This window comes from Gossypium hirsutum, chromosome D11 (genome assembly GCF_007990345.1).
Source record: "Gossypium hirsutum isolate 1008001.06 chromosome D11, Gossypium_hirsutum_v2.1, whole genome shotgun sequence".
Taxonomy (NCBI): Eukaryota; Viridiplantae; Streptophyta; class Magnoliopsida; order Malvales; family Malvaceae; genus Gossypium; species Gossypium hirsutum.
Genome location: NC_053447.1, coordinates 66377914 through 66522092, shown reverse-complemented (window position 1 = coordinate 66522092; position 144179 = coordinate 66377914). Strand labels below are relative to the sequence as shown.

General features: G+C 31.8%; 13 protein-coding genes and 1 pseudogene across 21 annotated transcripts; 5 read left to right on the top strand and 9 right to left on the bottom strand.

Moving 5' to 3' along the window:
- Positions 1-2339: 2339 nt before the first annotated feature.
- LOC107886208 (elongation factor 2-like) lies at positions 2340-5798 on the bottom strand (annotated as a pseudogene).
- Positions 5799-12041: 6243 nt separating this feature from the next.
- LOC121223450 (scopoletin 8-hydroxylase) lies at positions 12042-15674 on the bottom strand. The gene is made up of 3 exons (XM_041104929.1): positions 15084-15674; positions 12740-13085; positions 12042-12379 (listed from the first exon to the last, which is right to left on the bottom strand). The coding sequence occupies exons 1-3, from the start codon at positions 15581-15583 to the stop codon at positions 12125-12127; spliced, it is 1101 nt and encodes a 366-aa protein (XP_040960863.1). The 5' UTR covers positions 15584-15674; the 3' UTR covers positions 12042-12124.
- A 14768-nt stretch (positions 15675-30442) lies between these two features.
- On the top strand, positions 30443-34652 carry LOC107886191 (polyadenylate-binding protein-interacting protein 9). The gene is made up of 10 exons (XM_016810060.2): positions 30443-31115; positions 31625-31735; positions 31827-31871; positions 32206-32278; positions 32373-32485; positions 32629-32688; positions 33025-33072; positions 33167-33235; positions 34194-34255; positions 34345-34652. Exons 1-10 carry the CDS (start codon positions 30867-30869, stop codon positions 34400-34402), a joined length of 888 nt encoding a protein of 295 aa, XP_016665549.2. The 5' UTR covers positions 30443-30866; the 3' UTR covers positions 34403-34652.
- Positions 34653-36251: 1599 nt separating this feature from the next.
- LOC107886173 (ubiquitin carboxyl-terminal hydrolase 15) lies at positions 36252-43928 on the top strand. Of its 6 annotated transcripts, none has more exons than XM_041104927.1 (16): positions 36252-36454; positions 37420-37607; positions 37941-38367; positions 39115-39264; positions 39352-39556; positions 39642-40098; positions 40180-40328; positions 40492-40541; positions 41038-41123; positions 41229-41391; positions 41551-41674; positions 41747-41904; positions 41984-42068; positions 42322-42534; positions 42739-42800; positions 43114-43928. In XM_041104927.1, the coding sequence occupies exons 3-16, from the start codon at positions 38081-38083 to the stop codon at positions 43778-43780; spliced, it is 2856 nt and encodes a 951-aa protein (XP_040960861.1). In that variant the 5' UTR covers positions 36252-36454; positions 37420-37607; positions 37941-38080; the 3' UTR covers positions 43781-43928. The 6 variants fall into 6 exon arrangements, with proteins under 6 accessions (XP_040960861.1, XP_016665524.2, XP_040960860.1 ...); XM_016810035.2 differs by having other exon boundaries at positions 40453-40541; XM_041104926.1 differs by having other exon boundaries at positions 40177-40328.
- A 2307-nt stretch (positions 43929-46235) lies between these two features.
- LOC107886187 (rust resistance kinase Lr10) lies at positions 46236-49337 on the bottom strand. Its single transcript, XM_016810048.2, has 4 exons — positions 48598-49337; positions 47976-48085; positions 47541-47570; positions 46236-47454 (listed from the first exon to the last, which is right to left on the bottom strand). The coding sequence occupies exons 1-4, from the start codon at positions 49335-49337 to the stop codon at positions 46283-46285; spliced, it is 2052 nt and encodes a 683-aa protein (XP_016665537.2). The 3' UTR covers positions 46236-46282.
- Positions 49338-50836: 1499 nt separating this feature from the next.
- On the bottom strand, positions 50837-54045 carry LOC121223448 (LEAF RUST 10 DISEASE-RESISTANCE LOCUS RECEPTOR-LIKE PROTEIN KINASE-like 2.3). Its single transcript, XM_041104922.1, has 4 exons — positions 53051-54045; positions 52259-52362; positions 52136-52165; positions 50837-52038 (listed from the first exon to the last, which is right to left on the bottom strand). The coding sequence occupies exons 1-4, from the start codon at positions 53740-53742 to the stop codon at positions 50879-50881; spliced, it is 1986 nt and encodes a 661-aa protein (XP_040960856.1). The 5' UTR covers positions 53743-54045; the 3' UTR covers positions 50837-50878.
- A 2173-nt stretch (positions 54046-56218) lies between these two features.
- LOC121223449 (uncharacterized) lies at positions 56219-57279 on the bottom strand. The gene has a single exon (XM_041104923.1). The coding sequence runs from the start codon at positions 57076-57078 to the stop codon at positions 56428-56430; it is 651 nt and encodes a 216-aa protein (XP_040960857.1). The 5' UTR covers positions 57079-57279; the 3' UTR covers positions 56219-56427.
- Positions 57280-58095: 816 nt separating this feature from the next.
- On the bottom strand, positions 58096-61374 carry LOC107886158 (LEAF RUST 10 DISEASE-RESISTANCE LOCUS RECEPTOR-LIKE PROTEIN KINASE-like 2.3). The gene is made up of 4 exons (XM_016810005.2): positions 60388-61374; positions 59617-59723; positions 59485-59514; positions 58096-59387 (listed from the first exon to the last, which is right to left on the bottom strand). Exons 1-4 carry the CDS (start codon positions 61077-61079, stop codon positions 58228-58230), a joined length of 1989 nt encoding a protein of 662 aa, XP_016665494.2. The 5' UTR covers positions 61080-61374; the 3' UTR covers positions 58096-58227.
- A 17566-nt stretch (positions 61375-78940) lies between these two features.
- LOC107955317 (putative callose synthase 8) lies at positions 78941-96308 on the top strand. Its single transcript, XM_041104921.1, has 41 exons — positions 78941-79575; positions 79917-80017; positions 80881-81002; positions 81121-81202; positions 81311-81418; positions 81662-81781; positions 81918-82010; positions 82097-82188; positions 82456-82582; positions 83457-83594; positions 83665-83741; positions 83858-84014; positions 84650-84775; positions 84849-84966; positions 85360-85688; positions 86389-86441; positions 86527-86587; positions 87418-87499; positions 87583-87632; positions 88006-88092; positions 88154-88273; positions 88363-88454; positions 88536-88617; positions 88697-88857; positions 89046-89169; positions 89274-89368; positions 89456-89603; positions 89828-89979; positions 90721-90827; positions 91112-91282; positions 91387-91455; positions 91592-91760; positions 91855-91966; positions 92837-92956; positions 93033-93148; positions 93599-93682; positions 94095-94207; positions 94300-94529; positions 94637-95485; positions 95598-95783; positions 95950-96308. The coding sequence occupies exons 1-41, from the start codon at positions 79308-79310 to the stop codon at positions 96178-96180; spliced, it is 5922 nt and encodes a 1973-aa protein (XP_040960855.1). The 5' UTR covers positions 78941-79307; the 3' UTR covers positions 96181-96308.
- Positions 96309-96736: 428 nt separating this feature from the next.
- LOC107886090 (pentatricopeptide repeat-containing protein At3g14580, mitochondrial) lies at positions 96737-100773 on the top strand. The gene is given in 7 exon segments (XM_041104915.1): positions 96737-97529; positions 97532-97613; positions 97616-98411; positions 99392-99515; positions 99622-99701; positions 99811-99865; positions 100561-100773. Coding segments are annotated over 3 exon segments (1254 nt in total). The 5' UTR covers positions 96737-96800; the 3' UTR covers positions 98059-98411; positions 99392-99515; positions 99622-99701; positions 99811-99865; positions 100561-100773.
- Positions 100774-102246: 1473 nt separating this feature from the next.
- LOC107886100 (probable disease resistance protein At1g58602) lies at positions 102247-117319 on the bottom strand. Its single transcript, XM_041104920.1, has 5 exons — positions 116208-117319; positions 116067-116132; positions 109334-109526; positions 105960-105964; positions 102247-104033 (listed from the first exon to the last, which is right to left on the bottom strand). The coding sequence occupies exons 1-5, from the start codon at positions 117154-117156 to the stop codon at positions 102385-102387; spliced, it is 2862 nt and encodes a 953-aa protein (XP_040960854.1). The 5' UTR covers positions 117157-117319; the 3' UTR covers positions 102247-102384.
- A 2791-nt stretch (positions 117320-120110) lies between these two features.
- On the top strand, positions 120111-124202 carry LOC107886044 (uncharacterized). Of its 4 annotated transcripts, none has more exons than XM_016809846.2 (7): positions 120113-121288; positions 121655-121761; positions 121977-122641; positions 122758-122881; positions 122955-123034; positions 123144-123198; positions 123887-124201. In XM_016809846.2, the coding sequence occupies exons 4-7, from the start codon at positions 122773-122775 to the stop codon at positions 123964-123966; spliced, it is 324 nt and encodes a 107-aa protein (XP_016665335.2). In that variant the 5' UTR covers positions 120113-121288; positions 121655-121761; positions 121977-122641; positions 122758-122772; the 3' UTR covers positions 123967-124201. The 4 variants fall into 4 exon arrangements, 3 of the variants coding, with proteins under 3 accessions (XP_016665335.2, XP_040960850.1, XP_040960851.1); XM_041104916.1 differs by having other exon boundaries at positions 120119-121761; positions 121977-122498; positions 122588-122641; positions 123887-124202; XM_041104917.1 differs by having other exon boundaries at positions 120119-121761; positions 121977-122498; positions 123887-124202.
- Positions 124203-124886: 684 nt separating this feature from the next.
- On the bottom strand, positions 124887-126559 carry LOC107886110 (probable disease resistance protein RF9). The gene is made up of 2 exons (XM_041104918.1): positions 125633-126559; positions 124887-125457 (listed from the first exon to the last, which is right to left on the bottom strand). The coding sequence occupies exon 1, from the start codon at positions 126433-126435 to the stop codon at positions 125647-125649; it is 789 nt and encodes a 262-aa protein (XP_040960852.1). The 5' UTR covers positions 126436-126559; the 3' UTR covers positions 124887-125457; positions 125633-125646.
- A 10054-nt stretch (positions 126560-136613) lies between these two features.
- LOC107955334 (uncharacterized) lies at positions 136614-138062 on the bottom strand. The gene is made up of 2 exons (XM_041104395.1): positions 137777-138062; positions 136614-137170 (listed from the first exon to the last, which is right to left on the bottom strand). Exons 1-2 carry the CDS (start codon positions 138060-138062, stop codon positions 136614-136616), a joined length of 843 nt encoding a protein of 280 aa, XP_040960329.1.
- Between the last annotated feature and the right edge of the window lie 6117 nt (positions 138063-144179).

Here is a 144179-nt window from a genome sequence, read left to right as displayed (position 1 = left end):
GCCCGATTAGTTAATAGGGTATTCGAATCACTTTCTCAATTTCAAATTCACTTTCGATTCAATCACAATTCAATTCAAATTCACTTTCCACTTTGTAAATATACAATTCAATAACAATACATATTTCAGATATTCATATATAATCATACTTCGATTCAATTCAAATCACTTTTCAATCAATACACAATTCATATACCCACGTATTTTCTTCATTCAATTCAAATCACTATCAATACTTAATTTCAATAATCATATTCACTTGAAATCAACTTCATTCTAAACAATATTATCATTTCAATTGCTTACCTAATTTTACTTACCATGCATTTTAATTAAAATATAACAATTAATAATAAATAGATTTGAATTATAGTAATACAAATCCGAATTTGCTCGATTATTCCTCAATAATTTTCTCCTTTCCTTTGTGTGCCGATGCCTCGAGTTCCTTGTTAGCTACAAAAAAAAATTTTACACTATTAATTACAACGTTAATTTATAATAATAGTAGAATTTCTATCTAATTTATACTTTAATTCCAATTTAGTCCTAAATAGATTTATCTACTTTTCTAATTTAATTCACACTCCATTTCTATTCAAATTTCATCCAAACTCAAATTTAACTACTAAATTTTCAGCATATTTCACTAATTTCAAATTTTCCTCAATTAAGTCCCTACAACATAAAACTTATAGCTATATCTTACTTTACAATTTAATCCCTTTATCTATTCTAACTTGAATTTCATTCATTTAAATCCCTAATTCATCTTTTTGTTCAACATAAACTACACTTGAAAACCTATGAACGTACAAAATATCAACTTAATTCCATTAAAACCTTGTTTTAAAACTTCTAAAACATCAAAATTAAGTAAAAAGGGCTTAACTAATTTACCAATCAAAGCTTTAAACCTTAACCCTTAATTTTTCCTTTTTCTTTTCTTTCTTTCTTTTTCCTTCCACTGTTTCGAATGGTCTCTGTTTCTTTTCTTCTTTGTTTCTTTTATTCTTTTACTTTATTTCTTTTATGTTAATTCATAAATATCTTTTACTTAAATTATAAGAAAATATTTTATTTTATTACAAGTGTGTTTTTATATATTTTACACATGTTTAATTTAATCACCATACACTTGCCTTTAATTTAATTTATTCCATAATATAATAATTATAATTATAATTTATCAAAATATCTTTTTAACTTAATTTTTAAGTAAATAAATAATTATGATACAAATGTATATACATATATTACTACATATGTACAACTTTATCATCCTACATTTGTCACTATTTGATTTAATCTATAATATAACATCATAATTTTAATTAATATAAATTAAATATTATAATTTATTAAAATATTTATATAATTAAATCATAAAAATCTAAGATTTTTATGAAGTAATTACCGCCTCAAATTCTTAAATAGGCTTAACTGCCATTTTGATCCTTTATATTTTCTTTTAATCTATAATTAAATTTTTACCCTTTACTCAATTTAGTTCTTTTTGCTAATTATCTTAAATTAAGCTAAATTCACCTAATTAAAACCTAATTAAACACACTACTAAACTCATAGGTATTTCTAATAATTATCTAGAGGTTCAATTTTCTAAGACGGAGGCCCGATACTACACTTTCCCGATGCCCGTGAATTTTGGGTCATTACATTTGATGTGTTATATTTTTTAATTTTATTTTATATAAAAATAATATAAAATTTTTAATATGGGAAAGACAAGCCGAGCTTAGGTTTTAACATTTTTATCCAAACTGAACTTAAGTAAAATTCTATGTCCATTTTTTAGGTCAGGCCAAGTCTAACCCAAACTTAGAAAGCAAACTTAAATTTTTTACTTGACCCGACCCAAACTTGACTCATTCCACCCCATGATCAACTCTACCCAACTAGCAAACCACAACTTTTTTGAAATTGATATTTATATCAATTCACTCTTAATTATAAAAATATTTAACAACTTTAATTATCAACATTTATAACAAAATATAAAATAATCACTCATATAAAAAATTACAGAAATAATCACTCAATATTTATTAATTATATTAATTCACTTTTAATTTTAAAAATATTTAACACTCAACATTTACGCAGTTGTATAATTTAATTTTTAGCCACTTTAATTTATTTAATTTTTATTTTTAAACGTCCAACACATATTTTATTATCGAGCCACAAAAGTTTATTTATTTCAAAATTGAACCACAATAACTTATTTATTTTAAAATCAAACCTACCAACACAGAAAATTACAATTAGAAGCAAACCAAACACAAAAACATCAAAATTATAGCTTTTAACACCATCACTGTCGATTGGAATTATGTGATATACCATTCAAAAAACATGAAAATTGTAACATCCCATGACAATTATCCGATTCATTGTAAGAAAATTGAAAAAAGGAAAACATAATCTAAGGAAAAACTAAATTGACAAATGGGAGAGAAAGCACCCCCATACCCTTCATTTGTTTCTTTAGCTTACAGCTTGTCTTCGTACTCGGAAAGCGGGGTCATTTGCTCCTTCAATCCCTTCCTCCTGCGGATCTCCGCAACATGGGTTGCTGCCTGAGAATTGGGTTCTAATGGATCCGATGGCATCATATCCCAGTGATCGAACACACATTGTGGGAAAGCCTGTCCTGATGTTGCAGCCCTTAGTGTGCTGGAGAATCCGAATGACTCGATGACTGGAAGGTAAGCTTTTATGTTGTAGAGTGGTGTTCCAGGCCTCTGCATTTCCTCGAAGACGTGTCCACGTTTCTGGTTAAGAACACTGTAAATACCACCAAGTGCTTGCTCAGGAGCTTGGATCTCGACTAAGTAAACGGGCTCGAGAAGCCTTGGCTTGGCCGTAAGCTGAGATGCATAGAAAACTCGGCGAGCAGTTGGAATGATCTGACCACCACCTCTGTGGATTGCATCAGCGTGGAGAACCACATCACAGACTTCGAAGCAGATACCTCTCATGTTCTCTTCGGCGAGTGCACCTTCTTTTGATGCCCACTGGAACCCAGCGACAACAGAATCCTTAATTTCATTAAGGTACTGAACTCCTTTACACATATCGACAACCATGCTAGGACCAGTGGTTTCGGGGCCAAAACACCAAATCTTCTTAGCAAGATCTTTGTCCCAACCAAACTCCTCAGCCAAGATCTTGGAACGAACCTTGGGGTCATCTCTTGGACCGATACGCCCGTCATCTATGGCCTCAGCAAGACCTTCCTCCAGGGGTCGAGCTTCCATGTAGAGACGGTTGTGCTTGTTAGGAGACTTGCTCATCACAGTCCTACAAGATCTCTCAAGTACAGTCTCACGAAAAGACACAACAGGGTCCGATTTAACAATCTCAGCGCCACCCATAAAATCTTCTTGTAAATCCTTGAGACAGATCTCGAGGTGGAGTTCACCAGCGCCTGCAACAATGTGCTCTCCCGACTCTTCAATAGTACAAACCACCATAGGATCAGACTTAGCTAAACGCTTCAACCCTTCAACGAGTTTGGGAAGATCGGATGCAACCTTACACTGAACAGCAACGCGGACAACAGGTGAGACAGAGAACTTCATAGCACGAATTGGGTGGGCTTCAACTTCCTTCTCATTAGTTAAAGTTGCGTTCTTCGTGATAAATTGATCCAAGCCAACCAGAGCAACTGTGTTACCGCAAGGCACATCCTCAACGGTTTCCTGCTTCTTTCCCATCCAAATAACAGTTCTCTGTACACTCTTAACGTATAAATCTTTCTTCTCACCCGGAACATAGTTTGGGCCCATGATTCTGACCTTCATACCAGTTGCAACTTTGCCGGAAAATACACGTCCGAAAGCAAAGAATCTACCCTTATCAGAAGCAGGAATCATCTTTGAAACATAGAGCATAAGGGACCCTCAGGATCGCAGTTCCTGATGGCGTTAGCATAAATATCATCGAGAGGACCCTCATACAAGTTCTCAACACGGTACTTCTGAGCCTTAGTAGGAGAAGGCAAGTGAAAGATCATCATTTCGAGGAGAGCACTGCTTGCGGGAAGCCAAGTCTGCATTACACGCTTCATTAGGGCCTTTCCCATCAAATCCTTCTCATCAGACTTCATGGTGACACCGAGCTTTTGCAACATTGGCCAGAGCTTATCTTTCTGGTCATTCATACATGTGTTTATAATCTGCTTGATGGGTTCATAACAGAATTGAACAAATCCACGCTTGCAGCTGGCAGTGCCGGTGCTCTTGGTAGTCCACTTCTTGGAAGCTGGATCAAAGTAGTTCTCACCCCAAAGTCTTTCCATCATTTTTGACTCATCAACTCCAAACTTGGAGGCATACATTTTAGCAAAGTTGGTCAGGGTAAATGCCCAACCATGCAAACCAGCAGAGAACGCAACTGTTCCCTTCTCGGGGTAGACTTGAACATCACCCAGAAGAGGATCTTCATACGTGGCCATGATGACATTAGCATTTTCTATCACTCTCTGGAATGTCTGGTAAGCCTCCTCTCCATCAACCTGGAGCTCAAGGAAACATCGGTCCATCTTGTTAACAGTCAAGACAGGCCTGATCCTTTCTCCAAGAGCCTGACGGAGAACAGTCTCGGTCTGCACACAGACACCTTCAATACAGTCAACAACCACAAGGGCACCATCAGTAATACGAAGAGCAGCTGTAACCTCCGATGAGAAGTCAACATGCCCGGGAGAATCAATAAGATTGATGAGGTACTCATTCCCTTGCCTATCTCCTTTGAAACTCTTCACAGATTCATCAGCCATTTCATAATACAAGGAGATACCGGTAGACTTAATTGTGATACCACGCTCTGCCTCATCGGCACGAGTATCTGTCATGCGTACATCACCAGCAACTTCTTGCGCAATGATACCAGCAGCAGCGACAAGAGAATCAGTAAGAGTCGATTTCCCTGCATATCGAAAAACTAAATCAGAACCAATGCCAACAAAATCGTACACAAAGGTGCTTTCATAGTAAAAAATCGACGTAGGCTAATAATTCATACTACTACAACTAATCTTCCGAAAATCTAACACCAATGCATACACAATTCATATTAAAATCAATGAAATTTCATTAAATTGGCATAAACACCATCATCAATTACAAATATATTAAAAAAAACTCAACTTTTTTACATTATGGTTCATCGATCGATAACAAAGCACGAACAAAGGGCATACCGTGATCGACATGGGCAATAACTGACATATTACGGATGTTGTGTTTCCGGTCCATAATAGAACGGAGCTCCTCAGCTGTAAACTTCACCTGTAATCATATCCAGCATAACACAAATCATTAAAAAAAATCACAGCAAAATTATATTTTAATAAAAAACAAATTCAACAAAATTAAGAACATAACGTAATATATTCATTAAACTCACCATCTTGAATAATCTTTAAAATGCCCCGAACTATTAAAACCTATACAAAAGCCAAAAAAACACAATTCTTATATCGCCCAAATAAAATTATCAAAACAAGTATAATACAAAAAACAAAAAAAAAAAACCCAGAATTCATGCAACATAAAGAATGAGATGTCAAATCAAATTATCTAAATATATATATAAATTTTGTGACCAAATCCAGAAAAATAAAATAATAACATATAAAAAAAATTAAAATGAAATCATGATCTAATACATTTAAGGATAGAGAGCAAACCTAAGAGAAAATAGATTTTGAGAAACTCAAACAATAGAGAGAAACTCAAAGGAGAATATGAGTGTATTTATAATAGAAGATATGCTAATGAAGTGCCATTGCAAGAGAGAAACCAAGTGCAAGTAGAGTTCCCTATAAAATAGGATTTCTTAATTTCAAAATTCTACCTTGGCTTGGGTTTTGATTGTTGTGCCTAAAAATATCATTTTTGACTGTTCTATAATCTTTCCTTTCTTTAAGGTGAGTCGCCACATTGTTGGGGGAAAGCATGGCTAAACTTACTGTTGCTGTTCTTTAATTTTTCAAATTATATTGTCATAATTGAGTTTAGTTTAAATTTTTAATTTAGTATTTAAATTTTTATTTTTATTTCAACGTTTTTATCCTAGTTAAATATTTATGTTTTTTTTCATTAGAGTAAATGTGTCAAGTATCAAATTAAAATTTAAAAAAATTATATACCAAATTGAATATTAAAATCAAAATTATGTATCGAATAATACATTAATTCAAATCAAAACAATAAAATAGTAACTGCTATTTGAATCCTTAATTTGATTTTTAGCATAGGACTTTTAGTTCTACCTAGAGTTGATCATGGCCAGACTAGGTTTAAAAAATATTATGAAAATGACCTTATAAGTTTTTGGCTTTTTTAAGAAGTTGAACTTGTAAATTTAAAAATTATGAAAATAATTTAATTTTAATATTAATTATGGGAATGACTTAATTTTTATAATAGAGTTGGGTGCCACCACTTTACCAGGCGACACCACCCTAAAAATAAAATAAAAAAACAATTTTTTTAGTCTCGTTTAACAAATTGATGACATCGAACTAAAGTCTACATGGACAAAACATTCAGGGACCTAATGAAGTAATTACCCTTTTTAGATTGACATAAAAAATGTGCATGAAAGTATGGGTGCATCTAATTAAACTTTTAGTCTATCTCCAATGTCTGTCTCATTTTGAAATTAAATCTAATTAGTCCTTTAAAGATATAAGAATAACAAAAATAAATCATTCACATTTTTAAATTTTATTTAAAACAATAAACTTAAAAAACTATTTAAAACTTTTATTTAAATTACCCACTGTGCCCCTCATAAAATTTCCTCAAGTTTATCTAAATTTAAATATTTTCAATTCATTCCCTAGCATATTTGAATTTAGATAAACTTAGAAGAAATTTTTTAGGGGCATATTGGGTAATTTAAATAAGAATTTTATATAGTTTTTTAAATTTATTGTTTTAAAAAAATTTAAAATTTTTTGAAAGGTTTATTTTTGTTATTCGTATATCTTTTAACGGCTATTTAAATTTAATTTCAAAATGGAACAGACGTAACATGGAAATCGACTAAAAGTTTAATTAGGTGCCACTATATTCTCATGTGATTTATTTTTGTTATTCTTATATACTTTAACGGCTATTTAAATTTAATTTCAAAATAGGACAGACTTAACATGGAAATTGACTAAAAGTTTAATTAGGTGCCGCCATATTCTCATGCGATACTCTTTTTCCAGCCAATCTAAAAAAGATAATTACTTTATCAGGTCCCTGAACGTTTTGCCCCTACATGCTTCAATTCAATGCCGTCAATTTTTTAGGCGGCACCAAAAAGAATTTTTTCTTAGGGGCGTTTAGGGTGGTGCCTCGTGAGAAAGTGGCAACACCCACCTCTACTGTAGAAATCAAGTCATTCCCATAATTAATCTCGAAGTTGGATCATTTTTATAATTTTTAAACTTATAAGGTCATATTCCTAAAAAAGCCTCAAAATTGTTATCGTTTTTAAGAGGGTTAAAGTACAATTTTACCATTATAATTTAAAATTTTATAAATTATAAAAATTAATTTGGTTATACAATTTCTATATATATGTTTAGATAATTTGGTTATTGTTTTATTGTAATTTATTGTTTTTCATTTTCAAACAATATTGAGTATTATAATATTGAACTTTTAATAGAGTAAAAGTAAAGAGTGAATAGGGGAATTTTCTCATCTCATACTTGAACTATCAAGTAAAAAAGTGGTTAGTATTCTTAACCTTTGATTGACAAAATTTTCATTCTTACTGCTTCAATCCTTTGTTCAAGTAGAGCCTAGAAGAAACTTAAATATATCTTATATTATATATTATAAGATTTTAGGGTCCCAACTAATGTGGACAGTCTAATTTTTTAACACATGGTATATCTATTTTGTCAACATGTACTTTTATAACTCACATTTATCCTATAAATATGTGTAAGTTTCTTCAATATTTTCACAATTGCTAGAAAGTTTTTTTTTGAAATTTATTTAAAAAATTATATATTAAAACTATTTTATATAATAATATATTACATGATGAAGAAAAATAATATTATTTTAATGGTTCGAAAATAACCTATAACTACTATTTAACTTTTTATTTTAATTTTTTCAATCTAAAAAGTTTTGATAAACATCTTGACAGAATTTTTTTTATTTTACAAATAAATTCATAATATAAAAAGATAGATCCTTTTAGATATTATTTAAGAAATTATAAATTAATTTTAATCCCACATTTTATTTTATTTTTCTAGTCTAGAAAGTTTTGGTAAACATCTTTAATAGATTTTATTTTAATTTACAAATAAACTAATAATTTAATAAATAAAAAATTAATTTTAACCTCACATTAATTAAAGAACATTGTCATATCTCACAATTACATTATAAATAAGTGACAATTTTTCACTACTACTATTAAAAAAATTAATTTTTTCACTTCACTATTTTAATTAAAAATTAACATTAATATGTTAAAAAATTAATTTTAATCCCACATTGGCTAGAGGATACTCCTATGCTCACATTTACCCTATAAATAAGTGACAATTCATTCATTATTTTTATTAAAAATTTCTTTTTTAATCTCACATTAACTAGAATAAAATATCAAATCAAATTATCTAAACATATAGAGAGAGAAATTCTATAACCAAATCTCAGAAAAATAAAACAATAACATACAAAAAATTAAAATAAAATCATGAACTAATACATGTAAAGATCTAAATCACACCAGATAGAGAGCAAACCTAAGAGAAAATATATTTTGAGAAGAAAAGAAATTCTCAAATGATAGAGAGGAACTCAAAGGAGAATATGAGTGTATTTGTAATAGAAGAAGTGCTAACGAAGTGCCATTAAAAGAGAGAACCCCGAGTGTAAGTAGAGTTTTCTATGAGATAGGATTTTTGTAATTTCAAAATTCTGCCTTAGGCTTTGGACTTCCATTGTTGTGCCTAAAAATACTATTTTTGACTGTTATATAATCTTTCCTTTCTTTAAGGTGTGTCCCTAGTCATCACATTGTTGAAGCAAAACATGGCTAAGCTTACTATTTTTGTTCTTTAATTTTCCATACTTCAGTTTAGTTTAATTTTTCAATTTGGTATTTGGATATCTTTTCTATTTATTAGCTGAATTTTTTTATTCTACTTAAATACTTATGCTTTTTCATTAGAGTAAATGCATCAAACATTTACGGGATCGCATGATATCTTCTGTTTTGAATACTAAATTAAATATTAAAATTAAACTCAAATATCAATTTAATATTTAAAAAGTTTCATAGACTAAATTGCATATTAAAACCAAACTCATGAATGATACATTAATCCAAATCAAAACTACAAAATAGTAACTGCTATTTGAATCATTAATTTAATTTTTAGTATAAGATTTTTAGTTCTACCTAGAGGTGATTATGGGTTGGGTTAGATCGGGTTCGAGTTAGGTATCAATAGAATTTTAGGTCCATTTTTTATGCTCCTCTCGATCCATAAAATGGGTTTAAAATTTTGCGAAAGCCCGTCTCAGCCCGTATTAAATTTTTTATAATATTATTTTTATATAAAAACAAATATAATACATCAAATACACTAAAAACATTAAAATAAATGTTTCTCTATAAATAATACTAAAATAGATGTAACTTAACAAGCAAATGCATCTAAGATAATAGAAAAATTAACAATAAAATAATAATTAGACAATATCCAAACAAAAACAACAAAATAGTAACAATATAATAGTGAAATGACGGTAAAATAATAGAAACAACAACAAAACACAACATCAATTTTTTTTTCCAAATTCAGGCTGGGTCAGGCCCGAGCAAAAAAAACTTACTCGGTGCCCATCTAAATGGACTTCATTTTTGCTAAAACTCATTTTTTGGACCTATAGTTTGCCCAAACCCTCTCACTTTTCAAGCATGCCTACGGGGTACCCAACCCATGATCAAGTCTAGTTCTACCACATAAATATTCTTTATGGGTAATATGTTTCTCGGTAACAATGGCGAAGCTAAGGACTGGCAGGGGCACACCCCCTAAAATAGAAAATTTGTCATTTAACTCTTTTATAACTTATAAAATTTTAAATTAGTAATGGTAAAGTTACATTTTGACCCCAAAAATTATAAAAATTTACATTTTTAAAAATTATAAAGATATAGATTTTTTTACTTAAATAATATAAAATAATTAAATAAATACTGAAATGAGATAAAGGCATTAATATTTATAAATCTAGGTAGAAGCTACAATAAAAAAATAGTGTTGCATGACCAATCGATGACACCTCTCTCCTCGACCACCAGTCACATAAACTTTTAAAAATAATTTTTTTTTATGAGTGCCATTTGGTCAATCGACGGCACCATTATTGTACTAACCTCTTGCTGTTATTCTTTCATCACTAGGAATGAAAAATAATGGTTTTGGTCTTTCCATTATGTTTGAATTGAAAATTTAGTCCTTTAGTGTAATTTGATAGTGGAAATAGTTGTTTATATTGCAGCTTCTACCTTACCTATTGTCCTATTGGTTTTTAGCAATGTAAAGCTTTTAGAAGCATAAATTTTGTGTCATACTTGGATAGTTGGATGTCTAAAAGAAGTGGCAGTTGGATTTCTTCAACTTTGGCAGCTAAAGATGAACAAGCCACAGCGGTTAATTGACTCATCCATGGCTTGTCTTGTTGAAATTTAAGCTTCAAATGAACCTATCAAAGTAATTCACAGCAAGAACCATGGTAAAAGCATTGAACTCATAGTGTTCTTTGATCTTGAAAAGCCACCCCACAGCTTCTCTGCGAGGTAAAACCGGAGGCTTGTTTAAGTTAACATCAATGAAACCATGGTTGTTTCTCTTTAGACATTAAAGCAAACAGCTCATCGTCTTGTTCAAAGAACAAATCATTGTCCTGGTGGGATGGTAGCTATTATGCGGTCAACCTATTCAAAACTCCTCTCTAAATTGCTATTTCATTTGGTTTTCGGTTCGATTGATCGATCTGGTCCAATTTAAACAATATTGATGTGAAGGTTTTTCTTAAAGTTTGGCTAACAAACTTAAGCAATGATTTGATAATTAGTAGATTAGATTAGTACCTATTGAGTAAGAAAACTTACCTTAGATCCAAGTTTATTTAACAGTTAAAGTTGAATATAAAAGAAGAAAGTTGTTTGGATTTTGATTTGTGGATTCGTGACATTTAAAGTTGTTCCATAAAAAATAAAAAGTGAACTATAGCAAAGAAAGGGAGTGAACTTTGGATTGGTGTAGGCAGTATGAATAGATAATGTCATAACAATAATCTTAACAGCTTAGTGACTTAAATGAAAAATTTCAAATAATTTAATGACCATTTTGTAATTTTTTAAAATGAAGTGACCAAAAAATAAATGTATTAATAATTTAATGACATTTAATACCGTTTACTGAATTAAAAGACACAAACACAAAATTAGGTGCCATTTAAACAAAAAGTTTAAATTATTTTAGGATGATATTAAAAATTCAATTTTTAAGCATCCAATAAATGTGCGCCACTTAATATGTTTAAAATAATTTCTAACTAATGTCATATACTTTTTACTATTGGATAATTTTTCTTAATAATATTTTAATCTAATTAATATTGATTAATTAAATAAAATTAATGTAAAAAAATTAAATAAAATTAACAAATAATAATAGTAATGTAAGATTTATGGGTTTTTTTCACTAAATTTATAATTTATGGTATGATAGTTAGAATTTAGAAATTTAAAATTAATTATTCGGATTAAACTCCTAAACAATATGGAAAGTTAACTTAATTTTTTTTGTGGCATGAGTAAGATTAAATTAATTTCACTTAAGCTTTCTTAACCTTTTATTTAAGTAAAATTTCAACGTTACAACCTTTTGAAATTAAAATATGGAAATGGGAGAATAATGTGGTACATATAACTTCGCATCGGAGTAATTTTAAATAATAATAATAATAAAATGAAACAAGACAAGATTTCAGAGTGAGTAATTCACCTTTTAATTTATCGGTAAATAATGAATATCGAATTTTATGACCATCGATCAAGAAGAATCGACATTTTTTACAAAATCAAGAGATTTCTTGCCTTCATGAGCATTTCCGAAAAAGTTTTTCATGTAATCAGCAAACAGAAATTCTCTATAATGAGCAATTCCGTCTTTTTCTACAAGGTGAGGTAATGGTGCAATCTTTTCGGTTAATTTTGGAATCGTAAAGATTGGTATTGACACCCTTGATGTTGTGTTTGTAGTACGAACTCTATGCTCTGCACTTTTATACCTTTTATTGCTTAATACCTGCATATAAAAACAAATTAGTTAAATTATGGTTAAGTTTAGAACTTGGAAGAGTTTTAATTTGAATTCGGATAAGAGATAATATCCAATAGATTTGGATCTTAGTTCACTTACTTCATGTAATCACCTTTGAAAGATAATATTTAGAAATTTGAATCACAATCATAATTGTAAAAATCAAAACGATCATACCAATCAATTAAACTAAAAACGAGGTCATTAGATTCCTTTATATTAAAAGGATCCAAAATTATCCTTAACCTTAGCTCAATTAGTTCAAGCAATCTATCAAAATTGAGGCTTGTTTTATAAAAGAAGAAGAAGAAGAAAAAAACACATAATTGAACGATTGATTTATACCTGTAACATATCTCCAACATTGATGACCAAGGCACCGGGAGTAGGAGGGATCTCTACCCATTCTCCCTTCTTTCCAAATCTCATATCTTCTTCGATTTTCACATACAAACCACCAATTCCGTCTTGTAATAAAACTGTAATAGTACCCATATCAGAATGACGCCCTACTCCTACCGTAAGATCCGGATTAGGACATGCTGGATAAAAATTCATATTAACCATCTTCTTATCAATGAGTGCATCAATTTTTGGATCTACCAATTTCATCCCAAGATTTACCATCAAAACCTCAAGCAATTTTCTCACCATCTTGATTGATGTCCTCAAGTACTCAAGTGCAACATCCCTAGAAAACAAAAACAATGTAAGTAATTCTCAATCCTATTAAGGGATAGTTTTTCATTACTTTTGAAAAGTGTTGTAGAAAAGTGCTTTTGAAAAATTTGAGTGTTTGGTATTACTGTCAAAAAGTGCTTTTGAGAAATAAAATGTTCATTTTAGACATGATATTATAAAGTAACAAATATGTATTTAAATAATATTCAAATTACTTAATATTATGTTATTTTAGCAAAAATATAAAATATAATTTATTATAACTTATTGTTAATATTATAATATATAATATTAATTTTAAATATTTCTAAGTAATTAATATTAATTATTTATTAAATTTAATTAAAATATATAAACTATATTTAAATATTTAAATATAATAATTAAGTATTTGTAATTAGATATTGACACAATTGTATTATTTTAAAAATTATTTTTATTTTTAATTAATGCTTTTAACACATTTGTATTATTTTATTTTAAAATGTATTTGAATATATAACTTATATTAGATATTAACATAACATAGAAAACATAAACCTAACAAATTAAAATATTACATATATTTGGATTAAAGTTTTAAAAAGGGATAATATTTATATACTAAATATAAATACTAAAAATTTTGGAAGAAGACAAATGTTAAAAATGTAAATAGAAGCCAAAAGCAATTTTGGCTAAAGAAAAAGTTAAAATTTTCAACTTCTCATCTATCAAAAAGTTTTTTTTTTTTTAAGTTGAAAATTTTACTGAAATGATGTCTGTTCTTTAATGCTTTTAAGGGAAAAACACTTTTTATTCCAAAAGTCCATTTGAGAAGCATTAAATAACGGGGCTAATGTTTTGATAGTATTCAATTTAGAGTGACAACGGTTCAAAATTATTTATAAAAATTATGACTAATTTGTAATAATTTATTTTTTTTAAATTTGAATCCAACATTAATAATAATTGAATCAACCTGAACCGATTTTTACATGTATCGATTCATTTCATTGAATTTTAAAATTTAAATTTAGGTTAATTATACTTAAGGTCATTAAATTATTAGTAAGTTTACATTTTAGCCATTTAATTTTAAAAAGTTACAAAATAATAATTAAACTATTTAAATGTTTTCATTTAAATCATTGAATTGTTAAAATCATTGTTGCATGACTTTCTTTGTTCGTACCACCTACACCAATCGAAAGCTCTCATTCCTCTTCTCTTATACAATTTAATTTTTTTTATGAAACAATTTTGAACACCACAAATTTACAAACTAAAATTTAAACAACTTTCTTCTCTGAATAGTCTCTTAGAACTCACCAGCTAAACTTTTTTTTAAAAGAAAAACTTAATAGCCCAATGTCTTAAATAAAAACTTTTGAATAATTCAGTGGTTTAAATGAAAACTTTTAAATAATTCAATAACTATTTTATAATTTTTTGAAGTTTAGTGACCAATAAGTAAATTTACTAATAGTTTAATCACCTCAAGTGTCTAATGGGTAAACTACACCCATGGTCACTAAACTATTAGTAAGTTTAAGTTTTGGTCACTCAACTTCAAAATGTTACAAAATGGTTACTAAACTATTCAAAAAAATTTGTTAAAGTCACTTAAGATTTTTTTTTTCTTGAAATTCTACTATCAAGCTCTAAGCGACAATTTGTCGATTGGTACCACCAACAGGTAGAAAAACATATTTTAAATTCAAGTCGATCTGACAGTCAATATCGGAAATCAAAGAAGAAAATTATTTATAGTTTATATTTTGGCTTGTACTTTCACAATGTTCAAAGTTATTAAATGAAAAAAAAAATTTGAATTGTTAAAAAGAAGAAAAATGAAAACTTTTAATTAGTGCAAATAGTGTGATAAAAAAAACCATATAATAACAATTTTTAATTTCTCAATTACATAAATAAAAACTTTTAAATAATATAATCACCGTTTATAACTTTTAAAAATCAATTCATCAAAAATTATTTGCACTAATTAAAAATTCATTTTTGGTCGCACCTTATCTCAATAGGCCAATGTTGAAGAGCTTCTGCATCATTGACGTACTGCAAACTGATGTAATCTTTCCACTCCAGAGCTGCCTCTTTCTCAGGCACGAAGCTCGTTCCGTACTTCACCAGCGGCGTCGGACTAACTTCCGACCGATAAACGGCCTTCTGTTCCGGCGGCAGGCCGAAGAACTTATTCGCAGTGTCTTTCAGCGATTCCAGCAGATCAACCGGGACGCCATGGTTGATTACTTGGAAGAAGCCGAGAGTCTCGGCAGCTCTAACGATCTCGACGGCGACTTCATCCTGTTCAGGTCCGTCTAGTCTCGACAGATCGATCGGCAGTTGCTCGTGTTTTCGCGCGCTTTCCTTGTCGATCCGCTCTCTCGGCGGTTGCATGTAAGCCACCGGCACCGTCGTTAAGCCGGAATCCACCATTCCTTTGACGCCGTTTCCGTCGCGGACGACGAAGTTGTAGAGTGAGGTGCCGTCGTCGAAGCTTGGAACCATTGTTGAAGGTTTATATAATTTAAATGATCTAAAAACTAAGATTTGAATGAATATATGAGCAGTAAGGTCATCCTATAAATAGAGGAGAGATGGCCGAAATTTTCTACTTCTCTTATGGATTGATAATAATTAACAATTGGTTTAATATTTTATTAGTCCCTGTACTTATATAGATTTTGAGATTTAATCATTATACTTTAAAATTTAAAAATACAATCCTCTTCTTCAATTTGTCAAAAACATTCTTTTTATTTCACGTGAATCATATCACGTGCTATAGTTTAATCAAAATTCAAAGTTGACAAATATTAACATAAAATATTTAATGATAATAATAAATAAAAAAAGTATGAAGTGTGAGTTTTTTTTTATATAAATTAATATTTAACTTTAAAAATGTTTTAGTCTCTAATAAAATAATTATAAATATTAAATAGATTTATAAATTAACTTACAGAAAGCCTGTTTAATGTAAAAATATAAAATATTCAAAATTTATATCAGTCTATAATTTATATAAAAAATAATTACATATTCTAAACTTAAAAATAAGGGATAAATCTTTAAAATAGCACATGAAACTTTGATTTAATGTACAATTTGATACCATGAATTTTAATTTGGTGCAATTATACACATGAAACTTTGATCATGGTTCAAATGTATACATGAAATTTTGATTGTGATTCAACTCACATTTAAAGAAAGAAATAAGTTAAATTTCTCTTCATATTAGATCAATATAATTATTTGTGTATGCACTATGTAAACATAAATTGATGCTTTACCGATAATTATTTTAGTGATTTGAGAAAATTAAATCAAATCAAAATTTCATGTATTGTGCAAAATCATATTTCATGCATAACATTGTATATTGGTCGAAGTTTTTATATAGTTTTGAGATTTATCCTAAAAAATAAAAATAAAAACACAACATTTCTTCTCTTTATTTATTTTTCAGTCCTTTTTCTCTTTTCTTGGTCAAATTATAGTGTTGGTCTCTCTATTATGCTCAAATTTAGGATTAAGCCCCTATACTTTAATTTTTTGACATATATTTGGTCTCTCTATTTTATAATGTTAAAATAATGATGTGTATCTTTTCTTAAAATACCCCCTTCTAACTATGTCATGGCTTAATTACCTTATAATTAATCATACAACACAAAATTTCTTCTTTATTTTTTTGCTAGGATGATAAATTTAAGGAAAAAGCTACTTCAACATTTTAATTGAACTTGCTAATGTATTAATTATTTGGACTAACTAATTATATTATAAAATTACATTAACAAATTATGTCAAATTAAATCGTGAGGACTAAATTTCAAACTTGAGTAGAATTAAAGGACCAAACCCACAAATTGACATTATATCTTTTTCTCTTTCCCCCTTCCCTTTTTCTCCATTATAGATTTTAGAAATGGCACACTTACTTGAGAATTAAAACAAGGATTATACTAAAAATAATATGGATAGTATTTTTTAAAAATATTTTTAATTTTGAAATGGTAAAAGACATCAATATTTTTATAATCATACTTTTTTTTTAATTTTAAGATTTGAAATTTTCTTTTCTGTATTATTTTATTCACTAAATTAATATGTTTGATTCACTCCTAAAATCAAACTCTATCTCAAATTGTTTATGGGTGACTCTTGAGTTGAATTACTATTAATTTAATATAATAAATAAAAGGTTAAAATATGTTATTAACCTTATACTTGTATAGAATTGAGATTTAGTCCTTATATTTTAAAACTTAAAAAATTTAATTGTCTTACTTTATCAATTATTATCTTCATTAGTAGCATCTCTCAAAATTTCTCAAATTAATATGTTTACTTTTTTTTTTGGTTGATAATCATATGTCATATCATATGATTACAGCCTAGTAAAAATTTCAAATTTTCAAATTTTCAAACGTTAATAGAAAATATTTATAATTTTAATAATTAATCTGGAATTTTAAATGAGAAAAGTAAAACAACTTAATTTTTTAAGTTTGTTTTTTATTTTTAACTTTTTGAGTATTTCGACCCACTCAAATCAACTTTACTTGAAAACTCGACCAGTATTAAATTTTTGTTTGGTTGGGCAGTTAAATTAAAATCAGCGACGGAAAATGTGTTTGGATTCACTTGCTGGTGAATGTGAGGTGAACTATAATGAAAAGAGAAATCGACCATTAGAGACATTAGAATAATATTTGTATATAAATAAACTTATAACACATTTGAAAATTTAACAAATTATTATAATTATTATAATTACTAAAATATAAGTACATTATTTTATATATTTTATTTAAAGAGATTTATTATATAAAATAATTTTAAGTTAATCATATGTATAATGTTTTTGTTTTTGTTTTTATTATTGAAGTAATTATTTATTCTCAATTAGTTGACTTGAAATTTATATGTTTGTACCCATATAATAATATTATTAAAAAAATTACATATAAATTTATTGTCAAAATTGAAAGTCAAACACTATCCTGTGACGCAATTACACCAAAAAAATTATAAATCCCACTAAAATGTGGTTAAATGAAATCCAAAAAAGCCAGATTCATTAATTTCACTTGAGAATTCCATAGCAAAAAGCAAATGTTAGGCTCTGAAAGCCTAACAACCAGTTGCAACTTGCAAGCTAATAATTTACTTAAGATTTGGCAATAATATTGCAAAATGCTAGCCCTTCAATTTTCAACTTGTTTTGATTTAATCCTCTAATGGCTAATGGGTTTAATTTATATCCATATATGGCAATTATTAGCAAAAGTAGAAGTTTCAAGTCTTTAATTACTCAAGTTCGAATCTCATCATGAGTAATCATCATATGCGAATCTTTAATCTTATCATATGCATAATTCCCACGTAGAGGTGTGAATCCAAAAGGGCAAATAAAAGACTTGGTCCCAGAAACAAAAACTTACAATTCAATCACTTCATAAATCACGAAATTATAGATTAATATTAAAAGTTTATATTTTAATTTTTTAAATTCTATAATTCAATTCTAGCTCCATAAAATAATTTATGGATTTGCCCCTATTGCATGTGTGGGTTTTGTACAATATAGTTAGGTATTTTACTAAAATAATATAAAAAAATAAAAAATACTAAAATAATATACAAAAAAGTTTATTTACTAAAATGGTACAAAAAAACAAAACAGCTGAATGGAGGGCGTGCCACAGGCAGCACCAATGGTGCCTGTGGCAGAGGCGGCACTAACATGTTCGTATTTCAGTTATTTGTTCGTATTTTTTTCTCGAATTTTATTACTTTAAAAAAATACTATTTTTCTAATTTATTATTTTACATTATTTTAGTACATTATGTTTGAAATGTATTCATTTAGTGTGTTTTTTATTGAAAGTAATAAAATTCGGTAAAAAAATACGAACATAGGGCCGAAATAAGAGTTTTTTACTAAATTTTTTAAAAAAACATAGTAAATTAATACATTTCAAACATAATGTACTAAAATAATGTAAAATAATAAAATACAAAAATAATATATTTTTATTGAAATTAATAAAATATGGGAAAAATATGAACAAATGATCGAAATAAGGATTTTTTTTAAAAAAAATTTATTTAAAAAACACACTAAATGAATACATTTCAAACATAATGTACTAAAATAATTTAAAATAATAAAATTAGAAAATAATATATTTTTTTAAAGTAATAAAATTCGGGGAAAAAATACGAACAAAGGGCTGAAATAAGGGTTTTTTTAAATTTTATTTAAAAAACACAGTAAATTAATACATTTCAAACATAATGTACTAAAATAATGTAAAATAATAAAATAAGAAAATAATATATTTTTATTGAAAGTAATAAAATCTGAAAAAAATACGAACAAAGGGCTGAAATAAGGGTTTTTTTAAATTTAAATAAAAAACACACTAAATGAATACATTACAAACATAATGTACTAAAATAATATAAAATAATAAATTAGAAAATAGTATATTTTTTTAAAGTAATAAAATCCGGAGAAAAAATACAAATAAATGGCTGAAATATGAACATGGTGGTGCCGCCTCTGCCACAGGAACCATTGGTACCGCCTGTGGCAGGCCCTCCATTCAGTTGGTTTGTTTTTTTTTGTATATTATTTTGATTTTATTTTATTTTTTTGTATTATTTTAGTGAAATACCCTATTACGATTCTTCATTCTTTTGTACTTTCTACTGATTTAATCATATTCTATATTTATTCATATGCATATTTATAGTTTTATTTATACAAAATAAAAATAAAAACTCAAGAAAACCTTGAAACTATTTATAATATTTATAATATTAAAAAATTAGATAGTCAAATATATATAAAAAAAAGTGAAATTAAAAGTCAAATACTATCCTGCAATTACACCAAAAACTTTATAAATCCCACTCAAATGTGGTTAAATGAAATCCAATAAGAGCCTGAATCATTATTTTCACTTGGTGCATGATTCCATAGCAAAAAGCAAATGTTTGGCTCTCAAAGCCTAACAACCACTTGCAAGCTAGTAATTTACTAACCCTTTATTGGCATTGCAATAACAAATCATGCTAACCCTTTAATTTTCAACTTGCATTGATTTAATCCTCGAATGGTTAATCGATCTAATTTATATCCATACATGGCAATTATTAGCAAAAATTGAGATTTAAAGTCTTTAAATATTCAAGTTCGAGTATTATCATAAGCAATTATCATATATAAATCTTTAATCTTATCATGCACATTCCCTTGCAGAGGTGTGAATCCATAAGGGCAGGTAAGGGACTTGGTTCCAAAATAGAAAAATTGCAATTCGATCGCTTCATTAATGATGAAATTATAAATCAATGTATTACATTTTAACTCCTCAAAAAATGAAAAAATATATATCTAATCCCTTTGAAAAAGAGGAAATCATTAATATGACAAATTTATATTTTAATCATTCAAAATTTTATAATTCAATTCTAGCCCCGTAAAAGAATTTCTGGATTTGCCCCTATTGTATGTGTGGGTTTTGTACGCTATAGTATAGTTCTTCATTCATTTGTACTTTATATTTATTTAATTATATTTTATAGTTATTCATATACATATTTATAATTGTATTTATACAAAAAAAATTACAAACTCAAGAAAACCTTGAAGCTATTATCAAGAATTTTTTATTAAAAAAATCATAAACTCTAAATCAATATTTATATTGAATGTATATTAGAGTATGAAAAGAAAAAAAAAGCAGAATAACATAATACAACCTTTTTCTTTCTTTTGGCAGAAAAGAGACATCATTAGATGATTAAAACAACCAATTCATAAATTAAAGGTGCTGGACTCATTACGATCTTAAACCAATAAATCTCTAACTGAAACTGGCACAATTGCAAATAAATGGAGCAAAGAGTTCCCTGTAACAGCACATGTAACCATGTGGTCCGCAACTCTATTTTGCTCATTTAAAATATGTCGGACACGATCCTCTCATTTTTGCCGCACCAAAACATCTAACAACCTTTTTTCTTGTTGTTAGTAAAGATAAAGTTGAAAATTATAGTAAAATATTATATAATTTATTAGGAAACATTTAACCAAAGTAATATAATTTTATATATTTTAAAATTCAAGTGGTGACAAAATTGTCAAATAAAAAATAATAAGTAAGATATATTCAAAGATAAAGTTATATACGACTTTCAAGTTTTCAACCCTCCACTTTCAATGTTACGTCTAAAGTTCACAAATTTCGAAGCATATTCAAAGACTTTGAAATAATAATAAATATATATTTTTAGCTGATTAGTCCTTAGCAAGATCTTGAATTTTATTAAAATTTCAATTTCGAGTCTTGTGATACATGAATCTCACGCCCATCACGCCCATCATGTATGCAAGGGTAAAGCCAGCAATTTATCGTTGGAAGCAAAGTAAAATTTTAGAAGTTTGGGAGACTAAAATTAAAAACTCTATTAAAATGATTAAATTGAATATTTCATAACTAAAAGGGATTGAAAGAGATATTATACCCTTTTAGCTCGCCGGCCTTGCATGTATTGTATGTGTCTAGTTTTCCATCTAATGTGCATTATTGTACTTATACCAGTGAAACTTTGAAAAAGTATATATTTTTATAAATAATTTACAATAATTTTACAACAATAAATAGTTTTTTTGTTATTAATGATTATTTTGATTTTTTATTAAATTAAAAATTATATATTAATTGTGATTTTTTTTATTTCCATTTTCTCTTAAACTAAAGACTTGGAAGATTTATATTCAAAATGGAAGTCTTGACGATTTCATAGTGTGAATTTAATCTCCAAAATTGACTTTGAATTTAATTTAATTATTTGTTTTTAAACAAATAATATATTTAAGTCTCTATAATATATAATTAATTATCTTTTGTATCATTTTATGTTTTAATTATTTTTTCGTATTGTATTTATTTTAAAAGTGAGTAAAATTTGACTCGATTAAAAATTTAAATTTCAAGTTAATCAAATTGAGATATTCTAATTATTCAAGTCAACTAGAATAAGTAATTCTTGAATTGAGTTGAATTTTGTAATTCGAATAACAGATTGGTATAAATACCCTTTTGGTCCCTATCAAATTTGAAAATGAGCAAATTGATCTCTCTCAACAAAAATTACAAAAAAATTAAAAATAATTTTTAAAATTCAAAATATTTATAAAGAATCCAAAATTCATATATTTTTAAAAAATTTTAAAAAATTAAAAATATATAAAAAAAACTTAAAACTTTTATAGAATAATAAATTTGAGACATAAATAAGTTAATTAATGATTCAAGTTTATCATACTAAATTATTATTATTTTTTATTTTAATTTGAAAAAGTTTTCAAATATATACGGTTTCAAATTTACGTGCTTTAACATGAAATTAGTGATATTATAACAATATTTTAATTTAACACGAACAATTTTACTCGATTCGAAGAAAATTTCAAATCAAGTTAGGATGATAAAATAAGACTCGTCAACTCAATTTATTTTTCATTCGATTCAATCGAATGCTCGCCCCTAATTTGTGTTACACAATTCTTACGTCAACATGACAAAGAAAAATAATTAAAAAATCATGAAAGTGTTAATTTTTAATAACAAAACTGGTTCAACATGTCATGTTTCATATAAATATTTTTTTTCCTGAAATTATGATGAGTAAAAACATAATCAAATTCAAATTGTTGTGCTTTTTTTTTTGTCCTTGTTTGAAAAAAGAAAAACAAGTTGACATAAAAGCTTCTTCTTTTTTTTCTTTACCATATTGATTTGGTCTTCTTCTTTAAGAAATTGGAATAAAAGTTTTAGCTTACAGCCACCCAAAAGGCAATTAATTCATATATTATTCACTATAGTATTATTTTGTTCCTTTTTTCCTACCCCTTTTACCGTCAACAGTATTAGGTAAATGAAAAACGAAATTAAATATTTTTTAAATAAAAGATACCACAATTTGAATTTAAAGAAAAGTTATAAATATTAAAATTGGAATGTAATGTGATGTTTTAAAAGTAATGATGCTGGTTGAATTTATTACGCCGTCTGCAGTAACGGATTTAGAAATACAATTTAGGAGAATTTATATTAACATTATCGATTACATAATTTAAGGAGTTTAATTTAGTAAAAATTTATCTTAAAAAGGGTCTAATGACTTACTGATTCAATCAACTATTTTGTTTAGTGAAAAAATGATAGCTAATCCATGACGTAGACCTCTATGTTTGATAAAACATATAATACGTTTCATTGTTGGTGTAACAATACAGATGAAAATGTTTATTTAATATGTGTTAAAATAGTTAGACATAAAAAAAAAGATTTGTTCCAAAAATAAGGAAAAAATCTTCTCTTTACCATAAACAAGAATAAGTAACAAAAAAATGGATTATCAATTGAGTTTAACTCAGCTAGTATTGTTGTTATTACAATAATTACATAGACACCGATTCCAGCACACCTAAATATGTTTTTTCTTTTTCAATTTAAATATTGAGGAGAAATTATGAGTACAATTGGTGGATATAATTGGTACAGATTAAATGTTTATTACTGGTACAATGTTAGTATTGATGGATACAATTGGTATAAATTTATATTAATTTTACGGTTTCTGTTTTGAGTTCAAGATTGTCCCTTGTCAGGTACATCGTTAAAAAATGCAATCTTAAATTAGTATCAAATTTTTATACGTTTCCCCCCTATTGATTTGTATCAATTGGAAATAGAAATTACTTTTTACAATGAAAAAAGTTTATTATGTTATTGCGCTCTCTCTTTTTGACCTTTGGTTTTAGTAAAAAGTCAAAGCTTATAAATTAGTTTTTCCTATTATATAGGATTAGGTGAGTTTGGTGAAGTGAAAAAGTAAGATACTTTTTAAAAAATGGTGAAAATATAAAAATAAATAAATTTTCTTGGTATAGTAAAAAATAAGTTAAATTGTGCTATTAGTCCATATACTTCGTGATAGTTTTGAATTTAGCTTAAGTACCAAAACTTGAAGCTGAAAATAAAATGTAATGCAAATTTTGTTCGGTCATATTTATTCTTGGATAATAATTTTTTTAAAAACTAATTAAAAGTATTGTTTTAAAATACTTTAATTTCTATTTTAAATATTTATTTGGGTTTGGAGCTTCTTTTCAAAAGGGCTTGGATTAGAATATTAAAATAAATTGGGCCGCATATCTTGTAGATGCAATTACCCAATTCAATTTGAATGTGACACGTGGTTGAAATCTAGCCTTAGATTTCCGTCTCCCTAACAATAATAATTAGATTAATAAGATACATTGTATTTAAAAAAAGAGAATTTGAGTTCGAATATTAAAAATGAAATTATTGTTATAGATAATTACGAATTTTAGGGTCTGTTTGATTGCCAGTAAAATATTTTCCGTAAAATGGTTTCGGGAAAATGTTTTACTTTTCTGTAAAATGATTTACTGGAAAATATTTTCTGGTGTTTGATTGAATCTGTGTAAAATATTTTCGGCTGTTTGGCAGATTTCCTGGAAATATTTTTCGAAAAAATTGTTTTTACATATATTGATATGTATTAATAAATTTTTATATTTTAAATTATTTTTACATATATTGTAATGATTTATTTATAATAATACTCAATTATTAAGCTACAATATTAATCGTTATAAATTGAAAAAAATTAATATCAAATAAATTATTTGTAATTGTGTTAAAAAAATAAGTATTGAATAATTAAAAAAATAAGTTACTGGAAAATCGATAAACAGAAGCAATTTTCTACCGGAAATGAAAGAAGGAATGAAGGAGGCGATAGAGAGGAGAGCACGGAAAATGTCTTACGGAAATTGAAAGGGTAAGACATTTTCCCTAAAATGTAACCCATTTCCCCTTGTTTTGGAGTTCATTTTCCAAATGGAAAATGTTTTCCGCCAATCAAACGCTGGAAAAGTTGGAAATGATTTTCCGAAAAATCAATTCCTTCAATCAAACAGACCCTTAAAAAGATTCATTTCTTTGAACAATAAAAATAAATAATGATGATCGATACATTGATTTTATTAAAATAATAACTTTTTTTAGAATAATAAAAGTGATAACTTTATTATCAAAATTTAACGCGAGTACGAATATAAAGGTATTCATAAATTAGGTCAAATTCATATATAGTATCAATATTATATATAATTGTCTAAATTTAATTTAATTTGAGACGTGGGTTTAAAACTTTGCCAAACTCATTAATCAATAAATAAACGATTATACAAATTCTATTTAGTTTCACTTATATCTTTTAAATTTTTATTTATTATTTTATATCTATCCATGTTATGTGTTATTATATTAAATCTATAAATGTAAACAATTTAACATTTTTTTAATATTTACATTGTTATTGTGTATATTCATTATATAATTTAGAGGTGCTCATGGATCGCCCTGGATCGGGTCCAACCAAAATTTTAAGTCTGTTTGCTAGGCTCTGCCCAAATAAAAATACTAAAACCTGAGCTCGACTTGAATTAATTTAAGTTTCGTTTAAACGTTTGAAATTTAAGTTTCGTAGTGTGTAAATGTAATATATAAATTATGTTCAAATGTATTTTGATATTTTGTTTATTGTGCATTGTATTTAAATAATTTTAGTTTTAATTCCTCGGATATGTATTATATCAATAAACTAAAACACCGCATTTCAAACTTAAAAATGATTTAAATTCACAATAATTTAATTTAAATTTATTCTAATTTAAAATCTATAAAACCCTAAATTTTAATTAGGATATTTTTATTTTATCCACTCAACTACAAAAATTTGATTTAGTCACTAACATTTTCAAAATTTGATTTCTTTAATTTTCTATCATTGAGTCAATAACAAGCGTTTAGAATAACCTTTTTTTATTGGTATCATAATAAAACTAGCTCTATAATATTTGTAAAATTTACAATTTTGGCTCTAACTTAAAAAAATTGACAAAATTAACTTTTAACTTTTATAAAATTTGTCAAGTTAGTCCTAATTAAAAAAAATTGATAGAAAATTACAAAAATTTTCAATTTCGTTTTAAATTGATTACATGTTCAAATTCGACAAAAACCCTTTTAAAAAAAATCAAAATCTAAATGACTATTACAAGTTAAAAATAAATTCCTAATCCTTAATTCGGTTCCTTTCGAAAGAATTGAAGCAAATTGTGAAATCCAATAATTTTTTAGGTTTAGGGAAAAAAATAATTAAATGAATTTTATTAGTGTATTTAATTTATTAGATGAATTGACATGTGTTATTTTCTCATAGGTTGGGGTGTCACATTATTAAATATTTAATAGCATTAATATTTAACGTCCACAAATATAAATTTAGATATCAGAGAAGAAAATTAATTACTACTAATTTGTGAAAATTTGACAAGTTCAATGAAAGTGTTGTTGGAAAATTTGAGATGTGCAATATTTTGGATTAAGGTGTAAAAATGAGATAATTATAATTCTTTTAATTAACGTAATTTTAAATTTATTTTTTACGTCTTTTGTTAATTTGATTTTTATTTTTAAAAAATAGATTTGTATTTAAAAAAAGTTAAAATAGCTTTCTTTAATTTAAATATTGACTAAAATATTATTTTTTAACGATGTTGGCATGACAATCTATATGGTAGTTCATGTGTACTTCAAGGTGACGTGTCACTATTTATCTTATATGTCATGTCAATAAATAAATTAAATTTTATAAAAATATTCGAAAATAAAAAATAAAAAAGTTGATAAAATTTTTTAAAAAATTAGCATGAAGCACATATGTAGATTGTTATTCAAGCTGCTATGTCTAAGAATTTTACATTTTAGTCAGTATTTTTATTAAAAAACAATTCAACTTGTTTGAAAGTTTGATGGTCAAATATGGCTCTCTCTTTTTTTTAATGTTGAGATCCAAAAGTAGTTAAAAAAATAAATGTCAAATTGATAAAAGACATAAACATTGAGAGCTAAATTTAGCATTATACCTTTCCAATTTTAAATCGAATAAAATGAGTCCCGAGTTCAACCAACTCTAACTTGATATTGAATTAAATTTAATTTAAAAAAAATAAAATTCAATCAAACTCCATCTTAACTTATATCAAATCTAAGCTCTACTCGATTGAATTAAAATTTATCTATTTTGTACAACTAAAACCAACCAAATTAAACGGTCAATGCTAGTCAATGATGGTCAATATCAAATGTACTTTTCAATTTAATTTTTTTTTATTTTAAATAAACTCAATTGCCACATGTTACTTTGTGATTGGTTAGATGTGTCATGTGGCACATTTTGATTGATGTCACAGGGTGATTGAATTTCTTTAATGCCGTTAAAAAAGAGAGTTGAATTATGAAATGATAATTTAAGTATAATTTAGAAAATAAAATATTTAAATATCAAAAATAGAAAAATAGGTAAATTTGATGGCCAAGTTGAGCATTAAGACTAAACAAAAATGAGAACATACTGAATTAGAAGGATCTTGCCACTTGCATAGCATTTACCTAAAATTTATATATAAAAATATGATACATAAAATATGTCTATAACATGAGAAAATAATACCATTACAATATAAATACATATATTATAAAAGTTGGTGATACATATATTTATGTTTTGTTAATATTTTTTATAATTAATATTTAAAATATAAATTTGTATAATCAAATAAATTTGTATATTTTAAATTATGTAATATTTTTAATCACATACTTTTTTTTTATTTTTTATTTACTTTTATAATATAATGTATTATCTAATCATATTATATACTGACCATCCCAAAAGAATAATATTATACTAGAAAATTAATTAAGTAATTATTTGTTAATAATTATTTCAGTATTAATGTTAGTATAATTATAAAAATTAAATTTAAGACAATTGTTCAATATAGATGGTAAAATTTAAGTTGTCGAATTGATTTTTTTCATAAAATATATTCCATAAAAAAGCATAATTATTTTCAGAGTAAATTATAAACCTTCAAATTAAAGTACAGTCAAACTATTTTAAATATGCATTTACAAAAATTTAAAATTAATTTTAACTAGTATGCAACGCGAGAATTAATAGTTTTAAATATTTATTTTAAAAATAAAAAAAAATATTTTTTTGACTTTGTTTCTTTATTATATTTGATATGGATTTTAATTTTGCTTGCGACTTTTTATATAAATTATTCACTTTAAATATAATAGTTAAACATTAAAAAAAGACAACACGTTTATTACTAATTATATAAATATAATAATGTTTTAAATTTTTTACTACAAGTCTATTACATTTTTTTTATTTTTTATGTTCCTGCTATAGTTTATATTTGAAGTTCGTAATTATCTCTTTTAATAATATTGTCTTCAAATTTTAAATTTTACGTTCTCTTATTGAAAAGTAAAATAAATTAAAAAATAATTTAGAAAAAGTTGTCATATGTCCAATAAAGGGGCTAGAAATATGGTGAGTTAATATATATAAATTTGCAATGATATTATTTTTGATTTATTTGATGAATTTCTATCCAAATAAACAATAATACTCACAAAAATATAATAAAAAATAAGGATAATTACATAAATAATCACCTGATTATTAATAAATTTGAATTGAGCCACTAAAAATTAGAAAATATCATTCAAATTATCAGAATATTCTTTTTAGTCAATTTCCGTTATATCAATAACAGAACGGTGTCATGACTGTTAAATACATGACTTGAAATTTTAAGAATAAAATAAAATTACACATAATTTCCATGTGATTTAGAGAAAAATAAATTCCAAAATCATTAATTTACAAAACTCCCCATTTTTTGTCTTTTAAGGGCCTAAAAAATAAAGGGCCCTTTACCTGATTTTTGGATTTCTTCAAAGACATGGAAGTTTTTGGAATTTTTTTGAGTTTTCATTTTTGTCTGAAATAAAGGGACGTTTCCGTTTTCTTCTAAGGTCGCCATCAATGGCGAAGAAGGTGACACTGATGTGTTCAAGGCAAAGAAGATGAAGTGTGAGCTTTATTTTTTAGGTTTTTTCTAGACAAAATCGGTGAATTTTGTATTTTAATGATTTTGGAATTTATCTTTTTCTAAATTACATGGAAATTATGTGTAGTTTTATTTTATTTTTAAAATTTCAAGTCATATTTAACAACCATGTCATTATTGATTTAACGAAAATCGCCTAAAAAAGTTTTATTGATTTATCAATTGAGTTTTAGTTTGATCGGTATGTGTATTATTGTAAATATAGGAGTATGTAAGTTTGAGTACGCTGAAATGTAACATCCTCCTATTTATGGGCAGGAGAGAAGCTATGGGTAGTTCTAGACGAAATTCATGATCCCAAATAATTATTTTGTAATAATTGAATGACGTAATAATTGAATGACGTAATTTACCAAAAAATAAATTATCGATATTAATTAATACGACAAATAATATAATAAAAAATAGTAATTAAAAAATAATAGTGAATGAAAAGCAAACCTTAAGGAACAAGACAAATGATTCTCACTTCTCAATGTCACCAAGTATTTTTCATTATCTTATTCCTCTAATGTGTTGATGATTGGATTGTAAGAATTTAATAATTAAATATTAATAAAAGTACTATTATTATTTATTAATATATATTTATATAGTAGTTTTATTATCATAATATATTTTTAAATTATCATTTTTTATTTAATTGTACTTTGAATTGCTGAAATATAATTTTTTTATTTAAGTGATTATGGAAAACATTTAAATTTTAAAAAATGAAAATAAAAAAAAATAGAAAGAGAAAATAAATGTAATCCTAACAAATTCTAAAAATAGGCAGTCATAAATTATGATAATATATATATCCAAATAATACATTTTAAATAATACAGATAAAATAAAATAAAAACAAAAAGCCTTAAGTCACGTTTACGTCTTTAGCTTTCCATAGCTTTCCTATTTTTATCACTTTTCACTTTAGGTTATAATTATAAATTTAATCCCTCTATTTTAACAAAATTTATATATTAGTCCTTTTATATTTAATTTATTAAAATTTGATGTTTGTGCTTTATGAAAAAAGAAGTTAATATATTCATTTAAAAAACATAAATTTGAACTATTGGTTTGTTGCATTGCTAAATTTTACTAAATTTATACTTATATTATTGATTTTAGTTTTTATAATAAGTATTGACAAATTGAAATAAAAGGAGTAATTTATAATAATTTGTAAAATAAAAGGATGAAATTGACAATTGGACATCACTTTATTCTTACTCCTTTAAATTGTCTCTACCAAATTATTATTTATTAAATAAAACAAAACAAAACAAAAGAAAAACTGTCGTTCCTTCCTCCATTTTGCTCTCTGGATTTTCTCTTTCTTTGATACTCATTTCAGACTTTCAGTTCCTTCAAAACCCTAATTCTTATCCTTTGTTAAATGATCTTGTGATAATTTTTTATTTGTTTAATTTCAAATAAGGAAATCCAATCTGCATTTTCACTTTATTTCCATTCTAGACAATTTTTTTATCTGTTTGCTCAAATGGGTATCTATTATTAGGCATAAAAAAAGTTTTTGTTTTTTAATTTTATCTGTAAAGCTATTAACTTTCTTGCTCTTTCTAAATACAAGAGAATAAATTCACAAAAGCAAATTCCCATTTTCATTTGATCATTTGGGTATTTTTTGCTTTTATTATTCTCCGGGGGGTTAGGGGTTTTGATTCCATGGCTGCAGTGGCTGATAATTCAGGCGAGGCAGCAGTAGCTAATGGAAACAACAATTTGGTTGTTGAAACATCCAAATCAGAATCAAAGGAATTCAATGTGCAAAAGCTTGTTGATATGTTCACAAAGTTGAATCCTTTAGCCAAAGAATTTTTCCCATCATCTTATCATCATAATCCCACCAAAACTGGTGATTTTAATCAGGCTCCTGTTAATAAGCAAGGCAATGAGAATTTCCCCAATGGAAGGGTATTTTCTTTTCACTCATCATTTACTTTTTCCATTTTTTCTTGGGTTTTGACTGATGAGTGTTTGATAGTTTTGAGTTATATATACACACATATACTTACATATAAGATTTTTAAGGTTATTTTTGTCTTGTGGGAAAATGTTCTTTTTTTAGTGTTTTGGTGTTTTTAGTGGATATCATAGGAGTTGTTAGGATATCATATGGTTCTTGTATCTTTGATAATTCAATTCTGCAGTTTAAACTAGTTTTTGATTGTTTCTCCTTCAGATTTGACAAAATTGTTGTCTTTTACTGGCATTATGATTTTAAGGTTTTCAATTTGCCTAATTATTGTCTAATTATTAATTTGATCGACTTGTTGGAACTTGGATTCAATTGGAGTTAGATTTTCTTGATCCACTTGTCATATATGGAATAAGGTTATGCCGAATATCGACACGTAACGGTCTCATATTTGTTCATTTTTCTTTTCGTCGGTTATATTTGATAAATGGTTGTTTTTTATCAGAGAAGAAATAACTACAACCAGGGTAGAAGAAAGCTTAATGGGAAAGCTTTTCGTGCTCAAAGAGATGATAGCATTAAGCGAACTGTATATGTTTCGGATATTGATCAGACTGTAAGTTTAAACAATGGCATCATTTAGTTATTTTTTATAGTATCATTATGATTTCGAGAAGTCACTTGCGAAATTCATTGTCTTGTTCTAGATCACTGAAGAACAACTTGCTGGCTTATTTAGTAACTGTGGACAAGTAAGTTAAAGATCTCTGGCTTTAAAGCTTTTGTTGTAATTTCGCTCGTTCCTGTCTAAAGCTGCATTTTGTACAACTTAATGCCTTCTCTCAGAGATTACAATAATGTTCAAGCTTTATCATTTCCATCTTAGAGCTCTGTGTTTGCCTAATACCTGCAAAACGATGCAAAGTTTTCTTTTTTTAGTTTCATTCTTCATTCAGAGGCCCCAAAAAATGGATGCTGGGGCTTTGGTTGATACTACTTGATAGGATTGCTTCTTACTTGATCGCTTATGTGAAAGATTACCGTATTTATGACATTCCTGAAGTGTTTTGGGAATTTTTATTAAAGGTTGTTGATTGCCGAGTTTGTGGTGATCCACATTCAGTTCTTCGCTTTGCATTTGTGGAATTTGCAGATGAAGGTAAGCAGCTGATACGGATTGAATATAAAATTTTCTTTTATAAATACATACATTTGTTAACATATTACATTTTATATGAACTGCCTTATCACAGAAGGTGCAAGAACTGCTTTGAACCTTGGTGGGACAATGCTCGGGTTTTATCCAGTTAGGGTCTTGCCTTCAAAAACTGCTATCCTTCCTGTGAACCCTACATTTCTCCCTCGGGTATGGATGAATAACTTTCTGGCTCTTAGCTGTTTCGGTTTTCCCCTAGTCCATTTCCACATTACTGAATACCTCTTGGAGTTTCTCTTTATATATATTTTTTCTAGTCTCACGCTCGAGAATCATGATAACTACAATTGCAGTCCGAAGATGAAAGGGAAATGTGTACCAGAACGGTTTATTGTACAAATATTGACAAGAAGGTAACCCCCTTAATTGCTCATACTCTTGACTTTTATCCCATGTTGCTCCAACTCTTCATTTTGTTGAGGCACCCATGTTTGAGACCTGTGTTTAACCCATATCCAGACATGGGTATGGATATGGCTCTCTAAGGGCCCTTCAAAAATGGATAAAGAACTTGGAATAAATGAACATACCCGTATCGGACATGTACCGGTGCCCATGATCACATTGGAGTCCAAGTTCTTATCTTTTGTCACTGCAGTAACCGGTTTTAGCCTCTTCCAGCAGCATGTAAATTATTTAATGTAACCTAGTTGATTTAGTCCTCATGAGAATTTTCTCTTTGATGGAAGGTTTCTCAAGCTGAAGTGAAGAATTTCTTTGAATCCGCTTGTGGTGAGGTTAGTACAGTATCAGTATCAGTATCATGCATTCTCTCACTCTCTCTAGCTGTTTCTAGAAAGAAGGTTGACACGATTTTCTTTTAATTCTCAGGTCACTCGCTTGAGGCTTCTAGGGGATAATGTGCATTCGACCCGCATTGCTTTTGTTGAATTTGCCATGGTAAGTTCTTGTTCTCTAGATTGATGTTGGAAAATTTTGGCTCAAAATATATTTTCAGAATATGTTTATGATTCTCTGAAAAATATGTTTCTGGCTCGGCTTCTAATTAGCGTGTATATATATTTCTTGCTGCTAAAAATTATTTATATCATCCGAGCCTCTTTGCAAACTATTATTGCAAATTTATCCCCTAAAGAAAACCCATGCATGCCTGTGAAACTTAGTTAGCTTTCTGAGTGAGATTATTGTGCTTTGCCTATGAAATTGTATCCACATTACCATTAGAGAGTGCTATATCTCATAAACAGTACTATAGAAACCGTTTACACGTATAGGGAATATTAGCTTTTTTATATCCTTTTTGAATCTGGATGCAACCTTTTCTTAAAAGGCATGTGCTACTCAATTTTAGAGGATGGGAAATGGATATGGTTAGGATATGAAGTTTTCTAGTGGATGCAAATTGCTGAATTTAATAACTTAGAGCTCGGCACAAAGTCCTTAATCGACCACTCTGAAAGATTTGGTCCTATTCACTCTGTACCTCTAAGGTATAGTCCCAATTTGAGCATGTAGTCTTTAGCTCTCCGTGTTTAATCTCCATCCCACTTTATATGTATGTAATTGCAAGACATTCGATAATGGGTTTTTTCAATTAATGCTTTCCTTAAACCTTCATTAATTTTATGTTCCTTTGTCATTTTCTAAATCCTAGAAATTGTTGACATGATGCCAGACATCCTATATATATAATATGTAAGTTGAATGATGTTTTCTTGGTTCATTAAAGTATCGCGGTTTATTTTCATAGATGTTACTGGATCAGGTTGCATGATCAAATTGTTTGTTTACCTTGGAGTTCTTTTGCCTAATGCTTTACTAGTTTCCGAATTCATAGCTTCCCTGTGCGATGTTTTTTTGCCTTAACTCAGACTAATAATTTCCATTTCCTGAACAGGCGGAAAGCGCCATTGTTGCACTGAATTGTAGTGGGATGGTACTAGGAACCCAGCCAATCAGGTTTGTTCCCCTAATTTTCACTCTAAATTCCATGCTCGTAAAATTTGTCATCTATTAAGCTAACGCTGTGTTTCGTTCTTAACTTTCAGGGTAAGTCCTTCAAAGACACCAGTGAGGCCACGAGTTACCCGACCAACATCGCGTTAACTGATTGGTTGAGCCTTCTAAGATCCATGGATGGAATTGGGTGACTTCCCAATGGAGAGAGAAACTTTGTTGAAGGGATGATAAAGAACTTTCCTTCGTTTTGTTGTTTCCATCTTTTGTGTCGCAATCGTTGCTTTTAGTTTTTTTCCTTTTTTCTTTTTGCCTTTGATCGAAGATATCGTAACAGTGCTTCGGATTGAAGCTTGACCTTTGAGAAATTTTTACCTTATTCCATCCTTTGTTTCGACAATGACATCTTTGAGTTTTGCTGCTAGGCTGCTAGCTAATTTCCATATATATTGATGGTTATAAGCATGATCTCCACTAATTAATAAACCAAATATTTAGTGTAACCGAGCTCGTAACTAAGCCTCCGTTTTTAGTAAGTTTAGAGTTCGAATCTCGACACATGCAACCCTTTTATTGAAATTAATAATTCTTTTATATATAAAAAGAAAATATTTAGCACCACATGATTGTTTTCTTTTCTAGGTGGAGATACCCTATTCATTTTTCAGCAGTAACTCAAGAACTCGGGTATGGAGATTTTTGACCTCCAATGATAGAAAAACTTCAAAATGATTGAATATATTTATGTTCGACACATTACCCACATATATATATATATATAGAGGTACAAAGAGGCTCTAAATGGAGAGATATGATGAGATTCGAATTTCTGAGTTTAAATCATAATTAATAATTGATATTCACATCTTCTAATTCTTTCAACCATAAATTCTAGAATAACTTGTTATTTATCTCACACACTGATATATATACATATATTATTTCTTTCATGTCATGTAGTAATATTTAGATATGGTCACTTATGTTACTGTTTCTTGGAAAAATTATTTTATGGGCCCTTTTTGTTGCATTATTTATGGTCCCTATCAATTAAAAATAAACACATTATTATTTTTTTTCATATTTTATGTACAGATAGTAAAGATAGATCACAGATGATGTGAACAAAAGAGATGAGGGGTTTATTTTTAATTGATAGGGACCATGAATAATGTGGTAAGGAGAGGTCGTAAATTATTTTTTATTGGCTCTATAAAATAGACGAACATAACAATTTATTATGCCTAAATTTTAATTATAAAAGAAATGAATATTGATACTTTCTACTTTTTATTATTTTTGAATAATGCATATGGATTAAGGATGGTAATATAATTTGAATCCAATAGATTTCGATTCGATATGATCTTACATCGTTCTAATTTTTTTGAAATTTGTGTTCGGGGTTTGGGTTTGTATCAGATTAGGAAATTTATTAAAATATCTTTTTAAACTTTATAATTAATTTTGTACATTTTAATTAAAATTTATGAAATTTTAATTATTGTAGTTAGGTATAATTAATTTTATAAAATTTTATAATACGTGTTTTTATTTAATATTGTAAATATTAAGATAATATAAAAGTGGAACAGATCTAAATATGAGTTTAACAATTTTTCTTTTTAGGGATTTGGTTTGAATATTAAAATTTTAAATAAAATTGACATAGAGATTGATGGGCCGGCCCAACGACTCCACTACTCACAAAATCCCCACGTGGTTGACCTGTAGTCAAAATGTCAGTACAAAGACACAATTATTCCATTCATTATTTAACAATTATTTTTTTATTTATTTTAAGAAAGAAAACCCCATCTCTAAAATTCCTTATTCCACAAATCCAACGGCTGAAAATGAATCATTGTGATTTCATCACCAGATCCCTAATCCCCACACACGGTTCAAAGAGTGGTCCCCACCTATTTAACAAATAGACATCTACCACGTGTCTTACAGAGTTAAATGTGCATTTCTTTGGGTCTGAGTAGAGCAGACTATAATTTTTTTTTTGACAAAATCTAAAAAGCGGTAAGAGGATAAGAGAGAAAGAGACAAAAGCTGTTTACCATTTGAAGACTCAAAGAATTTTATTTTCTTTTATTTTTTTGAAGTAAATTTGGAAAAAAGAAGCTTAGAACAAGAAAGAAAATCGTTGTTTGCTTGGTTTTTTCTTTCTTCAACTTGCATGAGACACAACAGGTCTGAAAGATTCAAGCTTTGCTCAACTTTGCTATGATTTCATTTTAAGTTGTACTTTGTTTTGTTTATTAGCTTCTTTTTTTCCTGGGTTTTTGAATCTGAGATTGTAAAAATGCTTCGTTTCATTTGAGTTTGCCATTTTGTTGATGAAAAGTTGGGTTTTTTTTCTTTTTCCTTTTTGGCTGGAGATTTATTTATTTTTTAAATGCTTGATTTAGTGGGTGTTTTTTTTTTTTTGGGTATGCTTAGATATATTAATGGGTACTTCAAAATGGGCAAACTTTATTTTATCTTGTGTGCTAGATTCATGTAACTCTAGCTAAAATGCTGGTGCTTTGGAGGAGTATATGCATTTATATATTTCAATGGCTTAACTTGGTGTGCCTGATTAGAGTAACTATAGTTGAAACGTTTGCTGTATTTGGGAAGTGGGATCTTTTGGCTAGACGTGTTTATGAGTGGAATGATGGTTGAATAATGATGGCAAAGCTTATTAATTGGTCATTTGTGGTATTCAAAAGAAACTTTCAATTATTCCAAGGCCCTTGTGAATCACAAGATATTGTAAAGATGGTTCTCTTTGCTCAGTATTGCCCCGTTTCGTTTATGTTTGTTGCTCTTTCTAAAGGCATGCATTGCAGCTTATGCAATTGATCAATTAGAACTGCTTCTATTACAATGAATGTTCCGGAAAATTAATCAGGTACTGGTAAAATGATTGTGGCTTTTCTGGGAAATTTCAGAGGTAGACATATTTAAGGTGTTTAGTTTTTTTAACGGATTTAATGCATTGCCACGGGGCACAGATAATATAAATTTATAAATTGACAGAGAAATAAAATATAGAAAGGATGGAAATGAGGGTGACTTATCTTCATATGGTTGTAGAGTCAAGCACGGTATTCACAGTTGAACCCAATTTAGATTTTTGGTTGTCTTGAGTTTTATTTTCTATGCTCTGGTAGGTTTAAATACTAAGTGAGCAAAGGTTTACCCCAACTTGAAGCATCCTTTGAGGACTAGTTGCTGCAGACACCAGACAGGAGCTGTTCGATGCAGATTGGAAGTCAAATGCCGCTTTTTCATCTTGAGAACTAGTTGCTGCTTGATATCTAGCTTAGTACTGAATTTGCTTTGCTGATATTAAGCTCAGGTACCCACGTGATACTCATATTTGGACATGAATTTGGGGGGGGGGTATGATCCTCTAAATACACAGAAGAACTTAGAAAGAAAGTAAAACATACTTGTGCTGGAGACATATTCGATACTCATGCCTGAACTTTTTCTTATATTCTACCTAAAGTCTTGAAAGAAGCAATCTGCTTTCGTTTTTTACCACAACTTGTTGCAGAATATACAAACCAGAATGTCAAGCTACTCTCTTTATGCGTTAGTGAAAATATTGATTATGACTCCTTATTGATGGTGAAATATTTAGTACATCAATCTTATGGCATTACCTAATGACTTGAAATTTTGATAGGGTGAAGTGGCATAGCATGATTCTTGTGTTGTAATTTAAGTTGCTGGTGCGGATGTTTGTTCCACTGGACTTATGTAGCATTTTAAGGATATCTTCCGGATAGTGAAGCCTGTATTGGATATGAGAATGCTTGAGGAGACATGCTCAAGCCAAGGGAAGCTGATATACCTGCGTTGTTTCTGGTCTTGGTGGTGCTTCCTCTTGTTGCTTACTTCTTACTCGGGAAATGGAGTGAGGCTTCAAAGAAACAAGAACAGATAAGTTTACTTGCTCAGCTTGCTGCCGAAGAAGCTCTTAGAGCTGAAACAATGGCTGCTGCCAGTGTTATTCCGCTTGTTCCTTCTTCAAAGAATGGATTACATGCATGTGCCTGGTGCTTTGGTCCTGCGACAACTCGCTGCTCGAGATGCAAGGCTGTCAAATATTGGTATATTCTATCCCTTAGCTGCTGCAATGTATTATTGTTGTTGTTGAATGTTTTTAAAATATGGAATTAATGCTAATAGCAGCATTTCGGAATAAAAATCCACGACTAAGCTAGATTTCATCGATGATAAAATGTTCTTGTTGTTACGGGTTGATTGTTTTGAACAAAGCATTATGGGTTGATTTATTTATTATTGATTTGATTGTTGAAAGTTTTTTGGATGCAATAGGTTGTTAGGGGTTGAACCTTGATCATCGGAACTAAAGTCTAGCATTCTACTGACAAACCACTTGATTGTTGAAACTTTGCTGAAATTTCTTGTTGATTTAATTTCTTTCCCAATTCATTCTAATTTCCGTGAGCATTTTATTCTGGCTTTCTTCAGAGGCTTGCTTGGTTTCCTGCTCTTCCTAAACATTCTTTTGTCATTTCGGATTAATAACCTAGCCTATTATTAGTGCTCCATAAACGAGGTGAGTGGAGATAAGGGGAAAAGAAGGGAGGGAAGAGTTCCAGAAGATGACATTGAAGTCTTAATAAAATAAACTTGTAATAATATATGTTAGGAACAACCATCTGTTGAAATCTTTTGCTCTTTGCTGCCCAACCGTATGTCATAATAGATTGCTGGATTTTCCGCAAGCTCTCATCAAGTTGATCTCTCACTTTTTCCATATATATAACCTTGACCTTTATTATCCCTTTCATCATGATATTTCTCAATTTTAAACGGACGATTTTATGCAGTTCTGGGAGGTGCCAGATTATTCATTGGAGGCAAGTACATAAGCAAGAATGCCTGCAGTTAGAGAATACAAGCTCAAGTTCATCTCCTAGTGTTGCCTCGTTTGGAGAATCTGCACTACTCGGTGACAACATGAATTCACAGTTCTTTGGGTACATTAATAAGCAGGCTATCATCAAAACAGCACCTTTAGATCATACAAATATTTGTCCATTAACCACTGTTGTATTTGCTAACAGGGATTGTTCTACGGTTGATTCCTCTCAAGACCGTCTGGCTGATATGAGAAGTACAGAGAAGAGAATTCCTTGTAAATCCAACAAAGACATGTTGCAAAGAGAGGATGCAACTATATTTGATTCTTGTGAGGAAACCTCAAGGACTAGAGCTAGTAGTTCAGCATCTAATAATATTTCTTTGAAAGAGGCTTTTATAAGGCATAAGGTTCTTATCTTTATTCTTTTTACCTAGAACATTTTATCTTTTATTTAATAATATGTAGTTTAGTAACATCGAGCTACTGCTGCAGTTGAGAACTAGTGGATTTGTCGAATCGGAAGAGGGTATGTTAAGGCCACAAAATGCCAATGGCTCAACTATGCATACTCAGAGACAAAATGCAAGTATGGTCATGCATGAGAATCATAAACATCAAAGCCAATGCGGAAATAAGTCTGAACCAAAAAGCAACTATAAATTTTCCTGCCCACCATATTCTGCAAAAGATGGTCTGAGTGCACGTGAAGCTGAAAATGCCTTATTCCAGAGTTCAGAGAATTTAGTCAATCGGGAAAATGGTTATAGTGGCGAATCAGTAGAATTAGACTGTTCTGGGATGACAGCCGTGAAGGAATGCACAAAAGCTAGAAGTTCGGTGCATTCCTTAGGACCCAAAATCTCTAAATCACCTAAATTAGCAGCGAAAGTTCCCGTAGAACAATTATGTACGGAAATGGGGAGGAAGGGACAAATTCCAAATGAATTAAGTAATATTTTGGCTCTTCTTTCTTGATATTTAAGCCTTTTTTAATGTAATTTTTCATAGTTTTACGATTTTCATGCAGAAGTTTCGGGAATGGCGGGTGCCATTCGGGCACAAGGAACCAATGGGGCAGCTAGCGGCGGAATTATGGAGATGATGGGTTTAAAGAAGTCAACAAAGCCTGCCAGGAGCAGTTTTTCTGCGCTTTGTGGCGAGAGACGGAAGAAAATAAAGGTCAGTTTCATACTTTCTTTATGTTTATATATGATCAATATCTATTGCATCCCATTTAGTTTCATTTGGCTCTTGAATTGTGAAAGGAAAACTCTGACTATGATCCGCTATTGTGCCGCTTCAGACACTGTTTCCTTATGAAGAATTTGTAAAATTTTTCCAGTGTGAAGCCTTCGACTTATCACCAAGGGGACTTCTAAATATAGGGAACAGGTATCAATGTTATTGCTTTATGATCCTATTTTCTACCATATCTGCAATATTACTTGGAGTATGGTCTTCATTTTTCTTGAAAGCATCCATGCTCGGCACATATATGGACATGATTATGGATACTTCAAATACATGTGTTGTAGGACCATCAATTACATGTAAAAACATAGAAATGAAGATACTCATGTTGGACACATCCCTCATCTAACACACTCACCTGAGTCCGAGTAACATGACGTGTAGGATATATATGTTCCTATTAACAAAAAGAAAGAAATAATGATGATTGACTTATAGTTTAAGCATGCTATACTTATTCTTGATTGTTAATTACAAAGTATATGTAGTTCATTACCTAAACTTCGCGATTCAATAGTTCTACTTGTAATCCGGGGATGCGTTTTTTGGAGTTTCCTTAAATGGATGACTTGTTCGTAAGTACATAAAATAATAGGAGCTAATGTTTTATGGATTGATTATTGTTTTTATTTTGCAGTTGTTATGCCAATGCTGTTCTGCAGTGTTTAACCTGCACAAAGCCTCTCAGCATCTATTTGCTGCGTCAATCACATTCAAGAGCCTGTACTTTTTTTTAAAAATTTTTATGTTCACTTGTTTGTTATTTGTACATTAGAATGATGTCACTGTTTGGCCACATGCATAGCATAACCTTTTAATTCATTGTAGGTTATGGGAAAGATTGGTGTCTTATGTGTGAGCTTGAACAACATGTGATGTTGTTAAGAGAGAGTGGGGGCCCCTTGTCTTCTACTAGGATCCTTTCGCACATCCGAAGTATTAATTGTCAGATGGGTGATGGAAGCCAGGAAGATGCACATGAGTTCTTGAGGTTTACATGATTCAATATCCAATATCCCCCCAAACCCTTAATTTTCCCCCTCATTATGTGTCGAGATTTTTGAGTTTTGCTTCATGTTTTTACGTGTTTATCATGAGAATGAAAATTTCATCTCCTTGGCTCTCTGAAAGTTCATTTCTTGTCCATTAGACTCCTGGTTGCTTCAATGCAATCCATATGCTTGGAGAGATTAGGTGGGGAACACAAGGTTGACCCGAGGTTGCAAGAGACGACATTTATACAACATACTTTTGGTGGGCGTCTTCGATCAAAGGTGTTTATAGTTACTTTACTTTGTTAACCTTTTATATTACACAATATGTATGATCGATCTCCATGTAATCAGGTAAAATGTCTACGATGTTTTCATGAGTCGGAAAGATATGAAAACATTATGGATCTTACTTTAGAGATATATGGTTGGGTTGAATCATTGGAAGATGCACTAACTCAGTTTACGACACCCGAAGATTTGGATGGCGAAAACATGTACCGGTGTGGAAGGTGTGAAAACCTTATTTTATTGTGTTATTATTCCTTTGTTAGACTAGATCTGAATTTTTCTGGTTTATCGGCTCTGCAGGTGTGCCGGTTATGTTCGGGCTCGTAAGCAGTTGTGCATAGATGAGGCTCCTAATATACTGACAATTGTCTTAAAGCGGTTTCAGGTATCATTCCGCTCTACGCCATACCAACTCCTCTATTAATGTCATGTTATAAGTGCTATAGCATATCTCAGAACTTGCTATGTTGCTCCGACTTCTCATTTTTCTTGAAATATCCGTATGGTTATGGGAATATGACCTTCCAAGTCTTGCATTCCTGTCTCCGTATCTGTTGACTTGAAGTATTTGCTAAAACTGCTTTTTGGTTTGTTTGTTATTTGATGACTATTTTTTGATATGGCTGTTGCTTAATCAGGAGGGAAAATATGGAAAAATAAACAAGTGTATCACTTTCCCCGACATGCTCGACATGGTTCCTTTTATGACTGGAACAGGTGACATCCCCCCACTTTACATGCTTTATGCTGTTGTGGTGCATTTGGATACCCTGAATGCATCTTTTTCAGGACATTATGTGTCATACGTAAAAGATTTGCGAGGCAACTGGTTCAGGATAGATGATACAGAGGTATAAAAGATAGCCAGTGATTGTTTATTCGAACTATAGCCTTCGTTCTGTTATTCCATGAACATTTGTCAGCATGTTGTATATTTCATGAGTTAACACGATTGTTTGCATTTTTTTAAATATGTAAGTTCTAACTATTTTGTCCGGATTCTTTTTCATTGCAACCGTATTGAAATACGGTTTTGATTCCTTTTTCATTTACAGGTACGTCCAGTCTCAATGAGCCAGGTGATGTCTGAGGGCGCATACATCCTATTTTACATGAGGTAGACACCCATCTTCCTTTCCGTGTTTTCTCCCTTATTTTTATTCCCTTTTCCCTTACTCAGTTTTCTAGCCATGTAGCCGGCTAGATTTTGTCGATATTGTCTTACAATGTTACTTCTTAGCAATTTCTTGCATCTTAATTATCACCAATCTTCTATGTGGATAACATATAAGTTATGTAATGTTGCGGCTTTAAATGTTGAAACTCCAGTCAGTTTTGTTGCTATAATATCTTTGTCGTGTTGAATCTTACTTTTGGTTTCTGTATTGATGCTCTTTTCTATCTCTTGAAATTATATGATTCTTCCAAAGGTCATGTCCTCGTCTTCAAAGAGAATTCACTGAAAAGAGCATACGGAAGCAAGTTCCTACTAGGCACCTCGTATCAAAAACCGAGAGGCCTTCACGAGCAGCACAAAGTAAATCTGGCAGCTGCTCTGTTGGCCCCAAGCATGTATCAGATTTCAGTCCCAGAACTGCAACCGGTTGTTACAACCACAATGGTAATGACATTCTTAGGCAGAGCACAAATGGTAACATTCCTGATCCTATTAACATGGAGTTCTCCGATGCTACATCAAGTGATTGGTCCCTTTTCACAAGCTCAGACGAGGCATCTTTCACAACGGAGAGTGCTAGAGACTCATTCAGTACCGTAGATTATGCTGATGCAAGCAATGGAGATACGTTCTCAATCTTCAATAACTTATCAACACCGGAATCCTCCTCTTACAACACGGTTTCTTGTAGAATGTTTTCTACTAGTAGACCCTATACTCGGTTTGCGTTAGAGGAGACAGGTTATGTTTACGATTCATACTCATCTATGCAACCCGACTTTGGGTATCACGAGAACCTGGAACAGGTTAGTGATTCGTTGTCCGAATTTTCTTTAGCTAGTGACTATGGCTTGTTTGTAAAATACGGGAACAACCCGAAAAATAGTCTTGATAGAACTGCTAATTATGAACCCTACTAGTTCATGGAAATTCCTACTGATAATTGTTTTACTCCATTTTTGTTTTCAAAGCTTTGTTGATCACATCAAAAGATGCAAAGCAAAGGAATACTGAAAATGTTTGTTCTCTTTTGAAAGATTGAATAGGGCAAGCACTTCTCTTGGGCTCTTTTTTGTGTTATTTCTTGCCATGTGACTCTGACTCTCGAATATTGGGTACAGGTATGCATTGTCTATGGAAATATTTAATTTTTTTACAGAAAAAAAGTCACATTTGAGTTAATTTTAATTTGAAAACATAAAATAAACTTGTAAATTTTAAGAGATTAAATTAATTAATTAATTTTAATATCATAATATCAATTTGGTTATACTATTTAGGGATAATTTTCTTAATAATTTATTTAATTGATTTTGATGTTTTGAAATTTAAGATTTTAATATAAAAAAATTAAAAGGAGTAAATAAGTATATATTGACAATGCATTATTATATTTTTTATTGCTTTTTTACTTTAATCTTGAGTAATTTTTTACTCTGATCAATACTTAAAAAAATATTTTTTTATAATTAAAATAAAAACGATTTAGAAGTTGGGTGATCAAGATGAAAAAGTAAATATGATATAGCGTGTATAGTCAACAACTATTGTTTGATGTTTAATGTTTGAGTAATTAGAATGAAAATACCCTAAAATTAGATGAAAATTAGATGACGAAATTGCGAGAATTTCATTTTAGGTGAACGTCTTAAAAATTGGATGACTAATTAAATAGTTTACTTTAATATTTTGTATATTTGTGTATATATAAAAATATTACAAAAACTATCATAAATTATATAATTTAATAAGATTTAATTTATTTTTTAAAAAATTGATTTTTTTTGAATAATTTTATTATAGATTTTGATTACATCTGTTCTTTTTGACACAATATCAAAAATTAGGTATAGATCATTTCAACCCGTAAATAAGAGGATAATGTACTTTAATACATTTAAACTTATGTCTTCTTACATTGATAATGATATTCATACCAATCAAAATCTATACAAATTTTGAATGTGAACATAATATCTAAAAGTTAAATTTCACGCTGTCTTGTTTTTGGGTATTTCCATAATGAAACGTAGCGCTTTGAAAATGGAAGGCAATGTGAACGTGAGCACAGTTGCCGCAATTGAGTGTCTTCTTCCCTTTTAATTATTTTCTTCTCCTAAAGTCTTCTCCTTTGAAAGTAGAAGCCAATGTGAGCACACTTTTTTCCTCTTTTTTTTTTTTTAAATATAGTCACACACATGTCTAAGTTGAAAACATTATCAAGTTAAAATAGTTTTATATGAGAAAAGTCCTCCATTTTATTAATTACTAATAATCCTTAATTATTTAAATATTATTTTTTAAAGTATTTTTATACGATATTGGAGGTAACATGCTTCGAACTAATACCAAATAAGTGTACGAGAGAGTTGAGATAAAAATATTAGTATTATATTAATATGTCTTTTCATCAATCTGGTAATCAATTTAAATATTAAATGTCAATTCAAATTAGACTTATTAGGTCAGGCTATTTGAATAAGTCTAAAAACTGGCTCATAACTTGAGAGGGTTGAGATAAAAATATTAGAATAAAAAGGAGCTTGGATAAAATAATTAATCCAGTTTAAAATATGAGTTAAGTTAAAGGTCTAATATTCAAAACTTGAGTTTAATTCATTTTGAAGTTTATAATATCTTTTTAAATATTCTGTAATTTATATAATGTTAAATTTTTTATGTTTAGAAAATTAATAAAAGAAAGAAATAGCATGGTAATAATTATACTAAAAAATAAAATATAATATGGGTGGGTCTAAACATGTTTGGTTATCTATTTATAAATAAGAACGAACGGCTCGATCATATTTAAAACGTGTGAATCAAATTGAAACATATGTACTTACGCCATAAACAATTTGGATATGATAAGTTAAAAAACATATATTCTCAATAAAATATAGGAAGGTTATTTTTTTTTTAAAATCCATCAAACCCAAGTTATTTTTGCAATAGGTGCATGTATTTACAATTACAATCTAGTTTATGTATTTTAAATATATTTTAGATCGAATTTGAGCAAGCACTTAACACCTAATCTAATGATTAGTTTATAAAAGTACTTGATTGATACGATACTAATATTTTAATAACTCAATTAAAATGTTTTAAGATTAGGGGATCAATCTAAAATATAGACCATAGTTCAAACTCATTTGATCCTATTAACCCTTGATTAATCTTATAATTTGACATTGTTTTGTAATGAACATGATAACTTTTTTAATACAATGCTTGCATATACTCATACTTTTTTAAATATTTCATTCGAAAAAAAATACGCTTAAGTGCATTTAAATCCACACTCTCTTAATTATTGTAACAATAATAATACTAATTAAATTAAAATTCGATGTACGAGATAAGACGCTTGTATAAATATAATCAGATCTAATATATTGCAATAATTAAAGTTTGATGGGTTACATAATATTTAAGCTAGATTCCTTTGAAGAAGAAGGAAACTTAGATGTCCCTGTAGTTGTAGTGCCATGTGATCGATCTTCGGCTGAATTGGTTGAATTATCATAGGATTGATCCTTAGTCGATACTTCAAAAGGAAGTTGAAAAGGTCTCGGAGGCATTTGGAGAAGCGTGACATCAGTTTCAAACATCTCCAAGACTTTGCTCATTGAAGGACGTTCGCTGGGCTTGATTTGTATGCACCAAGAAGCTGTGATCACCATCTTTTTCACAATAATCTTTTCATCATCCGTTACATCTTTCAAATCTATATCCTCTCCTCGATGATATCGATCGTAAATCCATGATGGGAAGTATGTTTGACTTGTTTGTTCGACCAATGCATTCATATTCTTCCTCCTTCCAACAATTTCCATTAATAACATTCCGAAGCTATAAACATCGGCTTTATACGAGATGCCTCCGAGGTTTTTGTAGATTAGTTCAGGAGCAATGTATCCAATTGTACCTCGTGCTGCAGTTAGTGATACAATGCTATCATCTACAGAATATAGTTTAGCAAGACCGAAATCCGAAACTTTGGGTGTAAAGTTCTCATCTAAAAGAATATTGTGTGGCTTGATATCAAAATGTAAAATCTGCATATCACATCCTTGATGCAAGTATTCTATCCCTCGAGCAATCCCGTGTGCGATATCAAACATTTTTTGCCAACTTAGAAGTGCTTTATCATCTTTGCCAAATACGATTCTATCTAGAGATCCATTCGGCATAAAATCGTAAACAAGTGCTTGTTTTGTTCCCTCCACACAAAATCCAATAAGTTTCGCCACATTAACATGATGAATCCTTCCGAGTGTAGCAACTTCATTAATGAAATCTTGTCCATTACCTTTTACATTACCCAACAATTTTATCGCCACAAGATGATTGCTACGAAGCTTCCCTTTAAACACCGAGCCATAACCCCCCTCACCTAGCTTATCTTTGAAATCTCTCGTCATTTTCTTCACTTCATAATAAGAATATCTGATAGGCATTAAATTATTTTGACTTTGAAGAAACTCTTCGATTGTATCATCAGCGGATAAATGTCTCCTTCGGAATTTGATTGTAACAACCACAATCAAGATGAAAATCCCCACCAACATTCTTAATAGAATCACTCCCCCTTTTTCCAAAAAAGAAAAATACATTAGTCTATATCTTAGAAAATATTTAAATTTTTTCAATTTATATTTATATTTAAAAACATACCTGTTATTCCGATACACATGATATATGTCCCTGAAAAAAAAACATATAATTATATGTACATAAACAAAAGTATTGTATATCGTTATATTAAAAAGTGATTATTGAAGAACGATATACCCTCAAATTTTGTCTCTTGACCCTGAAAAGAATTTACGAATGTTTCTTAATATCTGAAGAAGCAAAACCTTGCTATCACGCAAAACTCTTCAATGGTAATGGACTCGTATGTTCAGTTATCAAGAGGCAATTCTAAATTATCTTCAGAGCCAGGGACAAAACTTTGAGAGTGCATCAATCTCGTTCTTCAGTACAATAACATTTAAAGACGATAATACATTCGTGTATTATCAACATGATGCTCGAACAATGACTTAATAATAATGAATTATAAAGACAATAAAAAAAGTAACACATAAAGAGATGGAGAAAGCTTACTATCAGTTTCAGGTGGAAAACCATTGAAAGCGGATATAAGAGGGCGATGGATAATGTAATATGTAAAGCTGTTCAGGTAGTCTATTAGGGCGTCTCGAACCTTCGCCAATCTAGAAACAATAGAAGAAGAAGATAATTAATTTAGGGGTAAATTATGTATTAGAGATTTAAATAATGAATTAGCAAAATAATATTCATTTTTTTTGTCTAAAATAATGATAAATATAAGTTAATAAAAAATGCATCCATACTTGTAATAATTACGATGTTTCATTATAATTTTTTTGCAATAGAAGCTTTTTAAATGATATGATTCAACTCAACCTATTTAGATTATATAATTGATTTTCTTAAAAAAATTAAGTTGATTTGTCTTAAGTTTTTATTTGGTAATAATTTTTATTTAAATTTATTTATAAAAAAATATAAAAAAAATTTATATCACATAAAATTTAGTTTATATATATAAACTTTAAAAAATGTACTTTTCCAAAAATCTTAAAAAAATTAAGTGGTTGCTTTTAAAATTCGTATGATAAATTTAATAGATGGGTTATTATTTTTGTAATTATTTTTTATAATTGAGTGATAGCAGGAAAAAGAGAAGTTTAAAATGTCTCACATTTGACTAAATGAAAGCTTGCCTGAGCAGAGATCTTGGCCCTGTGGATTGGACCAGGTCAACTCGAACCCCATTGATAGCTTTTCGTAGATTTCCGCAGTAGAAAGGGCTGTGATATTCTTCTTACCCTTAATCGGAATCCAATCGGCGACGACTGTGCAGGACTGATCGAAATCGCGAGGGAAAGTGGTGTCCCGATCTAAGAAATAAAAGAAGGAACCCGTCGGAAACGAATCTGACGACCTATTCCGGCACCGGTCGGCACCGACATAGATCGATGAATTTACCGGCGATGTGCAATTCACAATATACAAAAATTTATATCGGTCCCTAGGTTTTTCATCGTCAATGAACCATGCCGGGAAGAGAAGCTTCTCACAAAAGAAAAAATCTTCGTAGAATCGACCGGTCGGTGGAAGAGAGCAATTACCGGTGACCTGATTTTGATACGAAACTGTAAGTGTTGAATTTTCGTAAAAGATTTCATGGACTTGGAATTTATTATATCGCCTGAAGAACGTGAGTTGGTTGATATCGGCTTCGCAGTCGAGTTCGAAGCGGCGGTCGCCGCACTCCGGCGGCTGAGTTTTTAAGCGAAAAGGGTGGCTGATGTTAACGTTTCCACACTGAGTAACGCCGCAGCGCTTGGTCAGGGTCCTGGAGATGGAAGATTGGGGACATAGAAACAGAAGGAAGATGAGGATGAGGGCTGATAATGGAGGTAATTCTAGTTTCAGCATTGTGAAAAAATGTGATAGAATTTTGTTAACAAAATATATATATTTTTGATTGGTTTTATATGGGTTTTTTATAAAATTATTATAAAAAAAATACAAAATAACCAAAATATTATAATTTTTTTTACTTACCAAAAATTTTTTTATTTACTAAAATATACCAAAAAAAAAACACCTGCAAAAAGCCTGCACAAAAAATGACAAGACCCTGGTCAAGCCAATGCCATTAGCGGATTTTAAGTCAACGAACCATTTAAATTTTTTTATTTAAGTGATTTGGTTGTTAATGTTTTTTTATATATAAAAAAAGTTCTATCAGCGAGTTTTAAGTGACGATTCGACAATCAATATGATGGGTCGATAGCTATCGATAAGTAAAAAGATATATCTTAGATTTAAGTCAATCTGACGGTCAGTGTCGGAGATCAGAGAAATAAGCTATTTGAATTTTTGATTCACGGATTCATGATATCTAAAGTTAGTTATGAAAAAAGAGCTTTTGATTGGTGCAGACAGTGCAAACAGAGAAAATCATATAATATCGATTTTAATAGTCCAGTAACTTAAACGAAAAAATTTGAATAGCTCAATGACTAAATTGTAAGTGAACAAAACAAAATTTTATTTATAGTTTAATAACTAACTATTTACTCTAAAATTAATTAATAGGCTTTGACTCCTATAGTTGAAGTATTATTTGATATTTGAATTATTCTTTTATCAGTTTAGTTTTTTTTATTAATTTGGTTACCATACTTTCATTTTGTATATCCATTATCCATCTGTACATTTTATGTTAAAAAAATTAAATTAACTAATGACACATTATCATGGGTCAACGAAAGCAAAACAATTTATGTTTAAAAAATATTTTTTTTAAATAAATAATTAAAAATCCAAAAATGTTATATCGCTTATTTTATATATATTAAAAAATATTATGTTGACTAGATTCTATAAAATTTAATAATTAATTAATATAAAATAAATTTATATAATTTAGTAAATATACTATATTAGTTAATTGAATAAATTACATTCAATTATATTTTTAAAAAAATTAAAATTAAAATTATTATGTTTTAACTTCATAACCATATTATTAGCGAAACATTACAAAATTTTTAAAAATAAAAAAATAATTAAATATAAATTAATTAACACATATAATAAATCGGTACATCCCACCGGTAAAAAAACTAGTTAGATTTATAAAAAAAAATTATCATAGTTTGGGATGTTTGCTGCAATGAACAGTGAACACCAAATAAGTTTAATTGTTGTTAATAAGATGACATCATTTATATGTTTTTATATTATTTAAAATGATTTTTTTTATTTTTCCAAAAAACATTACTTAAAATAAGATTTTCTAATTATTAATACATCAAATTTTTTTTATATAAATATATAACATTTTAAATACGATTATAATATACAAACATATCATAAAGTATATCAGAGCTCGAAATATAAGAAAAAACAAAAATAAAAAAACCAAATTAAACCAACCATGGTCAATGAATCATATATGAAAAGGTAGCTTACAATATACTTACGGTAATTTCATTTGAAGAATAGAGTAAATACGATGTCTCATCAGTTGAACTATCATGGGGTTGATCTTTGGTTGAAGCATAGGATTGAGTAGCCGTTGCTACTTCAAAGGGAAGTTGAAAAGGTTTTGGAGGCATTTGGAGGAGCTCGACATCCGTTTCGAACATCTCCAAGACTTTGCTCATCGAAGGACGATCGTTAGGTTTTACTTGTACACACCAAGAAGCTATTATCACCATCTTCTTCACCATAATCTTTTCGTCATCCGTAACATCTCCCAAATCTACATCTTCTCCATGATAATATCGATCGTAAATCCATGACGGGAAGTATTTTTGGCTTTCGTGATCGGCAGATGTGTTCATATTCTTCCTCCTTCCTATGATTTCCATTAATAACATTCCGAAGCTGTAAACATCGGCTTTATATGAGATGCCTCCGAGGTTTTTGTAGACCAATTCAGGAGCAATGTAACCTATAGTACCTCGTGCTGCTGTTAGAGATACGATGCTATCATCTACTGAAAACCGTTTAGCAAGACCGAAATCAGCAACTTTTGGTGTAAAGTTCTCGTCTAGTAAAATATTGTGCGGCTTGATATCAAAATGTAAAATCTGCATGTCACATCCTTGATGTAAGTAGTCGAGCCCTCGAGCCACCCCAAGCGCAATATCAAACATCTTTTTCCAACTTAAGTCAACCTTATTTTCTTTTGCGAATATAATCCGATCTAGAGATCCATTCGGCATAAAATCATAAACGAGAGCTTGTTTTGATCCCTCAACACAAAATCCAATAAGTTTCGCCACATTAACATGATGAATCCTCCCTATCGTAGCAACTTCATTGATGAAATCCTGGCCATTACCTTTCGCCTTCCCCAATAACTTTATTGCTACAAAATAACCACTACGAAGCTTTCCTTTAAACACCGAACCATAACCGCCTTCGCCTAATTTATCCTTAAAACCATTACTCATTTTCTCTATTTCTCGATAAGAATACCTTATCGGCATCAAATCTTTTTGACGTTCAAGAAACTCTTCGATCGTATCATCCGCACATAAATGTCTTCTTCTCCATTTGTAAATAACAAGTCCAATCAAGCAAATTATCCCGGGCAAAGTCCTTGCTAAGATAAATCCTCCTTTAAAAAGAAAATTAAATTTCAACATATTAGTATTTTTTTAAAAATATCTAATAAACTCTTTAAATATTCATTTTAGCTAAAATTTAAAGCTTACCCGTTATTTGAAGACATAAAATATAAGTACCTAAAAAAACAATAAAAAGTAAGAAAAAATAATTAATTGAATATAAGGGAAAAAAATTACAAATAATAAGGAAGTTTTGGAAATTAACCATACTTTTAGGTGCATAATATGAATCATGGGCAATATGGGGGCCTTTGAATAAGTAATGGATGAAGCTGTCAATGTAACTTTGCAAGGCATATTCCAAGTCTCCTAACCTGAAAAATATTTGTAAATAATTACGAGAAAATATACCTCATTTTAAATTAAAATGGTAAATATATATTTATAAAAAAGAATAAAAACTATACATCTTTCTCTTTTCTGGTTACTATTCACAAATTTGAAATTTAATCTTTATATTTTTTCAAAAATTTCATATTATCTTTTTTTTTTCTTTCAAATTTTAAATTTAATTGTTAATATTATAAAATTTATCAATGTAACATTTTAAAATAAAAAATATTCATTTAGTAATAATATAATTAAAAAATAATATTATAATCAGGGCGTACCTAGGGAGAGGGCAAACCCTTGACTCCAGAAAAAATTTTCATTTTAGCCCTTTAAAGTTTTTAAAATTTTAAATTAATAAAAGTAAAATTATACTTTGACCCCTTAAAAATAATAAAAAATTGATTTAATCATTTAAAAATTATAAAGATATAAACTATTAAAATGATAAAATTGCATTTTTATTATCGTAAAAATTACAATTAATTTCGACTCCCTTACAAAAAGTTTCCGGTTTCGCCCTATAACAAAATAATTTTAATAATTGAACCTAAATTTTGAAATCTGAAAAATAAAGATTATTAAAAGTAAAAGTATATTAAATTTACAAAGAATATAACCAGACAATTATAATGAAGTATGACTATTAATTTTTTTTTATATTGAACTTACAAGGCATGGATAGGACTGGCCTGCTGCGACTTGGAACCGAAGCTCCAAGACAATTCGAACCCCGGCTTTAACAGCTTCTCGTAGATGTCCGAAGTAGAGAAGCCACTTATATTCTGAACCATAACAGGAACCGTAGCTTCGATTCTGCAAGACTCATCGAAATCTCGAGGCGAAGTTCGTTCACCCAGAAAATAAACGTATGAATCTGGTGGCGGATCGGAACCGGAAGAGTTAACGGGGCAACGCGAGGCATCAATATACAAAGATGATTTAATCGCCTTTGTGCAGTTCACTACATACATGAAACTCAATGGGAAAACCCAAGGATACGGCCTTTTATCCCAGAACAATAAGGAGCCGCGAGGAAGGGAACAATCATCCACAGCGAGGTTTGGGTCAATAGCTCGGATCGTAGAGTATTCGTACCAGATCTTTTGGACGTAGAATCTGCCATGGTTTAAGGATAAAACGGTGCGGTTGTTGCTGTCGCAGTCGAGTTCGAATCGAGGTTCGCCGCAGTTGGGAGGTTGGGTTGGTAATCGAAAAGGGTAGCTGATTGTGACATTTCCACAAACAGTTGAGTTGCAATATTTGTTTCTGGTTTTGGCCACACAAAGTTCCGGTAATTGAAGTAAAACAACAATAGCGGCCACGAGGCCATGGATTGGAAGCTGTGGTTTGGGTTTTGGCATGGCAGAATCTGGATGAGGAGAGATTGGAAGGTACAGAAAGAAACAAAAAATTTTGACAGTATATTGAACCAGATCGCCATCCTTGAAAACAGAGAAAGTCAAATGCCATAACTGAATGGGGGATACCTTTTATCAAGTTGATATTAAAATAATGCAGTGTATAAAAACGAATTGTTCGGTTTTGACATCATTGGGAAATAGCGTTCATCTTGTACTCATATATTATGGGATCAAATCTTAATTATGTGTACGGTGGAAATTTGGGTATCCACTGTGGATAATAATAATTGATTAATTCATTTTTGTAGGTGCTCTTCTAAATAAATAAGCTTTATTTTTATAGACGAAGATCAAATCCCAATATTATTATTAAGAGATTAGGGGAGCAACAATCACCTTATATTTCATAATTTCTGTAGGTAAACTATTAAAATAATCAATTTTATTTCTCTCAAGTTATATTTAAGTCACTTATATTTAAAATGTTACGTTTTAATCACTTATATTATCGTGTTGTAATATTTTAGTCACTGAAGGTTAACTTTCGTTAACAGTGTAACGGTAAGCTGACGTGATACGTTAAATCATCATTTCAAACGAAAATTTTAGGTTAAATTATAGAATTTGTCCCTATATTTTTTTATTTTGAGCAATTTTTTTTCTCTTTTACGTTAAAAGAGATGGAGAATAGAGGAAAATAGAGGGAGAACCGGAGAAGTAAAAGAGAATGAAAAAAAAAAGGAAAAGAGAAGGAAAGTTAAAAGAATATAAAAGAAAAAAATAAATTGCTTAAAATGATATAGGGACCGATTGTTTGATTTAACCTAAATTTTTTATTTAACGTGCCATGTCAGTTTACCGTTACACCACTAATGGCAATTAACGGATCAGTGGCTAAAATATTACAACATGTTAACGCAAATGACTAATACGTAATATTTCAAACATAAGTGACTAAAATAAAACTTAAGGGAAACACAAATAACTATTTTGATTATTTACCTTATTTTTTAAAAAGTTTTAATAACAAATTTCTAGTTCACAATATCAAATTCAAATTCAGAAACTGTATGTTTAGAGAATCATTTAGTAATTGCAAATTGTTGTAATTATTTATAATTATATATATGTGAAATTTTTGGTAATTATTATTAGTTGATCTCATTGAATTGAATGTAATCGAAGTATTTTAATTAAAATTAAGGTAATTAGAAGAATAATTACAAACAATTACACTCAAATATAATTATTTTATAGCTTTTGTAAATACATCTTATGTTATTTAAGTTTAAAAATATTTTTTTATACAATAATAATTAAATTTAGATCATATATTTATTTTTAAAAATATAATTATATGTTTTCTTTATTAATCTTGTTTGAATATTTTAAAATTTTTAGCGATGAGAGAGATAGTTTCCATGCATTTATGATTGACCAATGATCAACTAATTATAATAAAGAGTATGTGCTTAATATTAAAAAGAGAATAACACAAAAATAGGATGCAATAATAATTAGAAAAATTGCATCGAATGTTTATTTTTCTTGTTAATTTTATTAGTAATTGTATTGTGGAGTACTTTAGACGAACATATACACACTATAATTTAATTTTAAAATTTGTTACTTGCTTAGAGAATTTTTTTCAAGGATTATTGATAAATTTTTTATAATAATTGATATTTTTTTAAATTTAAAATTATGTAATTGTATTATTATATCATACCATAGATGCAAAGGTAAGGCCTCTGTGCCTTGGTTGGTGGCTCAAAATCCCATAGGTGCAATGTGCATAATTAATATTTTGCATAATATTGACACCTTTTTCATGAACTTGTAAGCCATATCTCTACCAATCGAGGCGCTTCCTAAACTCCGTTAACCCCTTTAGGCTCTCCTTAGAGCATGGAAGACAAAATCCCTACAAAGACAATACCTTCTATTGTGCGTATGAGACACTCCAACAAATTTCAACAATATTTTTTGTATTTGGATTGAGCGAGTATTTGGTAGGAGTATTATTCGATTAATACTTGAACCAAACTATCGTTAATCAAATTAACCGAAATTTTAAATCTTTTAATCATTAACCAAATTGAATTTTTTTTAAACTCATTAATCGAACCCAATTAATTTCAGTTAATGACTTGAATTAACAAAAAATTATACATGTTCTTTTAGTTCAAAAAATTTAAAATATGACAAAATAGCAATGTTGTTTTTCTTTGTTTTTAGTTTAAAGAAGTTTAAAAGAAAACAAAAATAACAAATAACACAATAGCAAAACTAAATTAAAAACATAACGGCAATGAAATAATTGATATTGAAATGAATATGAAATTACAAAAAAAATAAACTAGTTACTCTAAATAGGGTTTATTCTATTTTGGTCATTCTATTTTTTTTAATTTAGTCATTTTAATTAAGATAATTGACTATTAAAAAATTTTGTTAATTACTAATGAATGAATTGTTGATATAACACATTAAGTGACTGACATATATCCTCTTTGTAATTAGCTAAAAACACCCTGCTTTTTTCTTTTTCCTTTTTGTTCTTTCTCTTCTCTTGCTTCTTTTTCTTTTTTGTTTTCTGAGATGGCAGATGAGCCTTTTCTCATCCATTTAGCGAAAATGAAACAAAACTCGGAAAATGTTGCTCAACAAACCCAGATTTCCTAGTTATAAATCAAGTTTTTTGTTTATCATTCTCTTGGCTATGGTTGAGGCTTGAAGATGAAGCTGAACTGAATTCTCCAAGTAGTGGTAATTAATGGAGATTGTTAGCAAGAACGGAGGGCGACCACCAGTGGCCCAGAATGCCTCACTTGGTAATTGAATAGAATTGAGAAGATTTGATGGTAGTCTATGAAAAAGGGGCACATTTGACTCCTCCAAGCTGTGTTGTGCTTCAATTACACCTGGCGACGATTCATCGTCAATGAGCCATGCCGGGAAGAGAAGCTTCTCACAAAAGAAAAAATCTTCGTAGAACCGACCGGTCGGTGGAAGAGAGCAATTACCGGTGACCTGATTTTGATACGAAACTGTAAGTGTTGAATTTTCATAAAAGATTTCATGGACTTGGAATTTATTATATCGCCTGAAGAACGTGAGTTGGTTGATATCGGCTTCGCAGTCGAGTTCGAAGAGGCAGTCGCCGCACTCCGGCGGCTGAGCTTTTAAGCGAAAAGGGTGGCTGATGTTAACGTTTCCACACTGAGTAATGCCGCAGCGCTTGGGCAGGGTCCTGGAGATGGAAGATTGGGGACATAGAAACAGAAGGAAGATGAGGATGAGGCTTGATAATGGAGGTAATTCTAGTTTCAGCATTGTGAAAAAATGTGATAGAATTTTGTTAACAAAACATATCTATTTTTGATTGGTTTTATATGGTTTGGAGTGAGTATGCCAAGGTTTCAAACTATTATTAATATTTGTGAAAGTCCACGCGTGAAGCTAATCAGAATAAATTATGAGTAAGTTTTGGTTTTCCTAATTTAATTATAAAAGTTATAATTTGTTCAATAGATTATTTAAAATTTTTTATTTAAGTGATTTGGTTCTTAATATTTTTTTGTATATAAAAAAGTCCTGCCAGTGAATTTTAAGTGACAATTCGATAGTCAGTATGGTGGGTCGATAGCCAGCGACGAGTAAAAAGATATACCTTAGATCCAAGTTAATCTGACGGTCAACGTCGGAGATCAGAGAAATAAGCTATTTGAATTTTTGATTCACAGATTCATGATACCCAAACCTAGCTATGAAAAAAGAGCAAACAGAAAAATCATATAACATCGATTTTAATAGTCCAGTAACTTAAACGAAAAAATTAAATAATTCAATGACTAAATTGTAAGTGAACAAAACAAAAAATTATTTATAGTTTAATAACTAACGATGTAATTTACCCTAAAATTAATTAATAGGCTTTTGACTCCTATAGTTCAATTATTATTTTGATATTTAAATTATTTTTTATCAGTTTAGTTTTTTTTATTAATTTGGTTACCATACTTTCATTTTGTATATCCATTATCCATCTATACATTTTATGTTAAAAAAATTAAATCAACTAACGAAACATTATCATGGGTCAACGAAAGCAAAATAATTTATGTTTTTTAAATAATTAATTAAAAATCCAAAAAAGTTATATCGTTTATTTTATATATATTAAAAAATTATTATTATGTTGACTAGATTTTATAAAATATAATAATTAATATAATATAATATAAATTTATATGTTTTATATTATTTAAAATGAAAAATTTTATTTTTATTTTTCTAAAAAACAGTACTTAAAATAAGATTTTCTAATTATTAATACATCAAATTTTTTTATAAATATATAGCATTTTAAACACGACCATAATATACAAACATATCATAAAGTATATCAGAGCTCGAAATATAAGAAAAAAAAAAACCAAATTAAACCAACCATGGTCAATGAATCATATATGAAGAGGTAGCTTACAATATACTTACACTAATTTCATTTGAAGAATGGAGTAAATCAGATGTCTCATCAGTTGAACTATCATGGGGTTGATCTTTGGTTGAAGCATAGGATTGAGTAGCCGTTGCTACTTCAAAGGGAAGTTGAAAAGGTTTCGGAGGCATTTGGAGGAGCTCGACATCCGTTTCGAACATTTCCAAGACTTTGCTCATCGAAGGACGACCATTAGGTTTTACTTGTACACACCAAGAAGCTATTATCACCATCTTCTTCACCATAATCTTTTCGTCATCCGTAACATCTCCCAAATCTACATCTTCTCCATGATAGTATCGATCGTAAATCCATGACGGGAAGTATTTTTGGCTTTCGTGTTCGGCAGATGTGTTCATATTCTTCCTCCTTCCTATGATTTCCATTAATAACATTCCGAAGCTGTAAACATCGGCTTTATATGAGACGCCTCCGAGGTTTTTGTAGACCAATTCAGGAGCAATGTAACCTATCGTACCTCGTGCTACTGTTAGAGATACGATGCTATCATCTACTGAAAATCGTTTAGCAAGACCAAAATCTGCAACTTTTGGTGTAAAGTTCTCGTATAGTAAAATATCGTGCGGCTTGATATCAAAATGTAAAATCTGCATGTCACATCCTTGATGTAAGTAGTCGAGCCCTCGAGCCACCCCAAGTGCAATATCAAACATCTTTTTCCAACTTAAGTCAACCTTATTTTCTTTTGTGAATATAATCCGATCTAGAGATCCATTCGGCATAAAATCATAAACGAGAGCATGTTTTGATCCCTCAACACAAAATCCAGTAAGTTTCGCCACATTAACATGATGAATCCTCCCGATCGTAGCAACTTCATTGATGAAATCCTGGCCATTACCTTTTGCCTTCCCCAATAACTTTATTGCTACAAAATAACCACTACGAAGCTTTCCTTTAAACACCGAACCATAACCGCCTTCGCCTAATTTATCCTTAAAACCATTACTCATTTTCTCTATTTCGCGATAAGAATACCTTATCGGCATCAAATCTTTTTGACGTTCAAGAAACTCTTCGATCGTATCATCTGCACATAAATGTCTTCTTCTCCATTTGTAAATAACAAGTCCAATCAAGCAAATTATCCCGGGCAAAATCCTTGCTAAGATAAATCCTCCTTTAAAAAGAAAATTAAATTTCAACATATTAGTATTTTTTTTAAAATATCTAATAAACTCTTTAAATATTCATTTTAGCTAAAATTTAAAGCTTACCTGTTATTTGAAGACATAAAATATAAGTACCTAAAAAAACAATAAAAGTAAGAAAAAATAATTAATTGAATATAAGGGAAAAAAAAGGAAAAAAATTACAAATAATAAGGAAGTTTTGGAAATTAACCATACTTTTAGGTGCATAATATGAAGCATGGGCGGCAATATGGGGGCCTTTGAATAAGTAATGGATGAAGCTGTCAATGTAACTTTGCAAGGCATATTCCAAGTCTCCTAACCTGAAAAATATTTGTAAATAATTAAGAGAAAATATAACTAATTTTAAATTAAAATGGTAAACGCATATTTATAAAAAAGAATAAAAACTATACATCTTTCTCTTTTCTGGTTACTATTCACAAATTTAAAATTTAATCTTTATATTTTTTTAAAAAATTTCATACTATCTTTTTTTTTTTAATTTCAAGTTTAATTGTTAATATTATAAAATTTATCAATGTAACATTTTAAAATAAAAAATATTCACTTGATAATAATATAATTAAAAAAAGAATTTGTAATCAAGGCATACCTAGGGAACGGGCAGGCCACTGGCCCCCTAAAATAGAAAACATTTTCATTTATGCCCTTTAAAGTTAAAATTTTAAATTAATAAAAGTAAAATTACACTTTAACCCCTAAAAATAATAAAAATTTAATTTAATTCATTAAAAATTATAAAGATATAAATTATTAAAATGATGAAATTATATTTTTATTATCGTAAAAATTACAATTAATTTCGACCCCTTAAAAAAAGTTGCTGGCCCTATAACAAAATAATTTTAATAATTAAACCTAAATTTTAAAATCTAAAAAATAAAGAGAACAAATTACTAAAAATAAAAGTATATTAAATTTATATTCTAGTATCAATATTAATTTTTTTTATATTGAACTTACAAGGCATCGATAGGACTGGCCTGCTGCGACTTGAAACCGAAGGTCCAAGACAATTCGAACCCCGGCTTTAACAGCTTCTCGTAGATGTCCGAAGTAGAGAAGCCACTTATATCCTGAACTATAACAGGAACCGTAGCTTCGATTCTGCAAGACTCATCGAAATCTCGAGGCGAAGTTCGTTCACCCAGAAAATAAACGTATGAATCTGGTGGCGGATCGGAACCGGAAGAGTTAACGGGGCAACGCGAGGCATCAATATACAAAGATGATTTAATCGCCTTTGTGCAGTTCACTACATACATGAGACTCAATGGGAAAACCGAAGAATACGGCCCTTTATCCCAGAACAATAAGGAGCCGCGAGGAAGGGAACAATCATCCACAGCGAGGTTTGGGTCAATAGCTCGGATAGTAGAGTATTCGTACCAGATATTTTGGACGTAGAATCTGCCATGGTTTAAGGATAAAACGGTGCGGTTGTTGCTGTCGCAGTCGAGTTCGAATCGAGGTTCGCCGCAGTTGGGAGGTTGGGTTGGTAATCGAAAAGGGTAGCTGATTGTGACATTTCCACAAACAGTTGAGTTGCAATATTTGTTTCTGGTTTTGGCCACACAAAGTTCCGGTAATTGAAGTAAAACAACAATAGCGGCCACGAGGCCATGGATTGGAAGCTGTGGTTTGGGTTTTGGCATGGCAGAATCTGGATGAGGAGAGATTGGAAGGTACAGAAAGAAACAAAAAAGTTTGACAGTATATTGAACCAGATCGCCATCCTGAAAACAGAGAAACTCAAATGCCGTAACTGAATGGGCAAGTTGATATTAAAATAATGCAGTGTATAAAAACGAATTGCTCGGTTTTGACATCTTTGGGAAATAGCGTTCATCTTGTACTCATATATTATGGGATCAAATCTAATATGTGTATGGTGGAAATTTGGGTATCTACTGTGGATAATAATAATTGATTAATTCATTTTTGTAATCGGTGCTCGCTTTTTTTTTATAGACGAAGATCAAATCCCAATTTTATTATTAAGAGATTAGGGGAGCAACAATGACGTTATATTTCATAATTTCTTTAGGCAAACTATTAAAATAATTAATTTTGTTTCTCTCATGTTATATTTAAGTCATTTATATTTAAAATGTTACATTTTAATCACTTACATTATCATGTTGTAATATGTTAGTCACCGAGGGTTAATTGCCGTTGACAGTGTAACGGCAAGTTGACGTGGCATGTTAAATCATCATTTCAAACGAAATTTTAGGTTAAATTATAGAATTGGTCTCTATATTTTTCTTATATTGAGCAATTTAATTTTTTTTCTTTTACGTTAAAAGATATGGAGAAGGGAGAAAAATAAAGTGAGAAGTAGAAGAGAATGGAAAAAAAAATGAAAAGAGAAGGAAAGTTAAAAGAATATAAAAGAAAAAAATTTGCTTAAAATGATATGGGGACCAATTTTTGAATTTAACCTAAATTTTTTGTTTGAAATGATGATTTAATGTGCCACGTCAGTTTATCGTTACACCGTTAATGGCAATTAATGAAATCAGTGGCTAAAATGTTACAACATGTTAATGTAAGTGACTAATACGTAATATTTCAAATATAAATAACTAAAATAAAACTTAAAGGAAACAAAATTGACTATTTTAATAATTTATTCTATTTTTTAAAAAGTTTTAAGAACAAATTTCTAGTTCACAATATCAAATTCAAATTCAGAAAGTGTATGTTTAGAGAATCATTTAGCATGTTGTAATTATTTATAATCATATGTATGTGAAATTTTTGGTAATTACTATTATTAGTTGTTGTCATTCGATTGAATGTAATCGAAGTATTTTAAATAGAATTAAGATAATTAAAAAAATAATTACAAATAATTACACTCAAATATAATTATTTTATATTTTTTAAAATATATCTTACGTTATTTAAGTTTAAAAATATTTTTTATACAATAATAATTAGATTTAGAACATATATTTATTTTTTAAAATATAATTATATATTTTTTATTTATCTTGTTTGAATATTTTAAAATTTTTAGTGGTGGGAGAAATAGTTTCCATGCATTTATAATTGACCAATGATCAACTAATTATAATAAAAAGTATGTGTTTAATAGTAAAGAGGGAATAACACAAAAATGGGATGTAATAATAATTAGAAAAATTGCATCGGAGATTTATTTTTCCTGTTAATTTTATTAGTAATTAGTAATTGTATTATGGAGTACTTCTTTAGATGAACATATACATACTATAATTTAATTTTAAAATTTGTTACTTGTTTAGAGAATTTTTTTCAAGGATTATTGATAATTTTTTTTATAATAATTGATACTTTTTTAATATAAAATTTTGTAATTGTGTAATTATATCATACCATAGATGCAAAGGTAAGGCCTATGTGCCTTGGTTGGTGGTTCAAACCCCTTAGGTGCAATGTGCATGATTAATATCTTGCATTATATTGATACCTTTTTCATAAACTTGTAAGTCATATCTCTATCAATCAAGGCGCTCCCTAAATTCCGTTAACTCCTTTAGGCTCTCCTTAGAGCATGAAAGACAAAATTCCTATTAAGACAATACCTTCTGTTGTGCGTATGAGACACTCCAAAGCAAACACTAACCCTAAACAAATTTCAATAATTTTTTTTTTGTATATGGATTGAGAGAGTATTTGGTAGGAGTATTCAAATGGTCAATTCGATTAATACTTAAACCAAACTATCGTTAATCAAATTAACTGAAATTTTAAATCTCTTAATCAATAACCAAATTGAAATTTTTTGAAACTCATTAATCGAACCAAATTAATTTCAGTTAATCAATTGAATTAACAAAAAATTATACATATTTTTTTAGTTCAAAAAATTTAAAATATGATAAAATAAATACAATGGCATTGTTGTTTTTCTTTGTTTTTAGTTTAAAGAAGTTTAAAAGAAAACAAAAACAACACTACAGCAGAACTAAATTAGAAACATAAAGGCAATGAAATAATCGATATTGAAATGAATATGAAATTACAAAAAAATAAATTACACCCATGGATACTTTAAATAGAGTTTATTTTATTTTTTCTTAATTTAGTTATTTTAATTAAGATAATTATTCGAATTAGTCACTACTATTACAAATTTTGTTAATCGGATTGCTGATCGCCTGTCAAATTATTAACATATGGCCTCTTTGTAATTAGCTAAAAACACTTTGTTTTTACTCTTTTTTTTTTTGTTCTTTCTCTTCTCTTGCTTCTTTTTCTTTTTTGTTTTCTGAGATGGCAGATGAGCCTTTTCTCATCCATTTAGCGAAGATGAAACAAAACTCGGAAAATGTTGCTCAACAAACCCAGATTTCCTAGTTATAAATCAAGTTTTTTGTTTATCATTCTCTTGGCTATAGTTGAGGCTTGAAGATGAAGCTGAACTGAATTCTCCAAGTAGTGGTAATTAATGGAGATTGTTAGCAAGAACGGAGGGCGACTACCAGTGGCATAGAATGCCTCACTTGGTAATTGAATAGAATTGAGAAGATTTGATGGCAGTCTATGAAAAAGGGGCACATTTGACTCCTCCAAGCTGTCTTGTGCTTCGATTACACCTGGCGACGATTCAATTGCATATCGAAAGTTGCGATGGTTCTTCTTCTTCCAATGGAAGTCGTTCATATGCGACGTTACTATATGAAGCTTCCATAATCACAATAGGGCCCAGACAAGTTAGTGTTCGATAACATTGCCACCCATGATCTGCCCTTGCCCACCAACCAAATATATGGTTAGACCTGTGGCTGCAGGTGGTGCTGGTGGAGGCAAGAACGAACCCGACAATGATAACATCTCGAAATGCCCATGTAAGCTCATGATTGCACTAGTCGAGGTTGGTTGCCGAAGTGTAATATTAGTAACATTCCTAGTTCCGCTCATGGCGCAAACGCCTATTTGGTGTCACCGAGTGAAGGTGGATGCGCTCTCTCGACTTAGAAATTTGTCATGTTTTAGTTGAAAAATTTTGGATAAAAATTCCTTAGGTTTTATTCTTATTAATACGTTGGATGATTATAAGTTCATATATGATATCAAACTGATTATAGTAACATATTCTAGAGATTAGTTTAGATTAGATAAAGACAATCGACTTTTCAAGTTTGGTAGATTAGAGATCAAATTAGGTAAAATTTGAGATTCAAAATTTATTCTGAGCTTTTTGAAGATAATCTATACATTATTTTTAAGGAAAGATTGATTGCAATTGATATAGTATGTTAGCAAGTCTCAATTCATTATAAAATGAGGAGACTTTTATAGGTAATATATCGTTCTGAAAGTACTTATTTTTATTCATTGTGAAATGTTTTTTTTGTGAGTAAGTGTAAAACCAAGTGTATCTTAATAAGTGTTAGATGTTGTAATCACTTATTATATAAGTTACTAATATAATAGATAAACCCCGTAAATATAGGAAAATTGAATTGCATAAAAATATTGTGTGTGTTTTTGCTTTGTCTTGTTCATACTAAGTGCTTGACACTTATCTTAATCATAGCTTCTGACATTGCTCAAATTTACTTGCAAAAATCATTTTATAAATTTTATTTTATTATTTAATTTGAATCCCAATCGAATAATTCTCCTTTTGTAAGATCTATGTCTAGTTAACATATGAAAATCACATAATTAAAAATTAGGCAACACGAGCCCCATGAACGTGCCTTATTTGTCTTCTTTTTCTCATTCTTAATTTGCATTGGACAAAAAAAAGTAATCAAAAGCTTTTGCTTATCTTATAAAGCTCTTTTACCTTTAAAAATCACTTTTTATTTTTCTTCATTTATTATTCTGCATATTCCTTAGCCCCATTGTTATACTTCATAAATTACTTTATATAGCACAAAAATATCCTACGAATATAATTAATTCTATGGAATAATAATTTATTTAGCTCTCTAATTTTGTAAAGAAGTCATTTTAGCCCTCTATTTAATTTTTTTTTATTTTTTTAGCCTTTAAACCTGTGTTATTTGTCAAAACACCCTAAAATAGATGGAAAAAAAACGTTAACTATAATGATGTGATATCCATGTGAATGTTATGTCAGTAATTAATTAAAATTTTAAAATTTTAAAATACATATTCTTTTAAAAATTATTAAAATTAGTAAAAAGTACAAAAATATAATAAATATTTTTAAAATATTTTTAATTTTAAAAAATTATAAACTGTTGACATTGCATGCACATGACAATCCACGTGTATGCCACGTTAACAAATGTTAATTTTTCCATCTGTTATGGGGGAGATTTGACAAAAAAAAAAGAAGACAAGTTCAAGGCTAAAAGAAGTAGAAAATTAATTAAGTGACTAAAATGACATTTTTTTTTGTAAAGTTGGAAGGTGAAAAAAGTCATTATGCCTAATTTTATTAAATATAAAAAATAAATATGATGGGAAAAAGTTATAGTTATCATCATATTATTTGTTTTAAATAAAGGTGTGTTTGATAAATTAAAAATTTAACTGCTGAAAAATTATATACTGAATTTTCGCTATTAAATCTTTTTAAGTGTTGAATTTATATTAAAAAAATATTTGATAAAATTAAATATTGGTTTTTTAAAAGAATATTTGTTTTTAATTTTAATCTTATTAATATAATATTTTATATTATTTCAAATAATTTTGGATGAAAATGTAATTTGTATACTTTTTTAAAAGGTAATTTATTTCAATTTTTTAATAAAATAAAATTTAATGTTTTCTTCGTTAAAATGATTATCAATCACATTTAAATTTTTAAACATTGAAAATTTTCAATTTTCATTTTTAATTTATCAAACACACCCTAAGATTAATATATCGTGTTAATTATAAATATCATATTTTTACTTAGAATTTTAATAGTTTAATAATTTATGTTATATTTATATCTACATAATTTAATAATAAAAACACGGCACACACTATATGTACACAAATTATAAAAATATACCCGAAGTCTTTTTAGTTTTTTTTTTCCAATTTGTAAAAGTTGTTTGGGCAGATTGCAAGTAAATTAATTAATTAATTGATGCAAAAAGAAAGTGAAAAGAATGGACACCATAAATGAAAAGGGAAAGAAACAAAGAAAAGGGTGCATTCCAACTATAATTAAAATTTTATAGAAATTAAAAGAAAATTTAAAATTTTATAAAATAATCAATCATAGGTTTTTTGTTAAGATTTCTATTTTTTATTGATTTTAAATGGTTTGCCAAGAGATTGGTTCAATTTTTATATCCAAATCAATATATCAACCAGTGTTCGTTTTAATCGGTCTGATTGACTGATTCGACCCGATTAAGATAAGAATATATATATCAGGTGTAAAATTACCAAGTTTAATCTCAATTTACATAGAGAGAAAGTTCAATAATTTAGTCCCTTTTTTTGTTTTCTTTTACTGTTATTTTTGGATAAATATCAAAATTATACATAAACTTTAATTTAATGTGTGATGTCATATATAAACTCTGATTTTATGCGATTTTATACATGAATATAATTTTCGTAGACAATTATGTTAATCCAATTTGATGTGTTCATTTCTTTAATTGTGTATAATTGAACCAAAATCGAAGTTTCATGTATGTGTGTATATATATATATATATATATATGAACCACATTTCAAGTTTCTTGTGTATAATTGCACGGGTAAACTACACCATTAGTTACTGAACTATTCAAAAGCTTTCATTTAAATCATTGGGTTATTAAAATCGATGCTATATGATTTTCTCTATTCGCACTGCTGCACCAACTTAAAGCTCTTTTTCCCCTTCTCTTCTACAATTCAATTTTTTTTTCATGAAACAACTTTGGATGTCATGAATTTGCGAATCAAAATTAAAACAATTTTTTTCTTCGATCTCCAACACTGACCATTAAATCCATTTGGATCTAAGATATGTTCTTCTATTCGTTGTTGGGTACTGATCCATTGTACCGATCTCGAACCGTCATTAGGAGCTCGATTGCAGAACTTTAAAAAAAAACTTAATAACTTAGTGACTTAAATAAAATTTTTTGAATGGTTCAGTGACTTAAATGAAAACTTTCTAATAGTTCAATTACCAAATGGTAACTTTTTTTAGCTAAGTGGCCAAAATGAAAACTTACCCATAGTGACACATGAGAACTTAAATGTGTCTATGATGAAAATAGGAGATATATCAACCAACATGCAAAAGCATTTGATTTGGAAAATAGGTAAAAATGCGGTAAACATATCGTGGAGGTTCTTATACTAGGTATCATATTGCATTTTGTCTTTTCTACTAATAAAATAGACAAATGAGTCCTTTTACAATAGATGAAAGAGTAAACTTGTACTTTTTTTGTTAAAAATTTAATCTATTTCAACTATTAAAAACTAACATGACTGATAGATTAATCAAATAGTGACATATGGCATGTTACGTGTACCTTATACTGACATACAAGGACCATTTTTAACAGTAGAAATGAAAGAAATTTTTAACAGAAGGATCAATTCGATCTTTAATCTAGTATATGGACTAATTTGCCTTTTTTTTAATAAATGAGGCAAAAAGTAATTTGAATCCTAATATAAAAACCTCGAAAATACTTCTATAGAAAAAATACATAAATCTAGTTGATGCATTGCTCTTGTTTTATATGGTAATATTGTAAAAAAAAAATAGAATGGTGATAATGACAATGTATCGCAAAGAAAAAAGAAAGAAAAAAAAGAACATACATATTTTTCCGTGGAAATCCTTTCGGAAAAAAATCACGAGTAGAAGAGAAGATAATTCACTATGTCGAATTCGAATGATTACAAGAGGAGTAGACTATGTCTATTTATAGGCTTGTAAAACCATATTCTAATAGGAGTGTAGTAAGATTGAAACACCTTGTTCTAATCAATATCAAATAGATGGAGTTTAATAAGGTTTTAAAAAAACCTTATTCTAAAATAAAATAAAAAAAGTGTAGTTCTATATGGGTTTTAATTTTATTTTATTTTACCACTGTATTTTATTTAAATAAGGATTCGGGTCATTTAATTCTAACAATCTCTACCTTGAAACGAATTCTCAATGAACAAGTTCTTCATCGCAAACTCTCAACGAACAAGTTCTCCACTTTTTTCCATAAAACCCCTTAAGGGTTTAACTTCAACAATGAACACCAACTAAGTCTAAGAAATGCTCAAACTTAGTTATAGGAAGTGACTTAATCATCATATCTGTAGGATATTCATGAGTACTAATTTTGCTCACAACAATATAACCGTGAGCAATAATATCACAAACAAAATGATACCGAACATCAATGTTTTTTGTTCTCTCATGAAACATTTGATCTTTTGTAAGGAAGATAACACTTTGACTATCACAAAATACTGTACTGATTTGAAGGTCTTTATTGAGTTCACTAAAGAGTTCATTCCACCAAATGGCTTCTTTACAAGCCTCAGTAATCGCCATGTACTTAGCTTCAGTGGTAGACAAAGTGACTATAGTTTGCAAAATGGCTTTCCAACTGATTGCACAACTTCCGATTGTAAAGATATAATCTGTGAGAAATTTTCTTCTATCAAGGTCTCTAGCAAAATCAGCATTAACATACCCAATGACTTCATCTCTAGTTCTTCCAAACTGTAAGCAAACATCAGTAGTACATCATAAGTATCTTAAAATCCACTGAACTGCTTTCCAATGTTCTCTACTGGGATTCACCATGTATTTGCTAACTGCACTGTCTGCATATGATAAATCTGGACGTGAACAAACTATAGCATACATGAGAGATCCCACTGCACTAGAGTATGGAACATGTGATATGTACTCAATGTTATCATCTGATTGTGGAGACAAAGCCGATGAAAGTTTGAAATGGGCTGCTAAAGGAGTACTAACAGGCTTAGCACTCTGCATATGGAACCTGCAAAGAATTTTCTTAATGTACCCCTTTTGACTTAGGTACAATTTACTTGCTTTTCTATCTCTGAGAATCTCCATACCAAGTATCTTCTTTGTTAGTCCCAAATTTTTCATAAATTCTTCACTTAGTTGGGCTTTAACCTTTCTTATCTTTCCTTTATCTTTCACTGCTACCAACATGCCATCAACATAAAGGAGTATATACACAAAAGAACCATCACTGTTTTTCTTAAAGTAAGCACAACTATCAAAGCTAATTCTTTTGAAATCATGAGAAGTCATAAATAAATCAAACCTCTTGTACCACTGCCTTGGTGATAGTTTCAAACCATAAAAGGGAATTTTTCAGTAAGTAAACATAATCCTCTTTTTTTTTGAGATTATAAAACCCTCTAATTGTTGCATGCAAATATCCTCATCAAGTTTTCCATGAAAAAATACAGTTTTTACATCTAACTGCCCAAGCTCAAAATCATGCATGGTCACAATACCAAGCAAAACTCGAATTGAACTATGCTTCATAACTGGGGGGAACACATCTGTAAAGTCCACTCTTGGAATTTGACTGTAACCCTTTGCAACAAGCCTTGCTTTATATTTGGGTTCTTCAACTCTTGGAGTCCCTTCTTTTTTTTAAACACCCATTTACAACAAACAACCTTTTTGCCTTTAAGAAGTATCACAAGATCTCATGTTCTTTTTTTGTGGAGTGATTCCATCTCCTTTTGCATAGCAAACATCCACTTTGCTGAGTCTTCACAACTAACTGCCTTAGAATAATTAGATAGTTCTTGGTTTGCATTTATATCTTTAGCCACATTTAAAACATAAGTAACTAAATCAGCCTTGGCATACTTCTTTGAAGGTTTAATCTCTCTTTTTGTTCTATTTTTTGCGATAGAGTATTGTGGTGAAGAATCAACTCTATTCTAAATTTTTGTACTGGCTTGAGGAGTTGACTCTGTTGCAGATTTTGAATTAATCTGATGCTCCACCTATTTTGATGTTCTTTATTGGAAGAGTCTTTAAGAGATAAGTTAAGTAGCACAACAATTTTATAAAAAACAACGTCTCTGCTAATCACAACTTTTATATTTTCAGGACACCATAACTTATACCATTTTACACCAGCTTTATAACCAAGTAAAACACATTTAATAGATCTCGGTTCCAATTTTCCATTATCAACATGAGTATACACAGGACACCAAAAGATCTTTAAATCAAAGTAATTAGCAGGAATACCAGACCATACCTCTTGTGGAGTCTTTTTCTTAATGGCAATGAATGGAGACCAGTTGATCAAAAAACATGCAATAGAGGATGCTTCGACCCAAAACGACTTCGGTAAGTTAGCATTCGACAACATACATCGAACTTTCTCCGTGATCATTCTGTTCATTCATTCTGTAACACCATTTTGTTATAGAGTATGACAAACTGTCAAGTGTCTCACGATCCCTTCTGACTTGCATAGTTCATTAAACTCATCAAAACAGAACTCTAAGCCATTGTTTGTGCGAAGGTGTTTTATTTGTTTTCTCGTCTATTTTTCAATCATAGTTTTCTAAGACTTAAATGCAGAAAACACATCATTTTTCTGCTTTAGGAAAAACACCGAAACTTTTTTAGAAAAATCATCAATAAGTGTTAACATATAATTTACTTCACCTCTCGAAGGCACTCTGGATGACCCTTATAGATCAGAATGAATATACTCCAACAGTCCCTTTGTGTTATGGATTCCTCTAGTGAATCGAGCTCTCTTTTGCTTCCAAAAAATGCAGTGCTTATAAAACTTCAGTTTGCAAATTCCTTACCCATTAAGAAGTCCTCTTTTGCTCAATTCTGTTATGCCATTCTCACTTATATGCCCTAAACACATATGCTAAAGTCTAGTAACATCATTATCTAAAAAGAAAGAGGAAGTGACAACTGTATCACCAGTAACAGTAGAACCCTGCAAAATATATAACTTGGCAGTTTTTCTCTACCATTTCATTATAACAAGCGAAATTTTAGAAATCTTTAAAACCCCGCTTTCAACTGTGTATTTGTACCCTTTTGAATCAAGAGTACTTAACGAAATTAAATTTCTCTTCAATTCTGGAACATGTCATATGTCACTAAGTGTTCTACAACTCCATCAAACATCTTAACTTTAATTGTTCCAACACCTGCGATTTTACATGAATCATTATTTTCCATCAAAACAGCACATTCAGACACTATTTTGTAAGTTGTAAATCAATCCCAATTGGGACTCATGTAGAAGGTGCAGTCCGAATCAATGATCCACTCCTCGCTCACTTTAGAATTATTGATAGAAGCGACTAGAATTTTACCATCGATGTAGTCTTCTATAATATCAGCTTCACCAAACTTTTCTGGTTGTTTTCCTTTTTGATTCACAACCTCCATTTTGATCTTGTTCTGTAGCTTATAGCACTCAGATTTAATTTGCCCTTTCTTTTTGCAGAAGTTACAAGTTTTACCTCTGTTTGAATACTTTGATCTACCATTAGATTTACTACGAGGATTCTGTTCCTGTGTCCTTCCACAATCATCACCAGCATTCTAATTTTGTCTCCTACGAACAATGAGACCCTCTCCCTGAGAGTTGATTTTAACCATAATATGCTTCATCGTACCATACGAGGTCAAATGATCATATATTTCATCAACTGTGAGAGACTCGCGACTATATAAAATCGTGTCTTTAAAGGTTGAATAAGACGGAGGTAACAAACAAAGTAGAATCAACCCTAGATCTTCCTTATCATACTGAACCTCCATGGCTTCCAAGTTTGAGAGAATTTCTTTAAACACTGTTAAGTGTTCGTGTACAGATGCACCATCCTCCAAATGATGAGCATAAGGACGCTGCTTCATATGCAGCTTGCTAGTTAGAGTTTTCTACATACATATTTGTTCCAGCTTCTTCCATAATCCAACGGCGATCTTCTCCTTCATCACATCCTGTAAAATTTCGTTAGTTAAACACAGATGTAACTGTGTTAACGCCTTTCGATCATTGCGCTTCTTCTTTTCCTTTGCCAATGTCGAAGGCATATTATCTAATCCTAGCAGGGCTTCCTCTAAGTTCATCTGTACAAGTACTGTCGGCATCTTTATCTGCTACAACGCGAATCTGGTGTTACGATCCAACAACGAAATTTTATACTTTAAAGATGTCATTATCGTGATTGAGATGAATAACCCGGAAGCTCTGATACCAATTTGTGAAAAAATAGAACGTTGATAATAACAATGTATTGTAAAGAAAAGAGAAAGAAAAATAAATAACACACAGATTTTTACGTGAAAACCCTTTCGGGAAAAAACCACTGGTAGAGGAGAAGATAATTCACTATGTCAAATTCGAATGATTACAAGAGGAGTAGACTATGTCTATTTATAGACTTGTAAAGTCATATTCTAATAGGAGTGTAGTAAGATTGAAACACCTTATTCTAATCAATATCAAATAGATTGAGTTTAAAGAGGTTTAAGAAAACGTTATTCTAAAATAAAATAAAAGAAGTGTAGTTCTATATGAATTTTATTTTATTTTATTTTATCACTATATCTTATTTTAATAAATATTCGGGTCACTTAATTCTAACAAATATATATGAAATTAATGTGTTGTTTTAGTTTTGTTGTTTCTTGGATTAGTAGTGATGGAGAGAAATTGGTATAGATGCATGCAGAATTGCTTCAGTGTTGTAGGAAGTACTTTATGGCTGGTCCTTAGATTCTATGATTTAGCCTTCTTTACCATAGTAATTTGTGATTATATCTGGATTTTGTTACTATGCTTTCCATCTTTTGTTTTTTTTTCTCCCTTTCAAGGCCCATTCTGACAGAGAGATTGGAAGGTAGAGATGGAGACGAAAGAGACTGACAGTAGATATTGAAGCAAAAATTGTCATCTTTGAGAGCAATGAAAGTCAAATGCCAACTGAATGGAATACCTTTTACCAAGTTGGTGATATTATAATAATGTACTGTATGAAAACCAATTTGTTAACGTCTAACTTTTAAAAATGTTTTAAAATTTAGGGTATAAGTTGTTTTTCCTTTTTTGCCACCAAATTTAAATATAATATGGTGACTATTACATTTGATTTCGGTGTTTGATTTATTGGTTAAGGAACTATTTGGATGGATGGTGCGTTTATTTGCAATTAGTATAAAAATAACGGTGGCCGTAAAATTAGATACTGTAGCAGTATTGTAGCGTAAGACAAAAAAAAAAACTAAACGCATCACATTAGAGGTAAACGTAAAAATTATATATGAATATTGTATGTGTGACAATGATTTGCTTTTGAAAGTGGAGTGTAACTTACCTAAAAAAAGTTACATTTAATACTTAATTTAACTAAGTTTTGAGATATAGTTTAAAATATTAGTATTTTTTAACAATAATTTTAAAATTTTAAAAAAATATTTTTGAAATTATAAAAATATAAAAGTTCCCAAAGAATAAAAAAGATTTCTTTTCAAATTCAATGTGATTGTTTACCTGTTGACAAATTGTTTACCTTCTAATTTTATGTATATATTAAGAACAGGCTTCTAGTTTACCATATCCAACTCAAACCTAGATGCATTTAGAAAGTAATTTAGGGTTTGTTTGAATAACATAAAGTAATTGAATGAAAAATATAATTATTAAAGTAATAATTATGTTTTCTTGTAATTATAAAAAATTATAATTTCCTAGACACATTTAGTTGACAAGGTGTAATTATCTTAATTTTCTATGTTATGTTTGGTAATATAAATTATAATTATATAGTTACATAATTTATATATTTTTTTAAAAATTCATTACTATAAAAATTATTAGTATGATAAAAATAATTTCTAAACAAGTAACAAAAATTAAAATTAACTTATCATATGTATTATTTTAGTCTAAAAAAGTAGCCGATAATAAGATTACTAATAAAAATAACAAAAAGTAAATAAATATTATGTGCATTTTATCTAATTGTTCTAGTGCATATTTGTTGGGTTGTTCTCTCTATAACATATAACATATACTCCTTATTGTTGCGCCTCTTGGTCCTTAACCGAGTTCATCATCATTTGAATCTGAATTTACATCATTAAGATTATAATGACCCCTTTTTTTCATTCACTCTTCGAAGTATGAATCATCTCAATTCCACCTATAATTGAAGTTATGAAATACGTAACATGTTAGAACGATCCAACCTTTTTTTTTATGCTATACTAAAGTGATGTGGTTAATATGAGAAATATTTTTTTAGAATAACAAATGTCTTCTTAACCACATTTTGAAGCCTTGAATGTCTCAAATTTAAGAGTTTGTGAGTTGTCTATACTGTTTGTGTCTAGCACTATTCTCTCAAATGGTATCATACCCCACCATATGATGCAAGAAAATATTTTATATTTGCATAATTAACATTAACTTATAATATTTGAGTTCACAGTCTAAATAGCTTATATGTTTAATTATAAAAAACTTATATAAACTTAATTTGGAAAAATAATTATACTAGTTTATATCCATTTTTATAATGTGTAAATTAAGTAAAAGATAATATCAAATTTATAATATATAATCTTTATAAATAATGTTTTATATATCAAATATTATTTTTATAATATATAATATGGACAAATAAATAAGTTATGTTCATACTTCGTAACCATAATTTCTACAAATAAACATATCATAATTTAAATTTTTTTATAACATGTAAAAATAAACTTTTTGACCATGACTTAAATAATATAATTTTTTGTTATAACTTTATAAAATATAAAAATTATTTTTATAATATATTTTCTAGGATTTATAATATAATATTTTTTGTCATAACCATCCTAAGCATTCATGCATGTCAAATTTAGGGTGGGTTTGGATGGACGATTGGGTGCGGTGCGGTGCGTTTAGCTTACTTTTTGTCTCACGCTACAGTATCACTATAGTATCTAATCTCACCGCCATCGTTGTTTTTACACTAACCGCAGGTAAACGCACCGTCCATCCAAACTCACCCTTAGTCCCTATACTTTTTTGAATTTTAAAAATATGACTTAACCCAAAAGGCAATAATTAAATACATTTGGTTAAAATTTGCTATTTATCTTACACTTCGCATAAAATTGTAGATTTAGTCCATGTTATTCAATTGATTATTCTTAGTCCCTATGCTTTTGAAATTTCATCCTTGACAGAGAACAGTAGCAGCCAAATCCACAAACTTATATTTTTTTAGTAATGTGAAAATAATAAATTGATATGACATTACATATATGATAATATGTTTGTCAATTTTTTTTTAAAAAATAACAAAGTTTAATGAATTTAGCAATTACCGTGAATCTGAAACTCATGCATGATACAAAAATTAATAGTAAAAAAGATACATCTATACACAATTAAAAAAGTCTGTGGACATATATATATATACACACACACTTTACTTTAGAAGGTGACCCACAGAGAACCTACTTTGCTCCATGAGATAATTTCAGTATTTACTTAAATGGAGCCATCGGCCAACCTTTATGGACACTGGAAAATACACCCACTCTCTGTTTTATAATAAAGATTCTAATCGGATCAATAATCATGAAATTCCTACTTTATGAGAAAGTATTAAATTTCTATTTTCATTAATCTAAATTTTAATATTAATAAATTTTAAAATATATTGATAATTGATAATAATTTTATATTTTTCAAATCCAAATAATAGAGTTTAACACCTTTTGTGATTTTAATAATAATTATACTTGAATTTATATAAAAATTATATTTGGCCAAATACTTATTGTAGTATAAAATATTTGTCTCAATTATATATTTATAGAAGTTGACATTAGATTTATTTTTTTATATAATGCTTATTTTTACTAACAATTTTTAAAATTATTAAACAAAAAAATAGTTTAAGTGTGCTTAAATCCATGTCCTCGTTATTGTTGTAATAGTAACAATACTAATTGAGTTAAGGCTCAATCTACAATATTAGATTTATTAATGAGTAAAATTGAGTCGCAATTCAATTTAAAAAATCACTCTTAACTCGAAAATTTATGAATTTGATAATAACAAAATATTATATATATTAACAAAGCTTTGGAATTATTGATAAAGACTAAGCCTCTAAATTTTGAGTATATAGATTCAAGTATCTGTCTAATTATTAAATGACCAAAGCACTCCAAAAATCATCTTCTTCAAATAAATGATATGGTAGAATTGAATCAGATACAAGCCACTCTCCCTTACCGGTTTAATAGTGGTCCCTTTCAACAGGCGCCATATCGCAAGGAGAGCACGTTCCGTGGCATTTAATTTAACAACCATTTCTCTCATGAACTTACCCACAAGGTAAATATCATAGTTAATTTCATCCTTCACCCCAACGTCCCCATCAAGCATCGATTTAGCATCCTCTTTCTCGTGCAAAGACAATCCTTACAAAGCCTCATCCATCCCCAACCAAACCCCTTAATTGCAAAACCGCAAGGGGCAAGATTGAGAGAATTTTTTCGTATGATTAGTTAAGTAAACTTATTTTTAATAGCCATTAACTCATAAATAGGAGGATAACGCGCTTCAGCGCACTTGAACTCACGTCCTCCTGCATCGAAAACAATGCCCATGCCAATCGAGCTAAGACTCAGGTGAGTTTGGATGGGCGATACGTTTACCTACGGTTAGTGTAAATATAATGGTGGAGTTGATATTAGATACTATAGCAATACTGCAGCATGAGACAAAAAGCAAGTTAAACACACCATACTGCACCAAAACTCCACATAAACTTGATATAGCACAAAAATATCATACCGATATAATAATTTTATTAAATATAAAAATAATATAACAATCATATGCATACGAAATGTTTTAAATATGATTAATGTATGGTGTTAATTATAAATATCATATTTTTACTTAGAATTTAATACGTTCAATAATTTATATTAGATTTACATTTACATAATTAAAAAAAAAACCCACCGCAGACACGATATATACACAAATTATAAAATCAACCCAAAGTTTTTCATTTTTTCCCCAATTTGTAGAAGTTGTTTGGGCAGATTGCAAGTAAATTAATTAATTTAATAATTAATGGAAAAAGAAAAGAATGGGCACCATAAAAGAAAAGGGTCCCTCTATAAAAGAGAAAAAGAAACAAAGAAAACTATGGAGAACTCACATATGGTTCTCTTGGTTTGATGCCTTTTCCCCCTTTATTTCCTTTTCCTTAATGTATAATCAACACTCTTTTTTGGCCTCAAGTATAATCCAAACTTTTGTTTGCTGACTTTTTAGTTTTATTGTAAATCATATATATATTAATTTTATTATCGAGTTAAATTAAATTCAAGTTGTAACAAATTTGAGTTGAAAATTTTGAGGTTTGAAAGCTTATATCGAGTTCAATGAAATTACATTTTTAAAGTTTGAGTTGTATTCGAGATAACTATTCAATTAATTGAGATTTTTCATTAACGTAGTAAATGATGAACTCAATTTTCATACTCGATTTTATTTTAGATTTTTGATAATTTGTGCTTTAGCTTTGGGCGGAGTTTAAATTGAAAATTTTAATAACAATTAAAAAAAAACTTTGTTAACCTTGCGATTTATTTGAATCAAGTATTAAATTACTAAGATTTGACTCGATCAAACTATTTGATCTTGATTCAGAGGGTTGTGTATGATTTCGATGTTTCGTATTTTATATCAACCATATTTAAATAATTATAATTAAAAAATAATTATTACAAAATACAATTAAATTGACAATTAAAATATATTTATACCTATATCAAAATAAATTTAAACAAAACCCAATAAAGCTACTACCTAAATTTCAATCCTAATAAACTTAGACTTCATACAATATAAATGATTAAATATATTAAGGAAAATTATCTTAGACATTATTTATAGAGTTTATGATATGATTAGTGTTTTATAAGTGTAGTAAAAAAATAAAAAATTAAATATATAAATAAATGTGACATTTTTTACGCTTTCAACTTATTTATAAAATCTAAAAGATTCATGTAAAATAAATATTCATGTGTCGAATTTTTTTTGGTAAAAAAAATTATATATTTTATTGTATTTATATCCCGTGATTTAATAATTGAATTTAGGGACGATTTTAAGGGGACAGTCAATGCCTTGACCATCAAAATTAAAAAATTGTGCAATTTAATCCTTTTATGAATAATGAAAAATTAAATTAGTATATGATTAAATTGTACTCTGATCTCTTCCAAAATAAAAAAAATATTATGTTAATCCTTTAGAAAATAATAAAATAAAAATTTTTATAATTTAATTTCGAACGAATCAATGGTTGAAAATGTTAATTTACTGTTTTTTGTTCAATCGAGTTGATTAGTAATGAAATAATAATTAAATAAATAATTAAAATTAAAAAAATATAAAACCGGACTGAACCGATCCACCGGTGTAGTTCAAATAGTGTAAAATTAGGGAGGTTAATCTGAAATTACATTGAGAAAAAGTTCAATCATTTAGTCCCTTTCTCTGTTTTCTTCTACAGTTTACTTTTCTTTCTTTATTTAATAGAACTAAGAAAAAACCAGCCATGCATCACACTTTTAAAAGCCTCCCCTTCTTCTCCCTTCTCTGTTTTCTTTGTATAAAAAACACAAAAGATTCAAAAAAGCAAAAGCAGAGACAGAGGAAAAAGCTTGAACACCAAACCACACAATCAAAATTTCACAAATCATCTTTCCATTTACCCACCCCAAAAAAGCAGAAAACACACCCATTAAGCAAACTTTAAAGCAAAATGCAAAGCCAAAGCCAAAGCCAATACCAAAACCAAAGCAAAACCATCACAATCCCACTCCTTATATACCCTTTACGCTCATTAGTCTTTCCCTTTTCACCACTGCTGAAAACATGTCGAATGAGATTGTCCCTGTTGATGATCCCATTGAAGAACCAAAACCCAGCAAGAAACCAGTCGTATACGATGAAGATGAAGGGAGTGAGGGTGTTATAAAATCACTTCCTTATTATGGTGAAAGTAGTAGTAGTGGAAGTGGTGGGTATGTTCCTGAAGTGTTTAACAGTGAAAGTTTGCCTTCTACTTTGACTTCTGAAATCCAAAGGTTTCTTAGAGTTGCTAATATGTTGGAATGGAAAGCCCCTCGTGTTGCTTATCTTTGTAAGTATAGATATTTAGAAATCTAAATAGCAGTATTATGGTTGCTCTTTTGGCTGTTTCTAGTTGTACACTGACCATATAGTTTGTCTAATGAGATGTTTGTATTTTGAAGACCGGAAATTCTGTTGATTTTATGGGGTTATGAAGTTATGGCTTTTGAATATTTTTGGGTTGAAATCTGTTGTCAAATCCCATATGCTGTGTTATTAATTGCTTCAAGATGGTTATCTCATTTGATAATTTATATATATTTTACATTATTCATTCAATAAATTAGTTATGAAGTTTAGAGTGAAGGTATATAATGCGTTCAGCTCTAATTATGTTTCTTTTTGTGGCAGGTCGTTTTCATGCTTTTGAAATAGCACATAACTTGGACCGTAATTCAACAGGAAGGAAAGTTAGACAGTTTAAAACCGTGCTTCTTCAAAGGCTTGAACGTGTAAGAGCTAAGATTGAAGCTCATCTTCCACGCTTAAATTTATAATGTTGGTTATTTTGGTAGCTTTTTTCGCATTGATTGAGATGACATAGGCTAAGATGATTGTTAGTCAATTGTATGTTTGGTCATTACGCTATCAATGAGGTGCCTTGATCCCATGTTCATTACTTTCCTCATTTGTGCATAAAGCATCCGCATGCAATTTTCTATACATAATTTGAATAAAATGGGAAGTCCAAGTAACATAGTTCTCCAATAGGAAGGTAACAATGTAAGTAACCGACGAGAAATTTGTAAACTTAGAGCAGCATCATGGTTCCAAGGATGAGGCTTTGTGTCTGTTTGAGCTTTGTAGAAAACTGTTAATGGATCAGTCCCTCAGTAGAGCTACTCCAGACCCACCTAGCCAAATCTCTTTAAAGCATCCCATCAAATGGGGTTAATTCAGGATGCTGCTACTGACCCCCAAGTTAATCCTATACCGCAAATTTTAGATTGTATGGAATATCTTGAGGCTAATTAAGGGCACAAACCTGCATGTGAAGCATGGCTAGATGCAAATAAATTGATTTGTAATAGTGGTGATGAGATATGATAAATTTAATTAGAAGAAAATTGAAGTTGTTGAAAATGACTAATTGCTAATAATTAGAGTCATATTTATGTACCTTTGCTCCACAATCAGTTTTCAGTTATTCCCCATAAAATGCTTTTTCCAGAAAATTCATTTTAGCAGTTAAACTGCATGTATTTCTCACGTCTTTTCATTTTCTTTTCCTAGTATATGGCCATTTGGGATTTTAACCCTATGTTTATTTATTTATTTAATTTATTATCCCTTGCTTGCTTTATATGATTGATAGGATGAAGAAACTTCAAAAACATCCAGGCTGGAACAGAGTGACTCACGAGAACTTAAACGTGTTTATGATGAAAATAGGAGATATATCAACCAACATGCCGAAGCATTTGACTTGGAAAATAGGTAAAATGCAAAATTTTGCTGATGCGTTTCTCTTGTTTATATAGCAATATATATGTCCTCTACATGAAATTAACGTGTTATTCACTTTTGTTCTGTTTCCTTTTTCTTTCTGGGTTAGTCATGGAGAGAAGTTGCTAGATGCATGTAGAATTGCTTCTGTGTTGTATGAAGTACTAAAGACAGTTATAGCTGGTCCTCAGGTTCTATTTCCCCCCTATGATTTAGCCTTCTTACCATAGTATTTTGTAATATCTGGATTTTGTTACTATGCTTGTCATCTTATGTTATATCTCTTTTTTCCTTTGAAGGCCCTTGCTGACAGAGAGAGCATTCAAGCTAGATCTGAGTTGTTTGCCTACAATATTCTGCCACTTGATCATGGAGGCATTCAGCAAGCAATTATGAAATTTCCTGAGGTCTGACACTACACGAATACAATCTGGTTTTCTTTTTTTCTGTCCACTTTTGTCTCTAAGAGGTAGTTGTCACATGATTTTGCAAAAAACTTCAGCACCTGTTTCCTCTGCTGGTGAACCTTTGTGTTGTTGCTGTTGGAGAAACTGGTCAATTTTGCTGTGAATTTCAATATATCGATTTATATTCATGTTGACATGTAGTTGCAAGGAATAGATTATTCACAAACGAATGAACTTTTGCAGATTAAAGTTGCTATTCAAGTTATTCGTAATGTCCGTGGTTTACCCTCAACCCAGAACCTTCCAAAACGTGGGACTTTCGTAGATTGTTTTGAATTTCTTCAGTATTCTTTTGGGTTCCAGGTATTCTGAAAATCTTTTTTTATTTCTCTGTTTCTTTTCCATGGGAGGACGCATGATTTAACAGTTATGAAATGGTGTTCTTTGTGTTCCTAATGCATTGAAGAAAGTGAAATTCATATTGTGCATTGTTTTTCAGAAAGAAAATGTAGCCAACCAGAGGGAACATCTTGTTCTACTCCTTGCTAATGTCCTTTCTCGGCACTCTCGGAAGCAAGCGTTGGCCTTGAAGGTGATTTAGCTTCTTTCCTGTTTTAAATTTTAAACTGTTTTTGGCTTAAAAATTCTTTGCATTTGACTTGCATATTACGATGTCAGACAATTGACGCGTCTATTGATGAGCTAATGAGAAAGTTTTTCAAAAATTATACAAACTGGTGCAAATTCTTGGTCAGAAAAAGCAATATCAGGTAAGAGAGTGAATGGAATTTCTAATTTTCTCTTTAATCAGTTTCTGTTCATTTCTTTACCGTTAATTTCTTCTGTATCTTTATTGTTACATAACAAAGAATTCTAAGGAATCAAAGACGGTGTGAACAGTAGACCTCAATCCTCTCAAGAGGGTTAAATTCTAGGCCAGGCCAAAGTTTCATTAATCCCTTTAATCTGAAGATTCTCAGTGATTTCCTTTTAGATTTTCAACTTTCATGAAACAACTGTATTATTTCTCCTTGCAGGTTGCCTTGTGTCAAACAAGATGCTCAGCAATATAAAATTCTATATATAGGTCTTTATCTTCTTATTTGGGGAGAGGCTGCGAACCTGCGATTTATGCCAGAATGTCTTTGTTATATCTTTCACCATGTAAGCTGAAAAATCTAGTTCTGTTGATTTATTCCTTATGGTAGAATTCAGTCATGGTTCTAGTATAGAGAGCATAAACCATGTTAGTGAAAGACTCAGATCATTGTGGATGACTGAAACAGTAAGAGTTTGAAAATGATTATGTCTCGTTTGGATGTTGGAAGAGCTATAAGAATCAATGATATCACTTTAGTAACTTCATAATATGTCTATCACATATATTCTCTTCTTTAGGACATGCTAAGTATTATGTTTTGGTGTTTCCGTTGTTCTTATATTAAAGTTGGCCCCACCACCTATAACCAATTGATTTTTGGTTGGATGTTTTAACATGGTATCGGAGGCCAAGTTCTATTAGGTGTTCTTCCTGTCTAACCAAAGCTGAGGTTAAAGATCCCTGGTAAGGTTGTACATGTGTGGGCTCAATAAGCTACTTGTGATGAGGAGTATTAAGTGGTGTTATCCCACATCGATTAAGTATTGGGTTTCTTGTGATCTTATGTTAAAGTTGGGCCCCTCCACTCCACCTATAGCCAATTGGTTTTTAGGTTGGATGCTTTAATAGGAAATTTAAAAATGAAAGCATTAGAATAGTTATTGTACTGGAAATTGACTATTGTATAATCACAAATCTATTCTATTTTTCTTTTATTATAGGTTTAATAATCTGAACCTTAGACTGTTATGGAATAGATTGATATCAATAATCAATAGATGCAGCAATCAACCTGTAAACTTCACTTTAGATTTGAAATAATTTGGTGATTTGCATGAGCATTTATTCACTAAGTGAACTCCATTTAAGATATAAGTGTACTGCATGTTATTGCAATTATTGACAATTCTGTGATATCCTTTTGCGGCTTTAAATCAGATGGCATATGAATTGCACGGTATGTTAACTGGTGCTGTTAGTATGACAACTGGTGACACAATCGAGCCAGCATATGGAGGAAGCCATGAGTCTTTCCTTAGCAATGTGGTTACCCCCATATATGAAGTCATACGTGAGGTATTGCTTAGTGTTTAGTCTCATCCTTCCAGTTCCCTTGAAGTATCTAATTTTCTTGTTGAAACTGAAGGAAGCTGAGAAAAACAAATGTGGAACAGCTGACCATACTACATGGAGGAACTATGATGACCTGAATGAGTTTTTCTGGTTAGGTTTTCATTTGCTTTACTTTTTAAATTGACTTTCTGCTTTGCCTTGTCCAGAAATCATTATTTCAAGAAGTTAAGACATAGGGGTAACTATAACTCTCAAAATTTCTTCAGGTCTCCTGATTGTTTCCAAGTAGGTTGGCCTATGCGTACGAAGCATGATTTTTTCTGCACAAGTTCTCCTAAGAAGAGCAAAGTTAAGAATTCTAGGAGTGCTAGAGAACAGAGGAAGGAAAAAGAAACTGAAGATGAAGAACAGGGGTTAAACTATGTAAGAGACCCTCTCTATGAATCACTAAATTACTCTACTATCTAAAATTTGTGTAACAGCCATCTGCTGTGTTTGGCCTTGGACGATTCCAGGGAACATATTCAGCTGTACTTAGCTGATCATTGTAATCCTTGTTTTCTCGATGTTAGGACTAAATTATTTTCATTGATAAGTGATTGGAAAAAGAAGTGGGAGGAGGGGATGGGGTGAAGAACATTGCTTTGATGTGCTTTGAAGAACTTCACAAAGAACCAGTATTTAACTCTTTTAGATTGAAAAGTTTGCCAAGTAACTTGAGAATATGAGTCATTAGACTTGAGAATGAGCCATCTTTAGGATATCATACTATGCAGGACAAGGACTAGAAATTCCGTCGTCTATCTTGGTGTTCAAGATTGTCTTGATACGAGCACATTCCACTCAAGCATTTAAATGTGTATCATTATGTGTTTTGAATTTGGCTCCGGTAAAATATCCTGAAGATGGCTTCACATTAGTTGTGCTTCATTGTTCTTGACTTACAATACTTTCATCTCTCTTCTTGTTTCTTGTATCTCTGACTGTCTGCCTTCTAACTACATAATTGACATATGACCAGCATTTCTGTCTCTGTTGTGCTGCTTTTTCTCCAACAGGTAACTTCGGAGGAGAATAGTGAACCAAAATGGTTGGGGAAGACAAATTTTGTAGAGATCCGTTCCTTTTGGCAAGTTTTTAGGAGCTTTGATAGGATGTGGAGCTTTTTTATACTATCCCTTCAGGTTAGTTTACTGGATGACTGCTACTTGTGTTATATATACTGGGTTAGGATCATCAGATTGGTTTTCTTTTCAGGCAATGATAATTATGGCTTGCCATGATGTTGGATCTCCACTTGAAGTGTTCGATGCCGTAATATTGGAGGATGTTATGAGCATCTTCATAACATCTGCGATTCTTAAGCTCATACAAGGTATGAGCTAAAATAGCTTACTATATACATTTAGTAATGAACATGGAAATTACCAGTTCTGAAGAGGAATGCAACAAAAATGTTCTCCTCCCTCTCCCCTCCTTTTACATCACATTCAAACAATTTGCCACTGAGGAATAGATGCAACTTAAGGAGCATAATCTAGTAGAGCAAGTTAATGATTTATTTTTCTGAAAAATAGGTTAAGGATATAATTTCATTGGAGAATTTTAAGGTATCGGGTAATACATACGTGAACACATATATGCATAGACATATATATACGTTTATATGTATGTTTGCATGCCTCTTTCAAATACATCCATCAGATGTATGCGTATGCATGAATATGTACACAAAGAATGTGAATCTTATATATCATTGGACCTGCAGCAATTCTAGATATTACCTTCACATGGAAAGCAAGAAACACTATGGAGTTATCTCAAAAACGGATACAATTGCTAAGGCTTGCTTATGCGGTGATATGGACCATTGTTCTTCCTGTTGTTTATGCTCAGTCTAGGAGGAAATATACTTGTTATTCCACACAATATGAAAGCTGGATTGGAAAATGGTGCTATTCTCCCTTTATGGTTGTTGTGGTAATATACCTAATAACGAATGCAGTTGATCTAGTCTTATTTTTTGTTCCGGCTGTTAGCAAGTACATTGAAATCTCAAACTGGAGCATCTGCAGAACTATATCTAGGTGGACACAGGTAGAGATCATTCTTTTTTGTAATTCCTCTTTCTGGTTAAAATTTGCATATTTATATTGAATCATTCAATATGCTGTTGTAAGATAGTAACACGATCAACAAGTTCCAACTATAATAATACTTACTATAGTTGATTGTTCTTTTCTAATATTTAAGTAAAACATGAATTATTAGCTGCTTAAACCATACCAAAATTGTTACTTGAAATTCCCTGTAAAGTGCTAAAGTTAAGTAAACAACTGTTCTCAAATATTTCTTAAACACCTTAATTTCCTTGCTAATATTCATAGTCAACACAGATAAAATTTGGTAACACAAAGTAAAAAGCTCTTGTTTTGTTTGTGTTGTAAAACTATTCTAACGAATTATTTGAGATAAATTTTGTTTTCTTGGAAGCTAGAATTAGCTCTTAAAAAAAATGGCTGTTCCTTTGCTAAGAATTTTTTTGTAGAATGATCCCTTGCTTTCTCTTGATTTATTATTTACCATTTTTCCCATCCATGTTTGTGAATTTATCGTAAACTTTCATCCTGACTGTTGATAGCTTCATTTTCATTAATTACTTGAAAAGTTTTTGTAGCATATGATTTTCAGCTTATGCCGTACTATTTCTTTTTTGGTCCATTTTCTCATCTTTAACCTTATTGCTTATTGGTATTAAACTTGGCAAATATTGCTTAAATTTCTTTTCATTTTGTAGCCTACACTATATGTTGGGCAGGGAATGCAGGAGACTCAAATTTCTCTTTTCAAGTATGATCTATGCTCCCATTGCGAAGTTCAGTAAGCATCATTTAAAAAAATCTCCCCTAATATTTGTCTTTTTATTACAATGTAGGTATACCTTTTTCTGGATGCTAGTGCTCTCAACCAAGTTAGTGTTCAGCTACAGTTTTGAGGTGAGTAACAATATAACTGCATCATGCTGTGTTAAGAGATCACAATACCAGTGAATGCTTTTACTGTTTAAGTAGATGAATTCAGTTAACATAGGAAGAACCAGCATCTCTCAAACTGTTGCATGTAATTCTATGGTGAGAAGCTAATATATAGCATTAAAAACAGAAGGGAAAGCTACAGTGCTGCTAAAATGCGGCATTCGTTTTTCTGATTACATAATCATAAAATTATTCATGAGATACTTTTATATCATACAAGACTTATTTAGACTCACATAGATACTACTTTATTATACAAAACTTATTTAGACTCACGTTTCTTGTGACATAACACCGAGAATCTAATAGTTAGGAATTTCTTATGTCATTACATATGCTCATCATGATTTTTTGGAATTGATGCTACTGGTTGCTACAAATCAGTAGTTAAAGTTTGCTACAAATCAGTAGCTAAAGTTAAAAGCTCAATCCTGTTGCCCTGTTAACCAGCACTATGTTGCTATGGTTCATCTTCAGTACTATTTTCACCTTTCTCTTTTGTGGTGGCCTAAGCCATTTGATTCATTAGTGATTGTTGTAAAATGGCAAATGTTCTTTACATTTTTCATTTCAGAATCTACTTTATGAGATGAAACTAGAAATAACAAACAAAATTTATTCGAGAAATCTGACAATATGATCTTTTTATTTGATGCACGGATATAAAGCTAGTGTTAAGCAATTTGGTTTTGTATACATAGAAAACTTGTTCTTTCTGAGTTTGGTTATGGTTAGAAATGTGCTTATGTATTTCCAATTTTTTATTTCTTACTACTAATTAAACAATGCAGATAAAACCCCTAATAGCACCAACAAGAGAAATTATGAAAATTGGTGTGCAAACATATGACTGGCATGAGCTTTTCCCCAAAGGTACTCTTCAACTTTGTGTGTGTGTGTCTAAGAGCTAAATTTGAGCTGTATTTTTATTAAAGAACATTTGCATTCTCTTCCAGTCAGGAGCAATGTTGGTGCTATTGTGGCAGTGTGGGCTCCCATAATAGTTGTAAGTTCTCCCAAAGATTGACAACTTCTCTTTAACCTAGGAAGTTAGCTGGACTACAACTTGTTTCCAATCAATAAATGTATTGCTTATCTACATGATGAAAACAGCATCTGCCTGATCTCACCATTGAAAATGAAGAACTTAACTTAATAATGAGCATATTTTCTGGCAGGAACTGAAACTGCAGTTTTCTGCTTGAAAAGAAAAGGCAAAGTTAGTTCTTGGATCTTAATTACCTTGTTTGATGACAAATTTTGAAAGGAGAAAGGAAATCTGAAATTACAGATTTTAACTAGTAAATCAGTCATAGTTACTTTGTTCAATAATGCTTTTTAATCCTTATCATTCGTACACTCTTTGGAAATTATCTCAGGTGTATTTCATGGACACACAGATATGGTATTCTGTTTATTGTACAGTCTGTGGAGGACTTTATGGCATTTTGCATCATCTTGGTGAGGTATGGCTTTATTTTCTTTCATAAGCAGCATACCACTAGACTAACTCCACGTGTTATATAGATCCGGACATTGGGAATGCTGAGAAGTAGATTTCATTCCTTGCCTTCTGCATTCAACCGCCTCATCCCACCACCATCAAAAAAGAGAACAAAAAGTTTCCTCCAGAACATATTTTGCAAGGTTGAGATCCAAAACTTGGAATATCAATGATAAATTCTTAGGGGATATTGTTTTCTCCCTTTCTGATTATTGAACTGATGTTAGCGCAGGTGTCCAAAAGTGAGGTATTGGATCTGAAGTTTGTTCTAGTCTGGAACCAAATTATCAGTAATTTTAGATCAGAGGACTTGATAAGCAACAGGTTCGTTTTTTTCCATTGCATGAATGCTTCTTCAAGGAAATATCATACTAATTAACTCTGAAACATTTCTTTTGACTACAGGGAAATGGATTTGATGACGATACCTACATCCGGGCTGTTTCCTGAATTTATTCGCTGGCCTATTTTCCTTCTTGCAAATAAGGTATGGTTTTTCATATGAAAATAATTTTTGTTTTTGTTTCACCATTGGTCTTCCTCCTTGATGTTGCTCTGTTTTTCAGTTTTCAACAGCACTAAGCATTGCAAGAGATTTTGTGGGGAAGGATGAGAAACTTTTTAAAAGGATTAGAAAAGATGAGTACATGTACTTTTGTGTAAAGGAGTGCTATGAGTCGGTGAAGTACATCCTTGAAGTTCTTATTGTTGGTGACCTTGAAAAGAGGTATGAATCAACATAAGCAACATCATGTATGCATGTTTTATTCCTTTGTATGACATTCTTGTTGTGGCAAAAAAAAATTTCTTTAACAAAATGTTGCAGTCTTGTTTTTCTTGTTAGGCGGATAAATTTGAAATTATGAGTGCTCTCTAGCCTTCGTAATTTGTTAACTTGTATATTTCTTTTTTCAGGGTTGTATCAAACATCGTGAATGAAATTGAGCGAAGCATTGAAGAATCAACTTTTCTTCAAGATTTCAAGATGAGTGCACTTCCGGCTCTACAAAACAAAGTTGTGGAGTTGCTTGAATTGATAGTAAGTGTTATAGTACTAAAGCTAAGCTGCAAATAATTGGCCCCCCTTTTCCCTATCAAAACCGGTAAATGGAATCTCAAAACTTGTTACATGGTATAATATAGGCTGAGGGAGATAAAAATCAAAATGGTAAAGTTGTGCAAGTACTCCAAGATATCTTTGAGCTCGTAACAAATGATATGATGGCAAACGGTCACAGGTTTCATGCTTGGACTCTTCTCTCGTACCAGTTCTGAGAGATAAATTGTATTCTACTTTTTGAAACCCATCCTTTAAATGCATGCAGAGTAGTGGATTTGATAGAATGCTCCCAAGAAGCTGTGGATGATTTTACTGTTTTCTCTAGAAAGATAGAACCACAATTATTTGAATCTGCTGCTAGCAAGACCTCTATATGTTTTCCTTTGCCTGAAGATGGCCCTCTTACTGAACAGGTGATGGTTTCCTCTCATCTGTTCTTTCACAATAGGGTTTTTTTGCTAATTTTTCAGTATGATAAGCATTTAAATGACTTGCAGAAAGATGAGCACTCATGTTATGTATTTATGCCATAGTAAGCCTGCATACAATTTATGCATATATTTAGCATATGCAGCCTTACAGGCTTCTGATAGAGAAATATATACTTACAATTTGAATTTGAATCTTTATATGACAGATTCAGCGGTTGCTTTTATTGCTTACTGTCAAAGATAAGGCAATGGACATACCTGCAAACTTAGAAGCTCGAAGGCGTATTTCGTTCTTTGCTACTTCACTCTTTATGGATATGCCTAGTGCTCCTGAAGTGTGCAGTATGATGTCTTTCAGGTTGAATTGTCTTCTCTTGTTATTATTCTCTTGGTTACTTGACTCTGATTGATGATAGTCTTCAAAATTTTAGGACTGAGACACAGGTTGAACCTAACCTTGGTTACCATGCTACTTATCATGCAAAACTAATTGAAGTATTATCTATTTAGATAGAAGTTACATGGAATTCTCGAATTTTGTTTATTCTTGTATTGTTAAGATTCAGATTCTAGTGTTGGATATAAATTAATGTGCTTCTGCGACAGGTTTTTCAATTCTCCATTTTACTATTGGTAAAACATCATATTATTATATTTGTCTAAAGCATATAGTTAATTTCTCTGTGCTTTGTGATTATGCTAACAAAATTGTAAGTATATAACAGCTTAAGTAGGCTACGTATATGTAAACAGTTTCCCATATCCTCTTCATTTGACTCTTTCAATAAGATTTTCCCATTAACAGTACTCATATTGTATTACTCTCTGTTATAAAGTTAGCGATCTTTCTATGTGAATTTTGGTTCATAATTGCATTCTTTGTGGTGCTGCGTGAAAAGTTAAAGATGCCAAGTTGTTCTTTGTGTTTTGTCCATGTATTGTATTTGTCACTTTTGCCAATGTCAGTTACTTGCATTGGTACATGATGGGAATTTTTGTTGTAATAACTAAGAATCACTATAATGTATCATTTACAACCTTGCTTCATCAGAGTAATAAGCCTTGTAGACTCTGAACCAACATATTCTGTTTAATACAGTGTTATGACCCCCCATTATATGGAGGATGTCAATTTTTCGATGAAGGAGCTACAATCAAGCAAAGGACAAGTTTCTATCATCTTCTATATGCAAAAAATCTTCCCAGGTAATAAAATATTATCTTTGTAGAAAATCATATTGAAAACCGTGTTACTTCAACTTTATTTTTCTGAAAGTACCCACATCCGACACCCATGTCTGATGCTTATCCAGACATAAGTACATATGACCCTTCAAAGTTCAAATTGATGGAAAAACTTAAACAAAATTGAGCATACTTGTGTAAGCCATATATCTGGGTCTGATGCTTGTAACTGTGTCTGAGTGGCAAAGATTGAAAATCCATTTGAATACATCTCCACGTGCATAACATTCCTTCATTTTTCTTAGATGAGTGGAAGAACTTTTTGGAGCGTATGGGATATCAAAACTTTAATGAACTAATAGATGATGGCAAGGAGGAAGAGATTAGAAAAAAAATTAATGAACTAATAGATGATGGCAAGGAGGAAGAGATTAGAAAGTGGGCTTCTTTTCGTGGCCAAACGCTAAGCAGAACAGGTGCTTGAAATTTCTTAGTAAAATATATTAACAAGCTTGCAAGTGAAGCTTGAATTGCTTGTACATATATTACTAATTTATTTCTTTTCCTTTCGATGTGGCAGTTAGAGGAATTATGTACTATAGACAAGCCTTAAAATTACAAGCACTTCTTGAAATGCCTGAGTATAAAGGTTAATGATCCTCTGCTCATAATCTGATGTTTAATAAGTATTCTATCAGATATGGTTATAAGTTAATGAGAATGATTAAACTAATCAGCTTTTATTGCTCTTATTTTCTTCCTCGTGGCTACTTGTGCTTATCCAGACGTTCTCGAGGATGTTAATGTTTTTGAACGAAATAATCCCAAGTCATCTGCGGAACTAGATGCCTTAGTAGACATGAAATTCACGTATGTTGTCTCTTGTCAAATGTTCGGCTCACATAAATCTTCGGGGGACCCTCGTGCAGAAGACGTAAAGGATTTGATGATAAGGTAACTTATCTAAATATGATAAAAATGCATAAATATTGAAACATAAGATGTATGTTAGAAATCTAAATAACGAAATACAGTTTCTTCTCTGTAGGTATCCAGCTCTACGTGTTGCATATATTGAAGAGAAAGAAGAAATAATAGGAGATAAGCCTCAAAAGGTTTATTTTTCTATTCTGGCAAAAGCTGTTGGTACTTTTGATCAGGTATTAAGTCATTCAAGTTGTTTAAACATTATTAGGTTGATGTTAAATTAACAAAAAAGCTCCTAAATTTTATCACTTACCAAGGACCAATTAAGCCCTTATACTTTTATTGCCCCTAAATAATACCTCAACCTTTAATTTTTCCCGAATAAGTCTATAAGCTTTAATTTGTACATAAATAAGCCATTAACATAAATTAATCTTTCATATGAAATAAAGGATTATTTGGTTATAAGTCAAAAGGATATGGATTTGTTTAGTTATCATAAAAATACAGGGGATTACTTAAGAAAAGTGAAAAAGTTCAGGGATTACTATGGAAAGATATGTTTGGTCTTTGCTCCAAGTAAGATGTCACAGTTGGGGGAATTGTGTACCAATGCCTAAAATGCATGCCAACATAGGATTAGTACACAATTCCTCCTTTTGAGATTAAAGAATTAAAAATAAAGTTGCTAAAGAAGTAAAAATATAAATGCCGTGTCAGTTTATTGTCTAGCAAGATTGGGTTCAATAGCATTCACAGTATAACGTCAAAAAGCATACTTGTCCACATGGAGTATACCATGTTACTCTGACTCTTTATTTTTCTTGAAGTACCATCGTTTAACACATATTTGAACATGCGTATGTGGGCCGAATCCTCCAAATACATGGAAGAACTTAGAAAAAAAAAATGAGCATACCTGTGTCAAGCACATGCCTGTATCTGAACCTCACCTCTAAGTCCTAGTAGCTTATTTATATCTATTCTTAAATTAAGTGATCATATGGATATTTGTAAAGTCGTAATTCCTGTTAACATGCCCTGTTTGTGATTCTATACTAAAATGCAGTCTTAAAGCATATCTCATTAGTATCCTTCTACAGGTAATCTATCGCATAAAGCTTCCTGGTCCACCAATCATTGGTGAAGGGAAGCCAGAAAATCAAAACCATGCCATAATCTTCACACGTGGAGAAGCTCTCCAAACAATTGACATGAACCAAGTAGGTTCTTGCTCCAAAAACTGAAAATTTGTTGCTTTGCATGCATTTCTAGTCTCATGCTGGTCCAAAATTTCAGGACAATTATTTGGAAGAAGCTCTTAAAGTGAGAAATCTTCTGCAAGAGTTTCATCATAACCGTGGGCGGCGCCCTCCTACAATACTTGGTCTGAGGGAATACATATTCACTGAAAGGTTTAATCCTTTGAACTCATAAAAATGATAATAAGAATCTGTCAGTGGACATGTTTTCATGTATTAGCTAATGCTTGAATATTTAGTAAGGACCGAGCAAGAATGAGAAACAACCTAGCAATATCTGAGAACTCAAACACAGGACAAATATAATCTCTATTAAACCAACTTCACAAACTGTTGGTATTATCCCAGAGCTGTTAAGTATTTGGTTTTCAGTGGTCTTATATTAAAGTAATATCCCTTAGTTTTAGGGTAGATGCTTCGACACAAACATAAGGAATCACAGAGGAATTAGACTATAGACATAAGATATTATTTCAAGCAAAATTGGATTTAGTTTTTATATCATCATGTTTCATTTTTTGTGGAGGAATCCATCATTCATTTATGCAAAACCGGAAGTTTTTTGTCTCCTTAATGACTGAATTACATTCTTTCAAACTGCAGTGTTTCTACTTTAGCATGGTTTATGTCGTATCAGGAAACCAGCTTTGTCACCATTGGTCAAAGGCTTCTTGCCAATCCTCTCAGGTAATTGATGCTGTATTTCATTTTGCAGATATCGGTATATCATACTACTTATAATCAATTGCATGTGTCTTTCTTGTATCTGCTATCATCTACATTACGGTACTCGACAAATTAACATCGACAGAATTATTATTTCGAGCAATCTTATCTTGGTTTTGCAACATCTACAATATTTGTTTTTATCGAATATACAAACAGGAGTCAACCCTTATCTACCCTTAACGCCTAGCCACCCTGGTGGAAGTAGGAGTTAGTTTCATGTTCTTGGTAAAATTACCGAATTGGATGCCATATTGTCAGTGTTTGTTCACTACTTCTTGTTAGCCTAAGGCCTAGATTGTTCTATTCTATAATTACTTGATATCAACCAATGTGTTTATTGCTTTATTCTTCACTTTCGATTAATATACAGGGTTCGCTTCCACTATGGGCATCCAGATGTATTTGATAGGCTGTTTCACATCACAAGGGGTGGAATAAGCAAAGCATCAAAAACAATAAACTTGAGTGAGGATGTTTTTGCCGGTAGGTTTTGTGAATTCCGATATTGTATACCAACCGTTTAGTCCTAGACTTGTGGTTTCCTTGCAGTGAAATATATTTGATACCTTGTGTAGGATTTAACTCGACCCTGCGACGGGGATGTATTACATATCACGAGTACCTGCAAGTTGGCAAAGGTCGTGATGTAGGTCTTAATCAAATCTCAAAGTTCGAGGCCAAAGTTGCTAATGGGAATAGTGAACAAACTTTAAGCCGTGACATACACCGTCTTGGTCGTCGATTTGATTTTTTTAGGATGCTATCTTGCTATTTCACAACCATTGGATTTTACTTCAGCAGCCTGGTAATTCTCTCACACTAAACAAGGTTACCTGATCCGATTCCTATTTATCTCTGTATGATGCTTTTCTGATTTTTGCCTTTCCCGTCTTATGATCTGTAAAAAACCAGATTTCTGTACTCGGAATTTATGTGTTCCTCTACGGACAACTATACCTTGTTCTTAGTGGACTAGAAAAGGCACTCCTCATTGAGGCTAGAATGAAAAACATTGAATCATTGGAAACTGCTCTTGCTTCTCAATCGTTTATTCAGCTTGGTCTTTTAACTGGCTTACCGATGGTAATGGAGATCGGACTTGAGAAGGGATTTCTTACGGCCCTTAAAGATTTTGTTCTTATGCAACTGCAGTTTGCTGCTGTTTTCTTCACTTTTTCCCTTGGGACAAAAACCCATCATTTTGGTCGGACAATTATGTATGGCGGAGCTAAGTATATACCTACCGGACGTAAGGTTGTGGTGTTTCATGCCAGCTTTACTGAGAACTACAGATTGTATTCACGAAGCCACTTTGTTAAAGGATTTGAACTGTTGCTCCTGTTAGTGGTTTACGATTTGTTCCGGAGGTCCTACCAGAGTAGCATGGCATATGTATTAATCACGTACTCTGTTTGGTTCATGACCATGACTTGGTTATTTGCACCATTTTTGTTTAATCCTTCCGGATTCGATTGGGACAAGATTGTAGATGATTGGAAAGGCTGGAATAAGTGGATCAAGGAGAAAGGTGGTATTGGGATTCAGCAAAACAAGAGTTGGCAATCTTGGTGGAATGATGAACAAGCTCACCTTCGTCGTTCAGGATATGGTGCTAGACTGTTTGAAATTCTTCTTTCGATTCGGTTCTTCTTGTATCAGTATGGCTTGGTGTATCATCTTGACATCTCCCAACAGAGCAAAAATTTCCTTGTTTATGTGCTTTCCTGGGTTGTGATTCTGGCAGTTTTCCTGACGGTCAAGGTAAAATTCATTCAAGTCTCATAATGCTCAAGTATATTGAGTTTTATTTTGAAAATTCCGAAGTAGCCTTGAATTTTCTGCATGGATAACTCGATCTCTACATGACATACAGGCAGTGAACATTGGAAGGCAACTTTTCAGTGCTCGTTACCATCTGATGTTTAGGTTCTTTAAAGCATTCCTCTTCCTAAGTGTTTTCGCCATTGTTATCACTCTCTCAGTCATCTGTGAACTGTCGTCCAAGGATTTACTTGTCTGCTGTCTTGCATTTCTGCCGACTGGATGGGGTCTGATTTTGGTATGTCTAGTTGACTATGTTACTCGAATTCAAGAATAAGTATCAAATACGGGCATGCCCAAGTTTTTTTCTAAATTTGTTCATATATTTAGAGGACCGGCATATAGTATTTGTCTAGAGTTTGCATCTTTTGCCTTATTCCCTCTGACATTTTAGTTCCCTTCAGGATGCTCAAGCTGTGAGGCCAATTATTGAGAACACCGGACTCTGGCAGTTCACTGAGGTATTAGCTAAGGCATATGATTACGGAATGGGATCGATCCTTTTCTTTCCAATTGCTATATTGGCATGGATTCCGATCTTTTCAGAATTCCAAACTCAATTCCTTTTCAACCCGGCTTTCAATAGGCATCTCCAAATCCAACCAATTCTTGAAGGGAAGAAGAAGCAAAAATAAAGTTCTGACATTCATAAACATTCTGCCCATTAATTTATTTGTACATTTCAAAGAGATATAATATATAGTTGTAAATAACAATGATTCATTACTTCAAAATAATACACCTCAAAATTTCAGTAGATAAATTATTTAAGTTTTGCATCATACAATCTCTTAATATTTTCCAACCTTTTACTACTTTTCCAATCACTTTGCGCCCTTTACTTTCATTTCTCTATCACTTTAATCCATTGACCATTTCTATATAAAAAAAAATTAGTGCATGTTTACGTGTTCGTCACTTAATTAATAATAAAATTCTCACATTGGTCCTTATACTATAGTGATCCTCGTGTGTGATCATTTAAGCCAATTGATTGCGACTACGTGGAGGGTTAAAGTATATGGATGTATACTATGATATAGGAACCCTAACACATGGGATTTACGGAAATGATCAATAGACTAACATGATGGACGAAATGAAAGTAAACAGACAAAGTGAAGGAAAAGGGTCAAAATGAGATTTTTACTATATTACAGGGGTCAAAACAAGTATTAAGCCTTTCCCTTACCCTATATACGTTTATAGTGCAAATGGCAGAAAGCTTCTAGCTCTCCAGTTTCTACTTTCTCCAATGGCCAAACGCATGATTTCACGTTCCCTTCTTTCTTCTGTCAAAAGCTCTTACCCCCAGAATTTTCCCTCACTTTTTCACCATCCAATCACCACTAAAATCTCATCTCTTAAACCCCTTTCGTTTTTCTCCTCACTTTCCAGCTACCATCAACCAACCCACACCACTTCCCCTCCCCTTTTCAAACTAACCCACAAAGACTAGCTCTCCCCGACCGAAATCCTCAAAATCTTTGACAATCTTAAAGATCCAAACTCTCTCATTTCAGTCCTAGCCCAATACTCAGCTCGCAAGGATTATAAACCAACTGAACCTCTCTTCACTTTGCTCATCAACAAGCTCGCATAAGCCCAGGATTTTAATTCCATTGAAAATATAATGGAAAAGCTCAAACGTGAAAAAGCCTGTCGTTTATCCGATGAATTCTTCCAGAATGTGATTAAAAAGTATGGGCATGTCGGGGGTCGAATCAAAAGGGCAATCGAGATCCTTTTTAGCATGCCAGAATATGGGACTTGGCCTAGTGTTAAAACCTTTAATATCGTATTGAGCTTATTCGTATCGAACAAACTATTTGATGTTGTTCACGAGGTTTATGGGAAAGCTCCCAATTTGGGTGTTGAAATCGAAGCTTGTACTCTGAATATTCTCATTAAAGGGTTGTGTGAAAATGGGAAATTAGAGTTTGCATTCCAACTGCTCGATGAATTTCCTAAACAAAGGTGTAAGGCTGTAAGCCTACTGTTAGAACTTATTCTACTTTAATGCACGGGTTGTGCGATAAGGGGAAGGTTGATGAAGCTTTTGAGTTGATGGGAGGATGGAAACGGAAGGAATCGATGCTGATGCTGTTAGCTTTAATATCTTGATTTCAGGTCTTAGGAAACAAGGTAGGATTGATGAAGGTGTGAAGCTGTTGGAAATTATGAAAAAGAAAGGGTGTTTTCCCAATGCAGGGTCTTATCAAGAGGTGTTGTATGGTTTGCTTGATGCTGCGAGGTTTATGGAAGCAAAGGAGATTATGGGGAGAATGGTTTTCGAGAGGGTTAATCCTAGTTTTGATTCATACAAGAAGTTGATTCATGGTTTTTGTAAGGGGAAGATGGTAAAGGAAGTTGATTGGGCTTTGAAACAAATGGTTCGCCATGGTTTTGTTCCGAAAATGGGAATGTGGATTCAGATTGTTGGCTGTGTTTTTGCAAGGAATAAGAACAACACTTGTGATTGCAGTTTACTTGGTGAAATCATCAATAGCTAGCAGCAATGATGTTAAATCAGTTATCTTGCGGGTTCAGCTTATGTTACCTGAGCACGGATATGAGTATAGGATAAGAGTATCATATCTTCATACCAATACATGAATATGTGTTGAATATAAGTGTCAGATAAGGTTTTACTTCAAGAAAAATTAAGAAAATTGATTTGGCTTCGAAACAAATGGTACACCATGCATTTGTTCCTAAAATGGGGATATGGATTCAGATTGTTGGCTGTGTTTTTGCAGGTAATAAGAACAACACTTGTGATTGCAGTTTACTTGGTGAAGTGGTGAAAAGCTAGCAGCCGGGATATAAATAGCAATAGCAACTTAACACCGTTGCCATCCCTATGGTATTATTAATTAAATTGTTTTTCTAGACTATATTAGTATACTCACTTAATTCTGTTTCTTGTTGATAATATTGATAGTACTTCAATTAATGAATTGTTGGTATATCAGTATTACTCTATTAATCTTCATCTCCTTTCACGCACACATGAAATTGCATAGACTATAGCAAGAAAACCTTTTAAATTTGCATTCCTTTCCATAACTTTACATGGGTAGTAAACCAGAGACTGAAGATCAGATACGTCCACAATGATGAATGCTGGTGAAGTGATGCATAATTTCAACAGAATAGAGGAAGAAAGAAAAAGAGAGAAGAGAAAGATAATGGAGGAAGACGAAAGAATTGATTTCCTTCACAAAATGGCATATCTGCTCATTTCCCATGCCAGTTTCTATTATGGCTGAGAATTGGCAGTTACAAAGTCTGTTATAGGGCTGTTCCTCGAGCAGCTGTAACAAACAGTCAATACGCACCGTTTTCATTCAACATCAAAACTTATAGTTTCATTAAACCCTCGGCCCTAAAACACAGCGTTCAACTATAGCTAACATTTTTATTTCATAACATGAAACTATTCATAATCAACTCATGGATCGACCACCATCGACTCGTGGTCTTCCCATCATCTTCATGCTTGACCACTTACTCCTTGAGGATGACGAGGTCTCACAATCTCCGTCTCTTAATATAAAAAACAGCCGAAAAACAAGAAAATCATTTAAAAACGGAGAAAAAGGTATGCCTTTGTTTATGGACTCAGCTTGCTTGTGTAGCCAGAAATGTGATTCCTCCATTGTTTCTTGTAGATAATAGCAGAACTTTATGCACTTTTAACACTAGCTGTTACCCAATATTTAGAGGTTCAAGATTTCAACTTTTTCTTTACTTAAATAATACACCATTAACCCACTTTCTTCATGTCTATCTGTGTGTGTGTCTGTATATATATAACTTGGACTGGAACTTTTCATCCTTTAGGTTCTCAAGAGGTTGATGAATTCCCGTTTGGCGCAACATGGCAGACTTGGACCTATGTATCTCAACATTGAAAGACAAGTATCATTTCTGATGTTTCCTAGTGGTGCTAGATTCAATGTCTTAGGTTAGCAGTGATTTTAATCCTTTCAAGTATTGATTTCTTACATGCTAGGTTTTTTATACTTGCTTGTGCATTGTTTTTCTTAATATTTGCCTGTAACATGTTTCAGGATTTTCCTCTGAAAATGGACTCAATAATGCTGCCATGATGGGCTATGCCTTTGATCCTAATAAAAAATATGTTTTCGTGGTGGGTTTGCAGTAGAAAATCCTTAATTTAATTTCTTATCATACTTGGTATCCTCATGTTTCAGTTGATCTTGAAACTGATGACATGATATGTTTGAAAATTTCATTAGATTGGGAAGTTGTCTGGTGGTGAATTTTATTGTGTCATCACTGAAAATCTTGCAGGTATATACGTTATTGAAAATTCCTTAACAGCTGTAATGTATTATCTTTGTTGTTTTTAGGATTCTGGCTCTTGTTGTTGTGGATATTTATTTGCAATTGATTGCGATAGTATTCGTTAACATGATGTGATTGCAAACATGTTTGTGACCGCAATTTTAATCACAATTATATGTGTCATGTTGTTCTAATCAAATATTGTCATTGGATTAAAGGTTTTCTTTCTATCTTCTCATCCTCTTTGCCAAAACAATCATCCTTAATATGGGTATATGCACACATATATATGGCTGTGAAGAAAGTGTATCAAGCCTTTGAAGAAACTTCCTTGTTCTTGGTTGAAGCTAGTGCCTTTTTAATGCTATATATTTCTTTACTGAGTTCGAGATGGGTATTTTGGGTACATTCTACATATTTGTATCTAACATTCATCAAGAGTTTTGGATATTTTGCATGTTTAGATAGAATGACATGTTTTACTTTACTCGAACTCAGATGTAAATGTTAGATATTGATGATTTAATTTTTCTTCCACGTATTTTCATATCGTTATTGAAGAATCATGCATGTCCCATGGTCATGTATTGAGTCAAACTAACATAGCTTTTAATCCACATAATCATCTTCTATATATGTTATATACATATATTATCATGTGTGATGTTAGCTTAGTTGTTAGAAATGGTCGGTTTTTGCAGATGATGAAGGTCCTAGGATGCGTGCTGAAGCCATTGCAGAAAGGATTTGTCAAGCGCTTGAACGTAATTGGAATATCTAATTTGTTCACCTTGTTTGTTCAACAGCTAACATTTTTTTCCTTTGATTACCCAAAATAGTCATACTAACAAATGTGGCTGTGATTTTGTATGGTATTTTGCAACATTCATATCTTAGCTACTGAGATTTTATCACACCTTGAACTACAAATAGTTATCTGTTATTCGCTCGTATCCTAATCCGAATAAGATATTGAGTTTTATAACGAAAATAATAGGATCATATTGAATTCTATAAATCTTTAACGTTGGGTATTAGGAGATTTCTCCCATGTCGACCCTATATTTAAAGATTTGGACATTTCCATGTGCACTCATTATATGTTCAATATTTTCATTGAATCCGAATTATATTTCGAATAAAAGATAAATGAAGATTTTTGCAGTTTTTAATTTAAACTTGTTGAATAAATATCATTTGAATTAATTAAGTGGATGTGAAATTTTCAATCTATTAAGTTGGATTTGGAATCTTCGATTCCTTTGAATATTTTTTTTTTAGTTTATTATCATCGAGAGATTGTTGGTAGATATAAGAAGCAAAGCATGAGGATACAAAATCTTGAATCTAAATATCGATTTTGGAATCTTTGATTCCCTTGGATTCCTTTGCCTTTTATAAAGCATAGTTTGCTAAACCATTTGACAAAAAAATTCAAATTGTATCTTCTTTCTTTTTTTTTTGGAAGACACTGTAATTTGAAAGTGTTATTAGTTGGTAAGATTTAATTTTTCCTATTTTTTCTTTGGAAGTGTGGGGATGAAGTGCAACCATTAAACTTGATATGATATTGTAACAAGGATTATAGAGTTAAGGATGACGGAAAAGATTATGTTAAATAAAAATCGGCTTGCATAAAATAAGGAAATATGTTGAAACGGGAAATGTGTCTAACAGACATATATTCAATTTTTTCTAAAACATGTATATATTAAAAAGATTATATTCTGCATATTCAAATATATATCAAACAATTATATTTAAGTAAACTGAAGAGTAGAAATGAACATAGACAACGAAGTGATGAATTTTACAATAGAAAAGCATGGTCCTGCCTTGGCTTCTACTATTACATTAAGTATATATAAAAAAAGAAAAAGACTCAAGCAGACTTAAGTAGGGAAAAAAAAGAAAGAGAAAGCAAAGCTAACAAATAAATATAGGAATGGTGACCGCAAACCAAAGCTAGGTGGGAACAAAGGTCAGTGACGTCTCCTTATCTGCAATTTTATGTTTTAAAAGACAAAAATGAATGTGTAATTAACTTAGATTGAAGGAAATAGAAATGGAGGAGGGGTTTGGTACCTTGCTAATCCAGAGACCTCCCATTCTTCCAATACCTTATCTTGCAACCGTTTTATTGTAATTTGAAGACAACAACAAACAGTCAACCAGTCTGATATCAACAACCATAGATATATACAAGAGAGAAGGTAATTCCAAATCTCACCATATAACACACATTCACACGCCACTTATAATAGGAGTTTTAAATATAGATTTGATCCCTCGAATAGCAGTAGCAGGTGAAAAAATGGCGTCTTTACCTGAAAAGCAAAACTAAAAAGATCAATGTCTGGCTTCCTTTGACTTTTAATAAATGTAATTATTCATTGGTGTGTTGACAAATGGAGTGAGAAGGTGAGACATCGTCAAAAACGAAAGATATATAAGCAGCAAAGAAAGTAGGAATCATTTCCTAAACTAGAGGTTATGAAATTACCTCTCAATTATCATTCAATTTCTTAGCGCAAGATGTTTTGGAATATGATAGAAGGAACATGTTTGACTTTGTAGAAATCTTCTCCTCCTTCCTCCTCCAATCTATCTTTGAATGCCTTTGGCATTGATTCAATCTTCAGTTCTTTGAGGGTTGTAATGAACCTCAATCCCTCTGGAAGCATCTTCAATCTTGGGCAACGCGTGATCTCCAATCGCTGAAGAGAAGGCATGGCTCCTTCATCCACCTCCCACTCCTCAAAATTGCATAGCTCCCCAATATTTAGAGACTCAAGACGAGGAAAACCCTGTGCAGAGCAAAACATTTCCTTTCCTTTGAAAGTTTCTTCTAATTCAAGAATCCTTAAGTTAGGCAGCTTCTCTAGTGTTGGCATTGGCTCTTTCTCAAGCTCGCACCGTCTCAACTGTATGTAAGCGAGATGTGAAGAGAAGTAGTGATACTCTGGTAACTCACTTATCCTTGTTTCTACACTCAACTTGCAAATACTTGTACAATTTGAAAGGAGATGGGCCAAATGTTTTGGATCTATTGATTCGTCCCCAGAGGTAATAATAGACAAGGAATGAAGATATTTACTTCCGATTATGGGTGGATTCTCGCCCAACTCCTTCTCATTGAAATTTTCAATATTGAAGGGCCAATTTATCCCCAACTCTCTAAGATTTGTCATGTTGATAAGATCCTTCAGATAACAATTCTTGGTGTTGAAGTTCACAATTGTTAGGAGTTTTCTCAAAGTACCCAACTTCAACTTAGTACTGCTTTTACAATAGAGGGGGAGATATAAATGTCTTAGTTGCTCCATCCTCCTTATCACATTAGGTACATGAATTCCGTAATTACCAACTCTTAAATCCAAGGTTTGCAAGCACCTTAAGTTACCTAGAGATGATGGCAACTTTGGCCATACGAACTCAAGATCCTTTAGACTCAAGAATCTTAAATGGATGAGATTTCCTATATCTCTAGGTAACTTAAACCCTACAAATTTAATACCTGTTGTTCTCTCATAGTTTAGGGCTCTTAGCAAATTGAAGTTGTTGAACATGTATCTCCAAACTCCCCGAGTTTTAAGAAGTTTCGTACCAGCTAGCGAAATCCTAAGAATCCAAACAAGTGGATTACGAACATCTACATGTTCTTCAACGTAATTCAACACTTCCAAGGGAAAAGATTTTTCTAAAGCCTCCTCCGGAAAGAACTCATTGAAGAACAAAAGTGACCGAATATTTGGACTTTTAATGCATTGTATGAAAAAAAACTCATGCACAGAAACCCTACGAACCTTCCGAATCATAGATAATGAAGATGCATTTGATTGATCGATAATGAAGACAAAATTTTCTTGTTTTGCCTTTGATAAGCAAAGATCTCTCATCATATCATGCATCTGAATTGTTTTGACCTTTAAGGTTGCCACATCTCTTTCTCGTACTTGAATCATGCACCTTTCCACAAGCTCCATTAAATAAGATTCCGCCACATCTTCCACAATTTCCCCACCATCTCTTTCTTCTTGCTTTGATGACAAAATACCTTCAGCAACCCATAATTGAATCAATCTATCCACATCTATCATGTAATCCTCTGGAAAATGGCTTAGATAGAGGAAACATGGTCTTAGATAGGGAGGCAAATCATCATAACTTAATGCTAATGTTGCGCGGAAGCGTGTGAAAGAGTAAAATTATTGTACTGAAAAATCACACTAAGTTCAATTCCCAGTAAAGAGAGGTGGATCACGAGGATCGCTTACATACCAGATCTTTCCTAGCCAGAATATCCCTCTATCGTAATTTAATAGCACAATAAATCACTACAATGACACTTGCAAAATATGCAGAACAAAAAATAAAGAACACTAGAATTTTAACGAGGTTCAGCAAATTTTGCCTACGTCCTCGGGTACTACCAAATATATTTCACTCCAAAAATACAAGTGAAAGTTTACAAATAAGGAGAGAGAACAATTGCCTTAAGTAGAGAATGGCAAGTGTGGGATGAAGAAAGTAAGAGATGGTTAGGCCTATTTATAGTTGAGGTTTAAGGATCAACTTGCAATGTCCCTATACAATTAGGGACCAAAATTGCAATTATCCCATGCCAACTTTTAACCCAACTTGCCAACCAATCTTACTTTCTACTTTCGGTGCCTTTCGGTGCCAACTTTCTGCCACTATTCATATTTGAAAAGTCAAAGATTGTAGGTATCCAATAATTTCCACCTTGAAGATTTGATTAGGATAATCTTATCTTCACACAATTCTTTCTTCCTTTGACAACAATACTTGATAGTGCCTTCTTCAACTGTTAAACTTGCAGGATATTGATCAAGTTCAAACAATGTTCGAACTTGGTTGTTGTTACCACCTTGGTCATCATATCTGCGGGATTATCTGCAGTCTTGATCTTCTGAAGACAAATTTTCCCTTCTTCAATAATTTCCCGCACAAAATGGAATCGTACGTCGATATGTTTTGTACGTGCATGATAGACTTGATTCTTTGCTAAATGAATAGCACTTTGACTATCACAATACGCGTTAATATGCTCCTGAACCAACCCCAAGGTTTTAGCCATACCTTGTAACCAAATAGCTTCCTTTACAGCCTCTGTTACAGCCATGTATTCGGCTTCTGTGGTTGACAATGCAACTGTAGACTGTAGTGTAGACTTCCAACTTATTGGTCCTCCAGCAAGTGTAAACACATAACCGGTGGTTGATCTTCGCTTGTCCAAATCACCGGCATAGTCAGAATCAACGTACCCAATAACACCTTTACCAAGTGTATTATCCTGCTTGAACAGTAATCCAACATCCACGGTCTTCTGAATATACCGTAGAATCCATTTCACAGCTTGCCAATGTCCTTTTCCAGGATTATGCATATACCTGCTCACTATACTAACTGCCTGTGAAATGTCGGGTCTTGTACACACCATTGCATACATCAAGCTACCCACTGCATTAGAATACGGAACTTGCAACATGTATTCTCGTTCCGTATTCGTCGAAGGAGATAGTTGTGCAGAAAGCTTGAAATGAGAAGCCAACGGGGTACTTACAGGTTTGGTCTGCTCGTTCATGCCAAACTGCTGTAGTACTTTCTTCAAATACTGCTTCTGAGACAAGCTAACTCTGCCATGAGCTCTATCTCTACATATTTCCATGCCAAGAATCTTCTTAGCTTCACCTAGATCTTTCATCTCAAACTCGAGATTGAGTTGAGTCTTCAATCTCTCAATCTCAACTTTGCTCTTAGATGCTATCAGCATATCATCAACATATAAGAGCAAGTATATGAAAGTTCCTTCTTGTAGCTTCTGAAAATATACGCAATGATCAAATTTACTTCTTGTGTACCTTTGCCCTTTCATGAACTGATCAAATCGCTTGTACCACTGCCTCGGAGATTGTTTCAATCCATAAAGCGACTTTGTCAGTTTGCAAACCCAATTTTCTTTTCCAGCAACCTTGAATCCATCTGGCTGAGTCATATAGATTTCCTCTTCCAAATTACCGTGTAAAAACGCGGTCTTCACATCAAGATGAACTAGTTCAAGATCATATTGCGCAACCAAGGCTAGCAAAATCCGAATAGACGAATGCTTCACAACTGGAGAAAACACTTCATTGTAGTCTATTCCTTCTTTCTGAGCGTAACCCTTTGCTACCAATCTAGCCTTGTATCGAATTTCATTTTTACCAGGAAATCCTTCCTTCTTTGCATATACCCATTTGCATCCAATTGCCTTCTTTCCCTTGGGCAGTCTCACCAACTCCCAAGTCCTATTTTTATGAAGAGACTGCATTTCTTCATTCATAGCTTGCTTCCACTTTACACCATCAGAGTTACTTATTGCTTCTGTGTAAGTGGAAGGAACATCATCATCTGCAATTGGAAGTGCATAGGCCACCATATCATCAAAGCGAGCAGGCTTACGAATCTCTCTTCTTGGCCTCCTATATGCAATTGAATCTTGTTGCTGTAGAAGTTCTTGGGTCGAAACTTCTTCATCATTTGTTCTTTCAATATTAGCTGGATCATCATTAACCTTTTCAAACTCCACCTGCTGCAAAGTACTACTGGTTTTGTCATCCTTTTGTGAATCCTCGTTCTTCATTGTGGTTGATTCATCAAAAGTTACATCTCTACTGAAAACAATCTTCCTTGTATCAGGACACCAGAGACGGTATCCTTTTACACCACCAGTTATACCCATGAATAATGCTTTCTTTGCTCTTGGGTCTAACTTAGATTCTTTTATATGATAATATGCAGTGGAACTAAAAACATGTAAAGGATCATAATCAGTAGCAGGTTTACCAGTCCACATCTCCATAGGAGTTTTTCCATTTATTGCAGCTGATGGCAATCGGTTAATTAGATGGCACGCATATGTAACTGCCTCAGCCCAAAATTCCTTGCCCAATCCAGCATTGGACAACATACATCGAACTTTCTCCAGTATAGTCCGATTCATGCGTTCTGCCACCCCATTCTGCTGTGGTGTATCTCGAATAGTGAAGTGTCGCACAATGCCCTCATCTTGACATACTTGTAGAAATGGATCATTTTTGTACTCAGTACCATTATCTGATCGAAGTCGTTTGACCTTTCGACCTGTCTGAGTCTCCACCATCTTCTTCCACTTCAGAAATGCATCCAAAACTTCATTTTTTCTTTTCATTAGATACACCCATACTTTTCTTGAATAATCATCAAGAAAAGTGACAAAATAGTGCATACCTCCCAAAGAAGCCACTTTGGTAGGTCCCCACACATCACTGTGAACATAGTCCAGAATTCCTTTCGTATTGTGAATTGCTGAACCAAATTTTACCCTCGTCTGCTTGCCCAGAACACAATGTTCACAGAATTCCAATTTGCAAGAATTTGCACCTTTCAACAAGCCTTGCTTCGCCAAAGTCTGCAAAGCTTTTTCACCAGCATGTCCCAATCGCCTATGCCATAACCTGGTAGCCTCTGAATCTGCATCTTTCGCAGAAGCTGTTGATGTTGATCCAATAACTGTACTTCCATTTAAATAGTACCAGTTATTTCTTCTAGTGCCTTTCATCACCGTCAATACCCCAGCTACTACCTTTAGTAATCCATCTCTCAAAGTGATTGTGAGCCCTTTAGATTCTAGGGCCCCTAATGAGATGAGATTTTTCTTCAAGCTGGGTACATAGCGAACATCTGTCAGAACTTGGATTGAGCCGTCATGGTTCTTCAATTTGATTGTACCTACACCCATTGTCTTACAGGCACTATCATTGCCCATAAAAACAACTCCACCTTCTAGTTCTTCAAGACTAGAAAACCAGTCCTTATTAGGACACATATGGTAAGTACATCCCGAATCCAATATCCACTCATCCGTTTGACATGCCATTGCCATGCCAACCAAGCTAAAGTCTGACTCCTCATCATGCTCCGCTACACATGCATTAGAAATAGACTTGCCCTTTTGTAACTTAGGACAATTCTTTTTCCAATGCCCTTTCTCACGACAAAAGGCACATTCATCTTTGGCGGGTCTCCCTTTGGACTTACCCCTTCTACCAGGTTTGCTGCTGTGTGAACGACCTCTTACTGTTAAGACTTCTGCAGTTGTATCTCTGTGATCTCTTTTATCTTTCTTTCGAGTCTCAGATCTATACAACGCACTACAGACTGCATCAAATGTGATTGAATCTTTCCCATGAAGCAATGTGGTGGTAAGATGATCATATTCATCAGGAAGGGAATTCAACAACAATAATGCCTTGTCTTCATCTTCAAATTTCTCATCCAAATTTAGCAAGTCTGCTAAAATTTTATTGAATGAGTTCACATGGTCATTCATCGACATACCGGGTGCATACGTGAATCGATAAAGTTTCTTTTTCATATAAAGCCTATTTTCAAGACTTTTCGTTAGAAACTTTTCTTCCAATGTATCCCACAGCTTCTTCGCTGATGTCTCCCTCATGACGGAGTACTTTTGCTCTTTGGCCAAACATAGGCGGATTGTTCCACACGCCTGTCTATTGATCTTGGCCCACTCCTTGTCATCCATCTTGTCAGGTTTTTCTTCAAGGGCTATATCCAGCTCTTGCTGACATAAGACATCCAGGATCTCACACTGCCACATACCAAAATTATTGGTACCGTCAAATTTCTCTACTTCAAATTTTGCATTTGTCACAGTAGTCCTTGCTGATGACGATGCTGCTGCCATTTTTCTCCTCAATCCCAACTACTGTATACGTGAACAGTACCGTATACGTGAATAGTGCCGTATATGTGAATAGTACTATATACGTAAATAGTGCCGTATACGTGAATAGTATCGTAAACGGTCGTATTCCCCAAGTACGAACCTGGCTCTGGTACCAATTGTTGCGCGGAAGCGTGTGAAAGAGTAAAATTATTGTACTGAAAAATCACACTAAGTTCAATTCCCAGGAAAGAGAGGTGGATCACGAGGATCGCTTACATACCAGATCTTTCCTAGCCAGAATATCCCTCTATCGTAATTTAATAGCACAATAAATCACTACAATGACAATTGCAAAATATGCAGAACAAAAAATAAAGAACACTAGAATTTTAACGAGGTTCAGCAAATTTTGCCTACGTCCTCGGGCACTACCAAATATATTTCACTCCAAAAATACAAGTGAAAGTTTACAAATAGGGAGAGAGAACAATTGCCTTAAGTAGAGAATGGCAAGTGTGGGATGAAGAAAGTAAGAGATGGTTAGGCCTATTTATAGTTGAGGTTTAAGGATCAACTTGCAATGTCCCTATACAATTAGGGACCAAAATTACAATTATCCCATGCCAACTTTTAACCCAACTTGCCAACTAATCTTACTTTCTACTTTCGGTGCCTTTCGGTGCCAACTTTCTGCCACTATTCATCTTTGAAAAGTCAAAGATTGTAGGTATCCAATAGCTAACACATCCTCTGGTCCTTGATTTTTGCCTCTCTTCAAGTGTGATTTTACATTGTCAGATATCTTTCGCCATTCGTTTAATGAATTATTCTTTGTAGCCAAAATTCTTCCCAATACAACAATGGCTAATGGCAGCCCTGCACAATGTTTAACCATGTTCTCTCCCAACTCTTTTATTTCCTCACCGATTTTATTTCCTGTATAAAAAATTAGGAATAAATTTAAAAAAAATAAGGAAAATTAGGAATTAATTTAAGTAGGTGAAAGAAATGTAAAAATAGATGAACTCAAACTTATATTTTATTAATTTATTAAATAATATTTAATATAAATTCATCACTTATAAAATTTAGTTTTTATTACGCTTATTAACTACACTTAAAAAAATAAATCTATTTGAAAACTTTGAATACTTTATGAAACAGTCAATACTAAATAAGAAACTTCACTCTAACTAATTTAAGAGGAGATTCAAATAAAAATATAATTCATTATATAAAAAAGACTATTTAATTTTAAATTGGATATCCTATTAGATACAAATGAGAATATAAATAAGGGTTAGAAAATTGTGGTGAGAGAATTTGGAGATAAGATTATAAGATTTTACTTATATTGTACAAGTTAAGCATACAAAACAATTAAATTAATCTCTTTTTTGCGAATGATTTTAGTGGAATTTCTATCATAATTATTGGGAAATTATTAAAAAGGATGTTTTAGAAACTATTAAGAGTTTTTTTTAGGGAAGGGAAATTTCCAATGGGTTTAAATGAGATTGAAATAATTTTAACTCTGAAGACTAAATGTTTAATTTGAATTAATTACATAATTTAGACTAATTAATCTTTATAATTTTGCCTATAAAATCATATCGAAGATCATGATGAATATATTGAAAGGAGTTCTAGGGGTGGTGATTATGAATAATCAAAGTGCTTTTGTGGTAGCAGGTAGACAAATAAATGATAACATCTTAATTGCTCAAGAGGTTTTCATCATTTGAAATTGAAGAAGAGGGGTAAGAAATATGAGGTTGCTTGGAAGCTCGACATGAATAAAGTATATGACAGAGTAGAGTGGAGATTTCTGGAAACTATTTTAAGAAAAATGAGATTTGCTTTAACATGGATTGACTGGATAATGGAGTGTGTGAGGAGTGTTTCTTACACTTTGCTTATTAATGGTAAATCTAGTAGAAAAATCTATCCATCTAGAGTTCTAAGGTAAGGTGACCCTCTATCACCTTACCTCTTCCTTTTTGTTGTGAATGTCCTCCCTCGTATGATTAGCCTTAGAGTCGAGTCTAGTTTTATTTCTGGGATTAGCCTTGGTAGTCATTATCCAATAGTGTCACATTTGTTATTCGCCAACGATCTCTATTCTTTTTGGAAGCTAATTCGTTAAATTGTAGGAGAATGATTAACTTTCAAGAATACTGTGCAGCTTCTGGACGAAAGGTCAAGTACGATAAATCAAGCAACCTTTTTAGTGTGAATACTGTTGGAACATTGGCAGCAGCAAAAGAAGAGAACAGAGAGCACAGAACAATGAAGCAAGATGCAAGAAGTATTTTTACTTGCTCACAAATGTGCAGCAAGGGAGCTTATGGCTGATAGCTCATTCAGCTCATTCATTCAACTAGAAAAACAATACATTTATAGTCAAATACATCACCAAATACTACCTACTACCACTAAGTAGCCTAGTAACTTGATAAACATTGCTTGTACACATAAACAAGCCACCTAAACTAGTCATTCAACACCTAATGCATCAAGTTGTCATCAACTTGTTCATTTTCAACTTGTTTAATTAGAATGAAACTAAAAAGAAAACCTTGCTGTTACAGCAAGCAAAGCTGCATGCACTTCAACCAAAACATGTAACAGCAGCATGGTTGGCCAATTTCCAACAAATACTCCCGAAGGGTCAACGAAAGGTTGATTCAAGAAGAGACTAATATAGAGGTGGCAAATAATTCGGTCGTCTACTTGGGTGTCCCTTCTTTGTGGCATATCAAAGATAAGGTCCTCACTTTCACCAAAAAAAAAAAATGGTCCTTACCAAACTTAAGGGCTGGAAGCAGCAAAAGTTATCTTGAAGGGGAAGGGAGGTTATTATTAAAGCAGTAGCATGCGCTTCAATGTATACGATATCTTTTCGAATTTCCTAATTTGATATGCGTGGAAATGAATTCAGCAGAAGGAAAATGAGAGACGTATTCATTGAAAAGCTTGGAGGACTTGCTCTACTTGCAAAACAAGCTTGACAGTTAGTCCAGGATCCTGATGCTGTTTGGGCTAGGATTTTAAAAGGACTCTTTTTCCCTAGTTCTAATTGCCTTGAAGCTAAAAAGGGAGCTAGGTCATCATGGGTGTGGAGTAGCATTCTTGAAGGGAAAGAGTTTTTAAAAGGAGACTTCGATTTGGCAAGTGCTAAATGGCGAAAGCATCCGCATTTGGGAAGATAGATGGTTGCTGGGAGTTAAAGATAGGAAATTAAAGCATCCTGGAAATATTAACGGATCCTCACCAGCAAGAGTTGCTAAGATCATTTGATTAGAAGAACTAAATTGGGAATTACCCAGTATCTCAATGTGGTTAGAAAATATTGAAATTGCGAAATTAAAAGTTCCCCTTCAAGAAACAGATGAACAAGATAAATTGGCGTGGTCCTCTACAGCTGTTGGTCAATATCCGATGAAGTCAGGGTACAAGGAGTTGAGAAAGCACTATGGAAATGAGTCTTCTTTACAACCTTCCAGGTCTCACTCAATTGATAGGAGCACTTGGAAAGCTATTTGGAGCTTACAGGTACCGAACAAAGTTAAAATTTTCTTATAGAAATTGTCATAATGCTATTCCATCTCGTTTTAATCCGTGGAAAAGAAAGTGTGTTTCGAACCCAATTTGTTGTTTATGTGGTATTGAAGATGAGACTTTGAACATATTATTCTTAGTTGTAATTGGGTTAGGGGAATATAGTATGAGGCTTGTTTTGGTCTTCAAGGGCTAAATGATCAAACTCAATCATTTGACAGATGGTTCTCAAAGTTGTTACAAATGCCTTGTATGAGGGAGGATTTCAAAGTTAGAATTGTTTTCACTTGCTAGCACATCTGGAAAGCTAGGTGTGAGGCTACAATTGGAGGTGTGAAACTTGGTTTGGAGAGAATTATTCGAAGGATTAATTGCTCCATGAATGAATTCTTATCTGCTCAATGGATCCTCTGTTCAAACAATAACCCTGATCGAACTAGGAAGTCAAATACTTGTGCTGATATATGGGAGAAACCACCAGTAGGTTGGGTTAAAGTTAATTGTGATGGGGGCATTTGACACCTTAATAGCTTGTGCTGGTATTAGAGTAATAGGCAGAAATTTAAGTGGGAAGATGCTGGATGGGATTGGTAAAAGGATTAAGTGGATTCATGTGAGGTTGTCGAGGCTAAAGCTATGGTTGGATGGATTGAATTAGCTATGAAGAACAAATGGACCAATGTGACAATCAAGACTGACTCCCAGACTATTGCTTCGAATATTAAGAAGAAGAGTCAAGATCGAAAATGGAGGTTAAGGCTAGTCCTTCAGGTTTTTGATAAGCTGGTCATGCAACTTTCTTCTTTGAAAGTCAATGTTATTAGACGAGAAGCCAATAGGTTAGCGGATTGGTTTGCTAAATAGGGTCGTAAAGAGATGTGCTGGTTGTTCGAATCAACTACCATCTTTCTTGGGCTTTACTCTTGATAAGAATGGTTTACCTGCGCCTCCATCATTCTGATGCAAGGATCCAGGATAAACATATAAAAGAATAGCATGAAAGTGCTTAAGAAACTAAACAAGGGTTTTTTTACCTAAATAGGATAAGAAAAAAAAAACTACTGAAATAGGGTGTCAGAAAAAGTATTTACCAAAATGAGTTACTTTTTTTCATTGGAGCCTATTAGATAGGCGCCAATGAATAAAAAAATATTAAATTTGTTTTCTTTTTTTGAATAAAATATTATTATTTTTTATTTTTTAAAAAAATTTAAATAAAAATACGGGTCAAAATACGATCAAAGGGTCAAAAGGGAAAACGGGTCGGGTGGCGCCTCATAGGGAGGCACCATTAAAAGTGCCTCATAGGGAGGTGCCAATGGGTAATTTTGTATGTATATTGTAACTTTTTGTATGAATATTGTAATTTTGTATGAATATTGTAATTATTTTATAATTAATATTGTAATTTTGTATGAATATTGTAATTTTGTAATTTTATATGAATATTGTAATTTTGTATGAATATTGTAATTATTTTATAATTAATATTGTAATTTTGTATGAATATTGTAATTTTGTAATTTTATATGAATATTATAATTTTGTATGAATATTGTAATTTTGTATGAATATTGTAATTATTTTATAATTAATTTTGTATTTATAGTTTTTGATTAGTATTTTGTATGAATATTGTAATTTTGTATGAATATTTTAATTATTTTATAATTAATTTTGTATTTATATTTTTTGATTAGTATTTTGTATGAATATTGTAATTTTGTAATTTTGTATGAATAGTGTAATTATTTTATAATTAATTTTGTACTTATAGTTTTTGATTAGTATTTTGTATGAATATTGTAATTTTGTAATTTTGTATGAATAGTGTAATTATTTTATAATTAATTTTGTACTTATAGTTTTTTATTAGTATTTTGTATGAATATTGTAATTTTGTATGAATATTGTAATTATTTTATAATTAATTTTGTATTTATAGTTTTTGATTAGTATTTTGTATGAATATTGTAATTATTTTATAATTAATTTTGCATTTATAGTTTTGGATTAATATTTTGTATGAATATTGTAATTTTGTAATTTTGTATGAATATTGTAATTTTATAATTTTGTATGAATATTGTAATTTTGTAATTTTATATGAATATTGTAATTTTGTAATTTTGTATGAATATTGTAATATTGTTTGTATGAATATTGTAATTTTGTAATTTTATATGAATATTGTAATTTTGTAATTTTGTATGAATATTGTAATATTGTTTGTATGAATATTGTAATTTTGTAATTTTGTATGAATATTGTAATTTTGTATGAATATTGTAATATTGTTTGTATGAATATTGTAATTATTTTATAATTAAATTGTTAGTAATTTAGGATTATGTTATAAATTTTTGTGTTTGTAATTATTTAAAATTTAATTTATTAGGATTAAGCTATAAATTGTTGTGTTTAGTTTAGTATTTGGTGAGTTTAACATAAAAGTTTATAAAAAAAATTAAAAATTATTTTATTAAAAGTTTAATTATAACTGACTTTTTTAATCATATAGTAGTTGTTAACTCATTTAATTTTTATATAATGTAACTTTTATATTATGTAATTTTATTTGATTTTGTATTTATTTAACAGTATTTATTGATTTTTTGAAACAAATTTTTATATAAAATAATACCATTGGCGCCTCTCAACATGGCACCACTAATGACACCTCTCAGATAGGCACCAATACTATGTATTATACGGGTCATATACTAACCCGGAAAAATATTTAATTATATTTTATAAATTTTTTTTAATATAAAATATTTTTTTAATATAAAAAATTTAATATTTTTTTATTCATTGGCGCCTATCTAATAGGCTCCAATAAAAAAAGTAACCCATTTTGGTAAATACTTTTTCTAACACCCTATTTCAGTAGTTTTTTTTTTCTTATCCTATTTAGGTAAAAAACCTAACTAAACAAACATATAGTCCAATAAAGTAACATTAGGATCATCCTAAAAATTAAATTTTTTTTGTCACATCATCAAATTTTAAACACATGAATTATTATTATACACTCATCCATAGAGAAATTATTTTATGGACCTTTCTGATCACATTATTTATTGTCCATTTTCGATTATTTAATAACATTTCAACAATTTTTTCCATGTCATTAACACATAATTTTGGTAATTTTTTTACCCTGAACCCTTAAACTTTAAACTTGAACCTCAAATTCTGAACTTTAAATCTCAAATCCAAACCTTGAACTGCGAGATTCAGGATTCAAGGTTTAGGTTCAGGGTTCGAGTTCAAGGTTCTGGATTTTGGGTTCATGATAAAATAATTATCAAAATTATGTATCAATGACATGAAAATTATTGCACAAAATTACTATTTTTTTTAAATTGGATGTACAAAAATAAAAAATATTAAGTTGTACAAAAATAAAAAATATTAACTTATGAAAAAAAACAAAATGATTAAAATTTGTAAAAGAAGAGAAGATGTTTGTTTATAATTTAAAAAATTAATTATTTTAAATAATTTAATTAAAATTAAATTAAGTTGGAGAAAATATTAAATATAAATGAGTGTATAACAATTTTTTGTTATCTTAAAAATTAACGATGTGACACTATTTTATTAGTGCCTAAAAACTATATTTTTTTAAGATAATCCTAATATAATTTATTCCCGGTAAATAATAGCGAAGTTATTAAAAAATTATAATATAAAAGATAATAAATTTACCTATTAATTATATTTATGTGCGTGTACCATTAATTGATAAACTACAAAGCCTTGATTTCTTTTATTTATTTCACATTAAGGTTTTGAAATTTTTAAATAAAATAGATTTTATATATTTTTAATTTTAATTATTGTCAAAAAAATTTAAAAATGAAAAATAAATTTAGCATATAACAAGAATTTTGCTATATCTATATTTACCTGTTTGAGGAAATACAATCTTTTGAAACAATTCCCAACATTGTTGATCGTTTAGGCACTTCAACTCTGAAATAATATACATTGTTATTTTCCATAAACGGAATAAGAGTTTTCAATTTTACCTAATTAAGAAAATTTTACCTCTTATGTCAGCATATGGAACTATCCCCCTGTTTCTAGAGGTGAGCAACATCTTGCTAGTGCTATCACGGCCAGTTGCAACTGGAAAGGCAGGTTTTAGACTATCCCAAGCTTCACTGGTCCAAATATCATCAAGTATCACTAGACACTTTTTCTCCTCCAACTTGTTACACAACTTCTCTGCTAAGTCTTCATCTCTTTTCTTCCTATCCGCGTCATCTAAAGTTTTGAAACCAGATAGAATGTCTTCCCAAACATTTCTTTTCCGGCATGGTTGAGAAACATATACAAAAGCCAAGTGATCGAAATAATCAATAACCTGATGATGGTGATATATATTCTTGGCGAGAGTGGTCTTTCCCAGACCACCCATGCCGCATATAGTAACAACCTTGCATCCACTTTCGTTCTTAAGAACTTTGACCAGTCCCTCGGTATCATCAACTAGTCCAACAATATTATCATCCATAATATGTGGATAAGGCCGCCTTGATTCTCGTCTTTCAGTTGAAGAACTTGATTCTTCTCCTCTGTCCTTTAATTCCTTTACTCCGTAGGCCTGTAGTCGTCGGACCAAGTCATTGATTCTTTCTATGATTTTCTCGATTTTTGACCTGGTTTTGTGGAGCATCCATCCCTCTTTCAAACAGCAGGCTGATCTTTTAATACGACTCCGAAGACCTCCTTTGTTTTTTGATCCAATCTTGAGAGCAAATTCCTCGACAACATCCTCAGCATCATAAGCAAGCTCTCTGATTTCAGCAACCCAAAGACGAATCCTCTCATCCTTTGATTGTTTTGTCTCTGCCTCCATTAAGGAGCTTTGCATCCATTTGAGCTCTGTTTGCAGACGATCAACTTGCTCCTCCACACCCCATAGGTATATGGCTTCCTGAGTTAGCAGGTTGCCAATTGTTGTCACTGCAGATGTCACAGCAGACCAAGCCATAATAGTGAGTGAGCTCAGAAATCTTGCTGGGAAAACAATTGCAAGAAGCAGTTCTTAATTAATAGAATGAGAATACAAACATAAAGGTAGGTAGAACAAAAGTAATGTTTTTTGTTTAAAATTTTTTTATTTAAAAGTAAAATGAGTGGACGACTTTATCAACTCACTTTCAATTTATCTAATACTCATCTTTACACTTTGATGATCCATTGTATAATGCCTTCACAAGTTCACATAGACAGTACATAATTTTTCTTTTTGGCCATTAGACCCTATTCCTAAAATCTATAATCTATCTATAATATCTATAAAAGTATAAGTTTTAAAAAAATTGAACCCATAAAAATATCATTTATTTATTTTATCATATTACTAAATTAACATTTAAATAATATTTATAATCAATTTAAAAAGTGAAAATAGATGATAGTAGTTATATTGAAACAAAAGTTGTGATAATCATAATAAATTTAAATTTATTATTTGGAAAAAGAAATATATATATATATATAATGAAAAAGTTGCGATATTCTGAGTTTATTTGAATTTTTAGTTTAATTTAAGGATTAAATTGAATTTCTATTTAATATATAAGGATTAATTTGAACAATAAAACAAACCTCTGTCGGCTTTTCCTCACTTATCTAATGACAATTAATGAGAAAGTGATCAAAATAATTTATTTCAAAAACTTTAGTAACTAAATCAAAAAAATTAATAATTTAATGACCAAAACAGAACAAAAGCAATAGTTTAGTGACACTTTTTTTTAAATGGATATATATATATATATATATAATATAAGCCATCAAGCTTTAATTAAGGGAAAAGAAAGATTAACAAAAATTATAAGGGCACTTGAAAAAAAGCAAAAATGATAAGGTGAGGAAGCATATTTGGAAGGCTTTTTTATAGTGAGGATTACAGATAAATATAATAAATTATAAATTTGAACAAAATATATTTACTTGTTTAAGGTAACTTTAATCAGAGCCTTATCCGTTTTCCTTTCTTTTTCTTTTCACTCACTTTATACTCATTTTAATAAAAAATATATTTATTTTTCATTTCATGCTTTCGTTATGAGGATTTCAGTTGCTACTCAAAGAGGATCTCCACAATCAGAAATTTTCGGATTATTGAGCATCTCTCAACTCTATTCTTTCTTATCATTAACTTTATTGATGGTTTACGAATTAAGTGGATCTGATATCATTAGAATGGGTTTTAACTAAATTTTTAAGAAAGTTGCTTAATTGGAGTGGGAATAGTTAATTTAATTTAAGGTTTTGAATTGATTAATTGGATCAAATTGATAACTCTAGATGGAAATTTGGGTAAATGAGATTGAAAGGAGATTTTAGCCAGAACTGATTCAGTTGTCCCATTTAGATCCATCAGGTCGAAAGATAAGTGGACTAAATTGATTAATTGGTAGAATAAGTCTAGATTAATTACAATCATTGATATTAATGAACTATTGTTTGTCATTTCTGATTGATTTGTCTACTAACTTTATACTTTCAATTTATGTTTAATCATACTATCAGAAGTAAGGAAGTAGCTATTTAGACTTAGTTTTGTATATTCTTTGTTAATGTTTAATTCAATTTTAGTTCATAATTTATTTGAGTACCATTTTTGAAATATTTTCGTATTTCATTATAAATTTAAAATTATATTACAATTTAATTTCTATTCTTACTGTACACCGTAATTTCATATATTTTATTTGCATTGTTTATATAACCTCGGTTCACGCACGACATATTGGCTTGGAGTTTCAAGATGAATGGCAAAGATGATGAGCTAGACTCGTCTTGACTTCCGAAGATTCCAGGGCAATATGACTGAGGAATCAAGCAATTGTAAAGGATTATGGCCATTGTTATCACTCTCTCAGTCATCTGTGAACTGTCGTCCAAGGATTTACTTGTCTGCTGTCTTGCATTTTTGCCGACTGGATATGGGGTCTGATTTTGGTATGTCTAGTTGACTATGTTACTCGACTTCAAGAATAAGTATCAAATACGGGCATGCCCAAGTTTTTTTTCTAAATTTGTTCATATATTTAGAGGATCGGCAAATAGTTTTTCTCTAGAGTTTGCAACTTTTGCCTTATTCCCTCTGACATTTTAGTTCCCTTCAGGTTGCTCAAGCTGTGAGGCCAATTATTGAGAACACTGGACTCTGGCAGGTCACTGAGGTACTAGCTAAGGCATATGATTACGGAATGGGATCGACCCTTTTCTCTCCGATTGCTATATTGGGATGGCTTCCAATCATTTCAGCATTCCAAAACTCGATTCCTTTTCAACCAGGCTTTCAATAGGCATCTCCAAATCCAACCAAATCTTGAAGGGAAGAAGAAGCAAAAATAAAGTTCTGACATTCATAAACATTCTGCCCATTAATTTATTTGTACATTTCAAAGAGATATAATATATAGTTGTAAATAACAATGATTCATTACTTCAAAATAATACACCTCAAAATTTCAGTAGATAAATTATTTAAGTTTTGCATCATACAATCTCTTAATATTTTCCAACATTTTACTACTTTTCCAATCACTTTGCGCCCTTTACTTTCATTTCTCTATCACTTTAATCCATTGACCATTTCTATATAAAAAAAAATTAGTGCATGTTTACGTGTTCGTCACTTAATTAATAATAAAATTCTCACTTTGGTCCTTATACTATAGTGATCCTCGTGTGTGATCATTTAAGCCAATTGATTGCGACTACGTGGAGGGTTAAAGTATATGGATGAATACTATGATATGGGAACCCTAACACATGGGATTTACGGAAATGATCAATAGACTAACATGATGGACGAAATGAAAGTAAACAGACAAAGTGAAGGAAAAGGGTCAAAATGAGATTTTTACTATATTACAGGGGTCAAAACAAGTATTAAGCCTTTCCCTTACCCTATATACGTTTATAGTGCGAATGGCAGAAAGCTCCTAGCTCTCCAGTTTCTACTTTCTCCAATGGCCAAACGCATGATTTCACGTTCCCTTCTTTCTTCCGTCAAAAGCTCTTACCCCCAAAATTTTCCCTCACTTTTTCACCATCCAATCACAACTAAAATCTCATCTCTTAAACCCCTTTCGGTTTTCTCCTCATTTTCCAGCTACCATCAACCAACCCACACCACTTCCCCTCCTCTTTTCAAACTAACCCACAAAGACTGGCTCTCCCCGACCGAAATCCTCAAAATCTTTGACAACCTTAAAGATCCAAACTCTCTCATTTCAGTCCTAGCCCAATACTCAGCTCGCAAGGATTATAAACCAACTGAACCTCTCTTCACTTTGCTCATCAACAAGCTCGCATATGCCCAGGATTTTGATTCCATTGAAAATATAATGGAAAAACTCAAACGTGAAAAAGCCTGTCGTTTATCCGATGAGTTCTTCCAGAATGTGATTAAAAAGTATGGGCATGTCGGAGGTCGAATCAAAAGGGCAATCGAGATCCTTTTTAGCATGCCAGAGTATGGGACTTGGCCTAGTGTTAAAACCTTCAATATCGTATTGAGCTTACTCGTATCGAACAAACTATTTGATGTTGTTCACGAGGTTTATGGGAAAGCTCCCAGTTTGGGTGTTGAAATCGAAGCTTGTACTCTGAATATTCTCATTAAAGGGTTGTGTGAAAATGGGAAATTAGAGTTTGCATTCCAACTGCTCGATGAATTTCCTAAACAAAGGTGTAAGCCGAATGTTAGAACTTATTCTACTTTAATGCACGGGTTGTGCGATAAGGGAAAGGTTGATGAAGCTTTTGAGTTGATGGGGAGGATGGAAACGGAAGGAATCGATGCTGATGCTGTTAGCTTTAATATATTGATTTCAGGTCTTAGGAAACAAGGTAGGATTGATGAAGGTGTGAAGCTGTTGGAAATTATGAAAAAGAAAGGGTGTTATCCCAATGCAGGGTCTTATCAAGAGGTGTTGTATGGTTTGCTTGATGCTGCGAGGTTTATGGAAGCAAAGGAGATTATGGGGAAAATGGTTTTCGAGAGGGTTAATCCTAGTTTTGATTCATACAAGAAGTTGATTCACGGTTTTTGTAAGGGGAAGATGGTAAAGGAAGTTGATTGGGCTTTGAAACAAATGGTACGCCATGGTTTTGTTCCGAAAATGGGAATGTGGATTCAGATTGTTGACTGTGTTTTTGCAAGGAATAAGAACAACACTTGTGATTGCAGTTTACTTGGTGAAATCATCAATAGCTAGCAGCAATGATGTTAAATCAGTTATCTTGCGGGTTCAGCTTATGTTACTTGAGCACGTATATGAGTATAGGATAAGAATGTCATATCTTCACACCAGTACATGAATATGTGTTGAATATAAGTGTCAGATACGGTTTTAATTCAAGAAAAATTAAGAAAATTGATTTGGCTTCGAAACAAATGGTACACCATGCATTTGTTCCTAAAATGGGGATATGGATTCAGATTGTTGGCTGTGTTTTTGCAGGTAATAAGAACAACACTTGTGATTGCAGTTTACTTGGTGAAGTCGTCAAAAGCTAGCAGCAGAGATATAAATAGCAATAGCAACTTCACCCTCTTGCCATCCCTATGGTATTATTAATTAAATTGTTTTTTTCTAGACTATATTAGTATACTCAGTTCTGTTACTTGTTGATAATATTGATAGTACTTCAATTAATGAATTGTTGGTATATCAGTATTACTCTATTAATCTTCATCTCCTTTCACGCACACATGAAATTGCATAGACTATAGCAAGAAAACCTTTTAAATTTGCATTTCTTTCCACAACTTTAAATGGGCAGTAAACCAGAGACTGAAGATCAGATACGTCCACAATGATGAATGCTGGTGAAGTGATGCATAATTTCAACAGAATAGAGGAAGAAAGAAAAAGAGAGAAGAGAAAGAGAATCGAGGAAGAAGAAAGAATTGATTTCCTTCACAAAATGGCATATCTGCTCATTTCCCATGCCAGTTTCTATTATGGCTAAGAATTGGCAGTTACAAAGTCTGTTATAGGGCTGTTCCTTGAGCAGTTGTAACAAACTGTCAATATGCACCGTTTTCATTCAACATCAAACTTAGTTTCATTAAACCCTCAGCCCTAAAACACAACGTTCAACTAACTTTAGCTAACATTTTTATTTCATAACATGAAACTACTCATAATCAACTCATGGATCGACCACCATCGACTCGTGGTCTTCCCATCATCTTCATGGTGGACCACTTACTCCTTGAGGATGACGAGGTCTCACAATCTCTCTCTCTTAATATAAAAAGCAGCCAAAAAACAAGAAAACCATTTAAAAATGGAGAAAAAGGTATGCCTTTGTTTATGGACTCTGCTTGCTTGTGTAGCAAGAAAAGTGAATATAAACAATGTATGTGATTCCTCCATTGCTTCTTGTAGATAATAGCAGAACTTTATGCACTTTTAACGCTAGCTGTTACCCAATATTTAGAGGTTCAAGATTTCAACTTTTTCTTTACTTAAATAATACACCATTAACCCACTTTCTTCGTGTCTATCTGTGTGTGTGTCTGTATATATAACTTGGACTGGAACTTTTCATCCTTTAGGTTCTCAAGAGGTTGATGAATTCCCATTTGGCGCAACATGGCAGACTTGGACCTATGTATCTCAACATTGAAAGACAAGTATCATTTCGGATGTTTCCTAGTGGTGCTAGATTCAATGTTTTAGGTTAGCAGTGATTTTAATCCTTTCAAGTATTGGTGCATTGTTTTTATTGATATTTGCCTGTAACATGTTTCAGGATTTTCCTCTGAAAATGGACTCAATAATGCTGCCATGATGGGCTATGCCTTTGATCCTAATAAAAATTATATTTTCGTGGTAGGTTTGCAGTAGAAAATCCTTAATTTAATTTCTTATCATACTTGGTATCCGCATGTTTCAGTTGATCTTGAAACTTATGACATGATATGTTTGAAAATTTCATTAGATCGGGAAGTTGTCTGGTGGTGAACTTTGTTGTGTCATCACTGAAAATCTTGCAGGTATATACGTTATTGAAAATTCCTTAACAGCTGTAATGTATTATCTTTGTTGTTTTAGGATTCTGGCTCTTGTTGTTGTGGATATTTATTGCAATTGATTGCGATAGTATTCGTTAACATGATGTGATTGCAAACATGTTTGTGACTGCAATTTTAATCACAATTATATGTGTCATGTTGTTATAATCAAATATTGTCATTGGATTAAAGGTTTTCTTTCTATCTTCTCATCCTCTTTGCCAAAACAATCTTCCTTAATATGGGTATATATATATATGGCTGTGAAGAAAGTATATCAAGCCTTTGAAGAAACTTCCTTGTTCTTGGTTGAAGCTAGTGCCTTTTGAGTGCTAGATATTTCTCTACTGAGTTTGAGATGGGTATTTTGGGTACATTCTACATATTTGTATCTAACATTCATCAAGAGTTTTGGATATTTTGCATGTTTAGATAGAATGACATGTTTTACTTTACTCGAACTTAGATGTAAATGATAGATATTGATGTATTTAATTTTTCTTCCAAGTATTTTCATATCATTATTGAAGAATCGTGCATGTCCCATGGTCATGTATTGAGTCAAACTAACATAGCTTTTAATCCACGTAATCATCTTCTACATATGTTATATACATATATTATCATGTGTGATGTTAGCTTAGTTGTTAGAAATGGTCGGTTTTTGCAGATGATGAAGATCCTAGGATGCGTGCTGAAGCCATTGCAGAAAGGATTTGTCAAGTGCTTGAACGTAATTGGAATATCTAATTTGTTCACCTTGTTTGCTCAACAGCTAACATTTTTTTCCCTTGATTACCCAAAATAGTCATACTAACAAATGTGGCTGTGATTTTGTATGGTAGTTTGCAACATTCATATCTTAGCTACTGAGATTTTATCACACCTTGAACTACAAATAGTTAGCTGTTATTCGCTCGTATCCTAATTCGAATAAGATACTGAATTTTATAAATATTTAACGTTGGGTATTAAGAGATTTCTACCATGTCGACCCTATATTTAAAGATTTGGACATTTCCATGTGCACACATTATATGTTCAATATTTTCATTGAATCCGAATTACATTTCGAATAAAAGATAAATGAAGATTCTTGCAGTTTTTAATTTGAACTTATTGAATAAATATCATTTGAGTTAATTAAGTGGATGTGAAATTTTCAATCGATTAAGTTGGATTTGAAATCTTCGGTTCCCTTGAATATATATATATATATTTTAGTTTATTATCATCTAGATATTGTTGGTAGATATAAGTAGCAAAGCATGAGGATACAAAATCTTGAATCTAAATATTGATTTTGGAGTCTTTGATTCCCTTGGATTCCTTTGCCTTTTATAAAGCATAGCTTGCTAAACCATTTGATAAAAAAATTCAAATTATATCTTCTTCCTTTTTTTTTCTTTTTCTTTTTTATTTTTTGTAAGACAATGTAATTTGGAAGTGTTATTAGTTGGTAAGATTTAATTTTTCCTATTTTTTGCTTTAGAAGTGTGGGGATGAAGTGCAACCATTAAACCTAATATAATATCGTAACAAAGATTATTGAGTTAAGGATGACGGAAAAGATTCTGTTGAATACCAATCGACTTGCATAAAATAAAGAAATATGTTCAATTTTTCTAAAATATGTATATATTAAAAAGATTATATTCTCCATATTCAAATATATATCAAACAATTATATTTAAGTAAACTGAAGAGTAGAAATGAACATAGACAACGAAGTGATGAATTTTACAATAGAAAAGCATGGTCCTGCCTTGGCTTCTAATATTACATTAAGTACATATAAAAAAAGAGAAAGACTCAAGCAGACTTAAGTAGGGAAAAAAAAGAAAGAGAAAGCAAAGCTAAAAAATAAATATAGGAATGGTGACCGCAAACCAAAGCTACGTGGGAACAAAGGTCAGTGACGTCTCCTTATCCGCAATTTTATGTTTTAAAAGACAAAAATGAATGTGTAATTAAATTAGATTGAAGGAAATTGAAATGGAGGAGAGGTTTGGTACCTTGCTAATCCAGACACCTCCCATTCTTGCAATACCTTATCTTGTAACCGTTTTATTGTAATTTGAAGAAAACAACAAACAGTCAACCAGTCTGACGTCAACAAGAGAGAAGATAATTCCAAATCTCACCATATAACACACTTTCACACGCCACTTATAATAGGAGTTTTAAATGTGGATTTGATCCCGTGAATAGCTGTAGCAGGTGAAAAAATGGCGTCTTTACCTGAAAAGCAAAACTAAAAATATCAATGCTGACTTCCTTTGACTTTTAGTAAATGTAATTATTCATTGGTGTGTTGACAAATGGAGTGAGAAGGTGAGACATTGTCAAAAACGAAAGATATATAAGAAGCAAAGAAAGTAGGAATCATTTCCTAAACTAGAGGTTATGAAATTACCTCTTAATTATCATTCAATATAGGTAACAGGCATGGAATATGATATTAGGAACATGTTTGACTTTGTAGAAATCTTCTCCTCCTTCCTCCAATCTATGTTTGAATGTCTTTCCCATTAAACTGAGGGTTGTAATGAACCTCAATCCCTCTGGAAGCATCTTCAACTGACGGCATTCCCAAATCTCCAATCGCTGAAGAGAAGGCATGGCTCCTTCATCCACGTTCCACTCCTTCAAATTGTGGAGACCCGAAAGGCTTAGAGACTCAAGTTTAGGAAAACCCTGAGCAGAGCAAAACATTTCCTTTCCTTCGAAAGACACGAGTTTAAGAATCCTTAAGTTAGCCAGCTTCTCTAGTGTTGGCATTGGATCTTCCTCAAGGTTGTACAAACTCAATTTTATGTCAGCGAGATTTGAAGACAAGGAGTGGCAATCTGGTAACTTACTTATATTTGAAACTATAATCAACTTGCAAATACTTGTACAGCCAGAAAAGAGACGGCCAAATGTTTTGGATCTACTGATCCGTGTTCGCCATATATAGTTAATAATAGACAAGGAATGAAGATATTTACTTCCGATTATGGGTGGATTCTCGCCCAACTCCTCCTCATTGAAATTTTCAATATTAAAGGGCCCATAAATCTCCAACTCTCTAAGATTTGTCATGTTGATCAGATCCTTCAGATAACAATTCTTGGTGTTGAAGTTCACAAGTGTTAGGAGTTTTCTTAAAGTACCCAACTTCAACTTAGTTCTGCTTTTACATCTCCAAGGGAGATATAAATGTCTTAGTTGCTCCATCCTCCATATCACATTAGGTACATGAATTTTGTAACTATCAACTCTTAAATCCAAGGTTTGCAAGCACCTTAAGTTGCCTAGAGATGATGGCAACTTTGACCATTGGAATTTAAGATTCCTTAGACTCAAGAATCTTAAATGGACGAGATTACCTATATCATTACCTATATCACTAGGTAACTTCCACCCTCCAAAAAGATCACGTGTTCTTCTTATCTCATAGTTTAGGACTCTTAGCAATTTAAAGTTGTTGAACGTGTATCTACAAATTCCCCGAATTTTATGACGTATTGTAGAACGTGCCAAAATCAGAAGAATAAAAAATAGTGGCTTACAACAATCGTCATAGTGTTTTTTAACGTAATTCTACACTTCCAAGGGCAAAGATTTTTCTAATGCCTCCCCCGGAAAGAACTGATTGAAGAACAAAAGTGACCGAATATTTGGATTTTTAATGCATTGTATGAAAAAAAACTCATGCACAGAAACCCTACGAACCTTCCGAATCATAGATAATGAAGATGCATTCGATCGGTCAACAATGAAGACAAAATTTTCTTGTTTTGTCTTTGACAAGCAAAGATCTCTCATCAGATCATGCCTTTAAGGTTGCCACATCTCTTCTTCGTACTTGAATCATGCACCTTTCCACAAGCTCCATTAAATAAGATTCCGCCACATCTTCCGCAATTTCCCCATCGTCTCTTTCTTCTTGCTTTGATGACACAATACCTTCAGCAACCCATAATTGAATCAATCTATCCACATCTATCATATAATCCTCCGGAAAATGGCTTAGATAGAGGAAACATGGTCTTAGATAGGGAGGCAAATCATCATAACTTAATGCTAACACATCCTCTGGACCTTGCCTCTCTTCAAGTATGATTTTACATTGTCAGATATCTTTCGCCATTCGTTTAATGAATTATTCTTTGTAGCCAAAATTCCTCCCAATACAACAATGGCTAATGGCAGCCCTGCACAATGTTTAACCATGTTCTCTCCCAACTCTTTTATTTCCTCACCGATATAATTTCCTGTATAAAAAATTAGGAATAAATTTAAAAAAATAAGAAAAATTAGGAATTAATTTAAGTAGGTAAAAGAAATGCAAAAATAGATGAACTCAAACTTATATTTTATTAATTTATTAAATAATATTTAATATAAATTCATCACTTATAAAATTTAGTTTTTATTATGGTTATTAACTATACTTAAAAAAATAAATCTATTTGAAAACTTTGAATACTTTATGGAACAGTCAATACTAAATAAGAAACTTCACTCTAATTAATTTAAGAGGAGATTCAAATAAATATATAATTCATTATATAAAAAAGATTATTTAATTTTAAATTGGATATCCTGTTAGATACAAATGAGATTATAAATAAGGATCAGAAAATTGTGTTGAGAGAATTTGGAGATGAAATTATAAGATTTTACTTATATGGTACAAGTTAAGCATACAAAACAATTAAATTAATCTCTCTTTTTTTTTTTTGCGAATGATTTTAGCGGAATTTTCTATCATAATTATTGGGAAATTACTAAGAAGGATGTTTTGGAAGCTATTAAGAGTTTTTTTTAGGGAAGGGAAATTTTCAATGGGTTTAAATGAGATTGAGATAATTTTAATTCTGAAGACTAAATGTTTTGAATTAATTACATAATTTAGACTAATTAATCTTTATAATTTTGCCTATAAAATCATATCGAAGATCATGGTGAATAATTGAAAGGAGTTCTAGGGGTAGTGATTATGAATAATCAAAGTGCTTTTACCGTAGGTAGACAAATACATGATAACATCTTAATTGCTCAAGAGGTTTTCATCATTTGAACTTGAAGAAGAGGGGTAAGAAATATGAGGTTGCTTGGAAGCTATATGACAGAGTAGAGTGGAAATTTCTGGAAATTATTTTAAGAAAAATGAGATTTGCTTTAACATGGATTGATTGGATAATCGAGTGTGTGAGGAATGTTTCTTACACTTTGCTTATTAATGGTAAATCTAGTGGAAAAATCTATCCATCTAGAGGTCTAAGGTAAGGTGACCCTCTATCACCTTACCTCTTCCTTTTTGTTGTGAATGTCCTCTCTCGTATGATTATTAATAGAGTCGAGTCTAGTTTTATTTCTGGGATTAGCCTTGGTAGTCATTATCCAATAGTAGAAAAATGAGAGACGTATTCATTGAAAAGCTTGGAGGACTTGCTCTACTTGCAAAACAATCTTGACAGTTAGTCCAGGATCCTGATGCTCTTTGGGCTAGGATTTTAAAAGGACTTTATTTCCCGACTTCTAATTTCCTTGAAGCTAAAAAGGGAGCTAGGTCATCATGGGTATGGAGTAGCGCTCTTGAAGGGAAAGAGTTTTTAAAAGGAGACTTTGATTTGGCAAGTGCTAAATGGCAAAAGCATCCGTATTTGGGAAGATATATGGTTGCTGAGATCATTTGTTTAGAAGAACTAAATTGGGACTTACCCAGTATCTCAATATGGTTAGAAGATATTGAAATTACGAAATTTAAAGTTCCTCTTCATGAAACAGATGAACAAGATAAATTGGTGTGGCCGTTTACAGCTGTTGGTCAATATCCGATGAAGTCAGGGTACAAGGAGTTGAGAAAGCACTATGGAAATGAGTCTTCTTTACAACCTTCCAGCTCTCACTTAATCGATAGGAGCACTTGGAAAGCTATTTGGAGCTTACAGGTACCGAAGAAAGTTAAAATTTTCTTATGGAAATTGTGTCATAATGCCATTCCATCTCGTTTTAATCCGTGGAAAAGAAAGTGTGTTTCGAACCCAATTTTGTTGTTTATGTGGTATTGAAGATGAGACTTTGAACATATTATTCTTAGTTGTAATTGGGTTAGGGGAATATAGTATGAGGCTTGTTTTGGTCTTCAAGGGCTAAATGATCTTTGACAGATGGTTCTCAAAGTTGTTACAAATGCCTTGTATGAGGGAGGATTTCAAAGTTAGAATTGTTTTCACTTGCTAGCACATCTGGAAAGCTGGGTGTGAGCTTACAATTGGAGGCGTGAAACTTGGTTTGGAGAGAATTATTCGAAGGATTAATTGCTCCATGAATGAATTCTTATCTGCTCAATGGATCCTCTGTTCAAACAATAACTCTGATCGAACTAGGAAGTCAAAAACTTGTGCTGATATTTGGGAGAAACCACCAGAAGGTTGGGTTAAAGTTAATTTGTGATGGGGCATTCGACACCTTAATAGCTTGTGCTGGTATTAGAGTAATAAGCTGAAATTTAAGTGGGAAGATGCTGGATGGGATTGGTAAAACGATTAAGTAGATTCATGTGAGGTTGTCGAGGCTAAAGCTATGGTTGGATGGATTGAATTAGCTATGAAGAACAAATGAACCAATGTGACAATCAAGACCGACTCCCAGACTATTGCTTCGAATATTAAGAAGAAGAGTCAAGATCGAAGATGGAGATTAAGGCTAGTCCTTCAGGTTTTTGATAAGCTGGTCATGCAACTTTCTTCTTTGAAAGTCAATGTATCAGACGAGAAGCCAATAGGTTAGCGGATTGGTTTGCTAAATAGGGTCGTAAAGAGATGTGCTGGTTGTTCGAATCAACTACCATCTTTCTTGGGCTTTACTCTTGATAAGAATGGTTTACGTGCGCCTCCATCTTTCTGATGCAAGGATCCAGGATAAACATATAAAAGAATACCACGAAAGTGGTTAAGAAACTAAACAAACATATAGTCCAATAATTAAGATAAGGTAATAACTTACATTAGGATGATCCTAAAAATTAAATTTTTTTTGTCACATCATCAAATTTTAAAGACATGAATTATTATACACTCATCGATAAAGATATTATTTTATGGGCTTTTCGGACTACATTATTTATGGTCTCTTTCTAATTATTTAATAACATTTCAACAATTTTTTCTATGTCATTGACACATAATTTTGGTAAATTTTTTACCCTAAACCTTGAATCTTGAATCCTAAAACCTAGATCCAAAACATAAAACTCCAAACCCTTGAATCATGAATCCTAAACTCGTAACCCATAATCCTGAACCCTCGAACTTTAAACTTGAACCTCGAATTCTGAACTTTAAATCTCGAATCCAAACCTTAAACTAAGAGATTCGAGGTTCAAGGTTTAGGTTCAGGGTTTCGAGTTCAAGGTTCGGGGTTTTGGGTTCAGGATAAAATAATTATCAAAATTATGTATCAATGACATGAAAAATATTGCACAAAAATTACTATTTTTTAAAAATTGGTTGCACAAAAATAAAAAAATATATTAACTTATGAAAAAAACAAAATGATTAAAATTTGTAAAAGAAGAAAAGATGTTTATTTATAATTTAAAAAATTATTTATTTTAAATAATTTAATTAAAGTTAAGGGTAAACTACCAAAATAGTCACTTTTGTTTGCTTAGGTTACGTATTAGTTGTTGACACCATTTTTTTTGATGAAAACGGGGTCGACTTGGGTTTTGAAAACGAAAAAGGGAGTCGCCACCAATCCTTTTTGAGGTGTGATTGGGTCACCTTGGAAAGAGGTTGTTTTTAATAAATAATTTGATTTTATTAAAACAACGATTTTGGTCTACAGAATCTAGAAAACGGGTTCAGGAGTCGGTTACGTACGAGGAAGGGTTAGCACCCTCGTAACGCCCAGAAATTGGTACCTAGTTAATTATCTAACGTCTTGATATTGAAAATTATGAACTTGAAAGAATTAAAAATACGATCCTTGTATTAAAATAAAAATTTTTGGAAAAAGAAGTATATTTCACGTTAATCGAGAAAGAGAATCATATCCAGTAAGTTAGAATACAATGTCTCAAATTCTCGACATGAATAAAAAGGAGCTTATTTAAAAGATATTTTAGCCATCTCGGATTTAAAATGAGATCACAACCAGTAAGTTAGGACGCGATTTTTTTTAATCCCGAGATCATTTTTTAAAAAATGAGTTTAAAAAGATTCGTGTATTTAGATTAATCGTGAAAATCGAAACCCAATAAGTTAGGGTACGATCATCTCGAATCTAATACACGGAGTGCTATTTATTAAAATAAATAAATTTTGTTATATATCGAATAGAACACAAAATCATAGTGAAAGCAAATTACATTTTTTATGCATGTCAAAATCATAATGAATATGAAAATATAAAAACGATGCAAGCAATAGCAATCAATATAAACGATCAAACTTACAACATATAAAATAACAAAATATAAAAAACGAATAAAACTAAAACATTCATTCAAAATAATAACAAAAATGAAATAAATAAATAGCAAATACAATTAAGTATAAAAAGATATATATAGACATGATCTAAAATATGTGTATACATGAATTAACAAAATATATAAAGTATATTTTGATATATATATAAATAAATATGCATATATATAAAAATATGTACATGTATATAGGTGTATAAAACTATGGAATACGAAAATAAAGAAATACATATAAAAAGTAAGTGTATATATATTGTGAAATAAAAGAAAATATATATGTACAAATTAAAGTTTTTTTAAAAATAATGAAAATATACATATGTATACAAATAAATACGTTAATTTATATACATGCTAAAAATATATAAAAAATGTGTATGTATATGCGGATTCAAAAAATATAAAAAATATGTATTTTAGACTATAAAGATTATATATAAACATGTATGTATTTATGAAAATGAAAATATGTACATAGATATATAAATAGGTGCATAAGTTGTAAAATATATAAAAATATATATACGTACCAGAAATTTAAATAAAATCAGTATAAATAAATAGGTAATAATAATAATAATAATAATAATAATAATAATAGGACTAATTCAAAACAGAAATGAAATCTTAGGGCTGAAATAAAAAATAAAATAGAATAAAGGATCAAAATGTAACGCGCGCGAAAAAGGGGGGACCAAAATGGTAAATACCCTGAAACCCCAAAACACTGCGCAGCAAAGGGTCAAATTAGAACAAAAATAAAATTCTGGGGCTAAATTAAAAAATAAAAGGAAATAGCGAAATAGGACCAAATTGCAACGCGCTTCAAAGTCGGAGGGACTGCGCGCACAAATATCCCATTTAAAGAAAACACGCGGATCCTTCCCCTGGGTCGGGTCACCGCGCGGGTTAGAGCTCAATACGGCGCCGTTTTGGAGCCACTGATCAGACTCCAAACGGCGTCGTTTCACACATCACAAAAGGGCCAAAAAGAACCCTAATCTGGCAACCACCCTTTCATTTTTAAACGAGAAAGAAAAAAAGAAAAAAAAATAAAAAAGAAACACAAAAAAGAAAAGCAGAGAGCTCGAACCCTCCTCTCTGTGCCTTTCTCGGCCCTTAAGCTCAGGCCACCATGCCGCCTCATGGCCAGTGGCCGGGGTTGCACGAGAACGGCCCCTAGGCCTCCCTCTTTTGCGGCGTCCCCGAAGGCTAAGCCTTCTCAACCGCGAGATCAAAAGGAAAAGGGATGAAACGCCCCTTTTGGCTCGACTCTGACGACGACAAGGGTGGGGTTCCGACACCAGCCCGTCGAAGCGGTAAGGTATTTACTCCTTTCCCTTTCCCTTTCCCTTTCAGTTCCTTTTTCTTTTTGATCGATTGCAGAAAAAAATTAACAATAAATAAAGAGTAAAGTAAATAAGAAACAAGAACAGAGAAGAATAAACTGGAGTCAACCTTTTTTGATCTGTTTTTCCTTTTTTAATTCAAAACGCCGTCCCCCTTGTACAGAGATATTGTTTGGCTTTTATAGCCTTTTACATTATATTTTGATTGTATTTTGTTGTCTTGCACTATCTGTTGCGTGCTCTTGCTTTTTTTCTATCATTTTTTGCAGGCGTTGATGAAGCTAGTAGCGGCGGGTGGCGATGGGACAAAACGAATGATGATGGCAGAGGGATGGGCGCGGCGCTAGGCTTGGCTAGGGTTTCCGTTTTCTGAAACCCTTGACGGGGTTCTGGGCCTGTTGGGCTTATTGGGCCGCTTGGGCTCTGTTAATTGGGCTCGGGCAATAATTGGGCTGTACAGCTGCCCCTCTTTGCTCGTTGTCGTGTAACGATAACAGAGAAAAGACTAAGAAAGACCAATTTTTGCCCAGTCTTGTCGAGGAAAAGATTCGCCATTGCGGCTTCAATCTGTTCCGCTGCGTCGCCTGGAAGTAAGATTCGCCGTTGTGGCTTCGATCTTTTAAATTGCAATGTCGGGGAAGTGAGATTCGCCGTTGTAGCTTCAATCTGTTCCACTGCATCGCCAGAAGTAAGATTCACCGTTGTGGCTTCGATTTTTTAAATTTCAATGTCGGGGAAGTGAGATTCGCTGTTGTAGCTTCAATCTGCTCCGCTGCATCGCCAGAAGTAAGATTCACCGTTGTGGCTTCGATCTTTTAAATTGCAATGTCGGGGAAGTGAGATTCGCTGTTGTAGCTTCAATCTGCTCTGCTGCATCGCCAGAAGTAAGATTCGCCGCTGTGGCTTCGATCCTTTAAATTGCAATGTCGGGGAAGTGAGATTCGCTGTTGTAGCTTCAATCTGCTCCGCTGCATCGCCAGAAGTAAGATTCGCCGCTGTGGCTTCGATCTTTTAAATTGCAAACTATGGTTTCTTCGATCTGCTTCGCTGTCAGTGCAGGAAGGCAAGATCTACTATCTTTATTGATCTGTTCTCTGAGGAACATGACCTGTATATTCTATTTTATGAACCTATTTGTGCCTAGTGATTAGGATGACCAGAATGAATCAAATGCTCCTAACTAGACGTGTATGAATGACATTTGAATGAATGTCGAATGTCATGAAAGTGATTCCTTAATGCTTAGGTTATCATCACGCAAAAGCTTATTAAAGTTTATCGCTGACGTGCTACAACGCCTTCTTGCTTGACTGGCAAATCCAAAGAAACACTTAATCAGATTGCCCCCACTGTTAACCTCCAAGTTCAATCCACTGGATGCAAAAACCATCTTTCTCCCGCTGTAACCCAAAGGTAGAAAGATCTGGCCTTTTCTCGATCCTCTGCTATCACAATTCAATGATACAGAATGTGAAGCTCTTTGGTCCTTTACTTCGTTCCCAAGGTGTTATACCAAATGTTTATGCTCAATAAAGAGTTTTCTTCTCCCAGAAGATCTTTTCTTATTGCTTGGTGAACATCGCTTGTTTGTTCATTGAAGCTTTGCCACCAACACGACATCTTGTCATTTTGTTCAATGTTTGGATAACAAAATTTGAAAGGATAGTCCTCTCTTGGACTTTTCCCTTTTAGACACTTTGAATTTGGTGTGCTCTAAACAACAGTCCTGTTTCAGGTTCCTTCATTATTTAGAAATTTCTAGAGTAATATGCAAAACTCCATCTGCTTGAACATTCAGTTCATTAATAGTTATTCTAAATGTTTTTTCGAAAAAGATTATCACGACGAACAAACAAATGTTATTGAGAACAAATCTTAAAATGAATTAGTTAATCAAGATAGCAAATTTTGCTAAGATAAAAATGAAATAAGACAATAGACAAAATGAAATTTTATTGGGGAGCAAAGCTTGAAATGAATACATTAATCAAGACAATAAATTTTTCCAAGATTCAAAATATAAGATGACAACAGGTGCCCCAGATATCGCAGTACGAGCTTCTCTGCATAAGTTTTCTAAAGACCATTTAATATGTGTTTAGGGAATCTACAGTATTCTGTCGATACCCCAAGATGTCACCTATTCCTTCTTGTGATTCAGGTATAGTAAGACCACCACATGCCTCAGATCCTGATCAAAATTTGAGCTGTTCCGTTCACCTTACGTTTCTTCAAAATTTGAGCCGCCTTTTTCAGGTTTTCAACTCAAATCCCATTTGGTCTCAAGGCGCCCTTTGCGGGTTTTCACCTTGGGCTCTCCTTTTTTTTTGAATGCCCCTTTTTTCAAGTGAAATATTTCTTGACTGAGTCTGAATTTACAGGATTTGGTAGGCTTTTACCATCCATCTCGCTCAGGATTAAAGCTCCTCCTGAAAAGGCCTTTTTCACCACATAAGGACCTTCCCAATTTGGCATCCATTTTCCTCTAAAATCCTTTTGTAGAGGAAGAATCTTTTTCAAAACCAGGTCCCCATTGTAAAATTCTCTGGGACGAACTTTTTTGTTATAGGCTCGCATCATTCGTTTCTGATACATCTGACCATGACGAATAGCTTTTAACCTCTTTTCTTCTACCAAGTTTAGCTGGTCATATCGAGATTGAATCCATTCAGCCTCATCCAACTTTAGTTCAGCTAATACTCGGAGTGAAGGAATTTCAACTTCTATGGGTAAAACTGCTTCCATCCCATAGACTAAAGAAAACGGTGTTGCCCCAATAGAGGTCCTAACAGAAGTACGATATGCCAGGAGAGCAAAAGGTAATTTCTCGTGCCAGTCTTTGTAGGTTTCAGTCATTTTTCCTATAATTTTCTTGATGTTTTTGTTAGCTGCTTCCACGGCACCATTCATTTTTAGACGGTACGGTGACGAATTGTGGTGTCTGATCTTGAACTGACTACAAACTTCCGCTATTAAGTTGTTGTTTAAGTTCATCGCATTATCGGATATGATCTTTTTAGGCATCCCATATCGACATATGATCTCATTTTTCAGAAACTTGCTAACTACCGACTTCGTGACATTTGCATATGAAGCAGCCTCCACCCATTTAGTGAAGTAATCAATAACCACAAAGATAAAACGATGTCCATTAGAAGCTTTTGGAGATATTGGCCCGATAACGTCCATTCCCCACATGGAGAAAGGCCATGGAGAAACCATAACATGAAGGGGTGAAGGTGGTGCGTACATTTTGTCACTATAAATTTGACATTTATGACACCTTTTGGCATAATTAATGCAATCCCCTTCCATGGTGGACCAATAGTACCCAAATCTCATAATTTGTCTGGCCATCGTGAAGTCGTTGGCATGCGTTCCGCAGATACCTTCATGCACTTCTTCCAAAATTTCTTTTGCCTCGACAGCATCCACACACCTCAACAATACTTGATCTTTTCCCTTTTTATACAAAATTTCCCCATCTAGGGCATAATCAATGGCTAATCTCCTTAATGTCTTCTTATCATTTTCTGTCGCATGGTCAGGGTACTCACGACTCTTCACATATCGCAATATGTCATGGTACCAAGGGTGATCATCCTTTCCCTCTTCATTGTCAATGTTGCAACTGGAGCCTCATAGATGCTGATCTGGATAGGCTTCATATCTTCTAATTTGTTCACTTTAAACATGGAGGCTAAAGTGGCGAAAGCATCTGCCATTTGGTTTTCATCTCGCGGGAGGTAACTAAAGGTGACACTATCAAATTCCTCAATCAATTCCATAACCAATTTTTGATAGCGGACCAACTTCGGGTCTCTTGTTTCCCATTCCCCTTTGAGCTGATAAATTACTAATGCAGAGTCCCTGTATACCTCTAGCACATTAATTTTCCGCTCTATGGCTGCCCGGATGCCCATAATGCAAGTTTCATACTCAGCCATATTATTTGTGCAATCAAAGTCCAATTTGCTATTGAAAGGATAATAATTTCCACCAGGAGACACGAGTACTGCCCCAATTCTGTTGCCTATAGCATTTGAAGCTCCGTCAAAAATCAACTTCCAAGGACCACCTTCTTGGAAATCTTTCTCTACAGTTGCGATATACATCAAATCTTCATTTGGGAAATCGAAGTTCAATGGCTCATAATCATCCAGAGCCCTACTTGCTAGGAATTCCGCTATTGCACTCCCTTTGACCGCCTTCTGGTTTACATAGACTATGTCAAATTCAGATAGAAGAATTTGCCATCGGGCCATTCTTCCATTCAGAGCGGTTGACTCCATTAAGTATTTCAGAGGGTCTAATTTGGAGATTAACCAGGTCGTATGGTACAACATGTACTGTCTCAGTCTCCGAGTTGTCCAGATTAGGGCACAAGATAATTTCTTGATTGGCGAATATCTTGTTTCGCATTCAGTGAACTTCTTACTGAGATAGTAGATTGCTCTTTCCTTTCGTCCTGATTCATCATGTTGACCAAGCACGCACCCCATGGAATTTTCAAATACTGCCAAATACAGTATGAGCGGTTTGTCTGGGCAGGGTGGCATCAGCACTGGGGCGTTTGATAAGTAATGTTTGACTTTTTCAAAAGTTTTTTGACATTTCTCATCCCATACACCAGGATTATGTTTCTTGAGGAGGCGAAATATAGGGTCGCATTTCTCAGTTAGGTGTGAGATGAACCGAGCAATATAGTTCAGCCTTCCTAGAAAACCTCGAACCTCCTTTTGAATACGCGACGGGGGTAATTCTTGTATTACTCTTACTTTGTCAGGATCAATCTCAATTCCTCTCGCACTGACCACGAACCCAAGCAATTTTCCTGATCTGACCCCAAATGTGCATTTTGCTGGATTTAGCTTTAGCTGAAATTTTCTCAACCTCATAAATAATTTCTTAAGGACCTGCACATGTTCCTCTTCTGTTTTAGATTTTGCAATCATGTTATCAACATAGACCTCTAACTCCTTATGCATCATATCATGGAACAGTGTTACCATGGCCTTCTGATACGTTGCCCCTGTATTTTTCAACTCAAATGGCATCACCTTATAACAAAAGGTTCCCTATAGGGTTATGAATGTAGTTTTCTTCATATCCTCAGGGTGCATCTTAATTTGGTTATATCCAGAGAAGCCATCCATGAAAGAAAACAACGAATGTCCTGTTATGTTGTCCACCAAGGCGTCAATGTGCGGCAAGGGAAAGTTATCTTTGGGGCTAGCCTTATTTAAATCTCTATAATCTACACACATTCATACATTCCCATCTTTTTTAAGGACAGGAACGATATTGGCTACCCACTCGGAGTATTTGACCACCTGTAGGAATCCAGCGTCGAATTGTTTTTGCACCTCCTCTTTTATTTTTAACACAACATCAGGCCTCATTCTTCGGAGTTTTTGCTGAACTGGTTTGCAATCTTCCTTTATAGGAAGTCGGTGAACTACGATGTCAGTACTTAACCCCGGCATATCTTGGTATGACCATACGAAGACACCTTTGAACTCTCGAAGCAATTTAACGAGGTCTTGTTTCACTTTTTTAGCTATGCACGTGCCAATCTTTACCACATTTCCCTCTTCCAGGATCACTATCACTATCGTCTCCTCGTGAGGTAGAATCTGTTTCTCTTCCTGCTCTACCATCCTCAACAAGTCCGAAGATAGGTTGCAATCTGTGTTAGCTTCAAAATTTTGAGATTCCTCTAAACAAATATCTCGTTCAAAAGGATTTTCTAAGTCCATAGTAGAGTCACTCATATCATTGATATCTTGGGACCTGTTATAGGTATCAAAGAATGTACAGGGAATGTATGAATTTAAGGATTCTTATTTAGTATGACCATGAATAAAAGAATGATTCGAATAAAAGCATTCAAGATGACTATTCGTATGAAAGAATGAAAAGAATTTTAAAAGAATATATACTCAAAATGCGAAGATATATTTCATTGAAATCATAATGTCCACATATAAGCCCATTTTAGTTCACAAATGCTTAGAACAATTAATATGTTTTGAATATTACTCTGGAAAAGCTCTAAAAACTTCAGACATTTCTTTTGCAGTCTAATTGTTTAAAACACTCCCAGGTTCAACAGGATAGATGCCTGATGTACTTCATTCTTCAGATTCTTCTTCAAATATGGCATTGATGCTCAAGTTTCCTAACATTTCCTCTGCGGTCTTCTTTCTTGGAGTCCTCAGTCTAGAATACATGGTTCCTCCCGATATGAATGTCCTGGATATGTGGGGGCAAGCCATAGGTTCCCAATTAACTTCTTTTCCGTTCAAACGCGCATTCCTTCTATCTTGCCTATTCTCTAACTCTTTCCTTCTCTGCTTGGCATTTGGTTTAAATCCTAAACCAAAACGGTCTTGTTTGTCTTTCACCACTGGTGCCTCTATCCTTCCTTGAAGGCATCTTCCCAGTCCTCTTCCAGGCACAGCTCCTTTCCCAACTGTCATTTGTAATCCCATCCTTATGGCTCTAAACATGCTGGGCATTGGGATTTTCTTTCCCTCAGTGACAAAAGTTGCATTTACGAACTCTAAGGATCGAAAAGAACATTCGACCGCATCATCATCCACTCCCAAATATGGTGCGTCACTGGTTACCGATGCAATGATGTCTTCCTCAGCGTCAACCATAATTAACCGGCTTTCTGTCACTAATTTCAACTTCTGGTGCAATGATGAAGGCACCGCCCCTGCTGAATGAATCCATGGTCTCCCGAGCAAGTAATTATACGAAGGCTTGATATCCATCACTAAGAAATCCACTTCGTACGTATTTGGGCCAATCAAGAGAGGTACTTCTATTCTTCCCATCACCTTTCTTTCGGTACCATCAAATGCTCTCACTATGTTCTGGCATGATTTCATGTGAGAGCTGTCCACCGGTAACCTATTTAAGGTGGATAGGGGTAAAACATTCAAGGCTGATCCATTATCAATTAGCACTCTTGATAACATATATTTCCCACAGTAAGTAGAAATATGTAAGGCTTTGGTGGCTCCTCTTCCCCCGGACGGTATTTCATCATCATTAAAGAAAATGAAATTGTCGGCACTGATATTATTAACCAAACGGTCCAACTTATTCACTGAGATATCATCAGCGACGTAAGTTTCATTTAGCACCTTAATCAGCGCATTACGATGTATCTCTAAACTTAGAAATAATTCAAGCATCGAGATACGAGCCAGTTGCTTATGTAATTGCTCTACCACGCTGTACTCGCTATATTTTAAGAATTTTAGAAATTCATTAGCCTCATTTTCAGTTACCGGCTGATTGATACGCGGCTCAATTTTGTCTGTCTTTGTTTTTCCCAATTCAACCGCTAAGGCTTTTCCTTTTCCAGACTCCACTCTTGCGTTTGTCGGATCATAGCATTTTCCACTTCGTGTATAGAATCCTTCATCCTCTCCTGAAGCATTTACCAAGCTCTCTTCTCCTGGGATTGTTACATTGCAATTGTAATTCTAAGGAACCTTTTTGCTATCCTTGTAGGGAAATGATACAGGTTTTTGGATTATGACCTTTGGTGCTATTTGTATTCCAGATTCTCTGCTCATTGGTTTTGAAATAATTACCACCGGGTAATTAGCCTTTTGGGCTTTCCCCGTAGATCCTTCTTCTGTAGCATAGACCTCTCCTTCTCCTAGTTCATTAATCTCTTCATAAAACTCTAACTCTTTGCTATCCATTAAGCTTTGCACCATGGTTCTGAACTCGGTACACTTTTAGATGTCATGGCCTTCTTCTGCGTGGAACTCACAAAACTTCCTTGCTCCTTCAGGCCTTTTTATTGAATTTTGCCTAATGAGACCTCTTTTCACCATTTGTTTCCAAACCCATTCAAGAGGGTCCTTATCTCGGCTACGTTGGCTTTGACTCTCTTTCTTCCGTTCTCAATTATCGCGTTTACCCCTTTATTGTCATGATTGGGCAACGAATTCTCTACTACATTTGGTCCTGATGAGTCACCAATCTTTACGATCCCTAAATTGATAAGTTTTTCAACTAACTTCTTGAATGCAGTGCAGTTTTCAATCGAATGCCCCTTGGTCCCCGCGTGATACTCGCATTGGGCGTTTGCGTCATACCACTTAGGGTATGGGGGTTGCATTGGTTTCAGGTAATATGGAGATACCACATGTGCATCGAATAAGTTCTGGTACAATTCCCTATACGTCACTAGGATGGGTGTGAATTGAAGTCTCTCTACATTTGGCCTTGGATTAGATTCCTGTTTCAAAAGAACCTTGTCGATTAGCAGTTACTGCTCTGGCTTGTCCGACCATGATTGTTTTAGAATGGTCCTTGTTAAACATGCTTGTATTGTTTATCTCGTGCTCCTTCTTCCTTGGAGCCGACCTTTTAGTACTTTCTCCTGCTTCTATCTTGCCACATCTTATGGCGTTCTCTATCATTTCTCCAGACATCACTATGTCTGAAAAGCTTTTAGTGGCACTGTCCAACATGTGATTGAGAAATGGAGCTTTCAAGGTATTGATAAAAATCATGGTTATCTCCTTCTCTAAAAGTGGTGGTTGAACTTGTGCTGCTACTTCCCTCTATCTCCGAGCATACTGGCGAAAGCTCTCATTAGTTTTCTTTTCCATGTTTTGCAATATAATTCGATCGGGTGCTATATCCATCACATGTCTGTACTGCTTTATAAAGGCCTGCGCCAAATCTTTCCAGGAGTGGATTTCGGTTCGACTCAATTGATTGTACCATCTAGCCGCTGACCTGATCAAACTGTCCTGAAAACAGTGAACCAACAGTTGTTTGTTGTTGATGTACCCGGTCATCCTTCGGTAAAACATAGTGATATGAGCTTCGGGACAACTTGTCCCGTCATATTTTTCAAACTCCTGCATCTTAAATTTGGGAGGAAGGACCAAATCTGGTACCAAGCTTAGATCTTTAGCGTCCATCCCATGATAATTCTCGCTACTTTCCATGGCTTTGAATTTCTCTTCGAGCCATTTACATCTTTCCTCCAATTGGCTCGGCAGTTCATCTTTTGTTTTCTCTTTTCCCATCATTTCGTCAAAATCGGGTACTATGGGATTAGTAGGGGCTTCTCCGAGATGAGAACCTATTCCAGTTTGGAAATTTACTGGCATTGAGGCACCAGTTTGAAACTGCTGAGGCCTGATAGTAACAGATGATCTGCGTGGTTGCACCTCAGCTTGGGTTTGCGCATGAGGAGGAGTGAAACCTGGGGGATAGAGAGGGCTATCATTATTTTCTTCTTCTGTATTAACCACGGGGTCTTTTCCTTTGTCGCTTCCCCCTTTGAAAAACTGCGTTAATTCAGCTATCATGCTTTTTTGAGACTCTATCATTTCGTTCTTCATATCTTGTTGAATCTTCTCTAACCGCTCTTGCATTTGTTCTTGCATCTCCTTTTAGAGTTGTTCGAGTCTTTCGAGTCTTTGATCCATGGCTTTTGTTTTGCGACGGGTACCGTAGTGATAAACGGTTGGCGAATTTTTGTTAGTTTCCAGGGTAGTTCTGTCATAATTTTAAATTAATTAGGCTCCATTTTTAAAACTTGATGCATATGATGATATGTAGATGCATGAATGCAAAAAGAGGCACTGATTCTAATTCAACTTCATTAGAAAACTTTACTAGAGAAGAAATTTCTTTACATAAAATAGATTACACATACGGCTTTGCCCTTATACCCAAAGCCTTAACCTTTTTAAGAAGCCGAGCTAATTCTCGGCCCCGGTCCGATTCTGACTCATACTTCAAACTTAATAGATCAGCTTGAACCGCTAGGGTTTGCAGGTAATCAGCTACCTCGCGTACTTGAACCACTGCCTCACCCATAACATAATCTCTATCTCTAATCTGATCTTGAGACCGCTGGAATTGCCCTTGCCACTACTCACTACTTCTTTCCAGAAGCTCTATTCGGAATTCGCTGTTTTGCAATGCGTCCTCGAGCTCTCCTACTTGTCCCTTTAGTTCTTCAATTTTGTCCAAGCTTGCCTTTAATTCAACCGCAGAATTACGACTACGGTATTGGTGAAGTAGCTTTTCCAGTTCAGTTACTCGGGCATTCAACTTCGTCTTCTCGTTTTGGCAGGCTAGTAGACTCTCTCCCAAAGTAACTTCTCGAGTTTGAGTATCCTGAAATTTTTTTTCCCACTAATTAGCTTTCATTTTTTCCTCCTGAATTTCCTGTCGCCATTGTTCTGACGTTTTACCCAAGCCAGTAGTTCTTATCGACCTACGCAACTTCTTGTAATCTATCTTCAGGCTGTCTAAATCTTCTTCTGCCTTGTTCTTTCCTTTTCTTAATTTGTCGGCCTCTAATCTTTAAATGTCCAAATCCAGTCCTAACTGCATTTTCTCTTCCTCTAACTGCTCTACTTTCTTCCCTATCTCCAAACTCCTCTTTTCAAATTCTTGCTTGATAATTTCTATCTCAGAGGGCAATACTTGTAGGTGTTCCTCTAAAGATCGAGTAGTTTTTGGATTTGACGCCGGGATATTATCGTTGACCCTTTGATCACGCCACTGGCTATACTCGGGGGTCATTGTCGGACCCACGGCTAAAATCTTCATTCAGCGAGTTTGGTTCCAGGCATTAGACACTTTTTGAACCTTTTTCTTATAATTGTCCTCCCTATAGGAAAAATCACAATAGGCCAACCCCTGCGTTACTGGTACGAATTGTCGTGATCTATACTGTCTGGATATGAGTAGGGAAGCATATCCGATAGCTCCCCATATCCCGAGCAGAGGAACCCAGTCGAAATCTCCACATCGGTATAATATCTCATCAGGAATTAACCAAGGAGCCCTCCATTTAATATATTCATCCTGGAGATTCTAGAGTATCTCCATCCATATTTCTTCTGAAATATCATCCCGTCTTGGCGTGGCCACCAATTCCTCTAGAGGGGAGTAGTTGTTAGAGAATACTCGATAAGAGACCTTTTCCATTTTCTAGAAATGGCTATGAAACCATGCCAATAAAAGTTGTGCACATCCAATAAACCTTCCCTCACCTGTTTTTCGACATGCACTCAGAGATCTGAAAGTTTCAGCCAGTATTGCCGGAATCGGTGTAACCCCTTTTA

Excerpts from the sequence above, each read along its gene's own strand:
- LOC121223450 (XM_041104929.1), bottom strand. The coding sequence starts at position 15,583 with ATGGTTCCAAGCTTCGACGACGGCACCTCACTCTACAACTTCGTCGTC. Across the intron at positions 13,086-15,083 it reads CATTGGCCTATTGAGATAAG|GGATGTTGCACTTGAGTACT; the intron begins GTGCGACCAAAA and ends TTTGTTTTCTAG. Across the intron at positions 12,380-12,739 it reads ATGTTGGAGATATGTTACAG|GTATTAAGCAATAAAAGGTA; the intron begins GTATAAATCAAT and ends TTTTATATGCAG.
- LOC107886044 (XM_041104916.1), top strand. Across the intron at positions 122,642-122,757 it reads CTGTTACCCAATATTTAGAG|GTTCTCAAGAGGTTGATGAA; the intron begins GTTCAAGATTTC and ends TTCATCCTTTAG. Across the intron at positions 123,199-123,886 it reads CATCACTGAAAATCTTGCAG|ATGATGAAGATCCTAGGATG; the intron begins GTATATACGTTA and ends CGGTTTTTGCAG.
- LOC107886191 (XM_016810060.2), top strand. The coding sequence starts at position 30,867 with ATGGCTGCAGTGGCTGATAATTCAGGCGAGGCAGCAGTAGCTAATGGA. Across the intron at positions 31,872-32,205 it reads TATTTAGTAACTGTGGACAA|GTTGTTGATTGCCGAGTTTG; the intron begins GTAAGTTAAAGA and ends TTTTTATTAAAG. Across the intron at positions 32,486-32,628 it reads ACCCTACATTTCTCCCTCGG|TCCGAAGATGAAAGGGAAAT; the intron begins GTATGGATGAAT and ends CTACAATTGCAG.
- LOC121223449 (XM_041104923.1), bottom strand. The coding sequence starts at position 57,078 with ATGCTGAAACTAGAATTACCTCCATTATCAAGCCTCATCCTCATCTTC.
- LOC107886187 (XM_016810048.2), bottom strand. The coding sequence starts at position 49,337 with ATGCTGAAACTAGAATTACCTCCATTATCAGCCCTCATCCTCATCTTC. Across the intron at positions 47,571-47,975 it reads TTTTCCACCTGAAACTGATA|GGACATATATCATGTGTATC; the intron begins GTAAGCTTTCTC and ends TTTTTTTTTCAG. Across the intron at positions 47,455-47,540 it reads CATGTGTATCGGAATAACAG|GGGGAGTGATTCTATTAAGA; the intron begins GTATGTTTTTAA and ends TTTTGGAAAAAG.
- LOC107886158 (XM_016810005.2), bottom strand. The coding sequence starts at position 61,079 with ATGCCAAAACCCAAACCACAGCTTCCAATCCATGGCCTCGTGGCCGCT. Across the intron at positions 59,724-60,387 it reads GCCAGTCCTATCGATGCCTT|GTTAGGAGACTTGGAATATG; the intron begins GTAAGTTCAATA and ends AATATTTTTCAG. Across the intron at positions 59,388-59,484 it reads TTTATGTCTTCAAATAACAG|GAGGATTTATCTTAGCAAGG; the intron begins GTAAGCTTTAAA and ends TTCTTTTTAAAG.
- LOC107955317 (XM_041104921.1), top strand. The coding sequence starts at position 79,308 with ATGTCGAATGAGATTGTCCCTGTTGATGATCCCATTGAAGAACCAAAA. Across the intron at positions 86,442-86,526 it reads ACTCAAATTTCTCTTTTCAA|GTATACCTTTTTCTGGATGC; the intron begins GTATGATCTATG and ends ATTACAATGTAG. Across the intron at positions 94,530-94,636 it reads GATTTTACTTCAGCAGCCTG|ATTTCTGTACTCGGAATTTA; the intron begins GTAATTCTCTCA and ends GTAAAAAACCAG.
- LOC121223448 (XM_041104922.1), bottom strand. The coding sequence starts at position 53,742 with ATGCCAAAACCCAAACCACAGCTTCCAATCCATGGCCTCGTGGCCGCT. Across the intron at positions 52,363-53,050 it reads GCCAGTCCTATCCATGCCTT|GTTAGGAGACTTGGAATATG; the intron begins GTAAGTTCAATA and ends AATATTTTTCAG. Across the intron at positions 52,166-52,258 it reads TTCATATTATGCACCTAAAA|GTACTTATATTTTATGTCTT; the intron begins GTATGGTTAATT and ends TTGTTTTTTTAG.
- LOC107955334 (XM_041104395.1), bottom strand. The coding sequence starts at position 138,062 with ATGGTAACACTGTTCCATGATATGATGCATAAGGAGTTAGAGGTCTAT. Across the intron at positions 137,171-137,776 it reads TATTCAAAAGGAGGTTCGAG|ATTTGATGTATATCGCAACT; the intron begins GTTTTCTAGGAA and ends TCCCAAATGAAG.
- LOC107886110 (XM_041104918.1), bottom strand. The coding sequence starts at position 126,435 with ATGGAGCAACTAAGACATTTATATCTCCCTTGGAGATGTAAAAGCAGA.
- LOC107886100 (XM_041104920.1), bottom strand. The coding sequence starts at position 117,156 with ATGGCTTGGTCTGCTGTGACATCTGCAGTGACAACAATTGGCAACCTG. Across the intron at positions 116,133-116,207 it reads TCCATATGCTGACATAAGAG|AGTTGAAGTGCCTAAACGAT; the intron begins GTAAAATTTTCT and ends ATATTATTTCAG. Across the intron at positions 109,527-116,066 it reads GATTGTATTTCCTCAAACAG|GAAATAAAATCGGTGAGGAA; the intron begins GTAAATATAGAT and ends TTTTTTATACAG.
- LOC107886173 (XM_016810027.2), top strand. The coding sequence starts at position 38,081 with ATGCTCAAGCCAAGGGAAGCTGATATACCTGCGTTGTTTCTGGTCTTG. Across the intron at positions 41,124-41,228 it reads TCAATCACATTCAAGAGCCT|GTTATGGGAAAGATTGGTGT; the intron begins GTACTTTTTTTT and ends AATTCATTGTAG. Across the intron at positions 42,535-42,738 it reads TCAGGATAGATGATACAGAG|GTACGTCCAGTCTCAATGAG; the intron begins GTATAAAAGATA and ends TTTCATTTACAG.